Raw genomic sequence first — 144,179 nt, forward strand, 5'->3', positions numbered from 1 at the left:
TTAGAGTACTTTAAAATTTTATATTTTATGTGCTATATTTGCTGTTAACTTTAGGTACCTTATGGGTTGAAAGGCATAACAGGAGCTTTATCTTGTTGTGGTGGGTAGGGCTTGTGTGCTCTGTAGAAGAGCCAGATGAAACTTGCTCCAAACTCATTTAACTATGGTGAAAATACATCAAGTGAATTTTATGCTGGGTTGTGTGTCACCCGGCTCAACAAGACTTGCTTTGAACACTATGGCTCCTGGATGCTCAGTGAAAAATATGCTCCCTCTGCTAGGCAACCAGGGCACGGAGTTGTCAGGCGACTGGAAGACGAGTGAACAAAATGAAAAATCTGGACAAAGGAAGAAAATTACTCAGTTATGGAAGTTTATTATAGATCTGAGCCGACAAACCATGGATTTCAGTCACCTAGCTATGGAAATCAATGAACAAAGACTTATGGACAAGAGGTGTGTTATTTTGAAGCACAAGCTCTTCACTAATTCAGAATTACAAGAGATTGCAAACAGAGCAGCACAAGATCAAGGCTCAAGTGTAACTGATAATAGAAATAATTTAGAAGTGGAACAACAAGTAGTGTAGAAAAGGAAGGAAATCAGAGAAGTGGATAAGGAACAAGAAGCAAGAGCTGGATTAGATATTGAAGAACCAACAGAGCCAAACTAGCTGAAAAAAATTAAGACTCAGATGGAAAACACGGAAAGAATTTGATTGCCAAAACTGGATCAAGTTAGTAAGAGATGTTTGGTTAAATTATTGAAGAATAATTCAGTAATATGAATGAAGATGACCAGACTATGCCAACAGAAAAAGCTCAAACAAACCAGCTAATGTACAGTATGTAGCAGCCTATGTTACTACTGAAAAATTAGGCTTGAAAATTTGAAAGAATAAAACAACTAAGAAGGGAAAATCCACATGGAAAATCTGTCTGGAATTAAAAATAAAGAGAATTCAATTGGATTTAAGAAATTTGAAGAATTTGAGGAAAGGAAACCTGAAGAATAAATTCAGGTTTAGTTAAATCAGAATTAGCTTGACAACAAAATATGTTCTGGAAAAAAAATGAAATTGCAGTAACGATTGAAGAGCTAAAACAAAGATTTGTAGCTATTGCAGAGAAAATAAAGTGAAATGATAACTGAATAATGTAGTTTCAACAAAATTCACAATTTTGAGCAAAACAGCATCATTTTTATAAGACTCTTGAAAATGGACATAGTGCTACCAGAAGTGAAAAACCTAACAAAGAAAATAGCCTGAAATTTTGGAAGTACTTGTGGGAAAACAACAAGAAGCACAATGAGAATGCAAAGTGGATCAAGCAGGTTGAAAGCACTGTAAAACTGACTAGAATGGAAGATGTTCAAATAACAAAAGAAATGGTGCAAAAACAAGGAAAGAAGATCAAAAACTGGAGTGCCCCTGGTTTAGATGAACTGCATGGATTCTGGTTGAAATCACTAATAAGTTTGCATGCAAGATTAGCAAACCAGATGAATCAGCTCCTGGAAACCCCAGAAGATGAAAAATGGCTAACAACTGGAAGAACTTTTTTGATTGAGAAGGATGCAGAAAAGGAAAATAAACCTTAAAATTACAGGCCAATGACTTGTCAACAACATACAAATTACTTACAGGCATTATTGCAAACCAAATTTATGGATATCTAGAAAACAAGGATTTGCTACCTGTAGAACAGAAAGGGGCTGCAAAAATTCAAGAGGAACCAAAGACCAACTGATGATTGATAAACTGGTTTTGAAGAATTCAAAGAAAAGACAAACAAATTTGTTCATGGCCTGGATTGATTATAAGAAAGCATTTGATTCTGTTCCACACAGCCAGACTGAGCAATGCTTAGACATTTTTGGAATTAGCAGCAACATCCAGAAATTCCCGAAGACTTCCATGAAGCTATGGCAAACTAGGTTGCCTGTGGAGAAGAACTTGATGAAGTTGAAATCAAACAAGGAATCTTCGAAGGTGATTCATTGTCACCTCTGTTATTTGTATTTTCAATGGCACCACTAACAAGCATTCTGAACAAAGCAAACTGTGGCTATGAATTGGCTAAAAAAAGGTTGAAAACATCCCATTTGCTCTACACGGATGAATTAAAACTGTTTGGAAAAACAAAAGCTGAATTGAGCACACTGCTGAAAAGCACTGAGGAGTTCTTGAAAATGAACAGGTCAAGATCTTGTGGGACTTTTGAATTCAGACAGACAGACATCTGGACCACAACATGCCTGACATGACTATTGTGGAAATGAAAAAAGTCTGATTCATTGATATTGCAATAGCAGGTAATGCATGAATTGAAGAAAAACAGCTAGAAAAAATAATGAAATATTGCGATCTGCAAATGGAAATTGAGCAATTGTGGGAGAAGAAATCAATGGTTGTACCAATAGTAATAAGAGCCCTTGAAGCAATACCCAAAGGGTTGCCTAGATACATGGAAATTTTGAACTTATCAGACCTGAATATTCTGACTTTGCAAAAAAGCCAGCTTACTTGGAACTGCCTATGTACTCAGATGTTACTATAAGGACCCACTTCAACTAACCACCCAAGAAAGCAGAGCTCTTGAAACAGGCATTGTCTCAAAAGGATACTTTTATTAGGGGTCAGTGACAGTAGGGAAACCAAGGTGAGAGCTGGGGAAAAACCTGTGCAAACAGTATAGTTAAGCTAGCAATATTCCTTCCCCCACCAAAGTCATAATGTCCATTTGCAATCCAGCCAATCTACAAGTGGCACTAACTCTGGCCAGCTGGTAACAGTTGGCCTGCATATCAAGGTCTTCTCCAGCTTTTGTTTTTCTGTAACTGTCTTCCTTTCTCAAGATGACAGAGGCAGAGGAGGGAAAGTAGAAAGCAAAAGTTATCCCAAGCAAAAGCATGCTCTCCCTCCCCCCAGCAGAACGGCAGGTCCCCAAAGTAGAATAACTAAGCAGGAGAAACAATGAAGGTTTGGGGACCTGACAATTACCTTAACAGCTCTTAGGTTAGGTTAGGACTTGAACTGTTAAGTTTTTACCCATCCCAGTGTGAATCAAATTAAAGATTAAATCTATAACAACAACAACAACAACAATAACAATAGCCCTAATAATTACAGGTTGATCACAAAGGGTTAAAAGGGTTTTCATTGACTTCCCTTTCCAGATCTAAATTTAAAGAAAGTAAAGACACAGGAGGTGAAACAAATATTTACTTAGAATCAAGCAGAACTGAGGAAATGTGCATATTTTTAAGACAGTATATTAAGAGAATTTGCAGCCAACATATGCAAATTTCCCCAGGACCTATGAAAATCTTAGAGGAATCAACAATATCATATGCTTCTACCCCAAACCTTTTTGGAAGTTGGGTGCATATATTGGCCAGGAAATTTGAAGAACTTTATGCATAGTCTTTATGCATAGTCTCTAGGAGGCAAGATGAATGTACCCAATAGATTATTCTTATGCACAAAGAATCATTAATGAAATTTAATGCTGATTTAGTTCATCTATTTAAATTATGTAATACCATTTTTCCCTGCAGATGGCAGCATTGTTCCATTGTGTTACATTTTCTAATTTCTTCAAGATAGAAAAATACTGCAATTGATCAGTGCTAACTAACCTAACTTACTAATAACAGCTATTGCAAAGTTTAATGAAGAGTTTTAGTTTGACCAATTTACACCCAATTTTACCTAGCAGAATATTCAGATAAAAATAAAATAGAAATAAAACAAATAAAATGAAAACATTTTATAATTCAGAAAATAGTAATCCATGTTGCAATCATGTTTCACATAATCTAATTCTTTAGGCTCCTGATCTAATACTGGTAATGCTTGGTATGTTCCATTAATGGCCCTGGACAGACATTCACATCTATTAGTGTCCACTGATCTCAGGAAAACCTATGAGTTTGTAAACATCTGCAATCACATTCACATCAAATGTTTACATAATGTTCACTACCATATTATAGACAGAGGCTGATAGATTGTTTTTTGGGGGAAAATAATAGGAGAAAAAGTATCCAGTAGATTCCAGCCAAAGTAAACAGGGATTAAGAGTTTATGTGGCATTTATAATCCATGGGATCTATGTAATTTGGGTGTGGGCAATTTGTAGTATTTGAGATGAAGTTACCACCAGGACTGGAGAGCTAAAGCCAGTTTGGTTACTGATCAAAGAAAAGATGGGTAGTGCTGAATCATAGTTGGAGAGCCATGGGGTTTCTACTCTTCATTTAATTGGTAATTACATAGCTATTTCCGGTATAACAGGGGTCGGCAACCTTTCTTTGTTGGTAGTCCGGTGGGAAAGGAAGGGACGGGCACCTTTATGCACACATGCGCACACATGTAAATGTGGATGCGTGCGGACGAATGGGGCCATGAGCAAATGGGGCTGCTAGTAATGGCCCAACTCTCCTAGCACCCATGAGAGGCTCGGGGCTCTCCTAGCGCCGGTGACAGGCGGCTCGGGGTTTGGCTAGTCCTGGTGTGAGATTTGCACCTCAGCTAGTGCTGGCGCAAGATTCATGGCTTGGCTAGTGCTGGTGCAAGTGCCAGCCACTCACGCAGCCCAGTGGCCAAGAGGCCACTGCCTGGTAGTGGGCCGTGGCCCATAGGTTGGGGAGGTCTGCTGTATAACATCTGAACATTTCCTAAAAGCATTCCTAAAAGCAATGCAATAAATATGTTTATTTAAAGGATGTACATCACAAGTTAGCAACAGAGAGCTTATAGGCCATGGAGCTTTTGTTATCCTTCGAAAGAGAATGCGCCTTCCCCAAAATTAATTGTGTTACTTTTAAGACCAAACTGCAGAATTTGTGAGTGGTGTGTCAAATCTGGATTTTGTATACCCTGGATAGGATTATTTTTCCTGGTGGGAGAAAACAAAACATTGTTACGCCTCTGGGAAGAGTCTCACATAGCACTTCAGCCTGTTCAACCAGTAAACCTTTTGCAATGCTCATGCTTGGAAGGTTAGTCAAATTTAATTGGTTGTTTTTCTTCTTTCCAACCTAACAAAGGAGGAGGAGATGACTCCTGTCTGTCCATCTGTCAGAAGAATACTGAATAGAATATGACCAGATTTGATGATTTTGGGTTGGTGGGGAGAACAGTAAAAGAAAGATCAAGTTTTAAAAATGGGCTGAATTGGACAGGGCCATGGGGCAAATCTCCCTTCAAATTCCTTCAGGGCTTATGTATAGGAGTTAGCAAGAGACTTAAAATATTGTTGCCTCCTCCATTCTAAGCTCCTTCCACCTGGTCAAGTGATCCAAGCAGGAGAATGTGTAGCCTGCCCTCAGCTTCTCAGCATACCCATATACACAAATGTCTGGTCAACGCTTGGGAAAAATGTCAGAAGTCATGCTTTAAATGCTTTCCATGCCTTATTTGTATCCTCCCTGTTTTATTTTTTTACAATAGTTCTGTGAGATGAAGTATAGTATGTTGAGAGAGTTTGGCCCCAGGCAACACTTAATAATCTTCATGGTGGAATTACGGGGATACTTAAATCTCATTTGTTGCATACAGTTTTCCTTGTCTTTCTCCTCCCTGCCTCCTATCTCCATATGTCTAGAAAACATGAAGTTATGTCACACATACGAGGTTAAAATCCTCAGGATAAAGAACTTATTAATAACCAGCATCCATCTGTAGTTTCAATGATTTTGGCATGCATGGAAATATATTCTCTTAACAAACCTAAATATTAATTTACAAATTATATTTGAATAAAACAAGAACAGACTGGCATTCTGAAAACAGACACTGCCTTAGATTATCAGTCCAGCATCGTAGCTCACCTTAGCCAGGTACTCTTCAACCATCATGTTTCTGTACTCCCCATTGGACCAGGAAATTACAGTTTTCTTCAAGGGTGAAAGCCTATGTAGTTTTTTTTAAATAACACAAACTACATTTTTCTGCATACAGCACAGCTCTACCCCACCCCACCCCCAAGCGCCAGTAGCTGATATGGCCTTCAAAGAGCTCACTAAGACCATTAAGTCTAAAGTTTAAAATAATACTGTGAACATTTGTTTCATGAAATAAATAAAATTATAAATGCCAAGTAGAGGGGGATGTGTTGCTGAAAACATGTTTTCTTTATGAGTCAGTAACTAAGAAAAGCTTGGCTACCTTCCTAGATTATTGGCTGCTTCCTAGATTATTAGCTGTTCTTTGCCCTCGAGTTAGATATGAAACAAAATTACATGGAGGAAATCCCATGCCCTTAATTGACACTAGAGCCCCAGGAGCAATACTATTTTAATTAAAACAATTTTATATGTTCCCTTTAAATACTTATATATTGAAGCTGAAATGATTACATACTTCAAAATGTCTTCACAGAACTCTGATTCATACACATGTGATTCTGTTGCCAGTCTATCAACATCCAGGAGACAGGTCTGTGCATCAATAGAACAATCAATATACAATGAAGTATTCCAGTGTTAATGAACAATGAAGTTGCCATCAATGTAGGAAGTACCATTTTCTTCTGTTTATGTGCAATATACTGCATGTTATAAGTAAATGGAATCATAATACAAACATTGGGAAAAGCCACAAATCATTGAACATTAGGGTAACAATCAGTAAGTTATAAATAAATAATGTTTATTTTTGAGATATACCAAGGTCAAACATTTTAGAGGTCCTCTGATATCTTACTATTTCGCCACTGGGAAAAAACCTTTCAAACAAACTGTCATCGACTAAGTGTGCTTTCATCATTGATTCCTGAAGTATTGTACCTTGACCAGACACAATCTTTCTCATGTATGTATCTGTTTTCTGTCCGTCTGTCTGTCTACCTGCCGGTCTGTATGTCTGTATCTCCCACATGGATATGAAGTGATACATTAACAAAGTGTCATCTGGTCTAAGGCATCTACAGTAGAAAAAAAAATAAAATAAAGCACAAAATTCTATTATTTACATGGCAAACTGGTAGTAGAAAAAATGTTCATTTTTTTACACAAATTTTGTCTCAGTTTGAAAGCTTCTATTCTGCTATCACAATTCCTGATCTGCAAATTCCATATCCTATTTTCTTTTTTCCTATTTTCTCTGGATTTTTGTTTTAAAAGAACCCTAAAATTTATCCTAATTAGCCAAGTTATTCAGATAAAGGGAATGGAGTGTGGAACCAGGTTGATTCATCTTCAAATCACTCAGGGGTTAAAACCACTAGTAGATAACAAATGACACATTATATCTAAAAGTAGTTTACTCAGAATATTTGGGAGAAAAAAGAATGGGTAGAAGACAACTAGATATTCCTTTTGAATTTGTTTGATGAAGAATGGAATGAAAAAAATCAAATTAAGAGTTTTTGTTTATGCGCACACACATACAAACAAACATATACACAGAGTTAGGTAACTAAATATTATCTAATTCTTTCTCTATAATTATTAAGTATTAACACTGTATAGGAATTTGGGCTTCTTTAGCATTGAAATAAATACTAGGTGATAATAAATAAAATGCAACTCAGATTAATTTAGTACATCCTTGACAGGAAGCCATTTTTTTTGTCCACAACAAAATATTGTGGACTCATAATCTTACATGGCTTTGGGTTTTAAGAAGCCCTATCACAAACCCTGAACCTGATGTACAAAAAAATTCTACTGCTGTTCTTTCAGATCATGACCACAGTGATTCCCTGGGCCTTACAGCCCTCAAAATTCTAGTTTTGTGCTGTGTGTGTGTGATACAGAGAGGAAGAAAAACAAAATTTCTAAAACACTTCAGTGTCAACCTCTGTTTCAGTCTTGGACAACAATTGCGAAATCTATGCTTAATTGTATCCACTGAACTTTTGTTTTTCATGTGCAATATTTGCTTTTAAAATATAGTATTTTTTCAAAGAGTTTACACTATTCATGATGATGCAATAGGATGCCTTTAGGGAACCGGCCAAATAGGGCAAAGCAGTTTGGAAAGGATTGGGAAAAATATGACATATATACATGGGGTATGTACATATATGTTGCACAGCAATTGTGATTCCAAGTATTTTTCATGGTAGTGGAGATAGGTTTTTTTATTAACTCTTTTAGAAATAATGAGTTCAATGCTAGTGAGAAACAGAAGACAGTTACAATATGGTTAATAGTTATATTTTCATTTAATTATAGGAGTCTGAGAAATCTTGCTAATTTTAACATTATTTATTTATTTGCATTGTATGTCTGTGGGTTCAGCTATTGCAGCCAACCATGGTCACTGATATTACTATAACATTATGGGGGGTTTACTCTGGAGCAGTGCTCTTCAAGCTTGGCAACTTTAAGAGTGTGGATCCTCAACTCCCAGAATTTCTACCCAGTATGGGGAATTATGATTAGTGCTTTTTTAAATTAAATATTTTTCCATTTAAAAGATCTTTCTTCTCAGACATCGGTTCCTGATTTCATCTACCATTGCTTCATGTTTTACTTGAAAAGTCACCTCTTCCTACTACATGGGATGGAGGGAGCAAGGTGGAGTAAAAATGTGTGTTTGTCAAAATTTACAGAGATTACAATCCATAGGATGGAAACAACAAAAGAGGCAGTATCACAATATCTGAGATCAAGCATCATCTACAATAACACTATTAAAAACGAATCATAATTGTGGCAATCTTGTGCATATCCCAGGATGATTTAGACTATATGCAAGCCAGTAGCTAATTACAAACAGGCTTTGCAATCTTCTGTCCTCCTACACATTCAGTGAAATTTCCTGATTTACCAAGTTTGAATACTGAGATTGGGCTTTCATAAATGTGCTCAATTGTTTGTCATCAGCTTCCTTGCTTTTATAGCAATGCCCTATTTTTAATGAGCTGACGCTTACTTCTAATGACTGGTCTTCTCCCTGGGAGGCAAGTAGCAGCAGAGAAAATAAGGTATGAAGTTGGGTTTGCTGAGGAAGCAGATTTACTCATGTGAACTAGAAATGATGTTCTTCTGGATTTCAAAGACATATTTCAACCTTTGGACATTGTTAAACTATCAAATTGGTAATGAGGAATGAGAACTGTAGTATAGCTACAATTTCTACATCTCCAATCTGTGTACGTATAATTCATTGCAATCACAATCCAGATAGGACCTTCAACTTAAAAACACATATACAAACATTTATTTTATGGAGAACTATTTATGTAAAAAGAGTCAGTTTGGTGTAGTGTTAAGGCACCAGGCTAGAAACTGGGAAACATGAGTCCCAGTTCCACTTTAGGCACACAGTTAGCTGGGCAAGTCCTTTTAATTCAGCCTTAGGAAAAAGGCAAAGGAAAAACTATTTCCAAAAATATTCCCACAAAACACTGCAGGGACTATGCAGTCAGTCAGCAGGAGTTAATACTGACTTGATATAGATAGATTAGACAGATAGACAGACAAATAGACAGACAGATAGATATAGACAGATAGATAGATACCCCTTAATTAAGAACTGTGTGATGAATGCATGGTTGCCATCAGGCAATATCCAATGCTTAGTGTAAGTTTCTTTAAGCTGATCCTCTTCAGTTGTGTGATGCTATATCTCTAATTTGACCCAATAGGATGGACAATGCTCATTGAGAGAATAAGAATTTTAATCTATTTAAAAAGATACCAGAGTAGGAAGACTAACCTAATGGAACAAACTGTGTATGACCTGAAGTTACTGCATTCCACAGGGATCCTTGGGGAGGACCAGTATAGCAAGTGATGTCACATGAATCATGTACAAATTATGCTGTTTGCATTAGTTGTGTTTGCCTGTGACATCCTTGCAGCTTATACTTATTATTTTCATGACCTTTAGGATTTCTATGTCCACCATAAGCAGCAGTCGATGAAATAAATGCTGACTGACTCTCACTAAGCCATGGCTTATTGAATAGGCCACTATTAGCTAACTTCACACTTTGTACTAATCTATAAGTCATGGCTCGCATGATTTGCAAACTCAGCTATGGTGTACATCACATTAATTTTAAAAAAGGAAATTAACATGGGAAGGATATAGACGTATGTTTTGTAGGTCTTGGCCAATGAGCCAAAAGTGTGTAGCAGTAGCCAAAAAAGATAATACAATCCTGGGTTGTATAAACAGAGACATAGAATCAAGATCACCCATAGTATTAATACTTTATAAAACCCTAGTAAGACCACACCTGGAACACTGCAGCCAGTTTTGGTCACCATATCACAAAAAAGATGTTGAGAGTATGGAAAAAAATCAGAGAAGAGCAACTAAGATGATCAAAGGCCTGGAGACTAAAACATTTGAAGAATGGCTGCAGGACTTGGGTTTGGCTAGTGTACAGAAAAGAAGAAATAGGCGAGACATGATAGCAGTATTCCAAGTACTTGAGGGGCTGCCACAAAGAAGAGGGGGTCATGTTATTTACCAAAGCACCAGAGGGCAGGACAAGAAACAATGGCTGGAAACTGATCAAAGAGAGAAGCAACCTGGAATTAAGGAGAAACTTCCTGACAGTGAGGACAATTAACCAGTGGAGCAGCTTGCCTCCAGAAATCGTGGGCACTCCATCACTGGAGATTTTTAAGAGGCTAGACAGTCACCTGTCTGAGATGGTATAGGTCCTCCTGCTTGAGCAGGGGACTGGACTAGAAGGCCTGCAAGCCCCCTTCCAGCTCTATTCTATTCTATTCTATTCTATTCTATTCTATTCTATTCTATTCTATTCTATTCTATTCTATTCTATTCTATTCTATTCTATTCTATTCTATTCTATTCTATTCTATTCTATTCTATTCTATTCTATTCTATTCTATTCTATTCTATTCTATTCTATTCTAGAAGTTATGCTGATCCCATGTAGTAAGCAGAGAAGCTTCTTTGTACTGCCTATAATTCTCCAGTTACTATGTTTAAATGGTCCTAAAATGTACAGCTGAATCTTCTAGCACTTCTAATCTTCTAACATTTGGTTATTGTTGAAACACTTCCTATTAGCTACATCATGATTAGACTTGCTTGGCATCAGGGCTTTCAAATGACTACTGGAACAGTTCATGAGTCAGCAGTCTTTAGGATTCCCTCCCACTGAAGAAGATGAACCAGGAAAAAAAGGCTGCTTTATATGACCAGGATTTAGAACTACCTAATTAAAAGGGCTTATGATACTGCTGCCTTGATTAATTTATGTGTACATTTAATATTCTGCCAACCTGATTTTCACCTTTATATAGGTGACCCAGGAACACAAGAAAACTGTAAAAGAGAATCAATGAAACATGTGGCTCTTGGCACAACTTGTCGAGTGCAGGATATGTATTGTCTGCTTAATCAGTCCAGTTTCATTCCTGGAGACCCCTTCCATTTTGACCCCTCTCAGTTTTAATTCCTTTCCAGCCAGCATTGGTTATCTATTAAGCATGAGGTCTCCCTTTAAACATGATGAATTTCTTAAGGAATTTCTCTCCCCCCCCTTTTTTTGCAAAAGGGTGAACAGTCCAGCTGCTATGAACATCCCATCAGTTGCCCTAGAAAGGCTACCCCACTTAAATGTCCTGTCAATCACAGGATATCAAACTGAAAATATATATTTTTATTTGTGATTGTTTATTCTTGTTCTCTGATGAAACTCAGACCCTATAGGATTATTTTGTTACTTTGAGGGACCCAGCCCCTTGCATTTATTTGGATCCCCACATTCTTCTAAGGCTGCCAATAGTTTCCTTTTGTATGGATGGACAATTTCAAGTGCATAAGAATCCATAGATGGAAAATGAACTTGATTTTGGTTTGTAACAGGTTCAAACCCAGTCATGAAATTCACCAAGTGATTTTGAGCTAATCTCCAGTTAGGGTTTATTATGAGGGTAAGAGAAGTGGCAGGATATCATATCTCACAAAATACTGACATTTTTATTCTCCTGGGGCTCCAGGAAATAGTGGATACCAATGATGTTGACATAGAGTTAGACCTAAGAACATCCAACAGAAAGCTCAATAGACGTAGATTTAAAAGCCCTGCATTTTCTCCAATAAAATATGGTGATGATAATAGTAGCTAAATGCCTTTATCAGCTTCAGTCATTAATTCAACCCCAATATTCCTGAGCTGGGTGGACCTGGGGTCTTCAATTATTTAATGAGATTATTATAATTTATTGTAAGATGGGATTCATGGTTTGCATTAAACCATAAAGTAGTCTCTGTGGTTTTGGTTTAGTATCCATCCATTGTGATTTTACAATTATTTCTAGAGCTGGGATAATCAGACTTCTTCTCGAGGCCAAGGGCTGCAAAATTAATTTTCTTCCTATTTCTTCATCTTCATGTCAAGCTGCTGGCCCGCTGGCCGGATGCGTCATCCAGAAGCCGTGCCTACCCCATTGCCTGCAATGGCAAAACCATCCCGATACATTGCGCGACATCATGTGACGTTGCGAGTTTGACATGTCTGATCTAATTAGTCATATCTGACTTTCAGAAGCATTATAGTTAAATTCTATCCATTCTTTCCTATGTTTTAGAATTTCATTTTCAATTTTTTAGCACCTCCAATCATTCCTTCAGCATCCATCTAGACATGGTTCATGCTTCATACTTTTCATGTGCCAATCTTTTTATTTTCTTCTAGTGCCAACAGTTTCTTTTTGCTAGGCTTCATCAGCATTTCAGCATTTCAAGGCTGTTTCCTCTTTTGTATTTTTTTTCTTAGACTATTAGTAGCGTGTAATTAAACTGATTAAATGCATTCTGTCACATAAGAAAAAAAATTCCCTACACTGTTGTCCATTTACATTTAATGGGGAAACACAAGGGTTTCAGATTTCTTGAGCCTAAACTGTAGTTTGGGCTCTAAATTGGTGCCCTCTCAATCTTATCAGGATTTGAATATCTAATAATACACTTTTCATAAAAATATATTGGATTGGAAGTTTTTATTATTTGCCTGTAAGTCACTTGGGTAGCAGGAATGAGCTATTGGCCTAAAGTCCAATTAAATATATGGTACAGTGTTTACCAAGTAAATATATGTAGTATAAATCCTACCCACATCCCACTAATGACTAACTTCAGATTTATTTTATATAAAAAAGATTTATTTGCAATAAGTTTGTAATGAAAGCCTGCATTATTTACAAATGAAGAATAATGGAACAAAAACGCCCTTGGTCCATCAAACATATCACAGCGGAGATATGTTGAGTAAATTACCTGATGGCTAAAGATAAAGATACATATTTTTTTTAAAAGAAAGCAACATAAAAGAAATTGAAAAGTTAAACATTGCTTTTTTTTAATTGCTAGCTTGTGCCCTGGCAGACCTAGAGGAAACAGAAGTGTAGACGTGCATCTTTAGAGAGCTAAATTAAACTCTGGAGAACTTGATAACCATGTGCCTCTTGCATGGTGACAACTTCCTCCTCCCCTCTTCCCCCCCCCCACAATGGATCATTGCTTCTTACCTATTTTAGAGGGTGTAAGAAGTGAAGTGAGGGCAAAGTAGAACGAAGGAGAGAAGGAGGGAGGAAAAAGAGAGCACTGCCTCATTTGGTGCTCAGAGCAACTGAAAATATCTTACTTACACACACAGCAACAGGAAAGTAGGGCAGCAGCTTGTTGATCTTGCCAGGACCTTCATGATATCCCTTAAGCTGAGAAGAAACAGCTGTGGGCTCATGGACTGAGGGCACTACAATGTGGGCCAATGCATACACCTGCCCTTCAGTTGCCCAACATGGAGCCATTTCTTCTCTGCCTGAGAGCTGTATGCCTAGCAAGATGGGCAAGTTGCTGCCCTATTTCTGGGAGTTGGTTCTAAATGAAGAAACCAGACTAATGTTCATTCATTACTTATTCAGTTATTACCTATATGGGGCTATTATTAGGAAGAATTAGGATAGCAAAATTAAGCCTGATTTGGACTATAGCACCTTTGATTATTAATGGTTAATTTATATAACTGAATGCATTTCCTGCATTCCTAGTTACATGGATTACAATTATTTTCAGCTGAATGCACATAGAATCTCTCTCTTCAGCTCTTTGTATTCAGTGTGGAAAACCAGGGTGAAGTTAGGGGAATTGGGGGAGGGAAGGAGAGGGTTTGATACAGTATCTCAACTGCTTCCTCATAGTTAGAACATAGAACATAGAATAATAGAGTTGGAAGGGACCTTGCAGATCTTCTAGTCCATGGGTCTTCAAACTCGGCCCTTTTATGACTCATGGACTTCAATTTCCAGAATTCCTCAGCCAGAGTGCCTGGCTGAGGAATTCTGGGAGTTGAAGTCCATGAGTCATAAAAGGGCCGAGTTTGAAGACCCATGTTCTAGTCCAACTCCTTACTTGAGCAGGAGACCCTATATCATTTCAGACAAATGGTTATCTAGCCTCTTTTTGAAAGCATCCAGTGATGGAGCACCCACAACCTCTGAAAGCAAGTAATTTGATTGCTCTCACCATTAGGAAATTTCTCCATAGTTCTAGGTTCCTTCTCCCCTTGGTTAGTTTCCGACCATTGTTTCTTGTCTTACCTTCTGGTGCTTTGGAAAATAGTTTGACCTCCTTGTCTTTGTAGAAGCCCCTCAAATATTGGAACAGTGCTATTGTGTCACTCGTACTCCTTCTTTTCATTAGACTTGACATACCCAATTCCTGTAACAGTTCTTTGTATGTTTTAGCTTCCAGCCCCCTAATCATTTATGTTGCTTTTCTCTGCACTCTTTCCAGAATCTCAACATTTTTTATATTGTGACCAGAAGTGGATGCAGTATTCCACCTTTGGTCTTACAAGGCTTGTAAAGCAATACTAGAACTTAACATGATCTTGATACTATCCCTCTGTCTGCCTGTCTATGTCTGTCGGTCGATCTATCTATCTATCTATCTATCTATCTATCTATCTATCTATCTATCTATCCATCCCTCTATCATCTATCCATCCCTCTATACCTCTATCTATCTTTTCCTCTAGCCTACATCAACTTTTTTGGCTGCTGCTGAACACTGTTAGCTCATATCTAAATAATTGTCCACTAAGATTCCAAGATCCCTCTCACAGTTACCGACATTAAGCCAAGTTTCTTCTAAGCCAAGTTAGGCCAAATTAGAATTTAAATCTTGTGTCCCAGTTAATTTCTTTACTTCTTTCTCCATCAATTCGTGTTTATGTATGTGCGGGCTCTTAAACTGCAATCCTGCAAGTCGACACTATCTTGATTTTAATGTTTGTATAGCACTTAGTACAAGGTTAGTACTTTACTATAGAGGTTGCTATTATTACAGACATTGAAATTATTTGCATCATGGAGGTTAAGAGAACATATATAAATCTGAAATTCTCCTTCCTTTGCCTTATTTTTATCAAAACATCCATCTCTGTTGCTCATTTTGAAAGACAAAAAAAATTCAGTGCAATTAATGCAATTGCACAGTACAGTTAATGCAACTGTGATAGGCAACTAGGCCAGTTCAGGAAGATGTCTGAAGTTGTGCTTGATCTCTAATCAAACTAACCACACTGTGTGCCTCCAAAGGTTTCTGCCCTTTTTCATACACTTTAAGGGCAAAAAATGGCATATATTGCAGGAAAGTCACGAGTAATGAAAGAAAACCCTGTTTGGGGAGAAATCTGTCCATGAATACAATTTTTTGTTAAAAAAAGTCCTTCCGTTCTAAAGATTAACTAACCTATTTTTTAGGTGGAAAAAGATTATATATGGCCAGTCAGCTTGTCGGCATGAGGCCAGTTTTCATTAATCAGTAAGCAGTACTGTATGCACCAAGTTCTTTGCTGTTTAGAGACCTAATTGTCAGGCTTTATGAAAAGACAATTAAGTCTTCTGCACCTTTTTCTATGGCAATGCTAGAGGTAAACAGGCACCAGTAAGAAATCTTTGATTTGTATAGTCTAAAGCAGACTAGACACAAATATATATGCACTAAGAAAGTTATGGAAAACTTCAATGAACAAAAAGCAGATTGTGAAACAGCACAGTTGCAACAGTGGATAAAATCTCTCTGGAATTTATGCTCCACAAATACTATTACATGGAATCTTGAATGACTCCACCTTACTGTACAAAACACTAATATTGTAGATGGACACAATCAATGCAAAATTTACTGTAAATAAGATGGAATTGGAAGCAGGCAATATAAGAATCCAGCTATGGGACAGCAATTACAGGAGAAAAATCTGCATAATTTTACAAAGGAAGCAAACTTTACATACTATATCTTTCTAGTTTTATACTGAAGAAGAGTGCCACTTTAATGGCATTTATTAGCATATTATATGTACCATGAATATGTTATTCCTAAAAAACTGATGAGTGTGACAGTCTAAAAATCATATCAAACAATGAGTCAATGCTACAAACAACATGAAATGCATCTAGAGTTTCAAACATGTTTCCAATTTTTTTGAAGTGCAGTGTCTTCCAGCTTGGACTACAATTTTCTAGTAGCAAAATTCTACCATGTGCCTTTTTAATCAGAGAATTCTGCAAGTGTATCTCTGTGTTTGTGTGTGCATGTTCTTTGGCGGGAGATTATTGGGTCAGTGATCTGAACACACAGACTAAATTGATTGATTGATTTGACTTTTTTTTAATCCACTGGAAAAAAAAGAGCCCTGTGCTTTTCCAAATACTGTAATCTGGCCTGATCTCTTTATTTGTCCTTTGCTCTGAAAAAGGCAGTTGCTTCCTTATTCAATGAAATATAGGAACATGTTCTAAAGTTCATTTTCCATGTTGTGCTATGAGGTTTCAAAATGCTAAGACTAAGAATCTGTGCAATTCATTACAGGCAACATCACTGATGCAACATTTTAATATCGCAATACACAGTGCTTTTTTTGTAAAAGAAAAAGGTGCCGGAACTCACACATGTCATATACAACCCGCCTTGCCTACCCTACAAGGTTCCATCCGAAAAGGTGCCGGAACTCCGTTCTGAGGGTTCTATGAGAAAAAAAGCCCTGGCAATACATAACTTTTAGAGTCACAATGTTTCACCATTGCCTACGCAGCAATCTATGGCTCCTGGCATAACATCCCTGAATATGTAGGATTTCTTGTGTTCCTTTCTCTGATTTTGTTGTATAATCCTATGGTTGAGGTTAATTAAGGGAAACAGGGCAACCACACCTCAAAACATAGGCCGTGTCTAGAACTGATTTAATCTCATTTGTAGAAATTGTTCCGGGGGAAAAAATCACCAGTAAAAGTGGGACAGATGACTCTTTCCTCATTTCTCTCCTGGCAATGCTAGATTTGGAGACTGCTGGATAGGGAGAAAGTATTTAAACTTAAAAAAGAACAAAATCCTGCGTAAAAAATGCATGGTCATGATGAATCCCAATTATTATTGGTATTATTAGCAAAGTAGTCTTATGTAGGTCCAGTTAAGACATTTACTTGGTTATTACTGCATCATTGCCCTGGCCTCAGATGTATCCTTTCTGAGTGGGAACAAGAACATATAGGCTGGAGAGAGGCACAATTAGTTCTTAATAGAACTAATTTCATTGGTCCCTCAGTCTAGCGCCAAAGACTCTGACCTGACATAATATACTGTAGCCTCCACAACTGAAGAAGCAATGGTGCTGCTGAATTCAGAGCAAAGGGCAAGTAGTAAATAAGTGTCAAGTCACATTGCTTGGAAAAGCACATAGGGAATAGTCCTCTGCTGTAAAATAGTCTCCTCAGGAGAAGACTATCATTGCTGGATAGTTCTGTTTCTGCAGTCAATTCTGGTCATCATTAGCTATATGTGGGAAATAGGCATTCAAATACTGGTGTAATTTCTATGACAGTTTTACCTTAAGTTTTTTGTTGCTGAAGTCTAATTAAGATTGCTTTAAATTGCAAAGTTCATTTACTTCTGTTAAAACTTTGATAATACTTTGTAATAATATAGAACACTTTAGAATGTGTTTCTAAAAATATTTTGGAATGTGTGTGGGATATAAGTATAGCTCTTGACTGTAATTCTCGAAAGGAATTATATCTTATCTTGTGCTCAGAGAATTGTAGAATGTAAGGCTTGGAAAGCATCTTGGAGATCATGAAAAATCACTGTCATTGGCCATCCAGTCTTAGGTTAAGTATTTTCAGCACAAGACAGTCAACCGCTTCGTGAGACAGTCTGCTCCACTGTTAAATAGCTGTTATGGTTGGAAACTTTTTCTGATGTCCCTCAAAATCTCCTGCCTTATAATTTAAAACCATTTTTTCCTTGTCTAAATTCCTGGAACAATGCAGAGCAAGTCTGTCCTGTCTATAACATGGAAATCCTTTGGATTTATGGAGACAGATTATCATGTCTCCCTGTGGTCTTCTTTTCTTCAGACTAAACTCATACTTTTCTTCTAAACCTCTGATTATCTTGGTTCTTTCTTCTGGAGATGTTCCAATTTGTCAATATCCTTTCTAAAATACAGTGCCTAGATGTGGATGTAATCTTCTAGTTGTGATCAGATCAAGGCAGAAGAGAAAAGAGCAACTCTGTAGAACAAAGCTTTACTTTGGAATAAAATGAGTTAAACAATGTGATTTATCTCTTCACTGAATTCATAATTTGCTTTTCTGTTCTGCTGAGTTGTTCTGAAGGGGAATCTAGAGGACAGCACAGGAAAGTTACCTTGTTATGAAATTTCTTTTGCTTTCTCTTGTAATAAGGTATACTATTTCCACTATACTTCAAAGCTGATTGTATAAATGAATTAGGATGGTAGTGCCAATTCAACTGGAGTTTTAAAATTCTTTCTCACAGACCACTAAAATGAGTAATTAAATTATTGATTTTTCCCATATGGTAAGTACACAATATGGCATTTTCATTATGAAACAGACACAGTACTAATGTAACAGTATACATAAAACATTTGTTTGTGCAGCATTTAGGATTTGGGGACCTGAGATGGAAATAGCAAGAGACAAAGATAATATTATCTGATGAATAAGAGCTAGTGATCAGTCACGTTCTCCTTCCTGTATCCTAGGACTATGCAATGCTTTAGATTTAATTTGGATGATATGTTTTGAAAGTGCAGGTGAACAAACACGGCTTGTGTCAGCAAGTCATGAAAGCACTGTGCTTTTTTTCACAACAATGCAGCTGTGGTAGGGAGGTTTCAATAGCAGGCATGCTAGAAGCAAATGTAGCAGCCTCAATGACTGCGTATATGTTGCCATTGTACTCCCATGTCTTCTAAAATACCTCAGCTAAATTAAATCGAAAAAATGTAGAGACTTAATAAATACCACTGTTAAAAAACTAAGATCTGGCCATTTAAATGAAATAAAATAGCATGTTCCAAGCAAATGTATAATGAATTGCTGCATGATTTCCATTTTCAATTCTGGCTTCATTGGCTCGTAACATGCAAGTAGAAAAATAGGGACCACTATGGTGGGAAGGTAACAGCATTCCGTGCGCCTTTAGCGTCTAGTCATGCCGGTCACATGACCACGGAGACGTCCTCGGACAAGCACTGGCTCTTCGGCTTTGAAATGGAGATGAGCACCGGCCCCTAGAGTCGGAAGCGACTAGCACGCATGTCTTCCATGTAAAATTCTTTGTCACCAAAAATAAAAATTTGTATACACACACACACACACACACACACACAACCTGCACATTCGGTATTATCTCTATAATCAAAATTATTCAAATACATTAAGTATGTCTTAAAAGTGGATTATGCAGGTGGCATACGTTTACCTGGTCACCAGAATAGTAACTGACAAAATTACCATCTGTCAATTGCAATAGACAGCTTTACTTGGAACAGTTTAAATCTTGTGATACCTTTAACACACTATCAAACAACAACATTTGCCTATTCCAGGTCTTTGGAAAGGAGTCAGTAGGGGGATAAAAACGCCAAATCCAGTATGAACATCTGTGTGACCAACCATAAGAGTTGCTATGATGTGAAAATGTTAAGCTATGTTTTCCCTTTAATGGGATCAGAATGCTACAAGAAGTGAAGCCAGCAGTTGGAATAAGAAAAATAAAGCCACCAATGAGAAAACAGATTATCCATAAATATTACAGGACACGTTTGCAAAAGGAATTACAACTTTTTTCAATACTATGAAGTTGAGCTAATAGCAAATCTGTTATCATTGAAATGTGAGAATGGTGTAAGAATATAAGCCAAAACCAATTTGAGATGGATGCAAAGGACTCATATGGACATGCCAAAATTCTCAAGCCAACTATGTTACAAATCTAGGTTTTTATACCATTCTACTAACTTAAAAACAATAACTGAAGCAAGACTCAAATGATACTAGAAAAAAAATGACCAATTATCCAGAAAATTTAACCTAAATAAGACATTAATTTGGAGTTTCTGACATGGATTGAGTTCAACAAAAATTCAGTCAAATGTCAGAAATATAGGTTCACCTCTATACTGATACTGATATAGGAAGACTGTCAATCTGATAATCAGAAAGTGCTATTATCCTACTAATTTAGGTATCCTATGCTTTCATAATCGTATCAATTGTATCAACTAGTATGTCATTTCAATTACCCAGGTAATACTAGGCAGTTTACATATCAACATTTTTCTTAACAAAATAAAATATAAAAATTTGGCATACTGTGTCATATTGTGCATCAGGGAAGGGCACCTATGTCATATTCCCAAATCAAACATTGTCTGGGCACTGGTACTGACAGAATAAAGAGAGAAAATATTTTTGTTTTCTATCATGAATACAGGTGAAACTCGAAAAATTAGAATATCGTGCAAAAGTTCATTTATTTCAGTAATGCAACTTAAAAGGGGAAACTAATATATGAGATAGACTCATTACATGCAAAGCAAGATAGTTCAAGCCGTGATTTGTCATAATTGTGATGATTATGGCGTACAGCTCATGAAAACCTGAAAGCCACAATCTCAGAAAATTAGAATATTGTGAAAAGGTGAAATATTCTAGGCTCAAAGTGTCCCACTCTAATCAGCTAATTAAGCCATAACACCTGCAAAGGGTTCCTGAGGCTTTAAATGGTCTCTCAGTCTGGTTCAGTAGGAATCACAATCATGGGGAAGACTGCTGACCTGACAGTTGTGCAGAAAACCATCATTGACAACCTCCATAAGGAGGGAAAGCCTCAAAAAGTAATTGCAAAAGAAGTTGGATGTTCCCAAAGGGCTGTATCAAAGCACATTAATAGAAAGTTATGTGGAAGGGAAAAGTGTGGAAGAAAAAGGTGCACAAGCAGCAGGGATGACCGCAGCCTGGAGAGGGTTGTCAGGAAAAGGCCATTCAAAAGTGTTGGGGACTTTCACAAGGATTGGACTGAGGCTGGAGTCAGTGCATCAAGAGCCACCACACACAGATGGATCCTGGACTTGGGCTTCAAATGTCGAATTCCTCTTGTCAAGCCGCTCCTGAACAACAAACAACGTCAGAAGCGTCTTACCTGGGCTAAAGAAAAACAGACCTGGTCTGTTGCTCAGTGGTCCAAAGTCCTCTTTTCTGATGAGAGCAACTTTTGCATCTCATTTGGAAACCAAGGACCCAGAGTCTGGAGGAAGAATGGAGAGGCACACACTGCAAGATGCTTGAAGTCCAGGGTGAAGTTTCCACAGTCTGTGTTGATTTGGGGAGCCATGTCATCTGCTGGTGTTGGTCCATTGTGCTTGATTAAGTCTAGGGTCAACGCAGCCGTCTACCAGGAGATTTTGGAGCACTTCATGCTTCCTTCTGCAGACAAGCTTTATGGGGATGCTGACTTCATTTTCTAGCAGGACTTGGCACCTGCCCACACTGCCAAAAGCACCAAAACCTGGTTCAATGACCGTGGGATTACTGTGCTTGATTGGCCAGCAAACTCGCCTGACCTGAACCCCATAGAGAATCTATGGGGCATTGCCAAGAGAAAGATGAGAGACAAGAGACCGAACAATGCAGAAGAGCTGAAGGCCACTATTGAAGCATCCTAGTCTTCCATAACACCTCAGCAGTGCCACAGGCTGATAGCTTCCATGGCACGCCGCATTGAGGCAGTAATTGCTGCAAAAGGGACCCAAACCAAGTACTGAGTACATATGCATGCTTATACTTTTCAGAGGTCCGATATTGTTCTATGTACACTCCTTGTTTTATTGATTGCATGTAATATTCTAATTTTCTGAGATTGTGGATTTGGGGTTTTCATGAGCTGTACGCCATAATCATCACAATTATGACAAATCATGGCTTGAACTAATTTTTCTAATTTTTCGAGTTTTACCTGTATGTGATATGAAAATTGTGATTTCTTAACAAGGTGTTCATTAGAGAAAAATACAATTCTTTGTAATTGGCTACAGGTTTTCCCTCATGTTACTTTCTTCCCAGTGAAACATACCAGAGATTTAGCTTTCAATCCTCATCTTACCCAGAAGGGAGGCCTTAAGAAAGATTGGTGTTCCCTGGGCAGAGCCAGGAGCATGGATGGCTGTGTGTGTGTGCCACCTCTTGAGTTCCCAACACACTGAAGGATTTGGTAAAAACTTTTGTTGTTGTTAGCTGCTAAGTTGTGTCCGACCCATTGCGACCCCATGAACAATGTTCTTCCAGGCCTTCCTGTCCTCTACCATCTTCTCGAGTCCATTTAGGCTCACGCCTACTGCTTCAGTGACTCCATCCAGCCACCTCATTCTCTGTCGTCCCCTTCTTTTCTTGCCCTCAACCTTTCCCAGCATTAGGCTGTTCTCCAGTGACTCCTTCCTTCTCATTAGGTGGCCAAAGTATTTGAGTTTCCACTTCAGGATCTGGCTTTCTAAAGACCAGTCAGAGTTGATCTCCTCTAGGACTGACCGGTTTGATCGCCTTGCAGTCCAAGGGACTCGCAGGAGTCTTCTCCAGCACCATAGTTCAAAGGCTTCAATTCTTTGGTGCTCAGCCTTTCTTATGGTCCAACTTTCACAGCCATACATTGCAACTGGGAAGATCATAGCCTTGACTATATGCAGTTTGGTTGGCAGGGTGATGTCTCTGCTTTTTAGTGTGCTGTCTAGGTTTGCCAAGGCTTTCCTCCCCAAGAGCAAGCGTTTTTTAATTTCTTGGCTGCAGACCCCGTTTGCGGTGATCTTGGAGCTCAGGAAAATAAAATCTGTCACTATCTCCATTTCTTCCTCCATTTGCCAGGAATTGAGAGGGCCGGATGCCATGATCTTGGTTTTCTTAACGTTTAGTTTGAACCCAACTTTTGCACTCTCCTTCTTCACACACAACAAGCAGCTCTTTAGTTCTTCTTCACTTTCTGCCATTAGAGTGGTATCATCTGCATATCTTAGGTTGTTGATATTTCTCTCGGCAATCTTAATTCCAACTTTTGATTCATCTAGCCCTACCTTTCTCACGATGTGCTTTGCATATAAGTTAAACAGGCAGGGCAACAGTATACAGCCTTGCCAGACTCCTTTCCCAATTTTGAACCAATCAGTGGTTCCGTGTTCAGTTCTCACTGTTGCTTCTTGACCCGCATATAGATTTCTGAAGAGACAAATAAGAAGGTCTGGTACTCTCATCTCTTTAAGAACCTGCCACAGTTTGTTGTGATCCACACAATCAAATGCTTTAGCATAGTCAATGAAGCAGAAATAGATATTTTTCTGGAACTCCCTAGCTTTCTCCATGATCCAGTGTATGTTGGCCTTAACTAGGGCTTATTTTTGGGGTAGGGCTTATATTAGACCTACCCCCAAAAATCAAGCTAGGGCTTATTTTGGGGAAAACATGGTGGCTAGAAGGGGACAACAGAGAATGAGGTGGCTGGTTGGAGTCATTGAAGCAGTAGGCACGAGCCTAAATGGACTCCAGAAGATGGTAGAGGACAGGAAGGTCTGGAGGAACGTTGTCCATGGGGTCGCAATGGGTCGGACACGACTTTGCAACTAACAACAGAATTGTGCTGCCTTGTAAGATTAAATAATACACTAACTCAAATTCTCCTGTAAGTTATATTCTAGCAAGCAATACATGACAACAGAATTGATGCTGAAGACAAGTTTATTAAAGATACTACCAAAATTTTTGGCAAACATTAAAAAAAATTAGATTTGTAAACATAATGCTTCCCTTTTCAATTGGCAGCACTTTGAAAGAAATATATTAAGACAGAAAAGACAAATATAAGTCTACGTTTTGACCAAATAACTTATGTTCCCACATGATAAAATTATGGTTTAATTAAATTAAACCAATTAACACCATGAAATGAAAGTTTGTGCTGTTTGATGATCACAGTATTTTGTAGTTAAATACATCTTTGTTATATTCCTGATCCTCAGGAAAAAAATCTTTAAATATACATTTCATGTAGGCAATAGCTTCATTGCATATTTCTCTTCAAAAAATACTTTTATAGCAGTATATAAATAGGTCACCTACATGTTTAATTTTATAATTTTGTTCCAAACTATAGAATTATTTTTAGAGCATCAATTCATCTCTGGTAAGAAAGCTGACAAATTTGTCCTGTACTAACACTTGTTAGTTACATCAACCTGAACATTTGGCCTATGTACCATTCCTGCCCCCATATTGTGTATGCATACCATTCTCTCTCTCTCTCTCTCTCTCTCTCTCACACACACACACACACACACACACACTCACACACACACACAGTAGGCCACAGAATGCCTACACAGAGGGAAGCAATGTACTTATGGTAAAATTAATTAAGTAAGTATATTTCAGGTACATAAGAAAACACCATAAGGCAACCACTGTAGTGGGGGTTGAAATCACAGGAATAAGTGTTTCTTGTTGATAGGTGTATATATATATATATAGATATATATAAAAGTTATATACCACCTTTTAACCTTCCCCGAACAACATATCTTTTTTGTTTTATTTTGTGCAAATTTTAAAACTCTGTACCACTTAAGGCAAATAGTTTCGCATTCAGAAGAAAACAATTCAGAAAATAGACCTGTAGTTATTGAAAAGCTTTTTTTTTTAACTTCAACTTTTTTCATTTGAAAAATGTGTACAATCTCAGAACTATAGAGCCTGGATCCCCATTACCCAATGGTAAAATGATTTCCATGGATAAACAAGTAAGAGTTAAGGAAAAGGGGACCAGAAAAAAGCAGCTTCAACTATGCAGAGAAGCAACATCCTCCCCATCAACAAAACAACAAATTCAGACTGCTAATGCTCCTGCTGCCTTAGAGAATGTTCACTTATTTTTAAATCTTTAGAATAAGCTGTATGGAATTTTAAATAAATAATCTTTAGTTTATTCACATCTTCTGGTCCAGAGCCCTAGTGCCAGGACCCTGCTTGTTGTTGGTCAAATTCACCTATACGTCTTTTGATATGAGCCAACTTGTTATGAAGATATTCGCATCTGTACTTTTCTTCATGGTAGTTGGGACTAGACTGTAACAGCAAATAAAAATAAAGTAAATTTTTGAGAAAACATCATTCTTTTAAACAAATTACATAACTTTATTTTTAATAAACACTCCCAAAGCAGCTAAAAATATCATTACTATATTTCATACATCACACAACAAATACAGAAGTAAGATAAATTCATTAATTTCAAAATAGTAAAAAATAGCATTTTCTGAAATTTACTTTAAAGAAAAGGATATGTAGTGTATATACAGTCAAATTTCATCGAGGAGAGGTTTTAATGGTTTTATACTTATGATTTATCTGATTTAATATATCTATGGATAGAACTGCATCTTTCCAGAAATATTTTTGTTTTGAATTTCTGAAAAAATGATTCACTGTGTTAATGCTGACTGGTACAAAAGTATAGGCTAAATCTATGGGTGAAAACATTACTACTTCCATATTGCTATGTGCATTCATGGGGAGGTACAATAAATATGAATTTATTCAGAAATATATTATGTAAAGTTTGAAAAACATGAAGCATGATAAAAAAAAGTTGAGTGTTTCCAAATACCGTTGGAGAAAAAAGGGTTTAACAAGCTTAAATTATATTCTTTAACTTAGCATGTGATTTAGACTCTATTTCTGGAGTCTTCCCACAGAAACCAAAATTTTGTTTAGAAATATATCTTAGCAGGAGTCACTTTGTTAGATTTATATTCCTTGTATCAAAGATCTGCTTGTGGTCACTTGCATAAAATTGGGGAGGTTTTCCTATTTTTCTCACTTTCTTTATCTGTTTCCACAACGTATACATATATGTCCCAACTGAAATTTCTGAGTTGGGACAACTAGATTTATGCAATTTCATTGGTCTCATTCTCAGCCCCTTTTCCTCTAATGTTGTGGTTACCTTCAGATATTAACAAATATTTAAGTTAGCTTCACACAATTTTGTTCTTTAAAAGTTTCTATGGCAACTATATCTTTCTTCGGTCCTGACCAATACTGTACCCAGGACTAAGAAAATGATGGCAATATCAAGTGTATTTAAAGTGTTCCTTTAAATTTAAAGGCTTCCTTTAAGTTTAAATCATTTATCAGAAAGGGACATATGGCCAAGTATATTATTAAAACCTCATTTCTAAAATGCTCCATTCAAACTCATTTATTTTTAATTTCAGATTAATAAAAAATTATTTTACTAAAAATATACTTGTACCCTAACCTTCTGAAAATACTCAGCTTGGTAGAAACATTCTGAAAATAAATGTGCATATAATGAAGTAAATTGGGGGAATTAGGCAAGAACAGTTTGCAATCAACATAGAGCCTTAATGAGTGTACTGTATATATGTATATAGTGGAAAGTCATAGCCCTAGTAATGCAAGAAATAGAATGAAAAATTTGTTCATTATTGTTCCACAACTCCTTTTCCAGAGAATATACAAACCCTAAAATATACTAGCAATGTGAAAGTTTCACTAGTTCAACCTCCTCTTTGTTTTTTATACCCTCCATCCAAATAATCTCTATTGAAACTCAGCAACAATTTACAGAAACAGCACTGCAATGACGCGCCTAGAAGCTGCTGTATGGTTTTGTCTACGCGTCTTTGTATTTCCCACAAATATAAACAACACAAAAATTTTACCCAGATTAAGAAACAACATAACATTAAGCCATCCCCTTTACTGAAATGATAAAATGGCTTCTGTTACACTAAGCTTGCTTCTCAGTCTGACTAAGCTTTTCTAGCTGCTACTTTAAATACATTACCAGCTAAATACTTTCCAGGACATTTTTTATATTTTTAAAAGTAGATTTAAATCAGATCAAAGAAAAATGGAACTTATACAGGTATACAAATTAGACTATAACAACGCTAACTTAAAAATCCACACGGTGTATCATTTTTAATAGCAATTACACCAACCTGTTTAATCTTCCGATATTCTTGTAAGACTTCCTCATGAAGGATCTAGAAGTTTGAAACAAGAATAATTCAATGGCTATAGAGTTCAGATAAATCTGTAGCACTTTAAATTTAATTTCATAAAGGTGTACATCCAATTTTTTTCCTGGGATTTTACAGCTATCACATGATCCTGGGAAAGGATGTGGTTGCTTAAATACAGTATATAGTATGTAGATGGGTGCTATATTCACAGCCCTGTGTGCACCAAAGCATTTTTTGGAATTGAATCAATACAATTTTATAACTTTTAATTATTAACAGTTTCTTTGAACTAACTAAGTATGCAGTGTAATTCAATATTTTGACTAAAAGTCTTGTCAGAAATATAATAATAAGCAAGCAAGCAAGCAAGCAATGCAATCTAATTATACCACTTTTGCAGGAGTCTTAAAGAAAAGAAAGCAAAATTACAACATTACAATAAATAAATCAAGTCTACATAGTAGGAATCACTAATAATTAAATATTCTTCAATAAATATTTTTTATGAAGGTTTCTTTGTAGGAATTGTTCATTCATTCATTCTTTTGTTCATTCAGCCACTCCATGGATTCTTTTAAAAAAAGCAAAAATAACTCGACTTCTGGACATTTGTGTAATCCAGCATTATTATCTTAGTCACAATGTAGACTTTCATGAAGAGAGTTTTAACAGTTGAAAAGGCAACCTTTACCTGATATTCCTTAGATCCTGGAGAGAGTAGTTTACGCTGTGCATCTAGTTTCATAAATCTCCTAGTTACACTCTCCATCCTTGCATGTAGGGTTCTGTACTCATCATATTCTGCATTAAAATCATCCTTGTAACTTTGACGTTGCTCATATGAGACAATTGCTATGTATTTGCTGTTGCAAATAAAAAACAATGTTTTTATAATATTTCCATCTCCTAGATATTGCAGTAATGCTTCAAATCATTATCTAATACATCTATATTCCTTAATCCATAACACTCATTGCATAATTGTTATTAACTAAATTTTATTTTCTATACTTTAGATATAGTTCATTCTTTAGATATAGTTCATTCTTCATACAATGCCACCTAATAAAGGTAACAGTTAAGATGATTCAAATAAGTTTCCAAGAACATTTAAAGAGAGTTAATTCTTTAATCTCTCTGGGAATGTATGATCAAATTTTATATTTTCTAGAATTAATATAACTGAATCATTTAATTTCTAAAAAACAATTCTCATTAGGTCAACAAAGTTAATAAAAAGCCCAACTTATTTAAAGCAAAGAAACTAATTATCCAGAACTTCCGGTCTCGCGCCATACACCACGGCTAGTTTCGCCCTGCCAGGGGACCCTAAATGGGTCTAAGTCACCCCAGAAAGGCGGTGAACAAAGAAAGGTGCCCCGACGACTCTGGAACGATGGTGGTCGTTTTGTTCGGTTTGGGGAACACCTTCTAACCCAACAGGAGAAATGCTGGCCACACCTCGCTGGCCAGCCCAAGCTACTTGCAGCCGAAGTCCAAAGGGACTAACCAGCACAACAGTGAACAGCATGCTTGAAACTGGGTGAGGAATTTGATCCTTCTCTCTTCTATTTTATACCTAATTTTCTGGAAAAGATCCTTAAGAAGCAAACTTACTGATCTGGAAAGCGACTTGGCAAAAGAAGAAGATCAAAGTTGGAGTCAAGAGATGTGATTCAACTTATCAAATGGAATATTATATGACTAAGCATTTGTTTGAATGTGGTTAATATATATATATATGCATCTATATCTATATGTATCTATATCTGTATCTATCTATATCTATACCCCCCCTCTCCCTCTCTCTCTCTATATATATATATGTAAATTTTTTGGATTGCTAACAAAGAATTAAAGGGAGACTGATAATTAATTAATTCTTTGTTAGCAATCCAAAAAGAAAATTACACAAATATGAGCTGTCACTGCTGTGACTACTGCCTGTGGATGGCCTTGGGTTAGGCTGAAACAGGAAATAAGATTTGTCCCATGTTTGGGGCCTAGCAAGGTATTCTAAATACTTAACAAACACTTCTCTCTCTCTCTCTCACACACACACACAAACACACACACAGACACACACACACAAGATTATTAGATGGTATATTATAGGCAGTGCTTTTTTTGGAAGAAAAAAAAGGTGCCAGAACTCACATCTTGTTAATCTTTTATTTACCTTTTGCATGTAGTCAATCACTGTACACACACCCACACACATCAGTTGTGTAACAAAACATAATGGTCACCCACAGTAAGCACTCAGCACGTGACCACATGACCAATCACAAGCCAAGCAATGCCCCAAGCCGAGCAGCCAGATGAAGTATGCATGCATTGGACGTGACACACAAGCAGCCCGCATGCACTGTTTTAATGATTTTTCCACTGACCTGCTACTCTCGACAGGGTGATTCAAGTCCATGTGGACCAAACATCAAATTTTCAAAAGTTACTTTTAAAACTTAGAAAATCTGTCAAAAAAAAAAAAAGGTGCCGGAACTCTGTTCCGGTGAGTTTTATGACAAAAAAGCACTGATTATAGGATTAAATATTGTTGGAATATAGCCAAAAGAATAGATAAAGCTTGTAAAGGGGCCCTATAGTAAGAGGAATAAGATATATAAGTAGTATAATATTTTTAGAATATATGAAATGTTAAAGCATTGAGAGGGTCTATTTAAATGAAAAGTTTGGATATTTAAAGGTAATGAATTTTGAGAAAACTATGACTGATAAAGAGTGGTTTGAATACTGAGGGAAAACTAAGCTTCAATAAGAATCTTGAAAGCAGGACATATAATGATTTAATAAGATGACTTTTATATATACAGTGGAAATTAGCCGATTAAAACATGTTATATGTTTATATGCATAAATACTAAAAATGCTTATATTCAACTTGGTTTGTACTGAAAATATTAAGAATTATGTTTAATGTAGACAAAAGGAGAATATTACAGGGAGAAGAGAGGATCAAGAAATATATTACCAACATATTAGTTGTAGAAATTAATTATCATTGATTGTTTTAAATACATGAACCCAGACAACACACTGTTCACAAAGCACCAAGATTGTTATTATAAAAAATTAATAAAATATATTTTTTAAAAAGGAAATAATTATCCAACTGTATCAGAACACTCAAGACTTCCTTTATATGGAAGCCCTCAGCTCCAATAATGCAGCCAATACTTTTCAGCACTTGCTGCACTGCTGTCTTTAAACGATTACAGATTTTTTAAAATGGGGCCAGCCACTTCTGTTTCTTGTATTTCAAACTGACAAACATAAAACTATAAAGATATGTGTGTTTCTTAAAAGCCCTCCTAAAAGCTGATTTTTTCCGAGTAACAGTCTTCTAGTTCTAATGACTTACTCTAAACCTGAGTGAAGTCTTAACAAATAGTGTTCCTGTTTAGTGTTTCCTTTGTTTCTGTCCATTTCATCTATTTTTTTTTGTAGTAAATCTGTTGATATAAGAACCTTCAATCTTTATGAAATGCCACATGAATTAGTCAACCCATTTAGAAATGCCGACAAACAAAAACATTGTTCTACGTCTATTTTCAGAAAATATACTTTCCTTGCCTAATGTTGTAAGGATGAAAAACTTTCTGATAGTAAGAAACAAAAAAGCAACATGCAACAGTCTGTCGGTATTGGTTAAAAGCAAACTTCCAGTGATTTATCTCTTCCATCAATGCTATTAATGTTATCATTATTAGAATTATGCAAGCTTTAAAATGTTATATAAATGCAAGATAAATTTTCCCAAGTGGTGGTGGTGGTGGTGCAGAAACAGGGCTCAGTTCCACTTGTAGCTGATATGCTAGATATATACAAGCACTATCATTTTAGGGATAAGGGTCCTGTAGAGTAGCATAACCACTGCTGAGCCAGACAAGTGCACATTAAAATTACTAGGAAAGTTATGCCAGCCTGCCAACTCAAGCTATTTAAAAAGACAAATCACTGGGGAAGAGCAGAAAATGTATACACTTTGAGAGCAAGCAACTAAATTTCATTTTTAATGCGTGCCACTGTGCCCACAGTAAAAAAAGACAATAAACGTTATCTAAAATGACATTCCTTTTTTTTTTTGGCAAACGTTTTATTCAGTTTTCCTTTTTGAAAGCTCCTTCTGTATAGGGAAAAGTAATTTACTACAAATATCTGGACACAAATTGGGAGGAAAAATGACCGAATTCTGTACTATCGTCAAGGTGATACCGGTAGCATCAGAAGCCAACTTGTTTTGCTTGGCAAGCTGTCCAAACGCTTTAGCGAATAGTTATTTTGTAAAAGCCAGTGGTAACAAAAGCAAGCACTTCACTCTGGAATACTATTTGTGATAGGTGGCATGTATACTAAGAAGCTTTTCTATATACCATAAATTGCATAATTGTGCAACATTTTTATGCAGGTGTGAAATAAAAACCCTGGTAATTCTTACATTTTAAATGTTCATCACTCTAGGCAATGCTGCAAAAACATGTTTTTTACTGCCCCACCCCATTCTCCAAGATTAGTCACTTACACAAAGAAGTCTGGTAGTTCACTTGTTGAAAGAGGTTCTGTAGCGGCAGTGCGTGTCTCTTTAACACCTATAAAAATAGAAGTTTCAAACTTTGATAATGTTCAAACTTGATTATGACACTACTCCTTTTTACAGATTAGCTTTAAGCAAGAATTAAGAGCAGCTTTTCCTACTAATCTATTTATACCACAAGATGTATGGCAAAATTTTAAATAGCCAGGGGCAAAAATGCAAATGTAGAAACAGTTTCAGCCTGCATACAATATCCCAACCTACTAGACAAGCCTCTCATAAGTTGCAGCATCTCCCCAGCTATTCAAAAATTTGACATATGTTGGAATTTTTACCCAAACGTCCAGCAGAACTGCAATAAAAAGGAGTGGAATGCTTAGTGTCTTGCTTTTCATGGATTTTTCTCCTTCATCCAATAACATAAAATTATGTTCATGCTAGATTGTCATGTAATTTACCACAAAATAAGTAATTTACAGAAATGAGAATGCATAGCATAAGGTGGATCCATTACAGTAATCTTTAAAGTGGCAGGGTTAAAATAATGGTCTGGGTTCCAAACAAGTTTTTGTATAAATGAGATGTGTCAACACTTTCAATTTTGCTGCAATATCATGAAATGCTAAATACTGGAAGAAGAAAACACCAATTATATAAGGGATATCTGTATATTTTTCTTTTAAAGTGTATGTAGCTATCTTCGATAGTTTGGAGTATTATTTTGTGTTATTAAACAAGACTATCAAAGTATCCACAACCTATCTAAGACAACCATATCAAGAGCTCCAGTTAATAAAAGACCTATTATATCAATTCAGTTATAAATTTGTACCGATTTCTTATTATAACTTTGCACTTAATGTAAGAAGTTTGTTTTTAAAAAAATATTTTAGTCACTAGAAGTTGTTGGTGTTCAATAAGTAAGCAGCTACTACCTTTGTTCTCTACCTATTGTTTTCTACCCATTGGATCTTTCTGAAAAAGCAGAAAGATGGTGTTTACAATTATCAGTAGAATGCTGTATTTAAGTTCTATCTTGAGATCAATTTTATTTGCTAAGACAGAGTCCCCCAACCTTTCCAGCTTTGTGGCCCGACGGGGAGTGGAGAGGGGATAGTTCCGTGTGAGTGGCAGGCAAGCGCATGCTTGCATCTCCATTTGTGCAAGGGGTGGGCATGCACACCCACTGCTTGTGCAAATGGGGATGCATGTGTGCACATGTGCCTGCCACTTCTGCGGCCCAGTTCCAAACAGCTTCAGGCCTGGTAGTGGGCCACAGCCCGGGGGTTGGGGAACCCTGTGCTAAGAAATCAACCAAATGGAATGCAGGGTTGGTTCCAGCTATTAATTTATCACCTGTTTATTAATTTTATTTTATATCTCACTTTTCCTTCATGAAGTGGGAAGGGCATATATAGTATTCCTCCCCCCAATTTCACCCATTATAACAATCCTGTGAAGTAAATTAGGCTGGAAGAGAATGACTCATCAAAATCACCCCTTAATGACTCACGGCTGAATCTTATACTTGGATCTTTCCAGATTGATCTTTTTCCACCATGAGTGCATGCATGTGCGTTTCTAGAATATAACCCATACTCACCCTAATTATTATAATGTGTATCATTACATATTTATTTGACCAAAGGCTTATTAGAAATGATTAGAAGCAATTTTAAACTATGCTTTAAATGCAGTTATAGCAATGCCATAGCAATACAAGTTAGTGAGGACAAACTTTTACCTTTAAGATGCATCAGTTTACATTAGAGAAATCAGTTTACAATTTGGATTTTGCTAGGTTACACATAAATATCTAAAGAACCCAAATCAAGCCTGCCTCGAGGCCTCTTCTCTGATTAGGAGTTGTAATAGACTTAATCATATCATAATAGTAAAGTTGGAAGGGACAAGGGGCTTATTTTGTGTTCTGATTCCAAACCCCCTCCCATGTTTTCTTGGGAAGAAGCATGGTTCTGGTGAATGTTTATTTTTAGATAAGCACCAAAACTAAACTAAACTTGTAAACTACTGCATAGGAGATATTTTTACTGGTAATAGTATTCCTCTCCTTTGCTGAGAAATAAGAGAAACTTAGAATTACAAATGCATGATTTGAGGTTTGGAGAGCAATTGACTGCACAGAGATTTAGTTTTTAATGGGTTTTTTTGTGTGTAGTTAAGAGTTAAGGTAAATAATAAGACATTTAGAAGTGAGCAGCAGAAGACCAAATTTAAAACTGATCAATGTGAAACTGCTAAAATGTATAAACTTTTATTGAAATTTGAAACAGAAGAACAAGTTAAAGACTACATGATAAAATGGGCTAAGAACTTTGGATATTATTTAGTGATGGAACAGTGGAAAATATGTGGGTAAAAAGATTGAAATTTACATTATGGTGTAACTTAAAATACATTTTTAAATAAAATGATGTATTATAGACCATTTATAAAATGATCTATCATTCAGAAAAAATGTCTAGAACGCATAAAGGCACTTCAAATTTATGTTGAAAATGTGGACAACATGAGGGGTCATTTTATGATGCATGGTGGACGTGTAAAAAAATCAGAAATTTCTGGTTTTAAATACATATATTGTTAAAAAGGTTAGCATTCAACTTAAACCAGAAATTTTCTTGCAGGAATTAATGGATAATCAATTAGAAAAGGAGCCATGGAAAATTACTTTTATGTACGATTACTGTGGCGAGACAATTATATGAGCAAACATTGAAACAATCTTAAATATCCACAATGGAAGAATGGTTGGTGAAGATAACAGAGTTAGTAGATATGGCAAAATTAACTTATTTTATTAGAGAAAGATCAACAACTACATTTATCTGTGACTGGAAACCCTTATGGACTTTTTGCTGAAAAAAAGAGAAAAATGAACTTACAATTTATGGGTTTAAAAATTAGAAAGGGTAGTCTATTTAAAGAAAGAAATTATGATGTAGCCTTAGGGAGAGGGGTAAAATATAAATACACTTATAATCATTATTAAAATGTTTGGAAGCTGCTTCTTTATAATCTTTCTATTTTTTCTGACTTTTTCTATTTTTTTCTTCACTGTTCTTATTTTCTTTGTTTCCCCCCCTAATACTTGTATTGTTTTGATCTTGTTAAAAATTTCTTCAATAAAAATTATATTAAAAATTATTCCTATTCTTTCTTATTAAATACAAAATAAACGTGATTTGTTTATAGAATGGAACATTTAAATTCAAAAGATGGTTATAAATCATTCCATTATTTATAGTGGTTACTTTACTAGTTAAATAATCTAATGCAGGGGTTCCCAACCGGGGGTGACTCTGGGGGTGTGAGACGATATTCTAGGGGGGTGAAAAAACTTGGGTTTAGAAGTTTCAAAATTATAATGTATATGCATAATTATTTTGAACTTTTGTAAGGGGTGCGAGAATATATCAGAAGCGTTCTAGAGGTGTGGGGTATAGAAAAGGTTGAGAGCCGCTGATCTAATGCAACCACTTAAAATAATTAAGATTAAATGATTTTAAACAGCATTTTATAATTAACTGGAAAAAAGAGATAACATTTGACATTTTTATTCATGTAAATTTGCACAGGAATTTGTTCTAATTAGCCTTTCAAATTCAGGAAGTACACATTAGATTCCTATGTCATTACTGCAACATGAGTGATACCACTACCACCACCCCGGCAATAGAAATGGTTACATTCTGGAATCAAGTGGGATCAGAGGTATCAACAACCTATCTCTAGTCTTTCCTGTATACAGATATTGGCAAAATGCTCTCACATAGCAATGCTAATGTAATAATCTGGCTTAGCTCCCTCACAGTTCAAAGTGAGATGCAAAAACAATATACCTTCACTCATTTTCTGACTGGAATTCTTCAATTTGGTAATTTCTTGGCTTTCACAGTCTCTCATTTTCTCATCTTCCTTCCCAGTGTTATGGTCTTTTATTTGGTCCTTCTCCTTATGCTTCTTCGATTTCTTTTTGGACTTTTTGTACAGTAATGAATGTTTTTCATCTGTAGACTTTGGGCACACTGACAGATTTTCAGAAGGTGCTGGGATTTCCAGTGGAGTCCTGGAAGTGTATTTTTGATGCTGGTCCTCATAAATATTGCCATTCTGGCTTAAGGTGTCAACAGGCAGGTCTTGGGTACCCCGACCTTCGGGAGTGCTTGGGGAATTGGAGTTAGAACTTGCAGTCTGGGGAGGATTTGAAACAGTGAGACAAGTTGAAACAAATGGTGGAGCAGCTGGTGCTGCAGCAGGTGGTGGTGGTTGAGAAGTTTCAGCATTTTTTTCACCAGAAGTAGGCAAATGGCTACTTAATGTTGGTTGAACTCTATTGGTAAGATGAGATATCCTTGGTTTTTTACTCATTAACGGATCAATAAAGTCAGAATCCAAAAGCCGTTTCTGCAATAAAATGTCATATGTATGGTTAGTTTTCTCTTCATTAAAAATTCAATTTAAATTGTAGACCCTGCAATTACTAGGTTGTTTTACCCTGGTGAGGAATAAAAAGAATGATAAAAATGAAGAATAACTAGGAAGAATATTAGTTAGACATTTATAGTTGATTGCTAAACTGGGATATTAACTGGAAATCACTAGTGGTCCCTGATGTAATGAATGAATAAATAACGTTTCTATTATTTTTCCTGTGGGCTGAATTTTTGGAATTACAATACAGGTGCTTGCCTTAATCATATTCATATAACAAAGCTGGCCCAAGCCATCTTCTTGATATGCAGCATCAAATCTCAGTCCTTCTTCACGCCATGTATAAAGTCATCATGCTTGACTGTGAAGCTGATCTTATTTTAAAAACAAAGATTGACTCTGTGCCCAAGAAGATAAGGATACACATCTGGCTGTGTGCTATTTATTAATTCAGAAGCAACTTGATGCTACTTCAAGATACTTTGTTGTGGGATTGCTAACCTTAAAAAAAAACCAATGGCAAGCACATGGCAACTTAAGTAAACTGGTTGGCCTTAGATCAGTAGGCACAGGGATTATTTCAGGATAATGCAGAAGCTTCCAACAGCTTTATACTCCAGAATTCAGTCCTATTTTTCAGGGGAGGCGCAAGACAGTGAAACCAGCAAACCAAAGAGACAAATCCCTCCACTCTTATATGCCTTTCTGTTATATGCCGGGATGCTCCTTCATAAAACAGCTGATATAGAAAAAGTTTTACGAACATTACATTTAAATTTCCAGTATACATCCATAACTCATGTGGAAGTACTGAGTATACCTTGTTCGTTGTTAAGAAAGGTTTCAAATAAAAAGAAAAGTAGTACTGTGCTTTTTAAATTAAAATTATTCTTTGTACAAAGGATCGTTATAGTATAATACAACTTAGGAAATAAGATTTTTAATATTTGTAGACAAATCAGAAGCAGACATGCACACACACTTCATGTTGTGGCTCTCATGTTGACATAAAAAATGAAATGCCGTGAGAGCCAGCTATCATTTGATGCAACACTGATGTGGCAATAGCTAAGTTGCAAAACATGTTCCTAACTCTGAAGGTAATGGGATATGTCCTAACGCTCCACATATAGGATGAAAAGAGCTTTGGACTGCATCTCTAAATAAATCAGTTTTAAAGAAAAAAGTGAAATATATAATACAAAGTCTAGCCTTTGGTGAGATGGGCAACATATAAATTTAATAAATACTGTATCAAATAAAACATTCCAAAAATCAAACAAAAATCTATTTGGAAAGTAATGGAAACTGGGGATTTTGCTACACTAATTAATCTCATTTGTAACTGTAATTATACAATTTCTATTCCAACTGAAACAGTACTGTGCTTAAAACAGTTTTTACCACATGTACAGTATGTAGTGGTGAACATGACATTTAGCCAAATTATATACTAACTGGACTTAAAGATTAAAGGGTAGGGTTTTTTTTTCAAAACAGAGTCTGAAGCCTCCCTGGGTTTCATTCGTGATTGAAGAAACACACTCTAACTGTAGAAATGAATTTCAATCCAGGTTCCTCATATAGCAAAAATATCAAATATAATTTGTGATTGATATCTCTAATTCCTAATTGGTGGTGGGGTTTTTTTTTATGAAAGGATCTGCAATGATAGTGTTTTGGGAAAGTAAATTGAATTAACACATAGCACAACAGTTCCAGTGCTTTCTGCTAGTTTTCTCTTTCTAAAGGCAAGAATTTTAGAAGAGGTTTGATGTAGGACCTGAGGAGTGGGTTCTTGTTTGGAAATAAATGGATGTTAAAGTTCATTTTTCTTTCAATTACTAGTTTCATATCCATTACCAAAGCTGTTTTAAGAATTTTCTGTGGGTTTATGGTCATAGCATAAAAGAAGCATCAAGAAGTTTTATTATCCAAATTCCAAAGTCTCTGAATCTGTCCTTCAGAAATTTGCCATGTATCTTGCTTAGGGACTTTTATGAGGCACTTCATTTTCATAGAATTAGTCAAAAACAAAAGTATACAATACAGAGATGGAACAAGGAATAAACTACCATAATCCTTCTGAAATATGGTATGTTTCTTGCGTAGGTTCATTTCTCCCTATTATATTCTCATAACCATCAGCCTTTGGAAAGGATCCTGACTACTTTTTTCTTTCTTTTTAAATGTATTATATTAATGCCATCTTGGAAGGATTTGTATCCTCAAGCTCAGGATATAAACTGATAGCCCAAATTCATCTGCAAGAATACTTCAGAGATGTTGTGGTAAGGATGCTTATCTATGTGTTAAATTCTTATGGGATTACCAAATCTGGCAAATGACGTTTGTTGTGACACTTGAAATCTTATGAAATATTGCTATAGCCTCAGCAGGAGTAATATATTTGCAAATTTTATTCAGTTCTTCTAAGATACGAAATATCTATTGGCAATTTCATTTTACTTTTTAAAATTAACATTTAAAGGAACTTAGTATTATTTCTATTGCACTAATTTTGATGAATTAATAGGTTTCCTTCAGCATGTACTGCTACAAAACCAATAATTTTCATCATTATATCAAAAAGAGAAATGCTATTGTTAACTGTCAGTATCTACTGAAATTGATTTACAGATGTAAATATTAATACTTTGAAAATATAACATATCCTTCTTGCAGCCAAACTATTTGTGCTTCTTCTGTAGTGCTGCCTATATTAACTAGCAGCAGGTCTTTCAATCCAACCTATATAAGCAACAGGACTGTACACAAAAGATCTTAAGTTCAGATAAAGTCTCCATCACTCATGCATATATCTTCTCCAAATGTTTCCTTCCTCCACCCATCAACTTTTGTCACGTGTTATTTATTACACGATATAGAATTAAATTGACAAGGAAAATACCTGAGAAGGGGAAGCAGATGCAACCTCTTTGACAGTACTCAAAGGAGATCCCAAGTTACTGGTGCTGGTGGCATTCTGAGATGAATGTAGTTTTCTGTAAAGATTATCCACATTCAGTATTTTGAAGAAAATCAAAATGCCCTAAACTAAATCAAGATTGTAATTTAATTTTTCTGGATGTCTACACAGGATGTGAAAGGGCTTGAACTTACCGAGAAAGTATTAATTCCAGTGACTGTCTATCTATTTCATTATATCCAGGCCAATCTTTTTGAACTTCCTTATAAACATATTCTTTCAAAGTGTAAGAGTTGTCCTTTGGATTCAGATTGGCTACCTATAGATTAGAGATACAAATACAAACGCTTAAAATTAACTGCAAGATGAAGTATCTGAAAATATTACACTTAATATCTTGAACTTTAATAAATTAATTTTATGGTTATTATGGTCCATAATTAAATATTTAATTGGTAAATTATTAAAACCATGTTCATCAACAACATAGATTTCTAAACAAAAAGAAGCATAAAATCCACTACTATAGTTTTAATATGTTTTTCAATAGAAAACCAGTACTAATAGAATAATAGAAAGAAGCCATTCTATTAATCGTGGATCTACTGCAGGGTCACACTTCTGGAAAATTACCTAACCTGAGAGGATTACTAAAATCTTTCCCATGAATGCTGGATTTAGATTTTAAAGAAGAAGGCAACTCAACGGTGACTCTGCCTTACGAATTAAGTGAGCCTGGATTTCTGGCATGGTGGCTTAAACAACTTCAGCTTGTCATAGCCTGGAGGCAGTCCTTCAGCTTTCAGTGCTTCCTGCAAACTGTCGGGATTCTTTACTCCCTCTGGACCAAGGAGGGAGCTGGAATCTAATCCATTTGATCATTGGACAGCTGCTCCTTGTGAGTGAATTGCAAAAACAGAGGTTCCAGTAAACAGTCCACGAGTGGAAAGGTTTGGGGATGAGGAATACTATGTTGTTCAAGTTTGAGGTGCACACACATTTCTAGATTATTTTTGGATTTGTAATCTTGGACAGAGTCTTCTCTTCAGTGGATAAGTATTTCTTTTTCTGTGTTTTTTTGGGACTATTGCATCTTAGAGATGTATTAAATTAACCTTTGTTAAAATTTCTCAAAAAAAGCAGGGAAAGCAAAATGATATCAAAAAATATTGGGGAAAACATCAGGCTTCCCTTTAATTATAAAAATAAAACTTTATGTTTTTGGTGAATCTGTAGTTTTAAACTTATAATTCATAATCTGAGGGAAATAGATGATATAGAAATAGGAAATATAAATGATTGAATGAATGAATGAATGATTTTTATGTGGACTTTGTCTTCCTATAGTACCTCTTGTCCTACTCTGACTGGATTGGCCTTGATTAGGAATATTATAATTAGCTCAGTCTGTGCACTGTGGACTGATTTAGTTTTAGACACTTTGGCTGACATCTGCTGGCAACTGCTGATAATTATAACATTAAAGTTGCACTTTAATTTTTTCCTGGCTTTATTTTGTTTTTATTTGCTTGATCATTTTAGAATGGCAGCATGTATAGTATGATAAACCAGAAAACCCTCCATTGAGTAGCCGCTGAAGGAGAAAAGGAAATGCCAGTTAAATCTATATTAATTAAATGTTTGAGGAACTAGAAGCTACATTGCCTGATTCACATGACTTTAAACTGGATACTAAGTTTTAATCATTTGAAAGAAAGTTTGAAAAAATGGGCAACATGGATAATTTTGTAAAAAAAATGGAAAAAATGAAACAAGTATCAGGATAAATAAAGCAAACTAATGACAGATTAGAAATTCTAGGAATAAATCAGAAATCTGAGATATAAAATTTGAAAGAGGATTGGATAATTCGGCTTTAATTGTAGTTTGGGAGAAAAAGTTCTATCTGAGATTTAGAGCTATTTCAGAGGTTCCAAAGTATATCAGAAATAAGATGGTTCAGGCTGTCAAGATCTTTTAGACTAGCAAAAGAATGACTTTGAAGAGTAAAGTGTATCAAATCAATTCATTTGCTACAATAAGACATGTGCCAAGATATATTTTAATACACTTTATAAGGAAAAGGATGAGAGGTTTTCAACAGAATTCCATATCAAAACTTAAAATTGACAATGAAGAGATAATCATCTTAAATAAAATTCCCATCCAAATTTTACAAAAAAGAAAAGAGCATTTTTTAATTGAAACACTTAAGTGGAAAACTATCCCATTTCATTGGGAAAAATTAGAAGGGATAACTTTTACTTTTCAACAAGAAAGATTTTCATTAATACTGTTCAAAGGACCAGAGATTTTTTTGAGGAATTTAAAGTAGATTTGCAAGAGACTCAAAAGGAAAGCAGACTGAGAATATCGATATGAAATTTGACAAAAAAGCACAGTTGTATAAGATAATGAAAAAGATAATTTAGAACCTGGTGGTACAAGCACAGATTTATCTAACCCTAACCCTAATCGAGTTTTTTGTACTATCCCAATTAAAATCATAAGTGATAACTGATATCAGTTATTAATAATAGCTGATCAAGATAGTAGATTTGTCAGGGTGGAAATTCAATTACAAGAATGTGAAAACTGTGTTTTGGGACTTTATAAACAACTTATGCAACAATTGATAAACCTTTCATATAGAATTGTTGCCTGGTGGGTGACTGGAACAGTGCTGTTTTCTCCACAGTAAGGAAGGGTTTTTTGTTCCTATACTTTTGTTCCCACATCAGTGAACAAAATTAAAAATTAAAAACACCCCAGGAAAATTACTACTTTTTTATTTGATGGGCATTTTACCATGTTTCCCTGAAAATAAGACCGGGTCTTTTTGGGGGGGGGGCTGCAAAAGAGGCACCAGGTCTTATTTTTGGGTGGTCTTTTATACTCACCTCCGGCACCGACAACCCCACCTAGCCGGTCCACTTCTTCTGATCGAAGTTACAGCTTCATTCTGAAGCTGCATTCCGGCCTGCATTTTGCAGTCAGGTCTTTCCGGAAGGCCTATGCAGCTGAGTGCCGAGCTATAGATTCAATCCATAGCTCGGTTCTCAGCTGCAGTGGCCTTCTGGAAAGGCCCGTGACTGAGAAATGTAGGCCTGGCTGCCAGGTAATTGGGTGCGGGGCGTGTGAGGCAGGTCCACGCCCCCACCCCTGCTTGATTTTTAGGTGTGTGCCTCACCCCAAAATTAGATCTTATTTTTGGGGTAGGGCTTATATTAGAGCCACCTCAAAAGTCAAGCTAGGGCTTATTTGCAGGGTAGGCCTTACTTTCAGGGAAACACAGTAATATTAATAGAAATATAGAGACATAAAAATGATAACTCTGGAGATTATAGTTATTTTTCAGGAAGACATCAATCATTCTCAAGAATAGATATGATATGGATTTCCAAAAAACCTGTTATTCAGGCTCTAAGTTTTACCAAAGAGTTTTTCTGATCATAACCTGGGGAATTTGGTTTTTAAAAAGAAACCCACAACTTTTAGACAGAAATTAAATGAAACATCATTACTGAAAGACTAGACAGTTAGATTGGAAAATGAAATTTTGTGTATTCCATTTATCTTATTGTAATGCATTCACTATCGTTTAATTTAGGGTATACAAATAATAGCAGAGTAAAAAAGGAAGAATAGGGGATAAATAGAAAAAAAGAATCAAGATAGTTCAAAATATAGATATAATATGCCTGCAATGTCAAATCTTCAGTGCTATATGGATGAATTTCAACATGGCCAAATTAAACCACAAGCTCATTTTGATCTCAGCAAAATACCATTTTTGAACCAATCCATCATAATAGATACAAGTTATAAAACAAAGGAGAAAGCAGAAGTGTAAATAAAATTTCACCTGCTGAAGAATAGCAGCAAGGGAATTCCTATCTTTTTGACTAACGCCATCTTTTAATAAGCGGGCAAGAAGTTCTGGTTTCTTGTAAGTCTTCAGTGCCAATAAGTGAATTATTCTATCCTTATAAGGCCGCTGTGAAATACTGTTGTTTGTATGGGTCTTTCGTATTGTACTTGCAGGGTTGATGGGGGTAGACCTTTTCCTTTCAGGAACTGCATCTGGAATACTTTGTGGTGCTTTTCGAATTTGTACTCTTTTACCTACAAGCAATAAAAACAAAACTTTTTTAATATCTTTATATCTCAGAAAAACCTGAAGTTTATTTCCCAACAAAACTGAAAAAGAAATTAACTCAAATGCAGAAATATAGAGTTTTAAATATATTTAGAAATTATGAAGTTTACATGTTTAATTTATATAAATCATAAATTCACTTCATGACTCTCATTGCCCAAGTCAGAAATAATCATCTCTGATAATTTCAAGCACTATAATGTCTAACCAGCAACCAAACAGAACTATGAAATTATATTCTTTAGTGACAGCAACATGTAATTAAATGGAGCAATCAAAAGCTATTTTTATTGGCCAAAACCTATGGGGCTCCTAATAGTTCAATAGTGCTTCAAAAATAGTAATTTAAGAATGCATGAGCTAATAGATGGCTAGCTGAAGAAAAATGAGACACAAATTTCTGCTCCCTAATCTCTTAGAATGAGCTTAAATGGACTCCAGAAGATGGCAGAGGACTGGAAGGCCTGGAGGAACATTGTCCATGGAGTTGCGATGGGTCGGACATGAGTTCGCAACTAACAACAACAACAACCTCTTAGAAATTCTTTAAGACAATCCACAATTGTCTTCTATTCTCAAAACACTTAGAATCATAAGAAAGAATGCCATTTAATCACTACCCTACCCTGAAAGTCTTAATGCAAGTCTTGAAATAATAAGTGAAAAAAACCTCATATTTTAATTCCCATTTCACCAGGGAATTTGCCATAACGAGGGAGACAGGAAAAAAGTGTGTCCCCTTCCCTAATCCATATTCTTACTTTCTCTTTAGTGAGTTTTTCTGCTTATATGCCAAAGAGAGAGGGAAGAGAGTAAGTGATAGAGCGAGTGCATAGCTCATACTGTGGGAGCTGAAAACCTGTCACCTCAACTTTATCCTATTACAGAAGAACAGTAAGACAAAGTTATGTAATGGGAGAGAAGTGAACCATCATCACAAACTCAGGTTTTTCAGAGAAAATACCAGATGACTGTGGCCTCTAACAGCGATTTGAAAGTGGCTTTGAATTGGCAGAGTTTTTGTTGGAATTACAATTCAAGTAATACTATTTGACTATAGAAGAAATTAAAGACTGTTTAGGAATAGTATCGTCAAAAATTACTTACAAAATTTATACTATAATGTAGAAGAAGAACAGATTTTGTTTGGATAAAACAGAGTAAGGCTGATCTGAATGGGGATCTGGACTTCAAAAAAAAATGGCAGATTACAAAAGTAACTTTGAAAAAGATGTTATGGATTTATGAAAAAGATGAGACAATGGATTTACAAATGAAGCCAGTTGATGACTGGATAAGTAAATAATTATTAATAATTATTACTTTTTAAAAAAGTAAATAATAGTATTAATTATTAGTAATAATTAAAGTAATAAAATATTTTAATAAATAAAGGAGACATACAAATAGTACAACCGAAGAATGATCTGGAAAGCTTTCTTATATTGGATTTACAAAAGAAACATGTTAAACTACTGAAACTATTACTGAAAAGAGCAAAGAGAAAAGGACAAAAAATCAACTTGTAACAGAAATTACAATATATTGGGTATTAAATCATACATTAATTAGAATTTAAGCAATTGTAGAAATGAGAAAAATGCAGTCATACCTACATATGGTCCACCTGGTTTTATGACTTTTGTACTTCGATTACGAGACTCTTCTTCTGCCTGGGTCATACGTTCTCTGGTCATTTGGTAAGAATCATTTGTTGCACATACAGTAATTTTATCCTGTATAAATCCTAGGCAACTGAGCTGTGATGATCCAGTACTAAGCAATAAAGGAAGAAAACAATTTTATTTGCAACAAATATGCAAAATGTATTATTATTATTATATTATTACTACTACTACTACAATATTATATTATTGTATTAATAACACATTATTGTATATTAATACAATATTAACAACAACAATAATAAAAGTTGGAAGGGACCTTAGAGGTCATCTAGTCCAACCCCCTGCTCAGGCAGGAAACACTGTACCATTTCAGACAAATGGCTGTCCAGTCTCTTCTTAAAAACGTCCAGTGTTGGAGCATTCAACGCTTCTGGAGGCAGGTTGTTCCACTGGTTAATTGTTCTAGCTGTCAGGAAGTTTCTCCTTAGTTCTAGGTTGCTTCTCTCCTTGACTAGTTTCCATCCGTTGCTTCTTGTCCTGCCTTCAGGTGCTTTGGAGAACAGCCTGACTCCCTCTTCTTTGTGGCAGCCCCTGAAATATTGGAACACTTGCCCTTCTCTTCATTAAACTACACATACCTATTTCCAGCAACCATTCCTTATATGTTTTAGCCTCCAGTCCCCTAATCATCTCTGTTGCTCTTCTCTGTGCTCTTTCTAGAGTCTCAACATCTTTATTACATTGTGGTGACCGAAACTGGATGCCAAGTTTGGCCTTACTAAGGCATTGTAAAGTGGTATTAATACTTCACGTGATCTTGATTCTATCCCTCTGTTAATGCAGCTTAACACTGTGTTGGCTTTTTTGGCAGCTGCAGCACACTGCTGGCTCATATTTAAGTGATTGTCCACTAGGACTCCAAGATCCCTCTCACAGTTACTACTATTGAGCAAGGTACCACCTACTTTACTATACCTGTACATTTGGTTTTTATTGCTTAAATGTAGAACCTTACTTTGTCCCAATAACATTCAATGTCTTTCTATACAGTTAATGGTAGTTATCAACTGTAAGGTACTATTCTGCTTTTTGCCAGTAATATAGGAATATCTGTAAATTTCAGCAATCTTTAAAAATGTCTATATGGCTTTAACTAGAAAGTAATTAGCTATTAAATCAAATGAAGTAATTTGCTACCAATATTAAATGAAATGAAATATAAAATGATTTATGAAAGCAAATCAATATTACTGAAATCAATTTCACTTGGATAAGGCTTTTTAAAAAGTTATTCCTGTTGTTGACGATCAAGGAACTGGTATTCCTTTCTGAATCTGGAGGAACCATACACTGATTATGAATTACTACCATGTTATTCAGTGACAATAGTAAGTAATCATCACAATATTTTATGATGAAAAATCAAGACTTTGTTTTAGAACGTATTTTATTTTGTTTGTCCTTAAAAATAAACTAGACTGAACTATTGGTGAATACATAAGCATATCTATGCTATTATCTTTCTGTTATCTTCAAGGCTTATTTTTTAACTTTTTAATCTACTTGTAATGTATTTCATCTCAAGCATTTGGAAAGAAAATGTACATTAATAATGTTTAAATAAATAAATAAGCATTTTTCACAAATGCTGGTCACAGATATTTATTTCTGACTGATCTTTACCAGAGTGCTGGTAAAATTTCAGGATTATTTTGGCTTTGAGTTAAAGTACTGATTTCATATTTCTAATTCTACATTTCAATCTTAAAAAACTCATTTCCTTAAAGGATGCTTATGACTTACATCCTCCATACTCTATTATATAATAGCAGTATTTATATTACTTCAAGTCAAGTAATTTTCTGTACAAAATAACTGTTGAAAGATGGCAATGTGAAGCTTAAAGAGTGATTTAGTTCAAAGGAGATTAAGTCAGTTAGATTTTTGATTATAATAAAATCTTCATATTATAGTGAGGCATTAAAGCAGGCATGTCAAACTCGCAATGTCATGTAATGCCGCGCGATGTATCAGGACTTTTTGCCCATTGCTGGCAATTGGGTGGGTGCGGTTTCGGCGTGACGCATCCAGCCCACCAGCCGGCAGTTTGACATGCCTGCATTAAAGGAAATCAAAAGCCTAGGAATTACTTTAGAAAGACTGGAAAGTGATTTGGAGTTTTGATAGATTTTCTTATGCTTACTACTTTTGCAGCCTCGAACATTATTGCAGCTTTGCCTAACAAATGCAGAAGAGGAGGCTTCAGTGATACAAGAGGCTTTCTTGTGGGTTGTTTTATTTTTCCCCCAAAACTCCTCCTATCAAGGAACCTAGAGGAGGAGAACTGCTCTGCTGCTTGTGTCTCAGATTCTGCTAGAATACCATAAAAATGACAGTAAATTGCTGATCATGTAAAAATTTAGGAAGGTGAAACTTGTTTGATCCGCAGATGCAAGATCACCAAGAAATACCAGGGTAGATAGAACAAAAACTCTGGTAATGGTAAACAATTTCTATACTGTTCCCATTAAAACTACATGGGTGTATGCATAAGAATTGAATTTGATTCACAGTAGACCACCTTATCGTCTACTAGAATTCATTTAGGCAATGGGGGAAGAGAGAAAAAAAAGTGACTCAGCTTGATTCTTCTGCTTTTTTCTGGATTGGATATGTACTTTCTTGTGCAATTCTCTACCTTGCTCGAATCTATTTAAATCTAAAGCAAAGATCCCCAACCTTTTGGGCACCAGGGACCGGTTTCTTGGAGAGAGGTTTTTCCTTGGACTGGAGGGGGTATGGTGTTGTGTGCTGCCTGCATCCCACGGATTGGGCTTTGCTTGTTTGTGCAGCCAGGTTGCTGACATGCTGTGGCCCGGTACTGGTCCACGGACCAGGGGTTGGGGACCACTGATCTAAAGGATAAGCCTTTTATACTTATCCTTCATTAACTCTCAAATTACTTTATTTGACCCACCCTAGTGACTACTTTGGAGTTCTTTGGCTCTTTCATTTTTAACCACCATTCCTTCATAGACTATTTCTTCATACACATACTGAATTGTAACTACTAGTATTTCTTGATTTGATGACTATTCAGAGTTACAGTGGTCTCAGAAATGGTGCTTTATGGCCCTTAAAGCACTTCTGGCTGTTGTCAAATGTCTCCCCCAGTCACTTGATTCAGCCACTTGTTAATAGGCTCACATTTATGATTGATTGCAGCAATTTGTGGTTAAAAAAAGTCATTTGGAGAAATCCTTAAGCACTAGTAAGACTGCATGATTCACTTAATCATATTTCAGAGTTATGACGGTGTGATTCTTTTAATGACCACTGTAAAAAACAGTTGTAAAATTGGATCTGGTCACCTGGGTGCCTCTTACAACTGAAATTCTGGTTCCAACTGTGGTTGTAACTCAAGGACTACCTGTACAATAGTGATAACACATCATTTTTTTCAGAATTAATTTCTGAAAAATATATTAAATATATTATTTCTAGTGATTAGCTCTGGCTAGAAGGTCCCAACTTAGAATAGTAAAATCAGTCAGAAGAGGACAGGCACTTTAACTTTTAGTAAGAGTTTACATTTAAGCAGTATTTTGGGGAAAAAGAATAGGTCATTTTTTAATTTGTTTCAGCATTTGTCTGTTGTTTTGGATTATATGGAAATTATCAGGACATATTTTCCTCAACCTTTTATTTTTCTGTTAGAAAAGCTGCAGAAGAAATATTTCAATAATTTATTACTGTGAAATCCCTGAACTGATCTGGCAGGATATAAAGATCTACCATTCTTTACTTTCATCCCATCCTACCCCTACATTTCAATCTTTTCTGATTCCGGTCGCAAGTTGGTTTAGATTTAATCATGTTCCCTTTAAATCTCCTATTCAAGTTAAATCTCAGTTTTGAATATTAAATCTTGGACTCTAGTGTTAATGTAATAACTATATTTTTACTTTGCTTTCCTGCATCAAGTTAGGTAGTCGAGTACATCTTTCTTTGAATTAAAGGTACTGAAAGGTATAGGAATAAGTATAAGATGAGCAAAATGCAATGAATCTTCCTTTTTAAATACATTTCAGGTACATTACAAAAGGTTTCATCTAACAGAAATAATGCCTTCATCTATAAAAGTATCTTTCAGAAACAAATACTGCATATGAATTTTACATCTTTTACATTTTTCTTGAAGCTATGTAAACACTACTGCGTTAGCTTTTAATTTTGTTGTATTTGCTTATATATTTGTTCCTTCCTTTCTATCTTTTTTATTATCAATGTTCTGATTCTGTTCATCTTAGTAAAAATTCCTAGATTCCAAAAAAGGTAGTCTGATACCATCAAAATTAAGAACCACAGCATTTTCTCTCAATTTCCAGATGTTTTTAAGTATACATTTAATGTATGTAACATACACACACACACACACACACACACACGTACACACACGTTTGATCATATAATTATTTCATCCTGGATGCATGCTCCATTTCTACAAGGCTGAGAAATAAAATAGTTCTCACTGTGAATGTCAGCAATGTGTGTACTGTTACAAACGGAAGAAATTCCAAAGTAGACAACATAATTTGTCATATGTACACAACAAAGGGGGACCAGAGGGAGAACTGGCATTTTCCATAGACAGCATAATGAGATCTAAACAAGACGATTTCCCTAACTGTATTTTTCAAAAGACTACAATTTTAGAACTAGGGTTTACACTTAGTATTTGCTGTGTTGAATTCTTTTTGACTGCTCATTGCAACAAGGCTACAGACACCAGCAACAATTAAACAAAACAATTTCACTTTTATTCCCATTAGTAAATCCTTTACCTTGAAACAGTTTGCTGGACACAGTCAAAGCTTCCCTGAGGATTATCTTTGCCAACATTTGACAGATAGAAATCAAAGGTATGGACTTCATTTGGGACATCAGTTTTGGGAATCTTTACAAGCTGAAACACAAACAAATACAAATCTTTATCTATAATGCTATAATAATGAAACTAAGCAGATACTTTTTCATATTTACAACTAATTTACAATTAGGACTTAATAGGATTCTGATATAATAAATCAGACATGTCAAACTCGCGACGTCACGTGACGTATCGGAACTTTTCCCCCATTGCTGACAATGGGGTGGGCACGGTTTTCTGATGACACGTCCGGCCCGCGAGCCGGCAGTTTGACACCCCTGTAATAAATGAAACTTTAGTCTGCCATTGACATATCCATTGAGCCCAAGAAAGAAATGGAATTTAATTCAAACATTTAATATTTAAATTCAACAAATTATCTTTGGGGTTATAAAACTTCTAACAGTATTATTTTTACATTTAGAAATATTGTAAGCAAGCTGCCTCTTCCACTGAGAAAACTTAGAACAAATAATTCAAGCAATTTTGTTGACTCTTATCCCTGAAGATACCAAACATATTACAGTAGTCCTAAAGCCTGCTTTTTCATAAGGATGTGTTTGCAGCATATTTCCTTCTCTTCTGTTGATGGACTAAAAAAATAATAATCAGATACCATAACAAGTCAGTCCTATTTGTAATATATTGCAAAAATTTGAGAGATTACGAGAATATAAGGCACTGATGCCAGAACCTTTTATTACTTCTCATCCAGACATTATTATGCCCTAATACAGACACCCATACCCATAGGAGAAATTAAGTTGGCTGATAACATCATATAATATCTTATGTCAGATCTCTGGATAAATTCTTCCATTTGATTTAAGGAGATATCAAGCAATAAAGGGAAAACAAGCCAAAGCTGCTACTCCATAACGCATACTTTTAAATATGTGCATACGTATCAGTAAGCAATGCCTCCCCCAAATCTTTTAAAAATATATCCAGAATATCACGTTGAATTTTTTAAAAATACCAAATGTATTGCTCTTCATTTCAGCATAAATTATTCCACAGAGAGGCCAACACATTTTTTTCTAATCTAAAACCACTCCCTTAGTCAAAATAAGAATCAACCAATAAGTTGGCAGCCATCAGTCAATTATATTGCTGAGACAGAAGAACATGCCTGTATATTACTTCATAGTTTACTTGACAAGAACTGAATGGGTGTAAGATACCATTGTTTATGAAACCTATGTGAAACAGTTGTCTCAAAGAAGGCAAATGATAAGCAGTAGGCTGAGGTAAGCAATACCTATGTGTTTCACAAGCTTGATCTGCATCCTAAGCTAGTCTACTGCATTCAGTGTCTGAAAGTTTTGTTGAACTACCAGAATTCAAGTAATAAATGACTGCCAATCTATGTAGTTGGCTTCTATACATATTTATATAGCGAGGGGCTTTTCCTCAATAATATAGAACACACTTTATATACCTAAAAGAAAAATTCTTTTCTTTAGTATATTCAGATAATACTGAGAAAAGCCTGTCTGAGAAACTGCTCCTGCTGATCCTAAGATAAGTAGCTATGAGTAATCTATGTTTGGGGTGGGAGCGTTGCATACACAAAGAAAGAAATGATCTGCTGTAACTATATTTTCCAAAGGTTACCATAAAAAAAATGTTCTCAGAAGAGCATTAGTTGCAATTATAGATAATACCCTTTACTGTTCTATTATAGACAAAAAAGAATAGCTGAAATGACAATAAAAACTAAACATATTTGCATATTATGATTGATAGCACAATATGGTTCCAGATTTGATAGTGAATATTAACAGGCGCAATCCAGCACCAACAATCCATATAACAAGAACAGAGAAATTGCAATGTGAACTTGTTTATAAAAAATAAAGAACTGAAATTTAACATGTTGAATAGGTAACATTCTAAAAGTCTTTAAACTAATATGCTATAAATTACAAGTATTATTTTGTAGCCTAATTTTTGCAAACAAATTATTGCTGAATCTTCTGGTTATAGGAAAGATAAGAGTAATATGATCTGCACACTTGATGACTGACTGATCAATGTACAACTCTGGTTAAACAATAACTTGAATTCACAAGTAGGGATAGAAGTACAGTGGATGGAAACTAACCAAAGAAAGAAGCAACCTAGAACTAAGGAGAAATTTCCTGACCATTAGAACAATTAACCAGTGGAACAACCTACCTCCAGAAGCTGTGAATGCTCCAATACTAGGAAGTTTTTAAGAAGAGAATGCACAACCATTTGTCTGAAATGGTATATGGACTAGAAGACCTCCAAGGTCCCCTCCATCATCATCATCATCATCATCATCATCATTGATCATCTCACAGTTGGCCAGATGTTCAGACTGGATTTGGCATTTTTGTCTATCTATCGAGTCCTTACCAAAGGCCTGGGATAGGCAGATGTGGATGTTTGATGGTATTGCAGATATCGTTGCAGCATGGAAGCAGTTCCTAGTTAAGGCCACCTTTTGCAAAACTAATGGCGAATTTGTCAATGCCACTGGTGTTCAAGTGGTGCTCCAGTTGTTTTGGTATTGCACCCAAGGCACCTATTAGTATTGGTACTACCCTTGCTTGCCTTTGCCACAGTCTTTCTATTTGTAGGTCTTTGTATTTTGTTATCTCCTCCTCCTCTTTTATTATTATTATTATTATTATTATTTCTCACCCTTATCCTGATATTTGATTTCGTTTTGCTCTTTCCCATTACTTAACACTGGTATTGCTTTAGAATAAGAATTATGGTCTGTTTTGGGTGAATTCCAAACCTATGGCAATTTATGAAAAATCTGGGGCAGAAAGAACCAGAAACACAATTTGTTCTACTTGAAAGGATTTTCCAAAACTCTACCCCCCAATATTTTGATTTGGGTAGTAGATACTTGAAGATACTTGATAGGAAGGGGAAAAGGGGAAATAATGTACTTAGCTTATATGAAAATTGTGATTAATCCACCATTGGTTATATCTATCGTAGCCTTTTGGACAAGAGATAATGTAAAAGGGGGGGGGGAAGAGATAAATTTTTCACTTTATTTTAAACAATATATTTTTAACAATATATCCCATTGAAATAATAAATTATTTTAACTAGTTTTTCTATATGAAAGACCAGTGCTTTTTTTGTAAGAAAAAATATGCCGGAACTCAGCCCCCCCCCAGCCATTCCTTGATTGGCAACCTTTTACTCCCCTCCTGAGCAGACTGCCATGCTAAGGTGGATGGGATGGGTGGGGTAGGCCCAGTCCCCCTCTGCTGTTTCGAAGCCAGGGGGGAGTGACGGTGAATGACTTCGCTGCCACTGTGCGCTGCTGGAGGGGCTTTCTTTAAGCTTTGCCCCAAAGATCACCTGCCTGGGCGCAGCCGCCTCCACCTTGTCCTCCACCAACTCTCCCGTGGCTTGTGCCATGACCGGGTGGCACAAGCCTCCCCAGCCGCCTCCCTCCACCAGTCCTTTGTCACCTGTCTCATGGAGAATGGAGAACATAGCAGCTCTGCGCAGGGATTCAGAGAAGAGAACAGCAATTGCTTGCTGCCCTGCATTGCCCCACATCTCCCTTCTGGAAATGGCAGCTCTGTTTCCTGCCAGTTCTCCTCCTGGCGCAGCTCCTCCCTCTTCCTGATAACATTTCTTTCCTAACCTGCTTTCCAACTCTGGCGTGTTTCTCTTCTGCTGCAGGGAAACGGAGTTTGTTGGACTTGAAAAGTTCAGTCAGACCTTCCAACTTCTTGTGAAATCTTTTTTTTTCTGCCAGAAGTTGGAAGGTCTGATTGAACTTTTTTTAGTTGCACAAATTCCGTTGAAAAAAAAGTGCCGGAATGTTGTTCACTGTATTCTATGACAAAAAAAAGCCCTGTGAAAGACATTTTTCTACATGCCTGTTTTCTTTGTATCATTTCTCTCCATAAGGGGTAGTCCCATTCAGTTTTGATCCTACAGTATTGAATGTACAGTATATAGTTTAGTATACCACTGTGGGATGACCTTTTCCCCTTTTGGCGTACTTATTTATATTCTGCTTATGTTCTATGTTTGACTCTTGTCATGCACAAGACTCAATCTACTCTGCTATAAAATTAAACAGCCAATATTTGACCCCGCTAAGGGCTACCTTCACTGAAACTTCTCAGTATGCAAATCAAGAACGGCATATAAACATTGAGGAAATAGTTTGAGCAAGCAATTTCAATGGTCAAAAGGGTATGTAATTCCACTCTTCCTCATACTTATTTCTTTGAAACATGACAAATTTCATCTCCCCATAAATATCTAATTATCATGAGAATTTCATCATGTGCAAAGTACTTTAATTTAATAAACTATATTTTAAATAAGCAGATCACATATACAATCAAACAGCCTATATTCATTACCCCATAATAGTCTGTTTCATGTTTTTTCCCCTAGTTCAAGCAAAAAAAAAAAGATCTGCACCATTTTATATAATGAGAAAATGTTTTCTAAAATCATACTTGGAACCAGGAACTACTAGAATGGGCTACCACCAGACCAATCTGGTGCATGAAAGGCTATTTCTGTAATATTAAACACAATCCTTGAAACAAATTAATCACTCTATAACAGATCCAATAGGAATACTGATTAGTGAGGCTTATTACTCATGGTAACAATTATTATAACTATCACTATGAGTCTAACTAATTATAAAGTCCAAGCCAAGAGGGCTGTGTAACTCCTTGAAAGTAATTTAAAGAAGTTTCAAAATTAATAGAAGAGTGGTCTGCAACTTTTTAAAACAGCTGCACCTCTCCCCAAATCACGAAACTGTCCTCTTTAATTGCCACATGATATTGGGAAACAACACAGCTGTTTCAATTTTGAAACTTAATATAAAGTACTATACAGCTATAAAAGCCAGTACATAAAAATTCCCAAAATGGTCTGAATGTTTTTCATGCAAGCAATAAATAACTCAGATCTGTTTTGAGGATAAAATACATGTGAAATTTAGTTATTGATATCATTAAAAGCAAATTCATGAATACAGGATTTTTCATGTATGTGTGTGCTTATTTTGCTTTTTATTTAATTTTCTTCTAGTAATCATAGCCATAACATTCAAAGCATCTCATCCTTATAGAAAAAAGCTAATCTTCTATTCCATATTTCCAAAAAGAATTAAGAAAATGCAGATAGCCAAGAGACAGACAACAAATAAATAATCAGGTAGCCGTCATATGCATACACCTGATATTTATAGACACCTATTAACATGAATATGCTTACATGCCACATTTTATTGTATTTTACTCATGGGTTATAATTTTTATTATTTTACAACATTTTATAACATTACATGCAGCTCGTGTAATTTTGGTCACAGTTTATGTTCTATGTTAAGTATTACTTGAGTTCATATTAGGCAGAGAGGGAAAAGTGTAGAAAAAGAAAACTGCCAATTATTATATTAAAAATAAATACAAGAAGAATTTGGTCACATATGTAACTAGAGTCCATGTTGTTTCTAATTTAATGCCTGACATCTTTCTCCTAAATATTTAAACATTTGTCAAAAAATAAGTAATATGGCTGATAAAAAATGTTCATATGGATAATAGCATGAGAAACATGACAGGCAGTTTTTTTCCACAGTCCAACTGATCAATATTTCAACTGATATATTGTAAACAAAAAACTTTAAAGAAGTAGCATAAGCCGGTGTAAATAGTAAATAGTAAAAAGCCAATATTAAATGATATATCCAGCAATTATCAGAAATAATTACATAGCAAAACTTACAGGAATTTTGACTAATTTTAATTTTTTCAATGCCATTCTGCCTCCCAATTTTCAAACTTACAAACTATTTACATTCAAAATCAATTAAAAATTGCCAAAATAACAAGTACAAGAAATTGCCATGAACCAGTTGAATAAATAAATCAGCCAGGTGTCTGAGTTTTAGTCTAACTTAAGGTGGGCCACACACTCTTAACGGAACCCACTTTATAGGGTTCTTGGAGGTAAATGGGAGAAGGAAGCATTATGTTTACTGTCTGACAAAATTAAGATATAAATTTAATAAATGAAGAAATCAAATGCTGTACTTTATCATTTGATCACAGTAAGATTATAAAACAGGAAATATTTTCAAATATATGTTTATACATAACATATTCAATACATAAAATAATTTAAAACAGATGTAGCTTATTACTTAATATAACCTACTTTAACTGTAGCTAGATAAGGATTTTTTAATAAAAAATACATACCCCCTGAAGCCCTTGAAATTGTATTGAAGGTCGAGAAGGAATTAAATTCTAAAGGAAAAAAAGTAAGATTGTTACAAAACTTAAAAAGTAAAAAATATTTTAGCAAAACACTATAAAGGATTATGTAAGTAATGCATACTTAACAGAAGTATGTTAAAAAGTACCATAAGAAATTATATACTAATTTCTAATATTATAGAATTTAGATATGGAATTTCTGAAATAACCTGTTTTACTTCTAGTTAAAATAGAAATACTGTACTGATGCAAAAGAAATAAAATTTAATTCATTTGGTTTGAATGTAAAAGACAAGCTATTAATTTGCTATTAATATTAACTAATCTGGGATTTATTTGAATAGTTGCTAGACACATAATATATTATTAGTTTTAGAATGCTCACACAATGAATAGCATTTAAAATATTAAATAGTAAATGCTTGTTAAACTGTTATAGAGCTCTCTCTTTCTCTCTCTAATTACCTAACTGCATATACAGTGTCTATTGTGGTAAAAGGAAACCAGTAATGAATATAAAAAAACAGAAGGAATGGCTTTGAGAATACTAAAGTCAATACAAAAAGTTGATAAAACAGCAATATCTAATTATTAAAGAATTTATTTGTCCCTCAGGAAGTATAATTTTTGTTAACAGCAAATTATTTCTATGTACTAAATCTCTGTTCAAAATTGTTTTTGACTGTTTGATTTCTATAGCTGCCCCTCTCAATAAGTGACTTTGGGCGGCATACGTAATTTATATGCTGCCTTTCATATTAATGAAATATATTGAAGAAAAAAATACTTATTTTAATTGGGTTTTGATGACAATTATGGCAATGCAAATCTTTCAAAAGAGATGCTGATAAACACTTGGGAAGGTATACAAAGCACATTTCTCAAAATGTTAACATAGCTACATCTTTTTCCTGACTCCTACAGCAGTTTTAGAAGCTATTCCTGTCTGTCTCCCCATTGGTAATTGCTTTGCTAGGCAAAATGTTAGCTGTATGAGCTTGGGGGAAAAAACAGCTTCCTTAACATTTAAAACAGTTAAAATAGCTATATATTGTGAACACCTCTTTTGAAGAATTTAAACAGCCCTAATAACAAAAACTAATTTAGTTATTTCTTTTAAAAAATACTTCACAGCACCTCAATCAATTCATTTCAGAAAAATCAATCAATAAATAATTCAACAGCTATAAAAATGAAATATTTTATATTCTTGTATTGTTAAAATTAATTTACAGTATTAGAAAAACCAATTGTAAGAAATTTACTTTAAAAAGTAATCTCCCCTCTCCTTAGCTTCAAACCCAGGGCTTTTTTTGTTAGAATGCACCGGAATGGAGTTCCAGCACCTTTTTTCGATGGATTTTCCAGAGTTGCATTCTTTTCCTATTGTTTACCTTCCTATCCTGGTTTGTTTTTGAAAATGCCCCGCTGGCGATATGGTCCCTCCGGCGCTGCCTGCCTCCTCTAGGAGGAGCCATGAGGTGCTGGAGCACCACAGCCAGAGTGTGGTTTGATTGGCTGGGTCAGACCATGTGGTGTGGAAGCCGATGGTGGTGGTGGTGGTTGGAGACACATAAACACGGAGGCCGTCTTTCATGAGAGGGTGAGTGAGCCTTTTGCCTTCCCTTACAGAAGGTGGGGTGTGAGGTTAAAAGGAGGCGAAGTGAGAGGAAAGAAAGGCAGCTGGCGTGCAAGATTGCCCGACAGCGAAACTTTGCTGTTTCAGTTCCTTGGGTAATTCAAAGGTTGGGATGTCTACAAAAATCTCTTTTTAGTCTTTTATACTTTATATTCAAACTGCAGAGGGGAAGAATAAGAATAAAGCCAATCTTGTGATTTCGAGGTATTAATAATATATATTAATTATGTATTGGTCAGATGTAAAGGTAGACCAACAGTATGAGGTTTAATTAGATCTATTTATTAAATTGGGTTTAACTTAAAGGGTAAATTAAAAGTAATCTGTTCACTGACAAAGTTTCAACTTTAATTTGTTTCAAGTCAATATTCATATTAAACTCCAAATGTAAATTTTTCTTAATTTTTCAACTTATTTAATTCAATCTTTTACAAGCAACCAAATTTTGTTTTATTGGGCCAATGTCATTCCACATAGAAAGCTGACATTTCTACTCATTAAACTAAATGGGTATGCCAATGGTAAATGTCCAAAAGATTAATAAAATGCCTTCTTGTAATTTAAAGCCACACAGTGCATGGTAAAATTAATAGTATTAACTTATCTTGAATAAAATCCTAGTCTTTTAGATACACTAAAAATTGAAGGGTGTTTTTTTTCAACTACAAAGGTAAACCTTGTAGGATAGGCAAGGCGGGTTGTATGACGTGTGTGAGTTCCAGCACTTTTTTTTTAAGAAAAAAAGCACTGTTCAAACCTATAAGCTATCTACCTCCTCCCCACAAAAAGGCCAATTTCTAGAATTTAACTCAAGCAACTTTAACCACTGACAGAGATAGGCAATGGAGTGTGTGTGTGTGTGTGTGTAGGGCTTGGCTTCAAGAGCAACACTAGAAAATGTAGGTTTGGTTTTCAACTACAGCAAACTAGTAAAATTTTATCATAGAAAACAAACTTCATAAAATGCCTTTGTATCCTTCCAACTTCTTTTTGCAGCTCTGTCAGTGAACAGAGTTGAACTGGAATACCAAACCAAGGGTGGGCAACCTGTGACTGCACACAGCCTCCACACAGCTCCCAGCCTCATTTCTGCAGCTCCAAACGAGGTTCTATATTACCTATAACATAATCTGATTCTACTCAATTTTAATCTGAATGTAAAAAAGAAATGCTGCTTATACAACAAATTTTAATAAATTAACAATTCAGTCCTATGGATATTAAGAACATAACTGGTTTGCTAGATCAGGCAAAAGCCCATAAAATGTAGCTTTTAAAAAATTAGATGAGAAATATCTAATTCGTTACTGTTCCCCTTGAACAGTATTTAGAGCATACTGTCCCCAATCTCAAGACAAATAGCCATTTTACAGTTGGTACTAAGTTTGTACAGTGCATCAACAAAAGTGTTGTCTGTCCACGGACACCCATGTGCTGACAGTCAGCTTTTGAGGTAACCATTTCAAAGCAGTTTTTTTTAACCCTTTAAGGAGGGACTTTTTAACCCTTTACGGAGGGATATTTCAATCAGATTAATTTTGAAAAGCAAAGCTTTCAAACACACATTTGCTCAGCTCAATTCATTATTACATTTAAAGTGATTGGGCTATTTAAAACCATTTTAAAAATATTGCAAAATAAAAGAAATCCAGGCTGATAGGAACAAGTACCTGACCTTGGCTACTCTTGATCAAATAAATTCTGTTCAGTCAGGCCTGATTCATATTTGGACAGGAAGCTATCAGGAAATACTAAGGATTCAGGTTAGAGTGGGAAGTTGAAAAAAACCTTGGCAAGAAAGCATCGGCAAACAAATTCCGTATTTTTGCCAACCAAGGTACATGGACATGTCCAAACAACTCAAGAACTGAAAAATTGCGCTGCTACTTTAAGCAAAGAGAATTGATTGAAGAGAACTAACTAAAAACGCAGATAGAGATGTATATACCCAAGGTATCAGGCCCAAAGAACCAAGAATGACATGTAGAGTTAGTTCTGAGTAGCTATTATTATTGTTCAGCTATTAACAAACTCTTGCCACACTAGAGCAAACTATCTGCAATAACTATTAGATACATTCTGTGAACTCCTGAGGGAAGGGGGGAGGTTGCCATCTTTGCCCTTTTCCTGCTTTCCAGAAATTCCAAACTGGGAAAGAGCCACTCCCTCCTGCAACTCTGGATTACATTCCATCACATAATCACTAGGAAACTGGACAACAGCACTGCAGTAGATTGCAGTAGATTATGTGCAGAACTGCTGTAACTCATTTTCTCATGCATCATCCAGCTTTTGGCAATGTATGTAAAATAATGCTAACCTATTTGAATCTATTTGTAGGATACTTTTATAAAATCCATAGAAACTCAGAAAGTAATGTTTTTAAGAATATGAGTTATAAATAATACCTTTATTCCTAGATTTTATTGGTAGACAGAAAATTTAATGCTCAATCACAAATCTATATGCATCTATTTAATAAACAAAAATCCAGATTTCTGAACCACAGGCAGCAAACCATTTCAACAAGGGAAGTTTTTAAAAAAGTTAACTATGAACTCTCTTCTTCTGACTGTATATGTCAAATCATTAACAGAGCAGGCTTTTCTATTGTAAAGCGATTATACATTTTGTCTGCTAAAGTGGCTTCCAGAAGAACTTGAGATTAATTTTTTAAAAAAATCCTGGGAATACAGATATTATAATTCATCTGGGGGGGATAATTCCTTCTCTTCCCCCTCTTGTGGGCATTTATGTTTCTCTTCAATCTTCCTTAATTTCTAGGGCTCAGCCAGATTGAGTAGAGGCAATTGAACACCTGCCCTTTTCCTTGGAAGCTTCTGTGTTCTGACCACCTCTGGCAAAATGATCATGGCCATATGTGGAAATTGAGCAGAGTGACTAAAGTTACCTTTGCTAGTGATAAGAGAAGCAACATGCATACAAACTTGAAATCAAAAGTAAACAGAGATTTGTCCCTGCCATAGCTAGCAGCATTAACAGAGGGTTGCAGATAAAAGAATGGATGCAAGTGAATAGCTAATCCTACACTGGAAAATCAGAAAAGTTGGAAGACGTGCACTGTCTTTAATCACAATTTCACCATTTATTTTAAAATGCAGGATATTGATCCCACATATAGTCAGTGGAAGGAAGTAACTCCCTTCCCCCAATAAGCCTATCACATTTACACCTATGACATTTAAAACAGTTCTGCATACCCGAGTACAGAGATCTACATATGTAAGTGGTATTTAGATAGCTTGGTCTGTAACTACTTAGGGATCTTAGCTCAAAAACAGAATTCTGAAATTGGTTTCCGAAATCCAGGTAGAAACTTAATCAGTGCCAGGATAAAAGGTAAAAAATCAGATGTATATGCATTTTTGTATTGATCACAACTATCAGATAAGAAGATTAAAAAGTCCTGACATTTATCAAATTCTGACAGCATTTATTTTGAGGCTTATCTTCAAGAGAATGATTACATTTAGAATAGTCCTAATTAGAATAGTATTAAAGTATGCTTAGATACTAATATAGCAAGACTGATCACAGATTAACAACAGAAAAAGCTGGTCACAGAGGTACTCTCATTATATTTAAATGAAATTAAAAGGGTTTTTTTAATTGAGGAAAAAGTCAAAAGACAGACTGTCATGTATTAGTATTATTTATTTTATTACTCATTGCAGAGATGACATTTCAATATAGCTTAAAAATTTGAGTTTCTTTAAATGACATATGCATTTCATAGCTACTACTGTCCACTTATCAGACAGTAATAATGTGAAAGTTGCAGTTTCTATCTTCTTTATGCTATAACATATTATAAAGCATATTAAAGGTGGCTGTATTTATTTTGAACGTTACCCTTTCAGTTAACATCTAAATCTCTTTAATGTATAACATGCCATATTAATAACAGGCACAAAGGCCTACTAAACTAAGGAATTTATGTTAAACTTTTACATTGTTTTAAATATTTATTGGAGTCTGGCTATACGTATGGTTACAATAGTGTTAAATTAAGATTCTTTTAGAATGGATGGCCATAATAAATGCAATTCAACAAATAAAATTAGTTCATATTTATTCCTACATTTAATTATAGCAATTATTTCTTCCTATTTTATTGATTTAGGAAAATTTTGCTGTTGAATTAGTTCAGTCAATGGAAAACCTAATGTAGATTACCTTTTCAATATAAGCAAGGCTAAATCTGATTATTAGTCATTTTTAAGCTATCAACAGCTAGTTAATAACTCTATAGATAACTGTTTAAATAATGTGCAAGTTCCTTTCTATCACTAGTTCTTTGAAAATCACATTTTGAAGAATTCAGTTTTTAATACCATTTCGTAAGACAGGTAGCCAAAATTAGATGGATCATTTTATGTTTTTCAACTAATTAAGGAACCTGTTTATAATTAGAAATAAATATTGTATTTACAATATAGATTTATATATACATTCTCAGAAATATGTTCTAGATTGAAATAACATTGTTTGTTCCCCAATGTATAAAAGATTGTACACTTAGTATAATTTCTAATACTTCAGATTCCCTATCCTTAGTTTTTTAAATTAATCATTTGAATTGTACATGGCAAGTGTAATTATTTTTCCATATAAAAAAGCTGAGATTAGAACACATTTTATGTATTCATGAATGTGTAACCCATGCCACTGCTTCAGATGAAATAAATTATTTTCCTGCTTTAGGATATATTTTTAACAATTAAAACTGGATTGTTTAACCGAAAAACAATATATTTTAGAACAAAGTTTTGTATGGGACTCAAAAATATTGTTTAAAATTTAATTTTTATCTTTATGTAGATTTGGTATTTTATATGAAAAGTTTTTCTGAATGTTTTATTTTCTGTAAAATAAACTGCTTCAAAAAATAACTCCAAGTGTATGACAATGCAGAATAATTTTGATTATAGAAATGTTAAAAGGAATTCGAAGATAATCTGAAATGAAGTGATAGTAATTTTAAACCTAACCACATACGCAATACAGTAAGATTAGATTTTCCTGATACAAATATTGTTTTTTCTAAGGCAGAAGGAGAAAACTCTTTTTACATTTCATTTAGGTGAAATAGAAGACACTAAAAGTATCTATAATGGTGTAAACTTTAAGGGACAATTTTCTTCTTTAAATGTTTGATTTAGAAATCTAGCTAAACTGCTCCAGTTCCAAAAAAATAAAGAGAAGGAAATGTGGTTGCTACATTAACAACAAGCAGAATTTTCTGAAACTGCATTGTTCTTGAATACAAGCTTCATGGTAAAATAAGAATAACTGCAGTTTCAATTCTTCAACAAACATATGCTATAAGCTAAAGCTCCAATCTGAAGTTTATTTGTATGGATTATTTGGCAGCAGTAATAATTTCCACTCATGCTTAACAAGGGAAAGATCTTGATGTACTAAGTAATTATTCCATATATATATATATAGACACACACACACACACCAGAGTGGCTGTAGTTTGCTGAATGAGGAAAGAAAGTTGACCAAGCCACACAACTACAGAAGAGTCAGATTCATTGAAGGAGGCTTATTTTGTTCACTATTTTAGATTTACCCTGCTTATTATGAAAAACAACTATTAGTCATACCAAAAGGCACAATTTAGAGGTCAATTCTCAGAAAACCAGGTCTGAGTCATCTTTCTGCAAGAAGAACAGCTAGGAGAAAACAGGGCGGAGAATGGGAGAATAGTCTGCCATCTGTCAAGAACCTGTTATTTAAATTCTGTCTGGTTTAGTTATGTTCTCAGCTTATCTATTGCTCTTAGAAGGTTTGAAGGGAAAGCCCTTTTGGGAGAAGCCTGCTGGCACTACAAAATGACTGGAGTATTTAAAAATAAAAGAAAAAAGTTTAATCAGCACCTTCTCTTCTTTTTAGAATCTCTGCAATTCAACAATCCCTCAAGATTTCTCTGAACACTCAAAAAAAGCCAGTTAGAAAAGGAACTAGGCAAAAAGAAAGGGAAACAAATTTAATTTGAAATTCCATGTTAAAATACCAGTTAATTAGAGATTAGTCCTTCTTACTGGGCACAGGGTAGCACACAGGAACTCTAATATGCTTTGAACAAACACAAATGAGGGCTCAAGTTTCCACTGGAAAGCTGCAGTAAGATAATAAAAGAGATCAGCAACTCTCCTGCCTCCTACTTCTGCAAAAGGAGATTAACACAGTTCCTACAGGTCACTTTTTGTTGATCTTATCTCCAATTTTTTTAAGTGTCCCCAAGACACTCATATATGAAGCTAATGCATCTTAATATGCAATCTTTTTTTTCAAATTAAATATACTGCACTAAAAATTTGAATAGCTGTTAATGCCATTTCCAATGATAGGTACAATTTGGCCCCATTTCGGTTTTTCACAGCTGCTAATGGGGATGGGAAAGGAGCAAGAAAAAAGCCTATGGGGGAAGGGAGTCTGGGTGGCAGGAAGATCTAATATTTCTGACAGCATTATAATGATGTGCAATAAAATCTGTCAGTGTTTACAACTGTCACTTAAAAACTCAGCCACCAAACACGCTTCAGAAAAACAAAAAGAAAATCGAGTCCCCAAAGGTACCCACAACCTATTTTCTCCCACACACATTTAAATGGCAGCGACAGGCCAAAGAGAAAGAAGAGCAAAGCCCATAAATAAATGACAGCTCAGCAGAAACTGTTTCATCTGGGAACGGCCGGCACTGGTCACGGCCAGCTCCGGAGGTACAAGCTGGCACCGACACCCAGAAAGGCGACTTTCTTGGATAAATGCCATTTTTTAAAGATGGCATCAACCCCAGGCAGCGTCACCCTCCTGTCCTTTCGGCCTGAAAGCAGCTGCGGCTGGGGAAACTTTGTATCCCGCAAAAGTTTTCTTTTTTAAAAGAAGGAAACTAGAAGAGCAGGGAAACAGACTTTAGGAAAAGTTAAGGCTTTGGGCGTATCGGGCAGCCGTAAAAGGAAACGGAAGAGAATCCTTCTCTTCAACAGAACCGAAATTGGCTCCCGTAGTTGCTTTCCCTCAACCCTCTTTTCCCTCCAGCCCCATCCGAGGAGGCAAAAGCCTTTTTGCCTCGGTAGGAAGGTTACTGCCGCTTCCCATCAGTTAGTTCTCTATTTTTTTTTAAAAAAAAAAGTCCTCGCTCTTCGCGCTGCTCTAGAACTCCAGGGTAATCCCCGAGGGTCACCGACCCCCTACCCCAGCGAAGCGTCGCCTTCTTCGGTGGCTAAGACCAGGTTAACCGGGGAACTCTCCTCACCTTGCTCCCCTGGTAGTTCTCCAGTGCTCGAAAGGCGGTCTCGGTCAGTTTGACATGCAGTACCGTGATATTGTCCTGCGTGACTCTGCCGCAGGACACGCCATACCTGCCCCCTTCCCGCAGCGACGCCATTTTACGCCACCTCTCGCCCCACAGCCACCGCCGGGGCCGCGAAGCCGCCACCGGAGGCTGCTGCTCTTGCTGCTGCAGCTACAGCCACTTCGGCAGCAACAGCCATCCTGCCGCTGACGTACCAGGCAACGCGCAGCCGCTGCCGCCGCCGCCTCACCCCGCCCACTCAGCCCAGCAGCAGCCTCACCGCCCCATCCCCGACACCCCAGGAGCGCCGCCCCCTTTCCCCACGCGCCCGGCCCGTAGCCTGGCCGTGGCACGCACGACCCCGTCCCACGCGCAGGCGCCAGGCCCACCGCTCTTTGCGACTCCGCGCGGAGGGGCTTACACGAGGTCAGCGGGGGGGTGGAGGGGGGGAAGGTGGGGCTTCCTGGTGACGTCAGTTCATACGGTATTTGATCACGTTTCTATCATTATTGACGCTGGGGATTGAGTCACCTGGGTTATGTACGCTTGGTCTGAGTTGCCCTGTGTTATGTGGGCTCCCGTTTCCTTCCCTACTTTAGGTGCCGGGATCAGTTGTAAAACCTTTGCAGTCTAGCTTCCTTCTAGAGCAGATTTCTAAATTTTTAAATAAAATAAGGGGATCAACTTGTCTGAAATGGTACCGGTATAGGGTCTCCTGCTTGAGCGGGGTGTTGGACTAGAACTGGGGTAGGCAACCTCGGCTCTTTTATGACTCATGGACTTCAACTCCCAGAATTCCTGAGTCAGCATAGCTTACTCAGGAATTCTGGGAGTTGAAGTCCATGAGTCATAAAAGAGCCGAGGTTGCCTACCCCTGGACTAGAAGACCTCCAAGGTCCCTTCCAACTCTATTCTGATTGAACTTCAGAGCAGCATTCCCCTTTATTGCATCTTTTGCAGTAGCACACCTTATGCGATTAGGACTACTATATTGAATCCCTGAAAAAGGCCTTCTGCGTGGTGTTTTTTTCTTTCTGGAGTTCAGGTGCCGTTATTCCCTGCCACGCATGTGTAGAATTTCATGTGGAGTGACCTCCTGACTAGGCAAGGTGTGTGCGCACAACCCTCCCTTTCTAAATCATTCTTGCTTAATGAAAAAAACGTTGTGACTCCTTGAAAAGTAACAATTGTATCATTGTGCATACTTTTGTGAATTGATAATGTATACTTAAAAGTGTCATAAAACTGTTTTTTGCTGCAAAAAAGTAAGGGCTCCCTGATGTACCTGGTTCACAGGTGAAAATAGGTATGAGGCAAGGCAGGAGTACCATGACTAAACTAGGAGTGCTCTCTTAGGGTTGTTTTTTCAGTAGTACAACCTTATTCCTCAGTGCATCCGTTGTATCTTTTTTTAATGTGTGTGTGTTTTGGGGGATTATAGTAAGTGTTAAGGCACCACAGAGCAATCTCCCCTCTGCCCCTAAGTGGATTACTTTCATACTAGTAAATTTGTTTGTTCTAAAGTAACCTCATTCTTCTTGGTCAGATGTAAGCAACCTCAGCTCTTTTATGACTTGTGGACTTCAACTCCCAGAATTCCTGAGCGAGAACAGCTGGCTTAGGAATTCTGGGAGTTGAAGTCCACGGGTCATAAAAGAGCCGAGGTTGCCTACCCCTGTTCTTGGTGAACTTGTGATGATGCCCCAGTATGGGGCAATCTCTGTTATGACAGACTCAAGTTATTTTCTTCCTTTGTATTTGATGAAAATAATCTTAGGCTGTGCATATATTTACTGTTTGTTCCCTTTTGTCATTTCTATTCTCTTCGTTGTTTTGTTATAATAGTCAACTTCCTGGAGATACCTATTTTGGATAAAAAGTATGGAAGCAGCAAATATTTAATAAATAAACAATAGGTCTGAGTTCTGTGGTGTAGTGCAGATAGTGTGTTTAGAATTACAGTTTAAATGATATCTAGAATTAACTCTTTTCAGCCTTTAGTATAATGCTAAAGTCCCTAAATCACAGCTCAGTGTCATTTTTAAAAAAATACTGATCCATTTTATCTTCTGCCTTACTATCTTGTGTCTTGCCAAGTCATATAGAAGTTCATATTTAACTTACCAATAATAGATTTCTTGGTATCTTCAGCAAAGCGAAAGCAAAAAGTGTGCCTTCTTGTACTTAGTTTAAAACCAGAATGGACTGTGGTTCTAATTCCTGTATATTGCAGTTTTCTTCCACTTGGCTCACTCTGCAATAAACTAATAAACTAATAAACTGTATGTTTTGTGGCAATGATTGAACGTGGCCAATGAATTTAAATAACAACACCATTTAAAGATCTTTAACAGTTGCATGTCTACAGAGATGTGTTTATTCTGTCTAAAACTTTTATTTGGAATAAGGATCAAATGGTGTAAACAAGTTATTAATATGCTTTTTAAAGGTATTTTTGGAAGCTTAGTTTCCAAATTTTTATATTTATACCTATTAAATGGGACATATTTCTACACAATGTTTAGTTTCAAGACTTAAACTCTACTAGAATGTAATGTGACATGAAAGTAATTATATTACTGTTATGAGATTGGCTACTACATTGGGTACAAATTTAGAACAACATAGCTTTTGATACATATACCGAGAAAGGGAGGTGGTGGTGATTTGCTGGGGGTGGCTGATTACAACAGATTGGTTGCATAATCCTATTTTTCTAGGATTAAGTACTGCTTCTTTGTGCATTAGCATTTAATACTGGGTAAGTTGTTTTCCAGAAGTTTGATAAGAGATATATTATGATTGCACTCCACCAGATTCCCAGGTAGCATGGCTATTAAGGTTAAAAAATATATGAATGACTTAGGTTTCAGAAAGATTTATGTAAGGATTATTAGAAATAAACACATTTGCATGTTATTGTATTCTTTGTATAGTTTTATTGTGCATCCACCAATTTTGAGGAGGGTCAAGAAATTATTGCAGAACATTAAAAACTACCTTTCTAGCTTCAAAGGGGAAAATTTATCAAGACAAAAAAAGCTGCTTGGGTGTCCAATTAGGATCAAAAGCATGGGTGAGACTTTAAATTTGCTTATTTCTACCTAAGGTTTTCCACAAGCTTTTGCTTGGCACGGAATAGTAGTTCCTCTCCCATTGGAAGTGTATAATAAAATGAGGGGAAACATTTTCACTTATTCCATGAAAAGCAGTATGAATGCAGCATTTCCATATGCCATGGTTTAGACCAGGGCTTTAAAACCGGTGGTACGTATATGACCACTGGTACTTTGGCATGTGGCAGGTGGTATGCGACCCTCCTAGACAAGTGTAGCGGGGGAGGGAAATGAGCTGAAGTAACCCAAGCCTGAGGGAAAGGCAGCTGGAGCTGCAGGACTGTTGGGGCTCGGCAGGGCTCCAGCTGATTGGCGCTTCTGGAACCAGCATGTATCTGGAGGTGAGCTGAAGAAAAGGGAGTGAGGAGAGGAGAGGATATAAAAGGAGGTGGTTTTGGCATGAAAGGGGAAAAAAGACAAGGAAAGTGAAGGGGATGGAGAAGAAGCTGTGGAAGTAGAGCTCAGCTGGCAGGGAGGAAAAAGAGGAGAGGGAGAGAGGAAGAAGGGCTGACCAGCCGGCTGGTAGTGGTGCATATTAATAAATATGGATAAATTCATCATACATTTGTCAGTGCAAAGGGAAAGTGATTCAGCAAAGGAACTGCCACCAAAGAAATTAAAACTGGTACTTTTTTCCTTTTTTTCTACAGTTTGTAACATTTTATTAGATTATTGCTAAGCTTGTAAGCCACCCTGAGTCTTCGGAGAAGGGCGGGATATAAATGGAATTAAAATAAAATAAAAAATAAAAAATAAATTATAGAATAAAATACAAAAATGCAAAAGCAAATAGTAGGACACAGTGGGGAGGAAAAAGAGGAAAAAAGTGAGGGGGAGAAGGGAACAAGAACAGACTTCCTCTGTTGTAGTAGAAGAAAGCATTAACATCGAACCTCAACTTTTTACTTTTCCATAGTATTATAAACTACTAGCCATTTCTAGAACAACAAATCTAACCAGTAAAACCCCAAATTCCTCCCACTTTTTTTAGTCATCAAGTTTTTGACGCCTTGCTAAGCACTGGTGGTACTCGAATATTGTCATGGCCTAAAAGTGGTACAATCTGTGAAAAGGTTGAAAAGCCCTGGTTCAGACTATGATCAAGTCCATCTAACGTACAGTTTTAAAAGATAATTTGAAGCATACTTCAATGTCACTTGACATTGGTCCTATGATTTTTAGCCCCAGTGCCTCCACATTTTTGAACCCATTTTTCTAAGTACTAGAAAATTACCATTATTTAATGAACAGGAGGAGAGGGATACATTCCAATTGTATTAAGTACTGTGCAACCAGGTCATCATGGTAGTTGTCTGTATCCATTTTTGAAGTACCCTGTGTGGTACTGAGCCAATCGCTCTCAAAATGCCTGGCACGATTGTTGCAGAGATAAAACGAGAAAAACTTCCTGTCATGTACTCCTTATAGGAAGGGTCATAGGAGGTATAGGTAGTAAGTAATGGCTTTAGCAAACAATATCTGAGCTTTTTAGAATTTTATTTATCTTTATGGAATGGCAGCAGAAGTATCTTCCTAATGGCCTGATAAAAGCTAGAAGGAGAACTGGTGGAAAATATTTGGATATAATAAAGTTGGAAGGGCCCTGTGAATCATTGACACACCCCTAGCTTCTTGAGGAAGTTTAAATAGCTTTACTGCAGTTACAGTAGAGATAGCCATTTTGAGTAATAATTACCTGGTCATTATTCATTTCCTTCATTTTTTATAGTATGTGTTCAGGGCTTCAGCTTCGGAAAAAACTACCTCTAATTGAATTTACAAGCTGTGGTGGCACAGTGGTTAGAATGCAGTATTGCAGACCAATTCTGCTGACTGCTGGTAGTCAGCAGTTCGAGTTTTACTGGCTCAAGGTTGACTCAGCCTTCCATCTTTCCGAGGTTGATAAAATGAGGACTCAGATTTTTGGGGGCAATATGTTGGCTCTGTAAACTGCTTAGAGAGAGCTGTAAAACACTGTGAAGCGGTATATATGTCTAAGTGCTATTGCTATTACAACAAACAAAATTAGAACAGGAACTGAAAATGGGAGGGAAAACAAAGAGTGAAATTGCTGCCAATTTTGCCATTTTTAAAATATGTAAGTGATGAATACTCAATGGGGCAGTTGAACAGGATTGTCAGGCACAAAAGAGAATTAAAAAAAATTTTTTTTGAATGGTATGGTGAGAGAAGGATTGTTATCTATATAGTAGTATATTTGGTTGACCATAAATATTTAACTGATATTTATCTGTATGGATATTTTTCAGCTTTCAATAAAGGGTGAGATATTTGTGTCATATTTCTATCAGAATCTGACTCTATTTAATAAAGGCCACTCACATCACAAAAGGGGAAGGAGGCAGAATGAATTAATGAACAAACAGACAAAAATCTTGTGGAATACTCCAATTTTCCTATCTTGTCAACCTAGGGTTGCCAGTTTCATCTGAATGACTTCTGTAGGACCAGGACAAAAATAGTAATTGTATTAATAAATTTTGATTAAAATTAATTGCCTCTTAAGTAAGGTCCTTTATTGATAACATTATTTTTCTTGTGCATGTACAAAACATTTTCTTTGGCGCGCATATAACCTCAAGAGTGTATGTGTTTATATGGGTGCATGTGTGTTCCTGTGTACATAATATACAAATATCTGTTTAAATTTACACACATATGCATGCACACATTTTTTTCTTCCATTTGAGAGAAACAGCCCCACAAAAGAATTTGAATGGAAATGTGCTAAGAGGTAACTACTGAAAGGAAGGGAAGAAAACAAAAAGGTTAACAAAACAGGGTGGTACAGTAATAGGATATAGGGAATAAATATTTGCAAGAGAGAAATCTTGTGTAGCCATCACAAAAGGGTTAAAATGCACTGGGAAAGCAGCTTCAGCCAAGAATTGGTAATCTTCTGGCTCATTTGTAAAGGCACCCAGACTTCAGGATCTGCACCTTTGCCCATTCAAGCTCTTTGTTTTTAAGAGCTTCTGTTTTTATCAGGGAATGCGAGGTGAATGTAGATTCCTTCACTGGATAAGGGTTGTTTTAAGGAAAAATCTTCCTATGGTAAATACTGTACTTTTAAGTTAGACATACAGCTAGCCTTCCTTCTCCTGCACTCCAGGCTATTTTTGCTTCCTTTCTTAATTTTGTATATGGCTATGGAAAATGGGTAATAGCTTAAAAAGGTTATCACGATCAGTATGGGTCTGAAGATAGTGACAACTTCTGTTTTGCCACACCCTCCCATCCCACATAGCCTGAAGAGTTTTTAAAAAATGATGTCTGCAAAGTTATGGTAAAAAAAATCACTGTGGCAGCCACAATGCACATAAAAAACAGGCAAAACCACCATCTTGTCTTCTTTTATCATACCTTATTTTACCATACCCTCCTATATGTATTCAGTTATGTTTAAGCTACACGCAAAATTCTAATTTTTCATTGATTAAAATTATTCGTGCTATGCAAACAATAGTGAATAGGTGGCTCAAAGCTGTAAATAATATACTCAAAGTAGTTGTATTCTGAAAGTAATGCATAATTGTTTCTTTCCATAATGCTGTAAAACTAAAGTATATATATTTTAATCCCTTTTCAGTGTTTCTTTAACCTTTCAAATACTGTCAGAAATCTGCAATGAAAATAAAATGTTTTCATTGGATAATGCTGCACGACTATTTAAGATCTCTCACATATATAGCATCTATACTAAGTGTGCTCCTCTTTGAAGAGTCTCTATTTTAAATAAATATTTATTTCAAATATTTATCCCAAATCCAAACAATATCAAACAATATTGTAAGGTTGAGGGCAAGAACCGTTTAAGAGACATGACACAAAAGGAAAATAGATAGCAAGAGAGGAGGAAAAACAGGTTTGAGCACAAATTGCATTTTTAAAAAACAATATTTCTGGTTCTGTGATAAATGTAAAAACATGGTGGAAGAATTATCATATTTATAAAGGCACCAATGATGGCAATCTCAAGCTTGACACAGGCCAGCAAGAAAGCCCTTACTGTCTATCAAAAATAACAGAAATCTGGCTTTCCCCTTCCAACACATATTTGAGTAAACTGAAGCCCATTGATTTTTGAGGAGCTTATAGGTCATTAAATTTGCTGTTGTGCTGAAGCTATAGGATTGTGGTGGCTATAGGATAAAGCAATTGAGATCCCTTAGAGAATAAAATGAATTGTACTGAAATAGATTTCTTGACCCCATTTGGCCTAGCATTGCATCTTTTAGGAAGAGTGCAGACTGACCTGATTATTTCTTTTACTTTCAGAGGAGCACTTTGACTCCTTAGTAATCAGTGCTTTTCTTTTTGGAGGAATTATTTTCTTAAACTCTCAGAGGAAGCCAAAAGAAAAATGTTTGCAGCGCATTCATATTCTTATTCGTTCAAAAGAAAGTTCTAAGGCTTAGTCCAAAGCAAACATGACGAAGATTACAAACATAGATGTACAGATATAGAACAATTCAAAAAAGTCTTTGTAAAGCTAAAGGATGAAAGCAGTCTCCTGCTCAATAACGCATGGTTAAAAATCTATCGAAATCAATATAATAAATTAAATCTTTGAGGCAGAGCGTGCAGAGTTCCACGCTGGATTACTTTATGATTTATGTCTCTTGCTGTTATCTTCTTAATTCCTATCAAAACTGTATGGAGGTGATTCCAGTTTTTTGAAATTTGAACTCCCTGTGAGTTTGAGAGAATAAAAGTTTAGCGAACAAGCACTAATGGCTGGTTGTGCAACTTTTATTTATTTGTTGGTTTGGGATGTGGCTGGACTGCTGACTTTAGGGGAGTAAAACAGGCTGCATTTGCCTCAACACAACACTCCTCCCCCCTTCCATTACAAATCAGAAATACTTTGTTCAGGACAAGACAAAAGGCTTAGAATCCTGCTTCGGAAAGTGTTTTGTCTATGGAAAGGGATTTCCTAAAGTACTTTAGCTTCTGATTTAGAGAATTCCCATCTGGAGGGGAGTATTGTTAAAGTCATTTTGGAGAGAACAGTGATAAGGACTACAAAAGAGATCAGGGAAAACCTTCCAAAAGTCAGACAAAGAAAACAAAGAACTTCTATAGTGGAAACCAATTGGATGGGAGCGGTCTCTCCCAAGGTCAGTGACACATAGTGCACATACATCATTGGCAGCAGACAATTCTAAAGCTTAGATTTGCTAGATTAAATATGTTTTATGTAAGCTTTTCACCTGCTAAGCAAAGTGCAGTACTGTGGTTCACTGATTATTTTTGTTGTTGTTAATTGTTTACATTGAATCATTGGGTGCCTGATCCTCACAAAGTAAGTGTAAAGATGGCTGGTAAAGAAGCTTTCCATGAAGTAATTTCCACATGATGATAATAAGATGATAAACTGCTGCTAGATCATATCCAGCAACTAACTCTTAGGATAAAGTAAGCTGCCACAGTCTTGTGTTCTGTTAAAAGTAGGAGAAATATTTATGTGCTGTCAAAGGTAAGAGAAATATCCAGGTTGAACTGGAGTGTCAAAATATTCTGTCAGTCTTGGGTCTGATTCCAAATTAAAGTAACTTTAATTAGTGAACTAGATTGAGAGTACAAAGAAAATGAGATGAAATCGGCAGACGATATGAGAATAGTTTATGTTTGCAGTTTATTTGTTGTACAATTACCTTTGTTATATTGAATTTTATCTTGCTGCGTGGAATTTGTTCTTAGGTTATAAAAAACACAATTGCACAGCTCAGTTAAGCTGAAGCAGTGAAATCTTATACATGTCTGCTCAGAAATCAGCCCCACTATATTCAAGAACCCTTTCTCCCAGATAAATATGCAAAAGAATGCAGTCTTACACAAATGTGTATTCTTCTACATCATAAATACGTATTTCCTCTTTTTAGTACAAGATGTGCCTTATTAACCCTACATTTCAACAGGAAATCATTGACCTACTAGAGGGAAAGCAATTAAAAAACCCACACTATAATTGCTTTATTTCAGGCAGTCTGTAGCATGTAGGTAATTTAGATTGAAACAAGACATTTGGTTTTCTATTCTATTTAAAAATATGTATTTTTACCAAATGTTGAGATAAAGTTCCATAAATGGAACCTGTTCTTCTGTTTTTGTATGGCCTTTGAAGCAACATTTATTTTGTTTCTTCTCCAAGAAAAAAATGCAGTCACCACTTAAATCTACATTAGTTCTGTCAAAACAGTCTAACTGCTATCATATTTTCTAAGATGTCTGAACTTCAGCTGTGCTGGTATTCATGCAATTAAAGCTTGTAAAGTGGTCCTTGGATGGCTTTCATAAATAGTGTATTAAGGAACCGACAAAATGGAGTTGTTGAATAAAGTGTAGACCTTCTTTTGTGTGCATCTTTTATTACAGTTACCTAATAAGAAGTTGAGATTAAAGTCTTGGGAAACCTAATAAGGGAATAAGCCCATCTCAGTGACCACAAGCTCACTCATTCTTGTTCTATTTTCTATCCTTCATAGCAGCACATTTTTATAATTCTTGAGCCTGGGACAATATACTTATTTATTCATTCTTCTCCACTTCCTTATTCTAATAGGTACTCTTCAACTTATGAACAATATGGAGCCTGAAATTTCCATCATAAGTCATGACAGTCCTAAATTGAGGCACCCACTTGATCAGAACCAGTTTTATTACTTCTTTTGCAGCGGTCATTAAGTCAGTGACACAGTCATTAATTGAGTGCAGTGATCATTGAGTGCAGTGATCATTAAATAAATCAACATATTCATCTAGGTGCAGTAAGCCAACCCTAAAGGTGAGCCAGTTGCCAAGTGCCCTAAATGCAGTCATATGACCATGGGGTTTCTGTGTACAGCAATTAGAGTTCTGGAACTGGCTCATAAATAGCTTTTGGGGGCTCTGTTATAACTTTAAATGGTCAATAAATGATCAATTGTTAAATGAGGACTACCTGTATACAATTCATTATATTAGGGTTTGGGGGCCATTGAAATCAGTAACCTAGTATACAGGAAATGCTGAAATGATACATATTTAATGTATTAGACTTTCTTTCCTGAATGCAAAGAAGAAAAAAACCCTTACCCAACAACTAACCACCATCAAAATAAAAACCTGCAAAATAAAACAAAACATATTAAATTCCCGAAAATTGAATTATACTTTAGTTGAGGCCTCCTTCATGCATGAAAGAGATGCTTTTGTTATTCCTCCCTTTTAAAAAGACCTTGCTTCATAGAAGCAAGCATGTCAGAAATCAGTTTCTGTATGTCACATCTTGTATACTGCAAAGCCTATTTGACTTTTGTTGAATCCCAATTTTGAAGTTGTCAAATTTAAATCAGATTGAGACTTAAATATTGATAATTTATTATCTCAACCTGATTAGGATTTCTAAAATTTTCAACCACTGGAAATCTTATGAGTGACTAAACACATTTACTCATTGCATTGTAGACAATAGCAGACAAATAGATAACTAGCAGAATTGTGAAGATGTTTAGAATGGAGTCTTGGGAATAGGCTATGAGGCCTCAACACTAACAAGGCACATCATTTTAATTTTCACAGAATGCTGCTTTTTTATTTTTGAAGATGATATATATTTATTATATACTAAATATGCAAAATTAAATTACATACATATAAAATGAACTTCCCCTTCTCCTTCCCCATATCATAGTTTGAAGAATTGCACACTATGTCTAAAAGAGAGGCTGAGATAGTTAAAGGCTGACAGATAAATTACAAATTTGTAGTTCTACTGAAGTTGTATGTTTAAAAATAGCCAGTGGGTGAATTGAAGAAATGGTGCAAATAATAGATATGGGGCCTAGCTGATAGAAAATAATTGTTCTATTCTACTCTGTCTTGGTCAGACTGTACTTGGAATATTTTATACAATAGTTTTGGCCATAACAAATTGATGATGTTTCTAATTGATGATGTTTATTAATTCTGGCTATGTCTGGTCCATTGGAACGAGTGGATAATGCTGCCCTTGAAAGTAATGGAGATACTGTGACTCTGAGCATTGTAGTTCTGTGTTACAGTGGTCAGTAAACAATGTTAAAGAAACCATCTCTTAGTATGATATGAGAATCAGTCTATATAAAAATAAGTGCTGCTGGGTTCCAAGAAATTATTCCCAATAAATATGGACAGAGTACAGTATTAGATAGAGGTTACACATATTAAGACAGGACCTGGTTAACCTTTTTTGAATAAGCTACATTAGTTGTGTTTACACATCATATTAAGCTTTAAGCCAAGATTATTTAACACAATGTATTTACACATTGCACTAAATTATAAAAATAAGTAATCCATATTATGTGTTAGCATAATATCTGAACCTGGGTTCAGACTTTGAATGTTAGTACTGAATAATTATAAGGAAAATGTCTGTGGGTATACGCATGTGTACACACACACACACACAGAGAGAGAGAGAGAGAGAGAGAGAGAGAGAGAGAGAGAGAGAGAGAGAGAGATATTTTGCACACATCTGCTTGCAGTCTTTCATGTACACCAGAATGCAACAGTTTTGTGTTGGGTATTTCTGTAGTAAACTCTGGAGATTCCCTTTGAAATGCAAAGCAGAAATACTGTTTATGATGTTCTTCCTAAGTTTGTAAGCAGATCCTAAAGCAATTTTATAGAGGTTTTTAATAGCTCAAAGATACCATTAATTAATGTTAATTAGGAGGGATTGGCAGATCTGATTCAACCAGAAAGTTTACTAAATTACTTTGTTTATTCAAATACATCTGATATTCCAATAATTCATCAAGCTTAGTATGTACATTTCCATTTTCTTCATTTTGCCTGGTGTTTTAGCATTCTTTATAGTATACAGTATTGTGGCTTTAAGATACAGGTACAGGTTTGGGAATCAAATATTTTCCTGGCTAGTGTAATCTTGCTGAATTTCTTAGCTCTTAAGATTTTGGGGTAACTAGTTATTAATATAAATAACTAGTTAAATATAATATAATATATTTTATTTTTATTAAAAGCTCAAATATACTCTATTAATCCAGTTTCTGCTATGTATTTCTAAATCTTTTGAGGCAAAACTGACTCTTGGTTTACTCAGGAGTCTCAATGTTTTATATTCATGGCATTTCTAAAAAAAATATTAAATGACACTTTATTCTAATTTTTAATTTTTCTGATTTAAAAAGAAAAAAATGAGAGATTTGAGATTAGCAATTTTTTAACCAAGGGAGCGGAAATGCTAATCAGAAAAAGCTTGCATATGCAGAATGATTTAAATATATTTATTTTAATATTGTTCATATATTAGTTTAAAGCAGACGTGTCAAACACAAGGCCCGGGGGCCGGATCCGGCCCGCGAAGTGGTTTCATGTGGCCCGCGAAGCCATCCTGGAAACAGTGAGGGAACAGCCCCCACTGCCTTGGCCCTGGCCCAGAGACCTTCCTTCTGCCAGAGACCCTCAGATCTGTCCCACTCCTGCCCAGGCCCCCATAGGCACCCTTGATGCGAACGATGTAGAGCTGGCCATGCCTACCCAGTAGGCCATATGCACTCTAGCCACGCCCACCCAGTAGGCCACACCCACCCTGGCAATACCCACCTGGCCCCCTGAGGGCAACCGCAATGCTGATGTGGCCCTCAATAAAATTGAGTTTGACACCCCTGGTTTAAAGCATTAGTCTGACAAAAAAGATCAGTAGCAAAATAGGACTTATTCCTTGGGAAGTGACATAGAGTTGATGTGTACATTTAGATGTCTCTTTAACTAAAGATAATAAAGTGAGTTTTACAAAAAAACATGTGCATCTTGCCCGTTATTTTTTTAAATGCAAATATAGTCTGTGACAAGAGTATTGTCATATAAACTACCATTACAAGGATTCAAAATTAATTCTAATGAATGGGAAAGTTACATACATTCTACACTCTTGTTTTTATTTGAAGAAATAATAGATCAAAATGACATCAGTAAGTCACTCCATATTATGTAGCAAGGGTTTTAATGAAGTTAATAGAAGGCCCTAGTGCTGTACAATTCTGAGTTTTTAAAAAATACATTTTCCTATTTTAGAATGAGAAATCATTATAGTTTTATTTGTACAATATACTAATCCAAAGTCAAATGAATAATGTTTACTGAATTAAACCAACTGCTATAGTCTTTGCATAACCCACTGAGGGACGAAATAAATATACTTGCTAAATTCACATAACAGGTTAAACAGCAAATCAACCAATTACATTTTAACCTACAGCAAGGCATAAGGATACTGTTTACAATATATACACATGAATAGTCATAGAGTAGAAATTCTGATTTTTGGAGGCTTGATTAGACATTTCATCATTTTTGTCACAAACACCTGTTTGTGACAACATTCTGTTTCCTCAGAATGAAAGTCTACGGAATTATATAGAATACATATTACTGAAATATGTACTGTAGGAAGTTCCACTGTACTGAGGCTTACAGTGAGCAACATTTGCATGTCATGTGGAATTCTAACAAAATGGGTTTTCTCTCTTTCTAAGAAAGCTGCACATATATGGGTTAAAGAACAAAATCCCATGAAATAGCATAACTTTCTTTGTGGCAACATTAAGTTCAGATTTCTAATACTGAGAAGAAAATACACTGAAAACTACCTTCAGTTGCATTTCATCATTTGGTTGTCCAAATAGGATGCTTTGTTAAAGAAAGATTTACCACAGGAACCAGGAGAATTTTATTTTGAATTTTGCTATTTCCCCCTTACCAGATGGATGTCCAAAGTGCCATTACTCTTTGTGTCCTAGATTCATGTGTTGATAGAGCTTGAAGTGCACAGGAATCTGATATATTTTGCTTGGTAGCAAACCTGGAAATGAAAAATAGTATTGATGCTGGATGGAAATTTAAGTTCATTTGAGTAATTTGTGGCTCTGAAGTCCTTCATGTCTAAGCTCCTTGAAGTGCTTTTGGGGTTCCTTTTGTATGTGGTAAACCTGTAGCAATCTTTCCAGCATATTTCCAGTCTCTAAGATTGGCTCATATGAAAAGAATCAGAAAATTTGGCAACATTATGCTGGGACACGTGTGTGTTACTTCAAGGACAAACTCATTATAAATCTATATTGAGCAGTTGTTGCAATGTCTAACTGCTTAGGAAGCTGAGCCCCCATAGTTATTCTCTTCCTAGTTTTCAAGCTAATATTTTTTTCCTGGCTTGAAAGAAATGTGACTTTTGTGATTTTACACAAAGGAACTTTGCTAAAGTTGTTTTTATATTACTGTATTACTAAAGCTTTTGTATTCCAGCGTTTCAATCTAGCAAGCACAAAAATTGGCAATGCTGCCTAGTTGCAGCGATAGTCCAACACACCTAGTATATTTAATGCTGGTTAAGGCTGGGGTCATAGGCAGTAGATAAGTCAATTTTTCCATGGCTTACAGCATTACATTTTCAAAAATCCATGTATTATTTTTCTTTTGCATGTCACAAGTGACATATCCCGTCCAGAACAAAACAGCTTTAGCATCTTGGTTACATTCTCCAAGTCACTGCTGTTATGTTGCTGCATTACCATCTTAGTCATCACAACCTTTGAAGTCTTGTTCCCGGGCAGGTTTGTGGGGAAAGTTTATTTACACATTTATAAAAGCCAGTGAGATAGATTGAAAAAAATATATAAGGAGACTGCAGCTTTTGGTAGTGAAGGCGGGTCCATTCTTGTTCAGTACTGTTTCAAGTTGGCCTTGGGTCAATCCCTCTGAGGTGACTGCTTATGATTAGCTTTTGCTCATCAACATGATTCAGCATGGTTATACTGAGGCATTTTTCAAAGGAAGTCAATGCCTGTAGGGAAAAATGTTATACAGATTTTACAGAATTTATTTATTTATTTATTTATTTATTTATTTATTTATTTATTTATTTATTTATTTATTTATTTATTTATTTATAATTGAATTTCTATACTGCCCTTCTCCCGAAGGACTCAGGGCGGTGTACAGGGCAGTAAAAGCTTTACATACAAAGTTAAAATGAAATTAAATTAATTAAGCCCTAACAATAAATAATTAAAAATACCCCAAACCCTTAAACCAGGCCGGCCTGTTTAAATAAATAGGTTTTCAGATCCCAGTGGAAAGAGCGAAGGTCGGGAGCCATCCGGAGCCATTTCACATACAGATGCACCATGCACACACATTATGCTACTTTTTACAAATTGCCACAAATGCTTCACTTGACAGAATTTGGTCATCTCCTCTTATGTCATGTCTTTTGATATCTGATTAAATTACTACTGTACTTAGAGTTGTGACTCAGGCAAACTTTGCTCCTGTGAGCTCTTTCTCTTCTTCAACACTATTTTGGAGAAAGTAGTCTTTTTGATCACCATACTATCTCCTCTCTATCAGGAAGCACACTGTGAAGTTTTGCTGACTTGCAATTTAATAAAGCAGTTATAAAGAGCCAGTAGCAAGGTGGATAGGCTCAGCTACAGGAGCAATGGGTGCTCCATTGAAAGACCAGGTTAAGCACAGATTGTCATGAAAAAAATGTACTGTATCTGTGCAATTGCTAAGAATTTGATGGTATGTAATTGTTTAAAAAGAAATCAAGTAATTAAAATAAAAATGTTTCCTTCTAAAATATAGGTATTAAATAAGCATTAAAAAAACAAAGTAAAATACTGAAAAAAACCATCTTGGTTAACTTTGGTGCTTTAATTGTGCACTGATATTAATAGACCTTGGCAATAATATTTTGGCTATATGATTTGCCTTTATCTTATACCTAATGCATGAGTGTGATAGGCTTAAGATTCAAGGTGCTGGTGATGACCTATAAAGCCCTAAATGGCTTGGGTCCGGGATATTTGAGGGAACACCTGCTGCCGGCATCAAGTTCCCTTCGTCCTGTGCGCTCCCACATGGAGGGCCTTCTCAGGGTGCCGCCGGTAAAAGACTGCTGGCGGATAACACCCAGGGGGAGGGCCTTCTCAGTGGGTGCGCCTGCCCCTTGGAACCAGCTGCCCGTGGAGCTTAGGACTGCCCCCGACCTTCGGTCATTCCACCGGGACCTGAAGACCTGGCTCTTTGAGCTTTCCGGCCTAGGCTGAGAGTTTTTAATTGGGGTTTTATATTTTTCAGGGATCAAATTTAATTATTTTTAACTGTTTTTAACTTTTGTATTGAATTGACGTTTTTAAATACTTTGTAAACCGCCCTGAGTCCTACGGGAAAAGGGCAGTATTTAAATTCAATAAACTTAAACTTAAGTCAGTCCCATTTGTACTGGTATTAATGTCTCTACTTTCTCCCAACAGTTACAAAGTGTGTAAAATCTATTATACTTTGCCAACTATTGTGTCTTTAACATACTGCACATGCATAATCAGCACAGCAGCATTTGACATTGACTCAGTATTGTAAAGTCAGGAAAATGGGGAACAGCCAAATTCATGCCAGTATACTTTTCTATCACCCAATGTAAGAATAGGTAAATAGCAGAGAATGATAATAATCAATGCCAACCATTGGTGATTTGTTACCAGCCCATGAACAATTTGGTCTTTTAAGTATATCTGAAGAAGTGAGCAATAATTCATGAAAGTTTGCACCTTTTAATAAAATTTATTAATTGGAAAAACAGCTATCAGACTTCTGATTGTTGGCTACAGTAACATGACTCTCCTCCTATAATAAAATAGGCTAGGTTATTACTGAAGATTTATGAGAACAAGAACAGATAAAGCCACTGATCTTTGTTAATAGTTAACTTTGTTAACAATTTTCAGGATTTGGAAAACAAATTTATAAACTAGAGAGAAGACATTTCCCCCCAGATAGATTGGACTTCAATCCTTATCACTCTCAGTTGCCATGTTAGCGACTGGCCAGGATGATGAGAATTGTAATTCAGACATATCAAAGGGATTTGGAAGAAAGCTGTGGGAAGGGATGTGAAAGAGAATCGTAGACATTGCACTGTTAATATAACTCTCATCAGAAACTGCAAAAAATAGAAGGCAACCCGCTTGTCACAAAAAATTCACATTTTATAAATAAGACAAAAGGTAAATTAGGACCTCTTGCAAATATCTTTCCAAATGATAGTATGCTATTCATTGCACTATGTTCTTTTTCATGGTATGCACATTGGTTATCATTTAATGGATGTTCCTGTTTTTTCTGTAAAGCTTCAGTGAATCACTTATTTACCCCTTGGTGACTAACTCTGCTACAGTTTGGTCCATGGACTTTGTAGATCCTCTTGCCTCTGGCAGGGAAGTGACCTGATCATTCCCAACTCAGTGCTGATTCCCTGCTGTGGGCTTTGTACCATTTCCCCTGTGGGATTAACAGATCTAGATGAACAGAGGTTAAATTGTTTTAGTTTGAAATAAGTTAAAAGGAAGACGTGCTTGCCTGACACTCTGACAAGTCAAATGAAATTACAGCTCTGAGCATTGGGAAAGAATGAAAGAGCAATCTTGATTTTCCTGTTTAATCATCCCTGTGTACAAACATTGTTATCAGGCTTTTGCCTCTGTTAAATGTCAGCAGCAGCACACTCATTTTTCTATACACTACTTTGCTTCATCTGCTAAGTAAGAATAGGTCCTGAAGGTAACACCCCAGAGAAAATACATTCATATTCCTTTTTAAAAACAATTATGGTGTCAGGAAATACGTTGGGAAGTTTTCACTTCTCCTTTCTCTCAAAAAATATGACGTAGCACCCAGTGGTCAAAGGCAAGTCATTTCAGTGAATCTCTTGGCATATATGTGGGAAAAAGAACTAGTGTAGGAGAGAGGCTGTTGTTGCCCAAGTCTCTTACACACAGTAGTTAGCATCACTAGGAGAAGATACCGAATCCTGCTTTAAATTCTTCAGTTTCTATAGCTAAAATCCATCCATCAATTGTTTACCCTGTTGGCATCACTAGAAAAATATGGGAAGTGATAGTAAATGTTGACCTTCACTTTACATTATGAAAACTAAATAGGAAACAGTGCAATCTTAGGAGAGACTTCTTAGAAGGAACATTTTAATTTTTGCTACACAAATGAGTTCCCTAGATGCTCTTGCCTTCTAAAGTAACTTAAGGTTTGTGTTCAAGAGAAATGAACTGCACATCAGTGATGCTTCTAGAATTAATTTAAACAAAAAAAAACAGAAATAATTCACAGTTACATTTGATGGTTCCTCCTTTTTCACTGTGTGATATAATACATTTTTAAATACCTATCTTTTGCTCTATCTGTGCATATTCTGACCTTCAGAGACTTCTTTACATGAAAGATTTCTTCTAACCAGTCCTATAGAGTCTTTATTTTAGATTTTTAGATTTTTGTCATGTGCCTGCAACTCTTAAACTCTGTACAACCTTGTTGTTAGCTGCGAACTCGTGTCCGACCCATCGCGACCCTATGGACAACGTTCCTCCAGGCCTTCCTGTCGTCTACCATCTTCTGGAGTCCATTTAAGCTCACGCCTACTGCTTCAGTGACTCCATCCAGCCACCTCATTCTCTGTCATCCCCTTTTCTCTTGCCCTCAATCTTTCCCAGCATTAGGCTCTTCTCCAGTGAGTCCTTCCTTCTCATTAGGTGGCCAAAGTATTTGAGTTTTAGCTTCAGGATCTGGCCTTCTAAAGAGCAGTCAGGGTTGATCTCCTCTAGGACAGACCGGTTTGATCGCCTTGCAGTCCAAGGGACTCGCAGGAGTCTTCTCCAGCACCATAGTTCAAAGGCCTCAATTCTTTTGCGCTCAGCCTTTTTTATGGTCCAACTTTCACTGCCATACATTGCAACTGGGAAGACCATAGCCTTGACTATACGCACTTTTGTTGACAGGTTGATGTCTCTGTTTTTTAGTGTGCTGTCTAGATTTGCCATGGCTTTCCTCCCAAGGAGCAAGCATCTTTTAATTTCTTGGCTAAAGTCCCCATCTGCAGTGATCTTGGAGCCTAGGAAAATGAAATCTGTCACTACCTCCATTTCTTCCCCATCTATTTGCCAGGAATTGAGAGGGCTGGATGCCATGATCTTGGTTTTCTTAATGTTCAGTTTCAACCCAACTTTTGCACTCTCCCTCTTCACCCGCAACAAGAGGCTCTTTAGTTCTTCTTTACTTTCTGCCATTAGAGTGGTATCATCTGCATATCTTAGGTTGTTGATATTTCTTCCAGCAATCTTAATTCCAACTTTTGATTCATCTAGCCCTGCCTTTCTCATGATGTGCTCTGCATATAAGTTAAATAGGCAGGGTGACAGTATACAGCCTTGTCGGACTCCTTTCCCAATTTTGAACCAATCAGTGGTTCCGTGTCCAGTTCTTACTGTTGCTTCTTGACCCACATAAAGGTTTCTCAAGAGACAAATAAGATGGTCTGGTACGCCCATCTCTTTAAGAACTTGCCACAGTTTGTTATGATCCACACAATCAAAGGCTTTAGCATAGTCAATGAAGCAGAAGTAGATGTTTTTCTGGAACTCTCTAGCTTTCTCCATGATCCAGTGTATGTTGGCAATTTGATCTCTGGTTCCTCTGCCTCTTCGAAATCCTGCCTGTACTTCTGGTAGTTCTCGATCCACATACTGCTGGAGTCTAGCTTGTAGGATTTTAAGCATAACTTTACTAGCATGAGAAATGAGTGCAATGGTGCGATAGTTTGAACATTCTTTGGCACTGCCTTTCTTTGGAATTGAAATGTAAACTGATCTTTTCCAATCCTGTGGCCACTGTTGAGTTTTCCAAATTTTCTGGCAGATTGAGTGTAGCACTTTTACTGCATCGTCTTTTAAGATTTTGAATAGCTCAGCTGGAATACTGTCACCTCCACTAGCTTTGTTGTTGCTCACTTTTTCTAAGGCCCACTTCACTTCACATGCTAGGATGTCTGGCTCGAGGTCAGTGACCACCTCATTGTGATTACCAGGGACGTTAAGCTCATTCTAGTTTTGTCTGTGTAATTTTGCCACCTCTTCTGAATCTCTTCTGCCTCTGTTAGGTCCCTTCCATTTTGGTCCTTTATCATGCCCATTTTTGCATGAAACGTTCCCTTCATCTCTCCAATTTTCTTGAAAAGATCTCTGGTCCTCCCTATTCTATTGCAATTTCTTTGCACTGTTCATTTAAGAAGGCATTCTTATCTCTTCTAGCTATTCTGTGGAATTCTGCATTCAATTGGGTGTATCTTTCTTTTTCTCCATTGCCTTTCATTTCCCTTCTTTCCTCAGTTATTTGCAAAGCTTCCTCAGACAGCCATTTTGCTTTCTTGCATTTCTTTTTCTTTGGGATGGTTTTGGTTGCTACCTCTTGTACAATGTTGCGAACCTCTGTCCATAGTTCTTCAGGCACTCTGTCTATCAGATCTAATTCCTTAAATCTATTTGTCACCTCTACTGTATATTCAACAGGGATATGATTTAATTCATACCTGAGTGGCCTAGCGCTTTTCCCTACTTTCTTCAGTTTAAGCCTAAACTTAAACTTTGCAATGAGAAGCTCATGGTCTGAGCCATAGTCAGTTCCTGGTCTTGTTTTTGCTGACTGTACAGTATAGAGCTTCTTCATCTTTGGCTGCAGAGCATATAGTCAATCTGATTTCTGTGTTGACCGTCTGGTGATGTCCATGTGTAGAGCCGTCTCTTGGGTTGTTGGAAAAGAGTGTTTGTTATCACCATCGTATTCTCTTGACAAAATTCTATCAGCCTGTGCCCTGCTTCATTTTGTACTCCAAGGCCAATCTTGTCTGTTATTCCGGTTATCTTTTGGCTTCCTACTTTAGCATTCCAATCCCCCATGATGATAAGGACATCACTTTTTGGTGTTAGTTCTATAAGGTGCTGTAGGGCTTCATAGAACCAGTCAATTCCATCCTCTTCAGCACCGGTGGTTGGGGCATAGACCTGGACTACTGTGATATTGAATGGTTTGCCTTGGATTCGAACTGAGATCATTCTGTCATTTTGAGGATTGTATCCCAGTATTTCTTTTCCTACTCTTTTATAGACTATGAAGGCTACTCCATTTCTTCTGAGGGTTTCTTGCCCGCAGTAGTATACCTGATGGTCATCTGAATTAAATTCACTCATTCCTGTCCATTTTAGTTCGCTGATTCCTAAGATGTCGATGTTTAGTCTTGTCATCTCTTGTTTGACCACGTCCAGCTTGCCTTGATTCATGGATCTTACATTCCAGGTTCCTATGGAGAAAAAATCTTTACAGCATCGGCCTTTCCTTTCACCACCAGACACATCCACAGCTGAGCGTCCTTTCGGCTTTGGCCCAGTCGCTTCATTCTTTCTGGCGCTACTAGTACTAGCCCTCTGCTCTTCCCCAGTAGCATATTGGACGCCTTCCGACCTGAGGGGCTCATCTTCCGGCGTCATATTGTTTTGCCTTTTGGTACTGTCCATGGGGTTTTCATGGCAAAGATACTGGAGTGGGTTGCCATTTCCTTCTCCAGTGGATCACGTTTTGTCAGAACTCTCTGCTATGACCTTTCCGTCTTGGGTGGCCCTGCACGGCATAGTTCATAGCTTCATTGAATTACGCAAGCCCCTTCGCCACGACAAGGCAGTAATCCATGAAGGGGCTGGACAACCTGGAACAGAGTAAAAATATAAAATTAAAACAAAAAGTAAGGTATACAGAGAAATCCTCTAAATAGTGACCAGAACCTTTCAGTATGGTTAGTAGTCTTTTAATGGAATCTTTCAATGTTTCTGGGACTTACTTTCTTTTTAAATAATTATTGCCAAATTATTAAAATGGTTTTATTTTACTGTGTTTGTTAAAAACACTTCCTGAATGCCACCCAGCAGGAAAAGCTTTATTATTCTATTATACCATTATAATAATATCAATCATGCAAGCATCAACTTGTCTGTGAAGCTGAATTCTATTTGGCTCATACCATCAATTTGCTTAGCTCATTTAAATTGATTGCTGTTTGTTAAAGTTTATTTCTGAAGTTTCTATCGTACAATTTCTGTAGGCATTGCAGAATTTAGACAGTACTCCTTCTTCCATTTTCCTCCCATAAGAACTACTGGGCAATGTGGAATCGATTCAGTTATAGTGTTTGCCCCAAATAAGTAAATGAACTTCCATAGCTACATTGTTATTAATGCTGGCAATTATATTTACATTTAATTGTTGGATTGTCAGAGATTCTGATAAATTGAAATGTATTACTTTCTGGTTACATTTGTGTTCTACCTTTTGTAGCTACCGACAGCATACCTCTCTCCTAAGTTTTTCTCCAGCAATAATTCTTGATTGAACTCTTCCAATGTCTGTCCAATACCATAATCACAGTATAGTATACTAGCTATTCAAAACAGCTGGAGAGACTGAGAGAGCAATTGTGATTTTCCTATTTAGTCATCTTTGTACCCAGATACATTTATCTGGATATTATCTGGCTTTTGTCTTTCTTCAATGGCCACCTTTAGTTATTTAATCTTTGAAGATCAATTTTAATTATTATGGTATAATTGGGTTAAAACAGTTGACTTCTGGGGAAGCTGTTTTGGTCCTTTGACTTTAATTGTAACTAGGAATGAGAAAAGAGACTGCTAAATATGGCCTTTGTGACAAAACACCTCTATTTAGTCTTACTGATTTCACTGGAGATACCGTATTTTCCGGCGTATAAGATGACTTTTTAACCCATGAAAATCTTCTCAAAAGTTGGGGGGTCGTCTTATACGCCCAGTCGTCTTTTACGCCGGAAAATAGTACATAAATCAATTGAGCGTCCCCGTTCATGCAAAGCAACTTCAAGCCTCCTTAGTCCAGTCCCCCCTCCAACGTGACTCTCCCTTCCCACCACAAGAGCCTCTAAGCCCCTTCCCCTCCCCCTTGCAAACGCCAGACCCCGGGAGCGGCAGGAAGCCCCTCCCCCTCACCCAAGCGGCATCTGAGCATAAGCAGAGCGCGCCCTGCTACCCACTATCTCTCCTGGCAGTTGTCTTCTACCCCTGCAGGAGGACCCTGGGTAGAGGGGGCGGCATGTCGGGCCCGGCAGGCCCGACATTCAGCGGGGCCTCGAGACCACTCACCGGCGATCTGGCAGACACCCGCATCCGGCCTCGCAACCAGCCGCACAAGATATATAGAATGGCCTGACTGATATAGGATCTAAATTGGGCGGGGGGGAGGAGGCAGGTTGGTTATGCAAATACAGGTTCAATATGGTGCAGATGAGAAGTACCTTATCAATTAACAATTGTAATGTGTTAAAAACTCATTGTGTATGTTGAGACATTTTGAGATAAAGTTCAGCAGTCTCTTGCTCAATTGTGTTGTTAAAATCCTTTTTTCCCCAAAGTGATCATTTTGAAATCTGCAAAACAGTGGCCTGGGAGATTGAAATGTTTTGGTATTACTTTGACTTTGTTTTGAATCCTGATGTCAAACTTGTGTCAGTTAATTCTTTTGTACAAAGTTTGTGTTGTTTGTCCTATGTACTCCAGAGGGGCATTTTTGGTAGACTTCTTTAAATTTACTAAATGCTATATTTGTTTACATTTTTTTTCTTGTCTTGTAAGAATTTAAGGGAATATTCCTGATTCTTCCCTCTCTCCTATATATCTTATAACAGCCTTATGAGTAAGTTAGGTGAGAGACAGGGAGTGTCCCTGCCCAAAATGAAGCTATGTATTTCATAACTGAGTTTGGATTGTACCTCATTCTTCTTAGTACTGCTTCAAAAGTCTGAATGAATGTAGATCAAAGTAATTAACTAATTAGATAATTTTATTTAAAAATTCTTAAGTAGTTAACAGTCCTAAAAATACCTTGTTATATAACCAAATCACAATCTCTTATTAAACGTTCTAATTTAACCCAGAGCTTTAAACTTTCACAAACTCTAGACAGCTGACCATGATACAATATGAAGTTATAGGAATAGTAATTCATATGATTATGTTCATAAATATGGGTGTACTTCACAGAATGAAAGAGTTAGAACCTGCAGTTCAGGTATTAGAGCTCATTTAAGGTCTCATGAACAAATAGGACATCTGCAACAGATGCCAAACCAGTGAATAAGCCTAGGTGAGGGAGGAGAATAATGAGTAGGAAAGCACTTTTAATTCTTGGGCCTATCTTCTATTTGTTCTGCTTAAAGCAAAGGCTGTCATTTACTAACCTAACAAACCACATTTACACGGAGGGAAGCATGTAGTGGGGTATCTCAAGGTTCTGTCTTAGGTCTCATCAACATCTCCATAAATCATCTAGATGAGGGGATAAAAGGGGAACTCCTCAAATTTGCAGATGACACTAAGCTGGGGGAATAACCAACAGTTTAGATGATAATCTCAAGACTCAGAAGGATCTTGAGTGATCCCTACTCATTTGTGTTTGCATTCCAACAAAATGCAATTCAGTGATGAGAAAAGTAAGATCCTATATATAAGCAAGAAAAACCAAATGCACAGATATAGAATAGGTGGTACCTGGCTCAATAATAGCAAATTTGCCAGCAGCAATGTGCTGCAGCTGCCAAAAAAGCTAATGCATTCCTAGGTTGCATCAACAGAGGGATAGTTTCAAGGTCACTTGAAGTGATAGTACCACTTATGTTGAACTGGTGAGACCACACTTGGAATACTGTTCTGGAGACTATGATACATGAATGATGTTTTGACCCAAGAAAGAGTGCAGAGAAGAGCATCAAAGATGATTAGGGGTCTGGAGGCTAAACCATATGATGAACAATTGAGGAAATTAGGTAGGTCTGGTCTAATGAATAGACTAGGAGATGATATGATAGCTATCTTCCAGTACTTGAGGGGCTGTAATTTGCCTACTCCAAATTACCTGAAGTCAGAACAAGAAGCAATGGGTAGATCATTAAGAGAGATCCAACCTAGAACCAAGGAGAAATTTCTTGACAGTGAGAACAATTGATCTGTAGAATGGCTTATGTTGGAAGTTGTGGGTGCTCCATCACTGGAGGTTTTCAAAAAGAGGCTGGAAAGTCATTTGTCCAGAATGGTCCTTCTTCAACAAGGGGGGTTGTACTAGAAGATCTCCAGTGTCCCTTCCAACCCAATTATTTCACATGTTCCTAAGAAGATGAGCTGATCTCTCTACTAGAATTTATTGTTTTGTCAACATCTGCTAATTTGCAAAGCACACAATGTATTTGTGGTAATACATATACATCAGACATGTCAAACACAAGGCCGGGGGCCAGATCCGGCCCGTGACGTGGTTTCATGCGGCCCGCAAAGCCATCCTGGAAACAGTAAGGGAACGGCCCCCACTGCCTTGGCCCTGGCCCAGAGACCCTCCTCCTGCCAGAGACCCTCAGATCTGTCCCATTCCTGCCCAGGCCTCCATAGGCACCCTTGATGGCAACGATGTAGAGCTGGCCATGCCCACCCAGTAAGCCATACGTACTTTAGCCATGCCCACCCAGTAGGCCACACCCACCCGGCCCCCTGAGGGCAACCGCAATGCTGATGCGGCCCTCAATGAAATTGAGTTTGACACCCCTGATATACATACTATATCAGCCTCACAGTGTTTTTCATTTTATTTTCATTATAATAAAAATATAAATGTAATGAGTATTATGAACATTAAGGTTTTACAACTTTTGGTGTTCTTTCCCTCCCCCCCCCTCCTTATTCATAGGACAGCTGTGAACACATGAGCCATCCTTTATGGTAAACGACCCGTATGATTTCATGCTTCTTCCCAGATTGCAGCAATATAAAGGTGCATATTCCTCATAAGATCTAAATGGTAAAGCATATACATCATATGTGTAATATTTCAATAATCTTTTACTTCTTCCTGATTCAGGAGAAAAGTTTTGTATTTTGCATGAATGCAGTATTTGTATTCTTTTTATTGAAGTAGACATTTTTTATAGGCTTTAAGGCCAGCTTGGAAAGAATGCAGTTTCTTTAAGAAGTCGATTCCTGAAGTTAATACAGCCACTAAAGCCGCTGTGCTCCTTTTTTAAAGGCTCATGCTTTAAGGTCATCATTTGATGCAGGACCAATGGGTATATCTTGGGAGTTAAGAGTAATCTTGAGTGAGACTCTTTGCTGCAAAGGCAGTTTTTGGCACTGCTTCGTTTGATTTTATCAAGTTGCTGCATGATTGTCCAACTGCAACTTCATGTTTTCCTCTGGACTTAGGCATAATTGATTTAAATACATGCCCCGAACCTAAACACTACTTGGCATCAAAATGCTTTATAAATAATAAAAACAATTCATAGGAATATGAATATCCACAATCTTTTGCTTTTCTTAAAATGATGAAAGCAACACTATATCTCTGTGCTGCAAGCTCTGTCTCTTTTGGATATGCTGTGGCGTAATGATGCATGTACACAAATTCTTGGGCTTGTGTTGCAATGGTTCAATGTTGCTTTCATCAGGCTGACCTGTTTGACCTCTGGAGATGTCATTGCCCAGGAAAATAAAGTTTAATGACTATTCTGCTCTTCCAGAGTTAGTCATTGGCCAGCCTTTTTAATATAGTTCTTTCTTTTGCAGATCATAGTGTGCAAATGCCCAGCCAGATTGTAAAAAACAAACAAACAAAAAAATACCCCTTTGTTCCAAATGTCCTTGTGTCACTGATTTTTTCATATGAACCTTTTTAGCTGACTGTGCTTGTATTATTTCTGTGGATACTCCATGTAACTGAGAAGTTTCAAACTCTCCTTTGGCAAAGATATTACTCAGCTAAACTGAAAGCTGACTTCATACAAGAGTTATTTAAATTATCTTGTCAATTCAGAAATGGCTTCTTCTGTTGCCTCTCACTTGTACAGCACTTTGAGAATTTTGTCATGGAAGGCTGTGGGCTGTCATACTTGCTATCTTTAGCTATTGGAAACTTCAACTACTACCCACCTTTGGGGCTTTGGATTTGAGCCACATTGATTGCCTCTGGAGCAGGTGCCAAGGTTTTTCTTTGGCTATCTTTGGATGAATACATCAGCTTCCCATTAGACATAGGAATGCCATTGAAATACAATAATATGATTGTGAAATGTCCAATATGTACTGTATATTCCTTACCAACACTGATGCCATTTCCTCTCGCCATGGTGACGTTGTCTTTTAAAATGCTTCACATTTCCTGGATTAGCCACAGGAGATCAGAAACACATTTGTCACTATGTTTTTTTCAGTAAGCATATGCAGTGGCTTCTGCAGGGAAATACAAGGAAAAAGTTGTGTAATAGAAAGAAAATAATAATGTCGCTTTTCTGTACACTTATTTTCTGCCTAGTAAAAGAAGGATTTCCAAAAAACCTTTGTTAATTCTTGTATGATATTGCATATATTATATCTGTTCATATATCTATGTCTATATATGTAATGATTGTGTAAAAATTGTAAAAAAAAAATTCACATAGTAAAAACCAGCTATAAATCTATGGATGAGAGGGAAGGGCTTTTGGGAAATTGGGCTTTCTTTGTAATCTATATAGTATTTCAAAGAGATTTTGGTCATATGAAGTGGTAGGAAGGGAGAAATAAATTTCCTCTATATTGTCCCAGTTGCTCAGGCTACTTCATCATATGCCAGTTTCATTTGTCCCTGAGAGTTTGGCACAATCTCCTGTGCCCATGGATCCAGTGAGCCCCTCCCATTTCCTTGGTTTGTTAAAAACAGATCATGCCAAATCAATCTTATTTCATTCCTTGACAAATTGACTAAATTAGTAGACCAGCGAAATGCTGTGGACATAGTATGCTAGGCTTCAGCAAGGCATTCAACAAAGTAAACCACAACCTACTTCTTCGTAAGCTAGAAACATGTGGGATAGACAGCATCACTATTAGATGGATTTGTAACTGGCTGACAAACCACATTCAATGAGTTGTCCTTATTACTACATATACAGTAAGGGAAGTAAGCAACAGGCAACCACAAGGTGCCGTCTTAGGCCCAATATTGTTCAACATCTTCATAAATGAGTTAGATGAGGGAATAGAAGGGGAACTCATCAAATTTTCAGATGACACTAAGTTCGCAGGAATAGCCAAAACCCCAGAAAACAAGCTCGGTGTAATATATTGGGATTTTACTTGAAGTGTTTCACGTGTTAATTTGAATGCTGCTTAAGGTTGCTCAATTGGTGTGTCTGTGTAACGATCCCTGACTAGCCAGACTTGCTGTCTCCAAGAAGATTATTGGATGATTTGGGGCGGGAATGGGTTCCTTTAAACCCGTGGTGGCGAACCTGTGGCACGCGTGCCACAGGTGGCACGCAGAGTCCTCTCTGTGGGCACGCGCGACATTGCTCCAGTCCCAGGCCTTCAGCTGGGTTTTATAAAACTTTTTCACTTTAGGCCTCCGCTGCCGTGTGCAAAAAAAAAAGGTTCAATCAATCAATTTCAACTCGTGGGGAAAAAAAAGATCGATCTCACAAAGTGGGAATTGATTGATTGAACTTTTTAGTCCCATCCAGTCTGCCATTATCACCACAGCCATGCCCACCCAATGGGCTATGCCCACCCAACTGGCCACACCCAGCTAATGGGCCACGCCCACCTAAAAGGTTTGCCATCACTGCTTTAAACCTATTGGCCACCGCCTAGTGGCCAACCATATAAGTAGCTGCGCAGAAGCCTCTGCTTCAGTTTTGTTCCTGTTTGCCTCAATAAAGCAATGTTCCTGTTTGCAACCTCTCATCTCGCTTATTGCCAGCAAAGAACTCACTACACAACACTGACGACGAAGGTGGGATGCTGCTTCTACGAAAGAGCTTGAAGTCACTAGGGAGTGAAGCCAGCTTAGCACCTGGCAGGGACCGCGTTCCCCCCCTCGGTCTGCCTAGCAAGCCACGCTAGCAACCACACCGCCTGCGGATCAGTTCCAGAGCTTACGAAGAGAAGCAGCATGAGGCAATGTGAGACCTGAGCCGCGACGACCTTCCACCATGGCGAAGATTGGAAAGCTTGAGGAATTTGATGTCACTCACCCAAAGAGATGGTCGTCCTACATTTCAAGAGTAGAGAACTACCTCCACACCAACCAAATTGCCGAAGATGGCCTGAAGGTCGCAACACTCCTCTGTGTCTGTGGGTCTGCAGCATTCAACATTGTGGAGAACTTAGTTGCACCGGTGCAGCTGGAGTCCGTTACGCGGACCTGAAGAAATGGCTTGGTGACCATTTCCAACTGAAGCTGTTGGTGATAGCATAGAGGCATACCTTTGGACAGTGAGTTCAACAACCCAGCAAGACGGCCACAGAATTCATTGCGGCGTTGAGGCAAGCTTCACACCTGTGCCAATTTTTGGACTTGGAAGAAAGGCTTTGGGACCAACTCGTCTGTGGATAAGGAGCAGAGAGTTTCAACAAAAACCTTTTGCAAAAGAGACTCTCTTGCTCCAGGAAGCCCTAAAAAAAGTCATGGTGGACGAAGCCACCACCAGGGCTATGAAGGCGTTGCAGCCCGCCAAAAGTACGCCTCACGAGGAAGCTGTCCACCACAAGGATGCTGAGCATTCAAAAGACGTTGACTGACCACAAAGTTGACAAGATCCAATGGCACCACGACAAGGAACTGAAGGCCCCTTACAAGGCAGTACTCTTCCTTTGATGTTTGGGCTGTGGCAGCCGCCACCAGCAATCAGACTGCCGGTTCTGGACAGCCACATGTCGGGCCTGCGGAAAATCTGGCCACATCGCAGCAGTCTGTAGAGGTCGCCAGAAGGACCACCAATTGGACAATCTGATCAGGAGAGGTACCGGGGCCCTGGGGCAGCATAGAGTAGGGTTCTGCTCTAGTCGTCCGAGTGTTTGCCGCACTGGAGCTCGCTGTCCCCTTAAGCCAAAACTTCGGCTTCAAGTCGAGCTGCAAGGTGTTCCTTGCAGGATGGAACTGGACACTGGTTCAGCTGTATCCATTATTTCCCTGGAGACTTTCCAGTTTGTGTGCAACCGCAGCAAGAGGTGGGCCAAGCTTAGGCCATCCGACATTCTAACTGACTTCCAGAATTCCTGAGTAGCTGTCAAAGGCGAGGCCACCTTGGCCGTCAAATTCAAGGGGTTTTCAGGGGCCTTAGATGTGATTGTGGTGGAGGGCCAGAGAACAAGCTTAATAAGGCTTGATTGGTTTGATGCACTGGGCATTCAAGTAACTGGGATCCACCGGACACAAACAGTGAACTTGGCATCAGTATGCGAGGAATTTGCAGATGTTTTTGACATGACCCTGGGAGAGTACAAGGGCCCTCTGATAGCTTTTAAGCTTGATCCTGCTGTAACGCCTATTAGGATCAAGCCCCGTAGAGTGCCATTTGCACTAAAACACAAAATTGATGCAGAGCTAGACAAGCTAGTCAGTCAGGGGGTACTGCAGCCTGTAGATGGGGATGAACTCCCATTGTCATGCCACTTAAGGCCAATGGGGAGGTCCGGATTTGTGCTGATTACAAGTGCACCATTAATCAGGCACTACAAAGGAGTCACTCGAGCATATTGTGACCGGGGATTGGCAGCATAGGTGTTGTGATTCAGGGTCAGCCTGTGGGTTCGGCAGTTGGGTCAGACGATTCAGAGGAGGAGGAGGGGGGTGTTGAAGAGCTTGCTGAGAATAATATTGAGGCTCCACAGAGCCCTCAGCCAGGCCCCTCCCATCTGGTCATGACACAGACCCAGCTGTGTGAGCCTGACAGCGTGGATGAAGATGACCCATAGCTGGCCCTGTTCAAGGACGCCCAACGCAGGAGGCAGTCAATCAGGAGTAAACAGAGGAAGGCAATGGGGTACCTCGGAAGGAGGCAGAGAGAAGCCACGCCCTGAACTGTTTAAAAGGGGAATGTGTGGGAGGGCTGGTTTGCTGAAGGCAACCGTTTGAATAGCTCCTGTTTCATGGTTCGTCTTTGCTCTCTTTGCTCTGTTTATGTTTTTATGTTAATAAATTTGGCAGGCTTAGTTCCAGCCTCTTGCCTTCTTGTAAAAGGGGTTGTCCCTGCCTTTTTTGCAGGGCCGGTAGCAGGCTGGTACAGAACAATAGGCTGGCTGATTTTTTGCTTTGCCAGCACACTACGCCTTGCACAGCAACGAGCAAGAGCCCAGCAGAGCTTCGCTGGGGGAGAAGGCTAATCACGAAACTGGACCGGTTACATCCTGACCGGGTTGCAGCAGACACCGCCCACCCAAAGGCTCCAAGGGGGTTGCAAGTGGGTGATGGGGTGTGGACCCGGAACTATGGGCTTGGGAATTTGTCGGTGCTGGGTAAAATTGTCAAAATTTCAGGACCTTTTTATTACGAGGAGGTTATGGATGGGGGCGGTGAGTTGTTCACCACCATATTGATCAGCTGCAGAAGCGTTTTGCAGAATGGCCATTAAACGAGGACTTCATGGCAGGTCCGCAATTAGGGCTGGAAACTGGCAGCCAAACAGGACAGTTCACACGCTGTGAGGACTCAAGCAGTCAGTACAACAGGGAGGTGGTTGTAGATGAACAAAGTCCGGGAGTGCAACATGGGTCTCCTGACGGGGAAAGTCAACTCAAATACGGCAACAGCTTTGGTGACACAGCTACCTCATTGGACTTTGGGTTGGGCTGACCAGGAATGGCCAGCCAAAGGGACTCAAGTCAATCCGACTCATGTGAACCTAAGAACCGAGGTCTACCCAGCCAGGCGGGCAAGCTGGTAGACAGGAAGTTGCCTGGATCCCCCAGGCGTTCTGAAAGGTCATGTAAACCATTGCAATATTTACAAGATTATATTCTTAAATAATGTATGTACATTCTAGGGGGGAGGGGTGTAATGTAATAAATAAATAAATAAAATGTATTGGGATTTTACTTGAACGTGTCCGCTTGAATGCTGCTTAAGGTTGCTTAATTGGTGTGTCTGTGTAACGGTCACTGAGTAGCCAGACTTGCTGTCTCCAAGAAGATCATTGGATGATTTGGGGGGGGAATGGGTTCCTTTAAACCTATTGGCTGCCGCCTAGTGGCCAACCATATAAGTAGCTGTGCAGAAGCCTCTGCTTCAGTTCTGTTCCTGTTTGCCTCAATAAAGCAATGTTCCTGTTTGCAACCTCTCGTCTCGCTTATTGTCAGCAAAGAACTCACTACACAACCCTCAGGATCCAAAAAGATCTTGACAGACTTGAAAATGGGACCTATACAACAAAATGAAATTTAATGTAGAGAAAAGCAAGATTTTACACTTAGGCAGGAAAAACCAAAAGTACAAGTACAAATTAGGCAAAACCTGGCTCAAAAACGGTATGTGTGAGAGGGACCTAGGAGTCATGACAGCAGTCAAAAAAGCTAATACAATCATTGGTTATATAAACAGAGACATAGAATCAAAATCACATGAAGTATTATTACTGCTTTGTAAAGCCTTAGTAAAGCCACACCTGGAATACTGGATCTAGTTTTGGTCACCACATTACAAAAAAGATGTTGAGAGTTTGGAAAAAGTGCAAAGAAGATAATTAAAGGCCTGGAGACTAAAACGTGTGAAGAAAAATTGTAGGATTTGGGCATGGCTAGTCTAGAGAAAAGGACTAGGGGTGGGGAGATATGATAGCAGTATTCCAGTATTTTGCAGGTTGCCACAAAGAGGAGAGGGTCAACTTATTTTCCAAAGAAACAGAGGGCAGGACAGGAAACAATTATGGAGACTAATCCAGGAGAGAAGCAACCTGGAATTAGAGAAACTTCTTAACAGTGAGGACAATTAACTAATGGAACAGCTTGCCATCAGCAGTTGTGGGTGATTCATCACTGGAGGTTTTTAAGAAGAGACTGATAGTCACTTGTCTGAAATGGTATAAGGTCTCCTGCTTGAGCAGGACGTTGGACTAGATTAGAAGACCTCCAAGGTCTCTTCCAGCTCTATTCTGATTGATTGATTGATGATCTTTGGTCAGATGGAGGAGCTCTGTGATCTACTTGCCATTAATCCTGAAGTATAAGTCTTCCTATGAAAGCATGTTTAGAACAACAAAAATTAAGAGTAGGGAGGACTGCATTTGTGTTTTTAAAAATACAAAAACACTTTTGGATCCAACTTGTACAATCACAGAATAATGGCTGTCTTTAAATTGTGCCCAAATAAGTTTTCCCATGAGAAAATTATATTAAGAAAAGATTCTGCAATTGGGATTAAATACCATGAAGTGCCTCCTTTGTCATATTTATTTGTCTATTTACAGTATTTATTTTATTTATTTATTTATTTTATTCGATTTATATACTGCCCTTTTCCCGAAGGACTCAGGGCGGTTTACAGGGCAAATTAAAAAAACAATATACAGATTAAAATACAATTAAATTAATAGCCCCAACACTTTAAAATTGAATTTAAAACCTTAAAAACCCCTCAGTCCAGGCCGGCCAGCTCAAATAGCCAGGTTTTTAGGTCCCAGCGAAACGAACGAAGGTCGGGGGCGATCCGGAGTTCCACCGGCAGCTGATTCCATAGGGCAGGCGTGCCCACCGAGAATGCTCTCCCCCTGGGAATCACCCGCCGGCACTCCTTGACCGGCGGGACCCTGAGGAGGCCTCCCCTGTGGGAGCGCACAGGACGATGGGGAGTTGACGCTGGCAGCAGGTGCTTCCTAAGATAATCCGGACCCATGCCATTTAGGGCTTTATGTTCTAGTTATTCATCAACGAAGTGAGATTTACATTCAATTATTTTACAAACAGAAGGGACGCGGTGGCTCAGTGGGTTAGGACGCTGAGCTTGTCGATCAGAAGGTCGGCAGTTTGGCGGGTCGAATCCCGAGTGCCGTGTAACAGAGTGAGCGCCTGTTACTCGTCCCAGCTTCTGCCAACCTAGCAGTTCGAAAGCACGTAAAAATGCAAGTAGAAAAATAGGGACCACTACGGTGGGAAGGTAACAGCGTTCCGTGCTCCTTTGGCTTCTAGTCATGCCGGCCACATGACCACGGAGACGTCCTCGGACAAGCGCTGGCTCTTCGGCTTTGAAACGGAGATGAGCACCGGCCCCTAGAGTCAGAAACGACTAGCACACACGTGCGGGGGAACCTTTACCTTTACCTATTTTACAAACATTTTTGAGAAGTGGTAACCTAAGAGATAGTGGCTTGAAGAAAGACTTTCATGATTTGCTTTGGGATATTTCCACCCCAATGCCCCACTGTTGAAGGATATGTGTTAGGGTGCCAATATTCAAATTACATTTGCAGCTCCCCATTTTGATTTATTATTGCGTTGGTTCCCTGCAGTCCTATAAACATTCTGTAGACTTCTCTTAAAGGGTTACTATGTAATCCACACTAGTAGACTTATTTACCAGAAAATGCTTAATAATTAATTCAAGAGTCCCATAACTCATGCAGCTAAAGAACCTTTACAGACAGATATTTGTGAAAGTATTTTATATGGCTGGTTTTAGACACAACTAAAATTGAATCTTAGTGAACAAATTGTTTGAAGTGTCCTGAAAGAAACTAGTTTTCTAGAGGTGGATAAAGAAAAAGTGCCAAATGTCAGAAAAGCAGCTGCAGAAAAATTAATCTGGAAACCTAGAAGTATATTCCTCCAGAATTGTATGTAACCCAGAACTGCTTTATTTTGAAAGCTGATGACATGATCTGACATTTTGAGATGGAAACCCTCAAAAATACTAGCATAAATTCTAAAATTAGGTTTATCATAACAATTCTGTTTTTGTTTAAAAAAAAAACAAGATAAAAGACAGACCAAGTCCTGCTGATATTATCAAGCTATCCACTTATTACCTCCCCATCAAATAATCATCCATTCTTCCTTTTTAAATATGTTCTAATCTGGCAATCTCCCATTGGAGTTTTAATCTAAATTCAAATACATTTTCTTACTTGCCATAATTTCACCATTCAAGGCAATTATTAAGCAAACTATTTCCCCCGTGGAGTGAAGATTAAGCCTTCAAACGGTTCTTTTTCTCTATTGGGCTTCTGTTCAAGATAAAATCTCTCCTCCAATGCCCTACACATATAGTTCTGGAAGCATTAAAAACAGATTTCTTTGACTTGTTACTCTTTGCTGAAAATGGGCAGTCACAATTCTGGGAGTTTAGTTTCAGTACAACTAAATGATGCCAAACTGGAGAAGGCTGGATTAAAATACAGTGGAAAAGTGAGAACAACACGGCTATTCTGAGACCTTATTGTACATATTCCATTATTATAGATTTTTTTTCTGAAGTGTAAGATATTGCTTCTTTCAGAGTTATAAGGTCATTGAAGGTTACGGGAATATTAGATGAAACATTCTTGTGTTTCAGCAGCATAACCAGAGGAATATTTATCAGTTCAGCACTTCAGAATAAAGCCTAGGTGGATCTGTTGAATGGATCCACCCAGTGTGTTTATTCTCATGAACTAGAGGAGTTTTTCTGGTATAACATGCATCCAAAGCATAAAAAGGGTTTAACCATTACTATTAGCACTGCTTCTGCTGATCTGTCAGACTAAAACGCCTAGTAATTTCATTTGATGACTATGCCTCATCTTCAAAAGTTTGTTTTCAAGGCATGTAAACTTCTGTGGATTCACAGCAGCATTTGCCAGTTGTTTTCCCCCCTCCTTGACTAGGGCTTCTATTGTGTGGTTGTTTGTTAATGACTAAGAAATTCCCTGCAATTAGCCTAGGCTGACCAAGAATTCACAGGAAAGCACTCTTCAAATATTTGAAGAGCATTCACAAAGCAAAAGACAAAGAAAGACGTGCTATCTGGAAGGCAGGAGTAGGTGTAAGATTTAACATAACAGGTTGATAGATTTCCACTGAACTTTAGAAGAAGCAGGCAAATAGTAAGAATACTTTGGCAGTGTAACCAATAGTGAAATATTGTGGCAAACTCTCCCTCACTGGAGATGGCTGAATGGACAGCCATGAGCAGCCATGCTAGAATGCTGTAAATCTGATTTTCTGCATCAAACTCTGGATTATCAGCCTATCAGCCTGACCTCAATACCTGGGAAGATTCTGGAAAAGATAATCAAACAACAAATCAGCGAACACCTTAATGCAAACAAAGTCATCACTAAAAGCCGACATGGGTTTGTCAAAAACAGATCATGCCAGACAAATCTTATTGCATTCTTTAACCAAGTGACAAAATTAGCGGACCAGAGAAATGCTGTAGATATAATTTACTTGGACTTCAGTAAGGCATTTGACAAAGTAGATCATAACCTACTACTTGATAAGATAGAAAAATGTGGGTTAGACAGCATCACCACCAGATGGATTTGTAGCTGGCTGACCAGCCGTACTCAGCGTGTGGTCCTCAATGGAACCGCATCTACATGGAGGGAAGTATGTAGTGGGGTGCCCCAGGGCTCTGTTCTGGGCCCAGTGCTCTTCAACATGTTCATCAACGATTTGGACGAAGGGATAAATGGGGAACTCATCAAATTTGCAGACGACACCAAGCTGGCAGGAATAGCCAACACTCCAGAAGACAGGCTTAAGATACAGGAGGATCTGGACAGACTCGAACACTGGGCGCTATCTAACAAAATGAAATTCAATGGTGAAAAAAGTAAGGTTCTACATTTAGGCAGGAAAAACCAAATGTACAGGTATAGTATAGGTGGTACCTTGCTCAATAGTAGTAACTGTGAGAAGGATCTCGGAGTCCTAGTGGACAATCACTTAGATATGAGCCAGCAGTGTACTGCAGCTGCCAAAAAAGCCAACACAGTACTAGGCTGCATTAACAGAGGGATAGAATCATGATCACGTGAAGTATTAATACCACTTTACAATGCTTTGGTAAGGCCACAGCTGGAATACTGCATCCAGTTTTGGTTACCACGATGTAAAAAAGATGTTGAGACTCTACAAAGAGTACAGAGAAGAGCAACATAGATGATTAAGGGACTGGAGACTAAAATATATAAGGAACGGCTGCTGGAATTGGGTATGTCTAGTTTAATGAAGAGAAGGGTGAGGGGTGACATGATAGCAGTGTTCCAATATCTCAGGGGCTGCCATAAAGAAGAGGGAGCCAAGCTATTCTCCAAAGCGCCCAAAGGCAGGACAAGAAGCAGTGGATGGAAACTAGTCAAGGAGAGAAGCAACCTAGAACTAAGAAGAAACTTCCTGACAGTTAGAACAATTAACCAGTGGAACAACCTGCCTCCAGAAGTGGTGAATGCTCCAACACTGGAAGTTTTTAAGAAGAGACTGGACAGCCATTTGTCTGAAATGGTATAGGGTTTCCTGCCTGAGCAGGGGGTTGGATTAGATGACCTCCAAGGTCCCTTCCAACTACTTCTTCTTCTTCTTCTTCTTCTTCTTCTTCTTCTTCTTCTTCTTCTTCTTCTTCTTCTTCTTCTTCTTCTTCTTCTTCTTCTTCTTCTATTATTATTATTATTATTATTATTATTATTATTATTATTATTATTAATTTTATTTCAAATGTTTTCAAACTATAGTTTATTTCCTAGAGTGGTGTACTTTTAAAAAAAAAATCAGACAGGTTTACTATAGTTTGTTTAAGGATATTGATATGCCTGAGAAGAGTGTCAAAAGAGACAAAAATTCTATCCAGGCTTCATGTCACATGGCAAGAAAATAGACTAAATTTGATCTAGATTCTAGACCAGACCAGACCTAATATTCCCAATAGATAGAATATTTGTCTGATGTGAAACAGGGTGATCTTTTTAAACAAAAATCATTTTGTGTAGAAATTTGAGTGAACTGTTTTATAATTCTTTACTTGGTGGTCTTGTGTGTTCCGTTCTTCAGCCATTTTAGAAAGTAATACTGAGAGATAAAGACAACACAGAGGAGGAACATCAGGTCACTCAGTGAACAAAATACACTGTGCAAAATTTTGATAAACCCTTCCTTCCTTCCTTCCTTCCTTTTAAATAAGTGCAAATTGGAAATGAAAAACCACTACTCTTTGCTAGCTGAGACAGAGGAAAAGCTGTCTGGCCTGTAGCCAGCACTACAACTGCAATTAAATAACTCATAACTTAATATAGGAATGGACAGCCTTTTATGGTCAAAGGCCACATTTAACATTTTATTGGTAGGGTAAGGACTTCAGTGGTAGGTCACTGATGCACATTGGACAGAACCAGCTTTTTTCCTGGGGAAGAGAATAGTTTGGGGAAGTATTTTTTTTTTTGTTTTCAAATACTTTTTAACTGGATTTGAGGGTTCAGACTTCAGTTTACATATATTTCCCACCTTAGAATAAGTGGAAAACATGCCACATTTTTTACACTTATGACCATTGCAGCATAGTCAGCTATGCTGGCTCAGGAATTCTGGGAGTTGAAGTCCATGAGTCATAAAAGCCGAGGTTGCCTACCCCTGTACTAGTGTAATGTTTTCAAAGAATTATAGCTATCCTGCTTTACAGTGGCATGTTTTAGAAATTGATCTGTTACTATTTAGTTATAGTCTGTTATTTTCCCTAAGCAGAAAGACAACAAACCTGCAGATATTGCTGTAAACAAACTCCCAGAAACCCCAGTGGTGTGACTAAAAGTAAGGGCCATGAACACGATAGTTCAGGCAGGATTTTGGAGGGCACAGGTTCCCTGTCTCTAAATGTAGGGTTTATTAATTTTATTTCTTACGCAATTTATCTACTACCTCAATCCTCATGCTTTAGGCAGTTTACAGATATTAAAATAGCAGCAATTGTACAGTGCATTACAGTATTAAATCTTCTGTAATAAGAATCTAACATATGATAACAAATCATCCTGTCTATCTATTTCTCTCCCTCTCTGAAATAGATATTGGTGGCTCTCCTGATGGTCCTGAAAGGCATTCCAGAAAAGCCAGATTTTTGCTAGCCTTTGAAAGGCTATGAAGATGAGGGCCATTCTTCCCTTGGGATACAGGCTCTTCTACAAGAGGGGAGCTGCAACTAAGAATGCCTGCAAAGGACCCACTCCTGCTGAATGTCCTGGTGTGTGTGGGGGAACCCCTAGTAGTGCTCATTGATTATCTGGGTAAGATGGGAAAATCAATATAAAAAAGGCAGATACGCAGGTACTGAGATGCATGGGGCTTTAAATATAGTGACCAGGCTTTGAATTCTCCTCAGAAATATCCTGGCAGGTCTTCATGAGCAGTAGGTCATAGCAGTACTGCAAATAGCCAGAAAGGAAGTAGCCTGCTGCTTCTGGACCAGTTGAAGTTTCTGGTGGTTCTTCAGGGACAACCCAATTGGAGTAAAATTCAGTAACTTAATTGGGAAAGTATAAGGGCATCAGTGGCAGTCCTCAAAACATGGGAACTTGTGGAAAAAGCATCTTTGCAAGGTTCATTAAAAGGAAAAGAGGAACTTGTTTGAAATAGGGGAAAAAAAGAATTCCTTTGCATCTTCCCCTTTCCTTTTTTTCTTTTCTTGTTTTTTTATATTTTATTTTTTGCAGAAATTTAATAAAACATATTGAAAGAAGAGGAACTTGTTGGGAATAGACTCAAGTACAGATAGTCCTCGACTTGCAACCATTCATTTAATGACTGTCCAAACTTACAACAGCACTGAAAAAAGTGACTTGACAGTTTTTCACACTCACAACCATTGCAGCATCCCCAGGGTCACATGATCAAAATTCAGAAGCTTGGCAACTGACTCATATATATGACAGTTGCAGTGTCCTGGGATCATGTGATCACCTTTTGCGACCTTCTGACAAAGTCACTTAACAACCATGTGACTAATTTAAAATTGCAGTGATTCACTTAGCAACTGTGGCAAGAAATATAAAGAGGACAAAACTCACTTAACAAATGTCTCACTTAGCAATAGAAATTTTGGGCTCCATTATGGCTGTAAGTTGAGGACTACCTACAGTAATGCTTATGGTTTATCTTATATGGACTGAATATTCTCGTATCTTTAGGAAATATCCCAAAGATGCTTTTTCACAAGGCAACTGGACTTTCTTGTTTTTCTTCGAAAACATTTCACCTCTCATCCAAGAAGCTTCTTCGGCTCAAGAAGCTTCTTGGATGAGAAGCGAAACGTTTTCAAAGAAAAACAAGAAAGTCTAGTTGCCTTGTGAAAAAGCATCTTTGGGATAACTATGACCTGGATGACTGAGAATCTCGATAGTCATTTTTCTAGGAAATACTTATATAGTAGTGAAGTTCTCAACCATATTTGCTTCTAACCTTTAGCACATAAGATGAGTAATCTTTTTATTTTTCTTTGAATATGTTGTTACCTTTGAAGCCCTTGGGTTTAGAGGACTGAATTTCTTCTTAAATAATATACAGGTGAAACTCAAAAAATTAGAATATCGTGCAAAAGTTCATTTATTTCAGTAATGCAACTTAAAAGGGGAAACTAATATATGAGATACTTATTACATGCAAAGCAAAATAGTTCAAGCTGTGATTTGTCATAATTGTGATGATTATGGCGTATAGCTCATGAAAACCCCAAATCCACAATCTCAGAAAATTAGAATATTGTGAAAAGGTGCAATATTCTAGGCTCAAAGTGTCCCACTCTAATCAGCTAATTAAGCCATAACACCTGCAAAGGGTTCCTGAGCCTCAAATGGTCTCTCAGTCTGGTTCAGTAGGAATCACAATCATGGGGAAGACTGCTGACCTGACAGTTGTGCAGAAAACCATCATTGACACACTCCATAAGGAGGGAAAGCCTCAAAAGGTAATTGACTTCATTTTCCAGCAGGACTTGGCACCTGCCCACACTGCCAAAAGCACCAAAACCTGGTTCAATGAAAGGGATTACTGTGCTTGATTGGCCAGCAAACTCGCCTGACCTGAACCCCATAGAGAATCTATGGGGCATTGCCAAGAGAAAGATGAGAGACATGAATCCGAACAATGCAGAAGAGCTGAAGGCTGCTATTGAAGCATCCTGGTCTTCCATAACACCTCAGCAGTGCCACAGGCTGACAGCTTCCATGCCACGCCGCATTGAGGCAGTAATTGCTGCAAAAGGGGCCCAAAGCAAGTACTGAGTACATATGCATGCTTATACTTTTCAGAGGTCCGATATTGTTCTATGTACACTCCTTGTTTTATTGATTGCATGTAATATTCTAATTTTCTGAGATTGTGGATTTGGGGTTTTCATGAGCTGTACGCCATAATCATCACAATTATGACAAATCATGGCTTGAACTATCTTGCTTTGCATGTAATGAGTCTATCTCATATATTACTTTCCCCTTTTAAGTTGCATTACTGAAATAAATGAACTTTTGCACGATATTCTAATTTTTCGAGTTTCACCTGTAGACTAGTGACATTTCTGAAGAAGACAAGGTGGAGAATCCAAAGATGGATCAAACCACATTGAAAGTAGAAAGCAAAGACTGAAAGCAGTTTCAGATCTGTGCTTCCTTCAGATCTTACTATGAACTCAGTCGAAAATCAGAGGCATATTTCAGTATCAGCCACCTATTTCATCTATCTTTTTTGGCACCAGAGATCCCAGACTTTAACAATAAAAACTTTAACTGCTGTGCTGCTTTGTACAGTGTCTTACCTGATATGCCTGAAGCATTATCTCAGGAAATAATATTTGAAACATCCACACCCAGAATATTAGGTCCCCAGTACAAATACCACGCACAAGTTCTCATTAAATTGTCACAAAATACCTTTTATCCAGGGACCAAATTCTGATACATCTAACAAGACATAGTCTCTATCATACATTAGCCTTCCTCAATCTGGCATGTCTAAGATATGTTGAACTTCAGTTCTTATCATTGCTAGTCAGTCTTACCACTAACACTTGAGAATGATAGGAGGTGTGGTCTTAGAAGCAGCAGATTTGAGCAGGTTTGCTAGTTGAGGACAGGTAGTCTTCAACTTATAACTACAATTGGGACTGGAATTTTGGTTGTTAAGTTGGTGTGGTCATAAGTTGAATCACCATGTGACCAGACACAAATTTATGATGGTTTTTATGGTAGTTATTAAGCAAATCTCCACAATTGTTAAGCAAACCATGCAGTTGTTAGGTGAATCCTGCTTCCGCATTGTGTCAACCATCCCACTCAGTCATCTAGCAAAGAGACTCCTGGCCATTTGTTTTGCCATGAGTGTACTTTACTGAAGCTTAAATGGTTACAGAAGTAGTGTAAGTTGAATCTGAGGTTTTCCCGTGCAAACAACACAAAGAAAAGTTCCCTGTTCCCCCCAGCCATCCCTGGTTATCTTCAAATGTCCAATCAGGTGCCTGTATATTGTTCAGGAAGCAGGTGCTCGGTTCCCAGCTCTGCATATCGTCACTTGACCTTGGTTGACTGGAGCTTGTCACATGGCTCAGCTGGGCTTCCATCCTCCCCTTTCCTTACATTCCAATCTGCCCCCCTCCCATGCTAATGTCAGCCTGTCAGCTTATGAAGCTTGGATAGGTGAGGTGCAGCCATGACATTGGATGCTTTTTGCCTGCAACCAGCAAAGGAATGTGATCACATGACTGCATAATCCTGCAAGTGCCTGAATTGCGATCACATGACTATAGGGGTGGCATGACAGTCACAAGTGCAAATACAGGTTGTAAAGCACTATTGCTGGGGCCATTGTAATTTTAAACCGTTATTAAATGAATGACTGTGTCATTTTCATTATTTCCCCTCCTCTCTGAAGGAAAAAACAGTCCATTAGATAACTTAAAAGACAGAGCTCTTCTTTTTCACTATGATTATATTCAGAAGGAAAACTTGGGATTCCCTCCCAGGGATTTGAACTACAGTTCCTATCATCCCTCAGTGCTAACTATTTTGACTGCACCTATTTGGAGCAACGTATTTGTCATTGGAGATTATATCCAGGGTGCCAGATATAATCACCCTTTTGAGTGTAAAACGTGACATTGGCCTTCGAGCAGCACACCAAGGGCAACTCTTGAGAAGTAGCAGTTTAGGCTGGATAGAAGATGGATTTGATTCCATTTCTTTTTCTAAGTGGACCTGATTTGGATTGGGCTTTTCATTTTTGTTTCTTTTGAATGATGTCATGCCTGTTTTAAAGCTTACAATACACTTTTCATGTCCAGAAATTGGTGAGAAACTGTGTTGTTAATTTGGGGTAAGCCTGTTGTGAAAAGAGGGCTTTTAGTCATGGGTTGTCCATTCCTGGGTAGATAGTCACCATTAATCTGATGTTAAGATTGTTCAGTCATCACTTAATTTTAATTAATAATAGAATGCCAGATTATTAACCTTGTTTTATGTATCTACAGACAACAAATGGCATTGTTATTATCCTGCTTGTATGGAGGCAAATTAAGATTCCTGAAGGCAGAACACAGTATAACATCTGAAAAGCATTTGCTTTCCTGACAATATTTCCTCCCTTTTTCAAAGCAGGAAAAGACCTCTCAGTGTAACAGATAATGGAAGCCATTTATTTATAATCTAATTATAATCTAATTGTCCTACCTCAGGGAAACTCATGAGTCAAAGCCAAACAGAGAAAATAATAAATGATTATGTCATTGGATTCAACTGATTGGTAACAAAAGAATCCCAGAGCAAGTTATTCTCCACTGCCTTTTTCCTCTCACATGATGTACAGTTTGTATCCGTCAGCAGAAAAGCATGTATAGCTTCAATGATGCTCAGAAAAGGAAGAAGCTTGTTCAACCTGCTTTAAATATTGTCCTTGTGTAAGTCAGAACCATTGTCAATAAGCACATTTTATGTTGGGCTTGTGAGGTGTAATTTTGTCCAGTATGTTTTAAAGCACTGTCTAGGTCTCCAGACAGTGACCTTAGTGAGAGTTTTTGCTTCAACTTTGTCACTAATTTAGCTTTGCATCTAGATACAGTCTGTGTGGAATTGGACCTTATAAAGCACACAGAAAACAGAGTCTGCTTGACTTCAGATGGGACTGATTTACATAGATATTGATTACTGTGTAATGAAAAATTGATGTGATTGGGGTTTTGAAATTGGACAGTTGGAGCAATTCCATTGTAGGTCCTTTACAAAGTAGGCACTGGGATGATTTTTTCTTTTTTCTTTAGGAGAACATTAATTCACTTTCAAAAGTACTAAAAGTTATTACTATTCCTATGTAGCTACCATTTCTTCCTCTTAGAAGGGAATTTACTTCAAGGAAGTGCAAATAACTTCAGCACCTTAAATACTTAACTCTTATACAAAGTGGCTGTTTAATCTGGAAGGCAGACTTTATGTAAACACTTTTGACACAAAGGGGCAAATATGTTTATTCCGGATTGTTTATTATGGCTGACACAAAAAAGACAACTTCTTCACTGGGAATGTGTAGCACAAAACTCTATTGGTATTTTGGAACAATAATAAAGCTAGACAATTGTTACATTGCTCCCCATTGTTCTCTTCCAGGCTGCATTTCTTCTCCAGTGTATGTATTTTCCCCAGTTGAGTTTTGTAACTTATGTTTATTCCTCTTTGCATACTGTTCAGTAATTTTGAATATAAATAACCATACCATAGTGGTTCTTTCGGTAAAAAAAAAACCCCAACATTTCCCAAGTTATAATAAATATTTGGGTAATTCTCAATTAATTCTCAAGTGAGAACTTGCTAAAATGCAATGGGAGAATCTTTGTAAAACATAGGCATATTTTTACAGTTAGGAAAAATAACAGTAAATCACAGGTGGCTGAGCAAAACTACAAGTCTTAAAGTTGCCAAGTTTAGACACCTTGATCAAAAGAAAGTATAACATAAAAGGACGAGTTTTCCAAACTCAGAGGAGGCAGATTATTGCTGTTACTACTTTTCCATTGAATATTTTTACCAGGTAACTAATTAGGAAAAACAGTGCTACATAAATCTGACATTAGTAAATTTCAGTAGATAGCTGAAGAGGACAGATAATATGCACTGAGCATTTGCACACCATTTTCCTCTTTATATTGTGCTTTGTTTGTTATAACTCTGTAATCTGCATGATAACACTATCAGTCTTGGCCAGTATATTTAACCCCACATTATGCATTAAGGCTGGGTTTGAGAGAAAAGCTTGGCTTAATAATCTATTTCCAAATATATAATATGGGCTAAGATTTAATCCAGGTTTTTCCAGATCATGTTAAAAAAAATTGGGTGAATAACCTCTATTGACTGATGGCATTTGGAAGACCTTGAAAAAGGAGGTCTAATTCTGAACTAAAAAAAAAGAATTTGGTGCCATTTACTTTTTTCAAAGGTGTATGCCTCTTGCCTTTAAGGTATTTTCAAGCTTACTGATAACTTGTAATTTACTGCAATTGCTCTTTAAAACACAACTCAGTTTAATTCAATTCTGAGTAGATATCAGCATTTCTGTGAAACAAATTTAAGAAGATACTCACTTTGCTAACTTACGGTGTAACCACACATCAATGTGGAAATAAATTCTTACTGTACACAAGTTATATCGCTGTATTGATGGCAAAGTGATGCTATAAATAGTTGTTGCTGATAACAGGTATATTTGAGATTCTGAATACAATGGCACTTTTAAGGAGTTTCATTACTCAACCAGGAAAAAAATTCATGTTTCTGACAGGAATAGGCTCTAATTGAAGAACAAAGGATTACAATAATGTATGAAATTCATTGTAGTTTGATGTTCTTACCTCACCCTAACTCTGGTAGATAGGAGCAACATGAATGTTCAGCTGTAGAATTTGTAAGGTTTATTGTGATGTCAACTGAATTGATTTTCATTACACTGTTTAGAAATATCCAGATTTCTGAAATGCTTTTTGATTAAAACTACTTTTTAAATTTCCCTTGCCATACAAATTTAGATATTTCTTTCTGCCATTGTTTAAATGGCACACTAGTTTCAGGTATTGTCTAAAACAAAAATAATATTCTAAGTAAAACATTGGTCTTTATCACAGAAAGTCTACCTAAGAGTGACAATAATAGTTTATCCCATCTTGACATATTTTTTAAACTTCATTTCCCATCTTAACATCATTATTTTGAAATAACGTACAATTCATATTTGTCATAATTATATCCAAATATTTTACATTCCTTTCAATTTTAAAACCCATTTTATTCTGAGGTTTTTTATCAATTCTGTTTGCTCTTGTAATCTTTGTCTTCTGTTTATTAATCTTGAAACCTTCTAGTGACCCAAATTCTTTTAATTTACTCATCAAAAATGCAATTTCTTTGGCAAAGCCAAAATCATTTCATCTGCAAAAGTTCTTAATTTGTATGACTCTTTTTAAAATATTTACATCTATGATAATCACATCTTGTCTTATATCTCTTGTTTAATATTACAACAACTAAAATAAAAGAAGTGAGCAACCTTGTCTTGTACTTTTTTGAATCTCACATGTTTTGGGTAAATCCCCATTAATGATCAGTTGCGCTGTTTGTGAAATAGAAATCAGTTGCACCCATTTTATAAAATTCTCTCAGAAATTCATATCTTCCAAGGCTCTAAACAAAAAAGTCCAGTCCAAATTAACAAACACCTTCTCTGCCTCAAAAAATAAAATAAAATAAAATAAATGTAGCTTGTTTTTCATTATGATTTTCCAAATGTTCCAAAATATATGATACAGTTCTAACATTATCTTTTAATTGTCTTTTAGGTAAAAAACCACACTGATCCTCATCAATAAATTCTTGCATAATTAATTTCAGTCTTTCAGCTCCAATTGTTGTAAATAGCTTATAGTATAGTTTAATAATGATAATTGGTCTGTAATTTCTTACTGGAGTAAAATCTTATTCCTCTTTAGATATTGATATTATATTAAACTCTTTCCATATCTCTGGCATCTTTCCTTCCTATAAAAAGAGAATTCATTGTGCTTTGTAAAAGTGGGGCTATTGGGCTATTGTTTTCTTCCTATTTTACTTCTTTCCTTGTCCTCTCCTTTTTTTTCAAATAACAACTGGAAGCAAGTTCCTATGGGAAGGTTATCCTCAACTTCAGATACCCTGGTCACAAGCCATTTCGATTTCATATTTAATCAGAAGACTAAGGAGATTTAAGATGACTAATTAATAGATAACACTGAGTTAGAGAAGAACTCATAGGAACAAGACCATACATCTTTTAAAGCAAATTCACCTCTATGCCAGGTCATAAAGTCTCATCTATGAGAAACAGCAGGAATGGGAGGCAAACTGGGACTGAGTCAGAAGAATATACGGTAACTGGAAATTAAGAAGGAAAAAAGATCTTACATCCCATCTGTATTGAATGGGATTAGAATAAGGCAAATAGAAATTTGATTGATTGATTTATTATGTGCATTAGGTTGGTGTCTACTCTTAGCAACCACATAAACAGGTTTTCTCCGTGACAATCTGTCCCTTGTCCGTGACAATCTTTCAGATCTTCCAACTGTATAATCACTAGCAGTGAATGAGCCTATCTACCTTGGTGCTGGTGCTGATTATCTTCTTTCTTTCCACCTTTTCCAGCACAGAGCTTTCTTCACAGACTACATCTTTCTATAATTTCTTCCAAATAGGATAATTTGATCCTGGTCTTTGTGCCTTGAGTGAAAAGTCTGGATTGGGTTGCCTGGATTGTTTGAATTCTTGCTATCCATAGGAGTCGCAGCACCAAATTTCAAAGACATAAATGCTCGCTCTATCTTGCTTCGTCAATTAGATAGGAAGTGACTAGTTTGCAGCAGGCAGCAGAAACCCTTGATACCAATACTGGAGATTATTATTTGATCCATACAGGAGAAAATTTATAGTCCTGCATTTAAATAAGATGAAGTTTATTATTGTGAGCCAGAACACTTTACTATGGGCCACAAGTAGTCTATTAATCAAGGGATTTCCCATCCTGGAATTTTAAAATTAGTTTTTTCCTTTAACACGTAAAAGCTGCACAATAATTTGGGCTCACACCTTTAAGAGTAAGACATGCGGTTTTTACAAACAGATCTTACTCAATTTAATGAAAGTGAATTTGTTTTAGAATTATTCTCAAAGAAGCAGCAATTTTGGGAAAAATGCTCACGGGTGCAGGTATTGTAGCTCATCTAGTGGGTCGGTGGCCAAGAATCTTTCATTTTAGGTACGTCTCAGGAGAGGTTGCTGGATCAGACAAATGACCAAGCAAACATTGTGATGTAAAGTCCTCCCTTTTTGTATATACATTATGATGGGGTGAGCATGTATGCAAAAGGGGGACTTGCATACCATGTTGTAATAGACATTTTTCCATTTTGGAAGAACCTCCAGATTCAGCAGATGCCTGTGCAGTATCTCTCCAGATTCTTCAGCTTCTCCTTTAACTTCTGGCACTTCAATTAAATCCTAAAGGAAGTACTGTAAATATGAGCAAATCCTTTCTCTGTTTAGTTTAGTTTAGTTTTTGTTTTTCAGTAGCTGTGCTGGAGAATTTCTCCTTCCCTGGAGAAATTGAGAGAAATTATCTATTATTTATTTGGGGAAGAATTTTGAATGACTATTTGTGTTCAACTTTTAATACAGATAATTATATTCATTTATTTTAAATATATCCTCTCTAATTATACCTATAATACAATCAGCCCTTCAATGTAGGCAAAGTCAAGGAACGGGCATGCCAGAGATTCCAGAATGCTTTTTATTATTGTAAAATAGAATTATAAAATCTTGACAGTCTGTCAGAGTTTTTAACTGCTTCATGTTATTCCACACAAAATAAGTTTGTGTTTCTTTTTCATACTTTCCTCTTTTTCAAGACTAAATAATCTTTTCTGAAATCCTCCCCTTAACAGTTTACCCATTCCTTCCCCATTTCCATGGCTAGATCTACATTCTTTCACAAAGTATATAAGGTTATATAAGTGAAAGAGGGGATATGATTATTTTCTTTCAAAGTGTTCATCAACATGAAATAATTTTCTATTTAACAAAATGATCTAATGGATCAATATTTAATTATTTCACGCAATCATTGCAGAGAGCTTGGACTGAGCAATTAATATACCCCAGTAAGGGGTGGGTGGGTTTTTTTTAATATCTACAATTGCTTTATTTCTTGACTCTTTCAGTAGCAAGACTGAGCATGGAAAGAATTCATCTTGCACATATTTATAATACTGGTCTGAAACTCAGCACATCCGGATGTCTGAATCCTGGGATTGATGTAATGCTCGTTAATTTCTGGCTGCTAAATTCTTTGGGTATTGGACATGAAAAAGTGCTCCGGAGTCTGTGGTTTTAAGTGGCAGATGTTGAAGATATAGAGATCTTAAGTTTTTGAAAGTAGAAACGCGGGAAAATGCGATTGAAGTGAAATTTATGTTGGTGTTCTATTAGTTAAAAAGCACATTTTTACTTGACAGCTGTAATTTGGCATGCATTTTAGTTCTTATCAGGCTAGACACTGGATCACTCCTTTTCAATTAAGTATATGAAATGCTTTGAAGATTAAAAGCACTGTATAAGTATTATTGTAATTATATGAAGAGATGAAGCCATTATATAAGTCATTACTGTCTGCAAAGCACCCAAGCTTCAGAAGCATCTGAGAGGATGTATAATTCTAATATCTGGCTATATGACTCTTAACACTTTCCATATTAATTATGTGACTTGCTATGCCACTCAACTTAATCAAACAGGATTCATTAAAAAAGAAAGAGAAAACTCTAATTTTATGCACCCCCATTTGGAATTCTACTGTATCTGGCTTAGTTACTTGACTTACATGTGTTTCACACAAATAAAAGTTTATTCCATTTTCTCATCTCAATATTTTGGTCAACTTAAAGCTGCTATACAAGATGATTATACACCCTGGTTATATGTTCAATGATTTATTAAACATATTGAAGGCTGGTGTTTAATTTTAAACTGATACGTGATTTTCCATTTAGTATGTTTGAGTATTCCTTTATAGTATAAAGTCAGGACTGTAAAAAAGGGGTGTTTAAGAAAAAAAGGAGGCTGAATGTTGTTAAATTTCTAGATAGTGGTAATATTTAGCTCTGGTTTTTTTCCCTACTGGTTATTCAGCATAGTGTGGCAGTTAAACAAATGTTTGCAAGCCACTATTTTTGACTCATTCCTAAGAACTTGTATAGTTTATTACATGGTTCTTTAAACCAAGGAATAAAAATAAACTGTAAAAATAATGTCAAAAAGCAACAGTGGAAATTGAGTAAAATTAAAATAACAAAACTATTCTTTATCACTCTCTGAGCTAGAATAACCACAGCCATCTAAAACAAACAATTGGTGTACTTCCAAATAACAATCAATTCCTGAGTCAACAAGTCTCCTTAAAGTTTGAATTGCACAGTTCTGGGACTCAGTTTCTGCACTCAATATTCTTGCAAAATATTAGGGGAGAAAGAAGTCCAGTGTATCTTTTTTCATATTTTTTGTTGTGTTCCTTGAACCCATACTTCTCTTTCACTGCATATGTCTTCTTTATCAGGAATCTTGCATAGTAATGTCTCAAAATTGACAGCCAATCACATAACTTTGTTAGTGAATGCAAATGAAATACACTGCCTACATTTCAGTGTCACAGTGATCGAAGCAACTGGGTAGTGCTTCTGATTTCCCACTTCACATTGTGTTGGTGTTATTATCAGTACATGAACACTGTATGGCTCAATATATTCATTAGTAGTAGCCTCAACAGTGCAGGATATATTTTCTGCCTCACTTTTGCTGTAGAATGGACAATTAAGACAGGGAACACAGATTGGGAGATCTGTTTGGCAATATGGAATGGGCATGCAACATGGTGGCACATACAAAAAGGCAGGGTCTGCACTATTATGTTGCAATGCTGCTTTTGTCAGTCAGCCCCTCCTTGCCATTTTTGTGGATCCAGCTGGAATTTTGGCTCATCTTTAGGAACAAATCCAAGAATACTCTATGGATCTATTCATTTCATATTGTAACTTTTGCTTTCCTGGGTCTATATTGATAGAATCAATCAGTGGTGGGATTCAGCCAGTTCACACCACTTCGGCAGAACCGGTAGCTAATTTTTTGTTGCCCAGACCCAGAATGGCCTTCCGGAAGTGGCATCCACACAGAGAACCGATTGTTCACATATTTAAATCCCACCACTGGACTCATTGCTAAAATCAGACTTTGTGTTGTTGGAAATTGAGTCCAAATTCCCCGATTCCTAAGTTCAATTCTTTAAAAAGTTACTGTATCATTCAGAGAATTTATTCCTCTTTTTATCTATTCACGTGAATGGATATCATTTGTTGATTGTCCGGTCCAATTTAGTCTGATTACATGAGCCAATATTCATATGAAGAAAGTCATATAGGAAAACTATTGAATCTTAAAGATTGCCTTAGCTAATGGACATACAGCCATTGTCATGGAAATGCATTCACTGACTTCTTTTACCTTTGGGCGGATAACCTTGTTCTCTCAACAAAGGCTAGGGCTGCAGAGGAGGAAGAGATAAATGTCAATAAAAATCTAAACTTCAGGGCACTGTTAACATTAAGCTGGGGAATTGTGAGCCATAGATTGTCCCTCTGTGTTAGAGCCATTGAACGTTGGGCAGCATACCCATCTAATAAATAACTAAATTCATTTTCGCATACTTGAATACAGTTTGGAAATCTGGATGTTGCAACTTCACCTAGGCAATGAAACAGTTTAATTTTGCCTTTGGTTATCTATCAAAAATTACAAATAAGAGTTCAGGCATGTCATGCAGGTGAAGCAGAAACAAAGGATGAGCTGGAGTAGTTCTTTGCAGTCCTATTCCTCTTGGGTCATTACCGATTTTGCATTTACAGTTCACTTTCTTATTTTCTTTTCTTACTCTTCAAACAACAGACCCTCAAGAAAGGGAAAAATAGCTTTTTCCAGAAGTTTAAATTGACCACATGACGGTTTTCTGAAATTAGGCTGAGAGCTACTGAGAGCTACTGAGAGCTTGAGGTGTAGGTTGCCCAGATTTGAGTGACACTTTATTGCAAACATTGTGGGCATGAAAAATAGTAGCTAGAAGCAACCACTTCTTACTGCCAGGAATATCAGGCCCAAAAAGGAGGCCCAAGCATTGTGGGTGCTGCAATAGCATTGAGATTGCCTGTAACATATTGGGTGTGTCAGCTGAAAAGACAGCTGTGGCAATAGCTTATGAGGCCAGATATAATTCAGCTAGACTCAACCTCTATTAAATTTAGAGTTTGCAAATATAAGATTTTTTGTATGTATAATTATGCATAACCTAATATGTATACATTCAATCACTACTTCCCTTAATGTCCCCCATTTATGTCAGAAATAGCAATAGTTGTCCACACAATGTTTATTCATCATAACTCAGAAATTAGTTTAATGCTGTTTTAAAAGATATGGAAAGCTCACTTTCCTATTTGTCATTGTAATCATATCTAAAGAGGACAAGCTTTAAAGGGCAAACAAACTAACTCTGAACAATATGATAAAAGAAAATTCTTAGAAAATATCTCCTCTTCTTTGCTATGTGAACTTGACCTTTACCTAGATTGCTGCTGATAGAAGAGAAAGACAGTTCCATTTCTACAGAAGATATTGCGGATGCATGCACAACTCTCTTAGAGATATTGTTGTTGGCCCATAAAGAAATTAAAAAATGCCCATCAATTGGAAAATGAGAAAGTCATTTTTCAATAATTTAGCTGCTGCTTGATTACAAAAAAGGGTTTGCCAGATTATTAGAACAGTTTCAGTAAGACATAGGTTTATTTAGAGGAAGTAATACTTGACAATTGGACTAGAGATGATGGAGATACAACCATCACAGAGAAAATGAATGAATTTAAGAATAAAAGGATTTTGTTGGACCATATTAGGGGTGACTGTTTTCATCTTTTCATTTCATCCTAATAATTTTGTCCTAACAGTTTTGATGTCCATTTTATGATAAAGCAATACCCTTTTTCAGAGTAAAATTTTATATTAATTTTTCAGATTAAAAAGGATCCAAAGAATTGAAAGAATGCAGAGAAGTGATAGCGAAGAAGGACATCAATGCTCAGTATAGATGTAGAGTAAAGAAAGTGCATTCATTTCTGTTTCATGTACAGGGCAAAGGCTGTACAATGTTGTTTAAAATATCACTAACAAACTCCTGGATGAAGAACTGAAGCTGATTGTTGTGGTTCACAGTTTGTGCAGTCTTGTTTTCAGCTTGTTAAGTGGGGTAGTTAAGCATAATGTTCTGTCTATCCAGAACATCCATCTTGGGGGGGGGGGCAGGAAGCAATTCTGTTGTCAAGTAGTAGCTTCTCTGTGACAAGAGATGACTTTGGAGGTCCACAAAGCCCATAAGTGTATGGAGGGAACCTGGTGGAATGTTTTGAATGGGCAAGATTCAAGAAAAGAAACAGAGACCCTTCATATCATCTCACTAACAAAATACATTAGGAGACTTCCAGATTAGACAAAAATAATAAAAATATATTGCTGGGTTTTGGGATTGAACTATTAGTTCAAGTCCTGCCCTAGTGATGAAAGTCAGCTGGGTGGCTTGGGACCAGTCACTCATTCTCAGCTCAACCACTTCACAGGGTTTTGTTGTGTGGAAAGTAGGAGAAAGAAGGTGCGTGTAATATGTTCACTGCCTTGAGTTATTGTAAAAACAATAAAGCAGGCTAAAATCAAATCAATCAATCAAAGCTGCCAAGAACATTCACAACTCATTAACATCAGCCATGAAATGAGTTCCCCTGTACTGCCAAGGCCTCAGATTGGCTGGCAAAACCAGGATTTTAAGGCCTTGCAAAAGGCCAACAAGGTTGGAGCAAGTCTAATCTCAGAAGAGATTATATTCCTGAAGGCAGGTACCACAGCAGATAAGACACTTCCTGGGTCCTGCCAGGTGGAACTCTCTAGTGGACAGGACCTGGAACACACTTCTCCTACTGGATCTAACAATGGGTAGACACTGTTGGTAAGAGACAATTCCATAGTAATCTGGCACTGAGCCATGAAGGGCCTTAAAGGTAACCACCAGTGCCTTGAGTTATACCTGGAAACATATAGGTAGACAATGCAGCTTGCGGAGCAAAGGTGTCACCCATAACTACCCAAGCCACTGCATTTTGCACTAGTGGAATCTATCCTGCTTTGGTAGCTCCCTGCCTCATTGTCCAATACACTATTAAGGTTTATGTTAAAGCAATTTCAGTGGCCACAGTTGATTGCATTGTTTTGGCATCTATGGCAAAGGTTACACTAGTAAGGGTGAAGAGAAATACAGTGCTATTAAACTAAAGGATAAATCCTGGAAAGGCATTGTTTAGAATACGCTGTTCAGTTTTGATTATCACATTTTAAGAAAATGATAAGAAATAAAGTGGGATTTTAGCGTAAGAACAGTTTATTCATTTATTTAAAAAATATATAGCCACCCATCTTATATTGAACTCTGGCTGACTTGCCAACCAATAGTTAGATCAATAATAAAACAGCATAGTATCTATCTATCTATCTATCTATCTATCTATCTATCTATCTATCTATCTATCTATCTATCTATCTTATCTATCTATCTATCTATCTATCTATCTATCTATCTATCTATCTATCTATCTATCTATCTATCTATCTATCATCTATCTATCTATCTATCGGCACAAATATTAAAAACCTAGCACCAAGGCTAAGCTTTAACATGCAACTAAACCCTGACAAATTCATTCATACATCCCCCCCAAAGCAAAATTAACAGCCCCCCACTTTGATCTACAATTTTTATGCTTACAACTTAGTTTCTATGACTCCACAGGTTTTTCTATTTGGAATGTAATAACTTTAAGCAGGTAAAATGCACCCAAACAAAGTGGTAGCATAGTCTTAGAGATTGAAGATAATACTTGAAAAGTATAATAAAATAAAACAATCCCTAGTATTGGGAGTGGCTATTGTGTGTGGCATAAAGTAGGCATTCCTGAAAAATGTGTCCTGAAAAGTGGAATGGAGCGGCCAGAAAAAAACCTTGTTGATTACACTCTCCTAATTCTTGAACGCAGAGATATCTGGAAACGAACCTTGGCTATAAACTTAACGAAAAGTATCAAAGCCATTTTTATGCTCAAGAGAATTATCTGGGTTGCATCTATCTTGGTATAGAAATCCAAGGTTGTTTCAGTGCCCCAACCAATCTTCACAGTAGATTGAAATAAATTTGGAAGTGATCAAAACAATAAAGATGGGCTGGAATTGTCCAGCTCAAGTCACTTAGCCAAAATTGTCAGGAAAGCCACTCACCTTTTTCTAACCTCAGAATATTTCTCTAATTCTAATTCAATGAATATTAGATTGGAAAGTGATAAATCCCTATCCCAAGCTTTTTTCTGTGTACATTTTTGGATTTATCAATATTCTGCTGGGTAGTTTAATCCAGAATGGGAACCCAGAGTGGGATGGTACCCATCAAATAATTTATTTCATGTTGGTAGGATGAGTGGGTGGGGGATGTTACTGTTTCTTTATTTTTATTTTTTTCTATACTCTTATTTTATTGCTTGTAAGCTGCCTAGGATCTTTGTGAGAGAGTAGGCGGCTATTTTCTAAAATAATTAATCAGATGTGATCTTGATCACCTACAATAAATAGACAATTTTTAAAAATCACTCGACAGATTATCTTTTCCTAATATTCAAGCAAAGGCAAGTATAATCATGTGATCAGATATCAGTAAATTAATTCAAAGTAGACGAATCTTAATAAATTTACTTAAAAACAGAGTCAACATTGTTTTGAATATCTAACCATTATTCTCACCTTTTCCACCAGTAGTTATCAAAACATAATTCAACCCTGTGCTCTTTAAAGTCACAGAGCTATATGTTCTTATTATTTCACTGTTTATAATCTTTCAGCCACCAAGTTGACTGACCACTTCTGTCATGCCAGGCAAATGCCTGGGCTTCACTAAACACAAAACACACGAAGGGGAAAATTATAAGGGTTAGGGAACAATACGGCTCAATCCATTTCTTTCTTAAAAACTATTTATTTATTTATTTAGTTTTCTATACTGCCCTATTCCCAAAGGACTCAGGACGGTTTACAGGGCAATATTTAAAAGACAATATAAAATTAAGATAAAAATAGAATTAAAAAGAATTAAGTTAATAATAGCCCAACAATAAAATAATGTTAAAAACTTAAAACTAAAAACCCCCTCAGTCCAGTCCAGATAGATCGAAAAGCCAGGTTTTCAGGTCCCGGCGAAACGAGCGCAGGTCGGGGGCAGTCCGGAGTTCCACAGGTAAATCATTCCAAAGGGCAGGCGCGCCCACAGAGAATGCCCTCCCTCTGGGGATCACCCGCCGGCATTCCCTGACCGGCGGCACCCTAAGGAGGCCCTCCCTATGGGAGCTCACAGGATGATGGGAAGTTGATGCTGGCAGCAGGTGTTCCCTTAGATAGTCCGGACCCAGGCCATTTAGGGCTTTATAGGTCATCACCAGCACCTTGAATCTCACCCGGAGGGCAACTGGAAGCCAATGCAGCTCGCGGAGAAGAGGTGTTACACGGGAGTATTGGGAGACTCCCATCACAACTCGCGCGGCCGCATTCTGCACCAGCTGAAGCTTCCGAGTGGTCCTCAAGGGCAGCCCCATGTAGAGAGCGTTGCAGTAGTCTAACCGGGAGGTCACGAGCGCGTGAGTGACTGTGTGTAGTGCATCTCAGTCCAGATAGGGGCGCAACTGGCGCACCAGGCGAACCTGGGCAAAAGCCCCCCTGGTCACGGCTCCTATATGATCTTCCAAACTGAGCGGTGAATCCAGGAGAACGCCCAAGTTGCGAGCCCTATCAACGGGGGGTAACACCTCACCCCCCCATAGTTAACGATGGACAAAACTAGCTCTAACCAACTTAATGAAATACCTAAAGCAGAACAGACTGTTTTGGCAATAATGCAGCTCAAAGCCTAATTAAAAGTTTTTAAATTAAAGTGCTTATATTCTGACAGGTTGTCCATAAAGAAAATATTTTAGAGTTCCCAGTAATTACAACCACAGAATGTGGAGAACATCAAGTTGGGGAAAGTCCTTTTGTGATGAAATTCTCTGGTAATAAAAGTTAGTATTTTCAAAACACTGCAGAACAAGAGGTGGACATTTCTATGGTATCACATAAATGATAACCATGTTCCCCATTAAGGCAAGATTCATTCAGATATTCACATATTCACAATTAAATGAGAACCAAGTAACAGATAGCTTGTTTCTAAGTTTCTGTAAACTATCTTTTTGCTCAGTACGATAAATCTGCCTATAGATCTGTGAGAATCTTTTTTTCTGGACTGTAAGCTGCTACAAGGAGACTGACATTATAAGCTAAGAAGAACAAGTAATGTTAACAATATTTCTGAAACAATTTCTAATGTATCAGTCTGAGCTGGAATAAGATTTGATTATTTTTATTTTAACTGACTATATTTATTTTTATGACACTTGGATTACAATTTGCACTGCGGTTTGGTTTCACTTTTTGAATGTTCTGTTCCTAGCTTCAGTCTTTGGAGAGGAGTTAAGGAATCAAAGAAATAAGTATAGAACTAAAAACATATTTGTAACTAAAGTTTAGTGAAAATAAAATGAATATGGACTATGACTGAAGTAGTCTATATGACTCAGTGCTCCCTTTTCTTCCTTGTGTCTTCAGTCTGCATTTGCAGGAAGGGATTGGGCACTGTGGCTGATATTTGCGGGCTGACAAGGGGACTATGTCTGTAATCTAGCTCTATTAATTTGTAAATTCTTAATTCTCCAGCCACGTTATTGACGTTATAAAATGGGTTGATTACATGAAATTTAGTGAGTGTGCTTGCCACCCATTCATTAAATCGTACATGTGCATCACTAAACTAAGCTTTTTTGCTCAGAAATAAGTCTCTTAAGTAACCATTCTTGCAGCTGAAACAAAAACAGAGAATTAATTTAGGTTATTTTTTTTGGGGGGGGGACAGATTTTGAATCTGAAAAATATCCATCATATAAAACCTACATTATCAGAAGAAGTAATTAGGATTATGCAACATTTCCAATTAAGTGATGTTTAGATGATATTAACTATTAATATTTCAGATACTTTCTACTATTTATTTAAAAGTTGGAAGGTAATTTTTGTTAAAGTGTAATTCAACTGCTGAAATTGCAGTATCCATATGTATGATCTATATTATAGTTTTGTAAACCTAAATAACATAGTTACCAAAATTGTCTAAGAATTCCCAGATGGCATCTATTCATACAGTTTTATTTGAAGCATTGTGGGCAACTTTTCAAGTGAGCCACAGTTTGACTGTAAAGCTTTGGCTGGCCAGAGATTGATTATATCATTGCTAACGTTTACTCTATAATTACTGTGTGTCTTGTAGAAGGCAAAGCTTCTGACTTAGAGATACCTCTGGTATGGCATTCCAATTACATTTAGCCTTTCCTCTAGTGTGTCTACTTTTCTAGTGCCACATATAAGTCAAACTCTGTGTCTGGAAGACTGATTTGCCCATATCCAACCATATACTGATGTTAGTCTTCAAGGTAATTGATCACATATCAAGTAGAAACTGTAAACAATAGAAACAGTAAGGTAGGAACTTTAAAAAATGGCTAGGTGTAACAAATTTAATTGGTATAAGGCTATTTAATTAGAATAGGAATGAGAAGTTTGGAATTGCCAAAATATTCAGATTAATCACCTATCTAATTCAGTTGTAGCTTCTCCAGCAGCAGAAGCTTCTTAAAGTCTTAAGCCAAATTCTTTCCCAACTCTGATAACTAAATTATCTGAAGGGGAAAATTTATAGAATAGAAACCACTTGAATTGTGAATTTACCTTGATAATTTTGTGCTTTGTGCTATCTCTTTTTGGCTTGTAAAAATGAATCAGATGTAACTACACTTTAGTGGAGATCAGTGTGCTGGAATTGATGCAGGCATCTCCTAAATTGAAGATCACTGATGATAACTAAGGGACAAGAAAAATGTAGTAGCGAAAATGTACTTTTTAACTTTCTTGCATAAAATTAAATATTTTGATTGAAGTATACATTATAGATGAATCACAAAAATAATCTTTCAGTTTTAAAAGTTTATACTTTAAAAGCTGGGATTGCTCTAGTGGTTAAGGTACCAGGCTAGAAACTGAGAAGCTGTGAGTTCTAATCCCACCTTAGCCATAAAAGCTAGCTGGGTGACTTTGGGCTAGTCACTCTCTCTCAGTCCAATTCATCTCACAGGGTTGTTGTTATGAGGAAAATAGGGGGAGGAAGAGGCATGAGGTATGTCATCCACCTTGAGTTGTTTATTAACATAATAAAGGGATATAAATAAGTATCACTGAATTATAATTTCTGCTGTGAAAAACATTCAAGCCATTTGGCATATACTTGCAAGGGATCATGCTGGGTAAAATGCCATTTGGACAATCAGAGACTGCCTAGGTAGGATTTCAGACCACTTAGGTGTTTATAACGGAAGTGGGAAACCTGCTGCTGTCCATAAATAGTTATACTTGCACAATAGACATGGTGATTAGGGCTAATAGTCCAACAATACCTGAGCAGTTATTCAGAATTATATATGTAAATATGCATGTCACAAGGTCATGTGTGCACCCAGGCTTCACAGAATTATACTGTATAGTAACAGTTTAATTTATGCTCTTATTGTATGTTGAGGTTGCTGAATTTTGAAAATGGAGAGATCAGAAAAGAATGAAAAAAAAGAACTCTTCTGATTTGAGCTTAAATCGCTGTTTCCCAGTTCTGTGTGTAAAAAAAAAGTCTGTGAGTCATTCATTCCTTGCCTTTCCAATAAATTTGCCTTCCAATAATCAAGACCATATTTGTGAAGGAGCAGGATACTTCTCTTGAGCCTCTATTATATTACCAATAAAATGTATCAGTTTAAAAATTTCTTGGAATGTCTGGGGCTTTTTAGTTCTTTTGATATGAAATGAAAGCATAAATGCACCAAAGAGCCATCACGCTTTGGAAGCCAACTTTTTGTCCTCTTCAAAATGTGCCTTGAAATCCTTCCAGGATACAAAAACGTCTTTACTTTGCACCTTTGGAAGAAATAATGGCAAAAATACTGAATGGTTCGTTATAGAAGGCTTGCTTTTTAATTTATGACATCTCTGCTTTCCAAGATAACTTTCATTTGTTGAAATTTAGTACAGGGAGATAAAAATTGCTAAATATATAGGATGAGCCTTAAAGCACTATTTAAAATACTGTACTCTGAATCCATCCTAACTCTTCATCATATGAAATGGAGATACATGCCTCCAAATAGGCCGCATGGATCAAATTCATGTTGCTAAGAAACCAGCTTTTGGCAGTATTATCCAAAGGGGAAATGCAAACCATGTTTATGTATGTTTTGGCTTTGAATGCTTCCAGTTTTTCTAATGTTTGCATTGGCTCTTAATTATGTTAAGCCATGTCATTTTATTACAGTTCTAAAATGTGACAATAACCTTGCATGAACTCTGGGAGAATCAATGCATTATTTGTAATGGAAGTTAAAATTTCAAAGGTGGCCAAGTTAGTTCCATTTCATTAGCTGGACTGCACTAGGGAATGAGTCAGTGGAGAACAGAAAAGACTCAGTCTGCAATATCTTAAAACACAAGAACTTGCTCTTGCTAGTAATCCAGTAGAATTCTGGTTTTTTTGCTTGGAAGTATGCCTACCTGCCTAGTGAAATGGGAAAATAAGCTGTGTTGTAATACAGAAGATCCTGTGGGCTAGGAAAGTGATCCGGTATCTTTATATTTTCCTTTTTATTAACTAAGTATATTGTAGCTGGCTGTGCTCGCCTTTGCACCCATGTTGTAAATAAGTGGTCCCTCTCTAGAGTAGCCATTCTACATGTGTGCAGGTTCTCAGAAATTAAAATCTGCTTGTTGGACCCAATGATTGCAGATTCCTATATTTGATTTAGATTTGACCTAGATATGTCAGCTTGCACTGGAAAACAGCTGAAAACTGTGCCCAAAGTAGTAGCAATTTGGACAGTTTTGAGAGCCAATCACACCAAGGTACATGAAAGAAGGATGACTTAATCTGGAGTAAACAATAGGTAGTTTGGTATAAATTTCACAGAAAAATGCCTAGAGAACCTTTGTTGCAAACAAACCAAGACCTTAAACAATAAGTTTTCCTAAAACAGATTTCTTCCACTTAACCTGAAGGTAGGCAAGAATTACAAAATTAAAAGTGTGGAGGGGGTACATACACTGAGCCTTACCTGCAACTTTATTGTGTCTGTTATTTATTACATTCATTTTTATACTGTCCCTCTGCAATATGTTAAAAAAATTCATAGTTAATACCTTATAGAAACAAATATTTGAATCACAAATATCTCAACTGGACTTCACACACACTCTTGCAGTATTGAAAATCAGATTATTAAACCAAACAGAAACCATATCCCACAATCCCCCATTTATATCCCAAAGGCTGACAAATAAAACTCTTTTCTACACCTTTCCAAAGCTGAAAAGTGGGTGGACAGTCCATACTTGCAGAAGCAATGGTTTCCCAATGATGGAACAATCACCAAAGTTTAATTCCAGGTTGCCAACCCCTTCACTTCATGAATGGAAGTATCTGAAGCATTCCTTTCTGGGATGAATATGATATGTTCCAATATCTCAGGGGTTGACATAAAGAAGAGGGAGTCAAGCTATTCTCCAAAGCACCTGACGGCAGGAGAAGAAGCAATGGACGGAAACTAATCAAGGAGAGAAGCAACCTAGAACTAAGGAGAAATTTCTTGACAGTTAGAACAATTAATCAGTGGAACTACTTGCCTCCAGAAGTTGTGAATGCTCCAACACTTGAAGTTTTAAAGAAGAGACTGGACAACCATTTGTCTGAAATGGTATAGGGTTTCCTGCCTGAGCAGGGAGTTGGACTAGATGACCTCCAAGATCCCTTCCAACTCAGGAATTGATGGATGGGGCTGATGTGAGCATACGCAGGTCCTTTTTATACTTCTAATGTCTGTATAATTTATAATTAATAATGTCTATATAAGACAAAGAGCCAATTACTCCTCAAGAAACAGTTGTTGAGTCAGTATAATTGTGAGTATAACTTTTTTTCCAATTCAGATGGAGTCTGAGTTTGAGACTTAGAAAGAATTTAGTGCGTGGAACAAAAGGAAAGCTTGGCTTGGCAATGACACATGATTTATAGGAAAAATATCTTTTTGGGGATTGGCACTGAATTATCTGGAAAAAAACAACACTCATTTTGAAGGCGGAGTAGATAATGATTTACATGAGTCTGTAAAAAGTGATTTACCTTATTAGAGGAACTGAACTATATACTGTATTTTTATTATTGTTTTTAGTTCTTTTTAACTTCCCTGCAGTGGATTTCAGTGTAGAGGGTCGAGAGGTGTTTGAAATGTCTAAGGCAGTGGTCCCCAACCTTTCCGGCTTTGCAGACCAGCAGGGGGAGAGGGGAGGAGATGTAATGGTTCTGTGTGAGCAGCAGGCATGTGTGTTTCTGCAGACAGCTCCATTTGTGCGAGTGGCAGGCACTTGCACGCGCATGCGAAACTCCATTAGTGCTTCACACACATGCATGAGTGTCCACCACTTGCGCAAATGGAGCCACGTGCACAAGTGTGCAGGCCTGCCACTTTTGTGGCCCAGTTCCAAATGGGCTATGGCCCAGTACTGAGCCACAGCCTGGGGGTTGGGGACCCCTGGTCTAAGGACCAATCCCTTACATGTTTTACCTTTAGGACAGCCTTCTCCAGTTGGAAGTGATGCAGGAAAATCACATGGTGATCTCCCCATTTCCATGAGGTATTTAGCATGAAGGCTGTAGCCACTGATTTTCTACAGCAGCACCTATACCAGTGGTGGTGAACCTATGGCACGGGTGCCAGAGGTGGCACTCAGAGCCTTCTCTGTGGGCATATGCGCCATTGCCCCAGCCCCACCTCCCCCCACGGCCTCCTCCTCACCAGCAGCTCCCCGGGAGGAGAGTCGACGCTGGGTGTGGCTCGTGTGCAGCAGCACAACCAAGGAAATGGCAGCCAGGCAGCAGGGACAAGACTCCGCCCTTGCGCCCCATTGCGTGCAGATGCTGCTGCGGGGCATGGGCAGAGAGCACCATGGCACTGCTGGGCTGCCTGGGCGATCTACTGCAGTGGGTGGTCCTGCAGGCGGGTAGGGTGGAGCAGAGCGGAGGCAGAATGGACAAGGTGGGGGCAGAGCAGGCATGGGGCGATTTTTGGGCACTCGGTGTCAAAAAGGTTTGCTATCACTGACCTATACTCTGGAAAAAGCTCCTATTAGAAACCTGGCTAGGTTATCCTTACAGGTCTACTTTCTCATAAAGTGAAAATGAAACTCTTCTGGAAAGCATGTCACAATGGACCTAATTTGAGTGATTGGTAAGTTTGAGTCTAGGATTTACCTAAATGGTTTTTTAAACCTTACTGTGGATATTTTACTTTTATATGTTTGTTTGTCAATTGCTCTGGGGATTTGCCAAAAATAAATACATAGATTTAAATACTATGGACAAATAAACAATTATAGCAGTTTTAGTTGCGCAAGAGTTTATGTGGATCTTTTTGGAGTAGCATTGAATAAATTTGTTTCTGAATATACTAACAACTCTGAAGAGACTAATGATATAAAACTCATTTATATAGGACAAAACTGAGAAGTCTAATGATACAGAAGAAAAAAACATTTCTTTTATATGGGACAAAACCGATATGAAGATGCCAATTAATTTGGTAATTTCCTTTTTGCAATGCAGTTCTGATGGCTTAGATTAAAAGTGTTTTTATCCTTGCATTATTTCTCTAATGCTGAAATTAACTCAAGCTAAGAAACTGTCCATGCATGAGGTCAAGGTGGGACTATGAGGACAAAAACTTCTGAGTTGTTTGTGAACATCTAGAAAGTACACTGGGAAACTAAATAGATACTTATCTTTATGAATATAGTCACATGCACAAGATTGGGACAGTGGCACGTACCTAAGATTGGGACATTGTGTAAAGGGCAAAGGGTTTGTCTTTTGTTTTGTTAATGATGATGATGAGAATGGGGACAATTTTATCTGAAGAGAGGGAGGGGAGAAGACATTTTCAGGGCCAGAAGAAAATGTGTTGCTGGCAGAAGCAAAATGTCCCTACCACCACCTAGTGCCGCAAAAGCCAGTCTAACTGAACAACCCTGGCCATAAGACATTGTCCTACAGTGACCTGAAGACAAGGCTTTGGAACAGAACAGGACACTGCAACCATCCCTGCAATCAACATTGTATTTTGGATTACTTGGATGCAGGCAGAGCTGTGCAGGAGAATTTTGAAACAGCAAGTATATGATCTTTAACTCCAGTTTATACTAAAAGAAAGGAAGAAAGATGGCGCAGGAGTGAATTGTTAGTGCAAAATAAAAGGACAAGGAATATATTATAAAATATAAAGACTGAGAAGGAAGAAATCGGTTTTTTTAAAGTCACTCTGCACAAAATATTTGAAATTGGTTTAAAAGTGAACTTAAGGATTTGTATATTTAATAGGGGAGAAACAAAGTTGCAAGCTGAGTGGAAAAGTGAACATGTGCAACGAAGATTAATTGGGTGTTAAAATGGCCTCTAAATCAGCTAAAGCTTCTGCTCCTAGAAGTACTGGTGCATCACCAGTTCAACATTCTTCATTACAGGCACTGATGCCACCCCCTGTGGTACCTGCACCTGCATTAACATTAAAAGATTTACAAGATGCTTTAAAAAATCAATCTCAGCAAATATCTGAACTTATTAATGAGAAGAATAAAGAAATACAAGAGGACATTTTAGTGGCCTTTCAGGGGCTGGCAGTTTGCATTGAGTGTTTGGATGAACGTGTGGAAGAGGTGTATCAAAATAATTTGAGATTGGATGTTAAAATGTCAGAAGCTGAGAATAAAATAGATAAGACTGTGGACGAGGTGGTTATGATACAATATAGAGATATGGAGTTTGCTTTGAGGATAAGAGGATTGAAAGAGGATCCAAAGGAAAACTTGAAAGTGTTACTGGCAGAAGCCCTGGAACCGATTTTGGGCTGTCAAGCGGAAGAAATTATAAGGGATATAGATAAAATATTTCGTGTTAATTCTTGGATTGCCAGGCAAAGGAAACTACCTAGAGATGTGGTTGTTTATTTTACAAAGAGATCGATCAGAAATGTGATTATCCAAGCTTTTTATCACAATAGATTTAAAGTTGCTGATCAAGAAGTTTTAATTTTGAAAGAAATTCTACTGAAAATTTTAAGGAGACGGAAAGAATTTACTTTTTTGGCAGATGAACTAAAGAAACGTCAGCTTCAGTTCAGATGGGAGATACCAATAGGCTTGGTGGTGAATTATTCAGGCACGAGATACCGTCTCAACACAGTTTTGAAGGCACGAGACTTTTATTCTAATATATTGAAAGCAGGTTCTCCGCCATCCCCAGAATTTAAAGGAAGGAAGGAAGATGGAGGGTGACAGACACAAATGGAGAGTACACAGGGAGATGAAGAAGTCATTTCGCGGATGGTTAAAGAACTTCAGCAAACTTCGGAAACTGTGCAGCCCCAGGCATCGTTAGAAGAGGTTAAGGAACAAAGAATGATGCGGGCTGCAACCAGACAAATAAGACAAGAACAAGAAGAACAGAAATCCACAATTATATCTCAAGAATCTACTTATAGTGAAGCAGTGGGAGGAGCGAGACCGAAGAGGCAGGTGCTTGTGGTTTTGCAAGACGTGCTCCAAAAGCTTCAGGTCGCAAAAGATGGCGACAGAGTTTCTAACCTGGAATGTTAATGGCTTAAATTCCCCGCAAAACAGAAGGAAAGTATTTCAGTATTTGAAACAATTTAAAAATGATGTTGTGTGCTTACAGGAAACGCACATTCGTGTATCAGACCAAAAATATTTGATAAATTCCAGACTGGGTGTACAGTTTAGTGTGTCTGCTTTAGGTAAGAAAAATGGAGTAGTTATTTATGTAAAGAAGAATTTAACAGCCAATTTAATTAAAGCTGATAAACAAGGAAGATATGTTATAATTGAACTTTTAATAGAAGGCAAGAAAATACTTTTAGTTGGACTATATGCACCTAATCAACAACAAGGAGAATTTTATAAATTTTTACATGAGCCTTGGTGGAGCAGTGGGCTAATGCCTCCTTAAGTAACACCAGCTGCCTGCAATTAGTGCAGGTTCGCATCCCACCAGGCTCAAGGTTGACTCAGCCTTCCATCCTTCCGAGGTAGGTAAAATGAGGACCCAGAATGTTGGGGGCAATAAGCTGACTTTGTAATAATGCTGCTTGAGATGGGGCCGAAAGCCCTAATAAGCAGGCATATACATAGAATGAAGGCTATTGCTAAGCACATTGATTTGTGCTTTAAATTGTAAGCCACCCTGAGTCTTCGGAGAAGGGCGGGATATAAATGGGATTAAAATAAAAATAAAATAATAATAATAAAATAATTCAATGGGATTATAAATCGTGCATTTTGATGGGAGATTGGAATGGAGTCTTGGATGCACAGAAAGACAAAAAAGGTCTTTTTAAAAGTACTCCGAATCATGCCAGATTGCCTAAATCTTTTTTTGAGATGAAAGATGATTTGGAATTGAGAGACGTTTGGAGAGAATGAAATCTAGAAGAAAAAGATTTTACCTTTTTTTCTGATCGACATCAATCCTTTTCTAGGATTGATTTTGTATTAACTACTAATGATTTTTTTTCTAGGGTCAAGAAGATTAAGATATGTCCAAGAACTTTATCAGATCATAGTCCAGTATGGTTGGAATTGGATAAGGAGAGGAAAGATAGAAGATCTTGGAGATTAAATGAAAATTTGTTTAGATATCAAGAGAATGTGGATGAATGTAAAAAACAGTTGACAGAATTTTTTAATATAAATATGCATAAGGGTACTCCTATTGAAATGGTTTGGGATGCAAGTAAAGCCTATATGAGAGGAGTGTTGATATATTTGAATAGACGTAGATTGGAATACAAGCGTAAAGAGTTAGAGGAGGAAATCAAGAGGAAAGAGAAGGCTCTAACTTTGAACCCATCTGATAAGAGGGTGAAGGAAGCAATTACTTTGTTGAGAGGTCAGTTTAATATGTTGATGGCAGATCAAGTGGAATCTGACCTGCGGTATGTTAAACACAATAGTTTTTGTAATGCTAACAAGCCGGGTAGGTGGCTAGCTTATTCGTTAAGGAAAAAACAAAGGTCATGTAACATAGATAAGATAGAATATAAGGGTAAAAAGATGTTTCAGCAAAATTATATTAAAAAGGCTTTTGTTGAATTTTATTCTAAGTTATGTGCCGGGGATAGAATTCAAGGTTTAGATATAGATAGATATTTACAAGAAGTGAATATCCCTGTACTCACACGAGCAAAGGGAAGGGATGAATCAATTGATAAATGCTGAAGAAATTATTTTGGCAATTAAACAATTAAAAGTGGGTAAAGCACCAGGAACAGATGGTTTGACTGCCATTTATTATAAAAATTTACAGTTAGAAATGGTGGAACCTCTGAAAGAGTTATTTAGAACAATTCAATCTGGAGGAGAAGTGCCTCCATCGTGGAAAACAGCTTTTATATCGTTGATTCCAAAGGAAGATCAAGATTTTACCCAAACCAAAAATTACAGACCAATTTCGCTTTTAAATACTGATTATAAGATATTTGCAAATATTTTAGCAAATAGATTAATGAAGGTTATGCAGCAAATGATTCATAGTGATCAAACAGGATTTATAAGTGGTAGACAAATGAAAAATAATGTGAGACATATTGTAGATTTATTGGAATTTTTGGAGAGAAATAACCAGGTCTCTGCAGCACTGATCTTTTTGGATGCTGAAAAGGCTTTTGATCAATTGAATTGGCAATTTTTATTTAAAGTATTAGGAAAGATGGAGTTTGGGGATGAGTTTTTACAACCTATTAGAGCAATATATCAGAAGCAAACAGCTCAAATAATAGTTAATGGTAGTTTGACAGAAGCATGTAATATTGAAAAGGGTACATGACAGGGGTGCCCGTTGTCACCTTTGTTGTTTGTTTTAACACTGGAAATATTATTGATTAAGATACGTGATTCGAATAAAATTAAGGGAATTAATACAAGAGATCAAGATTATAGACTGAGAATGTTTGCGGATGACCTGGTTATTACATTAAGTCAACTGACTCAGTCGGTTGTAGACCTGATGGAGATAATATTGTTATATGGAAAAGTTTCTGGATTTAAGATAAATACGCAAAAAACTAAAATATTGCCTAAAAATATGACCACAGAACAAAAAGTAGTCTTAGAAAAATTAACAGGATTTGAAATAGTTAAAAAGATTAAATATCTGGGGGTATATCTTTCAGTTTCAAATGTGAAATTATATAAAAATAATTATGAACTGTTATGGTTAAAAATACAAAAAGAGTTAGATAGTTGGGAAAAATTACAATTGTCTTTATTGGGAAGAATCGCAGCAGTGAAAATGAATGTTTTACCAAAATTTTTATTTTTGTTTCAAATGATACCTATACTCAAAAAAGATTCAAATTTGGAAGAATGGCAGAAAGGTATTAATTTGTTTGGGCAGGGAAAAGACCAAGAGTAAAATTTAAGATAATGCAAGATGTACGTGAAAGAGGTGGTCTTAAAATGCCCAATTTTAAATTATATTATGAGGCTGCAGCTTTATCATCAATTAGTGATTGGTTTAATTTAACACAAGGGAGATTGCTGAATATTGAGGGATCTGATGTATTATTTGGTTGGCACGTATATTTATTGTATGATAAGGTGGATAATATTTTTAAGACACATATATTAAGGTATGCCCTGTTGCAAGTTTGGAAAAAATATCGACATAAGCTAAATTATAAAATACCAATTTGGGCAATACCTAAACATGCAATAGAAAATATAAGTGTGGGATTTAAACATGATGTGACTACATATAAAGATATTCTTAGAATGGAAAGGAATGTATGGCAATTAAAGCCATTCAATATTTTAAAAGAAGAAAGAATAGTGCGGACTTGGTTTCAGTATGGTCAGTTACAAGCTAGATGGAAGGAGGATCAGAAAATTGGTATTTCTACAATTGATGAAAATTTGGTGAAACAAATAAGAGATCAAAGTCCAGCGCATATAAGGAGGATATATAATGCACTGATAGAAATAGATTCAGAAATGGAACTTGTTAAAGATTGCATGATAAAATGGGCCCAGAATTTTCAGGAGCCCATAGTGATGGATATCTGGGAAAAGATATGGGTCAGAAATGTGAAATTTACACAGGCACAAAATTTAAGAGAATTTTTACAAGATGTTTTATAGATGGCATTTAGATCCAAAAAAAATAGCATGTATGTATCCGAATTATCAGCCTAAATGTTGGAGGTGTCATTTTGATGATGCAACTTATTATCATACATGGTGGACTTGTAAAAAAGTTAAAGCTTTTTGGATTAAAATTTGGTGGAATATGCAGAAGATATTTAAGAAAAAGATAAGGTTTTCTCCACAGTTATTTCTGTTGGGTATTATTACAGATTGTACTGTTATAGATATTAAATTGATGTTAAATTTAATTACGGCAGCAAGACTTTTGGTAGCACAATATTGGAAGGAGGAACTGCCTACTATAGAAGAGTGGACTTTAAAAGTTTCAAACCTGGCGGAAATGGCAAAGATTTCAGCATATTTGAAAGAACACTCGCAACAGAGATATATTTTGGAATGGAGAAGATGGATTGATTATATTCAGAATAAATATGGGACTAGAAAGTTTCATTTAGTATATGAATAAGTATTAGTATTATATGATGTATTATTAATTAGTTATTATTATTTAGTTATTTAGTTATGTTAAGAGGAGTTAAAGTGCGATAGAATCTAAAGTGTCTTTTTTTAGTTGGTTAGCATATTTTAGCTTAAGTTGGTTAAAGTTTATACCCTGTATTCAGCTCTGGGAAGTCAGGGGGGGAGGGGAAGGGTGGGAAAGTGGGGGGGGGGAGGGGGAGGGAAGGAGTTTATGTTTTTAAAAATGTATTTTAAAACTTTTCAATAAAAAAATATATTATGAGTTGAGCTAATACAATGACTGGAAATTATTCAGCCATGGTTTATAGCATATCTCTAACCAGCATCGAAGAACAGTTTCTGCTTCAAAGCCTGGAATGTAGTGGGAACCGATGGTAAAGCATAGGAATGTTATGGCTGGAACAGCTGGGCAAAAATCTTTTCCAAGCCTGTCACTTGCATTTATATGAAAGTGGAAAATGAAAACAGAAGACAGAATTTATTAACTGCAGATCTTCTTATAACCGAGTAGATCAGCTAATGCAACTGCAGTTATTTATGCTTTCATAAATTCCTGTGCATTCACAGTTGGGAGATTAAACTTTTTAAAAATTCTCAGCCTTCACTAAAGGGCTAGTGTTTTTATCAGATTTATACAAAATATTTTCAATCTGCACATGCCATATAAAATCAAAGAGATGACCGTGTAATAGTGCCTGCTATCCTCTCTCTGCCTCTTTGTAAATAAACACGTGCAGTTTAGGCTTTCAGCTTGTGATTTAGAGACCCACTTTTCTAGAAGTATGCTTTTATTAATTTCTTATAGGCTTGCTTATGGATATAAATCCAGCTAATGTCGGTCAGATTTGTATTAGGCGTTGCATTGTTCACATATTTGAATATCTTGCAACAATTCAAAAGTTTAACAATATTAAAATGAATTATGTAATAATGAGAAGAAATAATAAAATATAAATTACAAATTAAAAGCCAACATAAAAGATTGCAACATAAAATTATATTCCATTAGTTGTCAACTGCTCATTCATATCCTTTCTTCCTGATATTATTTTTCCCTTTAAAAACTTTTTCCCCATTCCCAATTCTCTATTTTTATGACAATTCTTTTGGTCATATTTAGCTTTTTTCATTGTTTTTCTGTACTCCAAGTACAATGTGATTCAGAACGGTGATCCTCTAAGCTTCAGCATAGTACTAGGAGAAAATGCTCACTATTTACATTAGCAGTGAAAATCAAGACAACCAGGATTAGGATTGGATATACTGGGAAACTAGGATTGTAAAATTGACTTGGCATTTTGTAAAGGGATAATTGATGGAGAAAACATCTGCTGTTTCAAAATGACTGTGGTCAAGAATGGATAAGACACAGACAAATAACAATAGAAGTACGACAAATGCATAGTAATAGAGGATGAATGGACACATTTGCATGTTTAGAGAGGAAAAAATGGACTAAAAATGTGAACATACATATGAGGAACCAGAACTCAAAGAAGATGTTTGAATGCCACCAAAAAGTATGTGGTTTTTCTAGTACCTCTTGTTTCTTCCACCATTACAGAATGCATGCTTTATGCTTATATACTATATACAGAGTACTGCCCTCTTAGGCATATTCATATTGGTCAGCAATTTTGTTTTGGCAAACTATGTGTTTCATGATGTCACACGCAGGAAAACAGACACCAGTATGCCTACATATCCCCTGGCCAACAAAGAGACCAGAAAACTGCAATTTTGGAGAAATTTGTTGAATTGGTTATTGAACCTCCTCTGAGGAGGTTTCCCACTTGGAGGCTATGATCAATGGAAGAAGATTGGCTTGGCCCCACTGACTATGTACTATATGATATTGTGCTTTTGTGGCTCTCTAACTTTCAACATTCCCACTTCTATACGATGCTCAAAATTCTATCTCACCCCAGAATGGACTTGCGTACCACATATCGTATAACAGTTTTTATTTTTACACATTAAGCTGAATGATGCTTGCACCTGAATTCCCAGGAACAATATCTGCTGCAGTAAAATTGACTCTTTTTAAAAAGTATTTACATATTCTCCAATGAAAAAAATTAATCTGTCACAGAAAGACAGGAATAATTCCATTTCTTTTCCAAGTGCTATTTCTACATAGTATGTAAAGGTCAGCAAAGGAATTTTCTGTGGTTCTTTTGTCTTGCACAATGTAGATTCTATGGTTGTGCAAGGAGGTTAATAGTAATATGTATTCTAAAGGTCCTATAATCTATTGCAGTGGTCTCCAAACTTGTCAACTTTAAGACTTGTGAACTTCAACTCCCAGAATACCTCAGCCAGCCTGATCTATTGTGATGTGAGCAATCAATTGGAGACCAAAAAGTAAGAATGCTGGTAAAGAAGTTAGCCAGGAGGATTTTCTTGGTCAAGGGAACAGTGGCATCCAGGGGAAAGAATGTCAAAAAAGTCAAGATGGCAACTTCAATAGGACAGTCAAAGCCCCACTGCTTTGTTTATGCATGCAACATATATACATATAAAAGGGGGTTGAGCCTATCATCCTGGTGTTTTTGTTCCATCCTTCCACTGTGGATGTTGCTGCAGAAGAACATATGCTGGACCTTCCTCATCATCCCTTTGACTACGATTATAGCAAATGCTTCCTAATGACCTAAGTCCAGATCTGGGATGAAGTTAGAAATTATATTGGCTCCCTCCACTCTTGTCATACAAAGCTTTGTATGTTGTTAGCAACAGAGAGAGATTAAAGACTTCTCCAGTTATCTGGGTGGCGTTATCTATAGCCTGCCTTCAGGAATGGAAACCTGCAGTTCTTTAGGTATTGCTGAAGTAGAACTCCCAGCAGACCCAGCCAGGTTGGGCCCTTGTTGAAGAATGCTGTGAGGTTTCAATTCAGCAACATCTAAAAAGTCACAATTGCCTGCTTTGATTTTCAGTCTTCAACATGAGAGACCAGTAAGATACACCATCACCCTTCTCTGAGTGTTGGATCCTCCATGTTGTTTGAATGCAAGATTCTTGCTCCATTTAAATCACCTATTATGCTGACAACCATTATACTTTCAGGAACAGTTGTGTTTATTTGTCAGAATATCTTTTTATACTGCTCTTTTCTGACCTAGGTAGCAGCTGAGAATACCGTTTATCTTTTCTATTAAGCCAGAAGAATTCCCTATGCTACTGTTTTTTTCTGAAAAATGTTATCTTCAGTTCTTCCCCTCTCTCAAACTTCCTCCTTCAGAATTTGGTTATTCCCATCTGTTCAAGAAAGATAATTATGCCAGCTTGCTAAATTATCTGTATAACTCATGTTCATGTCCAGCTCAAGACATTTAACTTTCTTAGAGGACAAAATAGCATACCTCATCATTCTACATATAGAACCATCATTTGTCTTTAACACTGGGCTGCTGAAGTTCCTGAACATTTTACTTAAACAACGGGATGTGTTTTTGTGAATTCTACTGGTTTACTTTTATAGTAACATTACTGCATATTCCATATGCAGAAAGGCTTCCAAAGGCAGTCTCCTCTCCCATGTAAATTTAAGCATCAACCAACCCTATTATTTTTTAAAAAACAAAGGTTTTCAAGTGATAGTATCTGAAGAACATAGAAAGGCAAGGATGGTCATGCTTCGGTCTTGAGGAATGTACTAGTTTTCCAAACTAAATCAGGGAGTTTTGCTCTGGGAGTTGGGTGGGTGGATGGGTGGATGCGACGAATCAAAATGGCGGTCACAAAAATTTAATCTTGAACCTCCATTTCTTTTTTATATGTGCCATGAGTGTATGCAAGATAGGGAGGAGGTTTCAATTGCATGGTCATAGCTACCCTTTTGACTTTTTTCCCTCCATTCATGTCACAAAGGACAAGTCTATCTACTGATCTGATCAAGTGGCTAAGTAGCAGACTTTGATATAAAATAGTGACTTATTCCATACTGTGTCTGGAGCTACAAACTACGTTAACACTCCACCCCCGCATATGTGTGTATGTGTTTTGCATGGTACACTAATCTGTGAACTACAAACATGGTGAAAATGGCTACTTTGCTCCTGCCATTTTACTCCTCATTTCTCATGCTGATTCTGTTGATAAGCAGTTCACTTTTGGCTAAAAAAAATAAAGGAAAATGTCCATCAAACCTGGGAAAAAGCACTGTTATTAATCTGGTGCATTTGATTGATTCCAATCTGGTGCAGTTGAATTAATACAACAAATGAAAAAGAAATCCTACAATATTAGACTGTTTTTAATCATTTTTGTCTTCTAAATAGAAGAAACATTTGGGCAAGAATTAAGAACGCTTGCAATATAAGCCAAATATTTCCTCACCAAATGTACTCTAATTTAAGAATCTGCAATTAGTCTTGGGAACAGAGACTACCAGTTTTAACTGGCTTCTCAGTTAAAAAAAAGCAATCCAGAGTATCTGAAATGAAGTAGTGCACATGTCATGACTCAGCAAACTGGAAACAGTGACTCAGCATTCCACATCACTGTGCAATGCAGAGACACAGTCAGCTTGGTGTATAGATAATCACCACCCCACTCCCCAAAATACATTGCTGAAAATGGTATCAGGACCATAATTTAGGGGAAAAATTGCTAGCAAAACAGAAGGCCTACATTAGTTCAGTTAAATAAAGAAAGGGAGTGGCAAAATGGAGACTAAGGATTGCTATAAAAATAAATATTGAGTTTGAAAAGCCACACATTGAACTGTTCCTATTATAGAACAAGATTTCTATAGATTTTAGATTTTTTTTATTCCTTTTTAAAGGTGATTTGTTTTACATTTAAGTAGACCATAAGAAGAAAGTAAAAGCCTAAACCACATGACTGAAATTGTGTGAGGGTTACCACAATAACATAAAACTTGTATTACTTGAAGCTTTATTTATATAAACTTGTATTGTTGATGTAAAAGAAATGATAAAGATTAAGCATTTGTAATACAAGATTTATTACAAATGGCCAAGATTTATGTTTGCTTTATCAATCCATATATACAGATGTATTTAGTGTGTGTTTGTGTTATTATGCATGTGTGTATGAGTTACATGCATGTGTATATGTGGGGTCCTTCGTGCTGTTTGAGCTTGCTTCTTTTCTTGCAGACACTTCATTACCCAAACTAGATAACATCATGAGGTTATCTAATTTGGGTAATGAAATGTCTGAAAGAAAACAAACAAGCTCAAGAGAATACCAAGGACCCCTCATTTCAACCCTGAGCTAGAAATATTCTCCTTTATGTGTATATGTGTTTGTATCTACAGTATATCTTCATCTTCTGTTGGTTAAATGACTTACTTGCATTACCAGTTCAATTGGGGGGGAAAAACCCTCCAACCAATCTCATTTCAGGCCTTCTGTGTGTATATGTACACACGTCTTCACATCACATCTTTACATATTGTGCAGACCAGTCCTATAGGTTGATTCTTTGCCTACATGGCTCCTGAGTAATGATTTTGTTGAATTAAAAACATAAACACAGCTACTTACCTGGTCACATCTAGGCTGGTCTTTTTGCAGAAAAGGAACCACTGCTGTTCCTTTAAAAGGCAAGATATAAGCTTTCCTGTCAGCATCATGAGGTAAAATTTATTTTCTCTTAGGGTGCTGTTCTCTATACAGTGACCTAACTCTTTGAATAGAGCAGGACTTGTTTCCAAATGAACTGGACTTGGAATGAATGACAACAAAAAAGCTTTGCCTCTTTAGTTGGTTTTTTGCAACATTATGAAGTGGCAATAGACAATCAGCCCTCCAAATATCTTTCTTGCCCCTTAGTTCTTGCCTCCCTTCCTGCCCTCCCACTCCCAGTTTGATTGAAACAGTGTGTGAGTCTGTGGGTCAGTGTCTTTGCATGTGTTTCTGTTATCTCAGTGGCTGCTCTCAGACAAGTGTAGAGGACGGGCCTTGATCAGTCTCCTCACCCAGCTGCAAGGTTCTGATAGGCACTCCCCACAAAGTCAAAGTTGGAGCAAAGCAAAAAATACATTTTGCTTTGCTCCAGCTTTGGCACAATATCACAAGATGTATGGAAATACTAATGTAGAGCGAATCATTCCTCAGCTATTAAAGCATTTGCTTTAAAGCTAACGAAATCTAGAATGTCGCTGTTGACTGGTGTCATTACAATGTCAACTTGTCTGGGTGTGTAGGTGCTGTTTTGCATGGTTGAACTTAGAAGGAGAAATAAACACCCTTTAGCAGAATAAATGGGAAGGTAAATAGAACGGGTGTGAGGTAAGGAATGCAGAGCTCCTGGCACCTTTTGGGTCTTGCTCACTCACAGACACAAGTGATTTTATTGTGGAGGGCAGTTGTCTACTGACTGTGATTTCATTTAGGGATCACTTGGGTGCTGAAACAGGACTGTGGCAGGCGAACAGGTTAACCATTTTGTCCTTTCCCAGTGAGACTAGCGGAAAAATCCTTTGACAGTCCATGTGAGAAGAAGTTGGCCTCAAAGCCTAGAAAAAGAAAAGTGAACACAAAAGAACTGTTGAAATATTATTATTATTATTATTATTATTATTATTATTATTATTATTATTATTATTATTATTATTATTATTATTATTATTAGGATTAGGATTAGGATTTATATACCACCCCTCTCTCAAAGGACTCGGGCAATGAAAGCACTATATACAACACATAATATACAAAAATTAAAATAAATTAAACCAAGTAGCCCTAAACAATAAAACACGTTCTAAAATTTAAAATTTAAAATTTAAAATCTAAAATCCCAGTCCCTCAGTCGAGGCCGGCAAGTTCAAATAGCCAAGTCTTCAGGTCGCGGTGAAAAGAGCGAAGGTCGGGAGCCATCCGGAGCTCAACAGGGAGCTGATTCCAGAGGGCAGGCACGCCCACAGAGAATGCTCTCCCCCTGAGGGCTGCTAGTCGACATTCCCTGACTGACGGCACCCTGAGGAGGCCTTCTCTGTGGGAGCGCACAGGACGATGGGAAGTTAACGCCAGCAAAAGGTACTCCCGTAAATAATCGGGGCCCATGCCCATGATCACTACATGGGGACATTTTAGAATGAGAAAAGAGGGAGCATTATTCCATAAGGGGATAGTTTCCTCAGGGACAAGTAATTTGGGGATTTGGGGGATAGGGGTGCCAGCACATTTATTAAGATTTTCTACCAAGGTACTTGTTATGAATTCTCGCCAGTGTAAACAGTCATTAATTACAAAAATAAAAACAACCATAATTAAATCTCTCTCTCTCATATGAGTATGTGGTATGTGTATGTGTGTGTTTGTGTGTGTGTGTATGTATGCATGAAAATGGTGTATCATAAGCCAAAACATTTTCAATGAAGATATTTCAAATGGACTAACTTTTATAATCATGACTTTTGTGCACAGTATTAATCTAAGCAACTGTAGCTTCCCCTCCTTTAGAAATGCATGACAATAGAGAAGTTTCTAGGAAAAGCATCATTCTACCTAGCTTCTCTTTAACTGGGGAAATGGCTCTGAGGAAGATCTGTACCTTTTTCTACTATTGAAGTAGTGAGCTACTATTCCTTTCTGAACTAATATTTCAATTTATGACAAGCCCAGCTAAACTCTGCTTCTGTTTGTTGAGTTTTTCCTATCTTCTGTCCCATTCCAGAAGCTTTTTTATTAGCTTATGAATAATGGCAGGAAATGGCAGGAAGAACAGGCTACTAATGAGATAGAGACCAAATCTAGGGCATTTACAGGCCATCACCATTTGTATTCCTCAGTCATCAGAAAGCAGCATGAAGCCAATATGCAATCATTTTCATAACCATGGAATATTTATTTATTTATTTATTTATTTATTTATTTATTTATTTATTTATTTATTTATTTATTTATTTATTTGGTTTATATACCGCCCTATTCCCAAAGGACTCAGGGCGGTTTACAAGGCAAAATTTAAAAACAATCCAATATAAAATTAAAATAAATTAAATTAAGTCTAGCCACAAAAATTAAATCACAATTTAAAAACATTAAACCCCTCAGTCCAGACCAGATAGCTCAAAGAGCCAGGTTTTTAGGTCCCGGCGAAATGAAGGTCGGGGGCAGTCCGGAGTTCCGTTGGCAGTTGATTCCATAGGGCAGGCGCGCCCACAGAGAACGCCCTCCCCCTGTGGATCGCCCGTCAGCAATCCTTGACCGGCGGTACCCTGAGGAGGCCCTCCCTGTGGGAGCACACAGGACGATGGGAAATTGACGCTAGTAGCAGGTGCTCCCTTAGATAATCCGGGCCCATGCCATTTAGGGCTTTATAGGTCATCACCAGCACCTTGAATCTCACCCGGAGGGCAACTGGAAACCAATGCAGCTCGCGGAGAAGAGGTGTTACATGGGAGTATCGGGAGACTCCCATCACAACTCGCGCGGCTGCATTCTGCACCAGCTGAAGCCTCCGAGTGGTCCTCAGGGGCAGCCCCATGTAGAGAGCATTGCAGTAGTCTAGCCGGGAGGTCACGAGCGCATGGGTGACTGTGCATAGGGCATCTCGGTCCAGATAGGGCCGTAACTGGCGCACCAGGCGAACCTGGGCAAAAGCCCCCCTGGCCACGGCTCCTATATGATCTTCCAAACTGAGCTGTGAATCCAGGAGGACACCCAAGTTGCGGGCCCTATCAACGGGGGGTAACACCTCACCCCCTATAGTTAACGATGGAAAAGATTGGTTAGTCTGAGATGCCGGTATGCATAGCCACTCAGTCTTGGCAGGATTGAGACGAAGCTTGTTTCTCCCCATCCAAACTCGGACCGCTTCCAGGCAACGGGACATATGAAACACTGAGGTTAAAAAAGACTGGGAAAGAAAGGAAAGTTCCTGAAAAAAGGGGAATCAGAGGCAAGTTGAAGTAAAACATCCAGGTGAATGCTCCAACACTGGAAGTTTTTAAGAAGAGACTGGCCAGCCATTTCTCTGAAATGGTATAGGGTTTCCTGCCTGAGCAGGGGGTTGTACTAGATGACCTCCAAGGTCCCTTCCAACAACA

At 37.1% G+C, this 144,179-nt stretch overlaps 1 protein-coding gene and 1 long non-coding RNA gene across 2 annotated transcripts; one reads left to right on the forward strand and one right to left on the reverse strand.

Moving 5' to 3' along the window:
- Nucleotides 1–24,021: 24,021 nt before the first annotated feature.
- Nucleotides 24,022–65,472, reverse strand: ELL2 (elongation factor for RNA polymerase II 2). Its single transcript, XM_081320257.1, has 12 exons — nucleotides 65,194–65,472; nucleotides 56,249–56,296; nucleotides 49,921–50,042; nucleotides 45,061–45,224; nucleotides 43,155–43,414; nucleotides 39,484–39,608; nucleotides 39,272–39,365; nucleotides 35,769–36,333; nucleotides 31,894–31,960; nucleotides 28,042–28,213; nucleotides 27,327–27,371; nucleotides 24,022–25,422 (listed from the first exon to the last, which is right to left on the reverse strand). Exons 1-12 carry the CDS (start codon nucleotides 65,323–65,325, stop codon nucleotides 25,306–25,308), a joined length of 1,911 nt encoding a protein of 636 aa, XP_081176383.1. The 5' UTR covers nucleotides 65,326–65,472; the 3' UTR covers nucleotides 24,022–25,305.
- An 84-nt stretch (nucleotides 65,473–65,556) lies between these two features.
- On the forward strand, nucleotides 65,557–111,554 carry LOC308660934. The gene is made up of 4 exons (XR_014024846.1): nucleotides 65,557–65,658; nucleotides 91,017–91,100; nucleotides 104,110–104,328; nucleotides 108,558–111,554. It is a non-coding gene; the product is annotated as an uncharacterized lncRNA (long non-coding RNA).
- The last annotated feature ends 32,625 nt before the right edge of the window (nucleotides 111,555–144,179 follow it).

This window comes from Vipera berus (genome assembly GCF_964194415.1).
Source record: "Vipera berus genome assembly, chromosome: 2".
NCBI lineage: Eukaryota > Metazoa > Chordata > Lepidosauria > Squamata > Viperidae > Vipera > Vipera berus.

Bases quoted from the DNA above. Each gene is read 5' to 3' on its own strand.
- ELL2 (XM_081320257.1), bottom strand. From the start codon at position 65,325: ATGGCGTCGCTGCGGGAAGGGGGCAGGTATGGCGTGTCCTGCGGCAGA. The intron at 56,297-65,193 runs GTGAGGAGAGTT...TTTTTCCTTTAG, and splicing joins AGAACTACCAGGGGAGCAAG to AATTTAATTCCTTCTCGACC. The intron at 31,961-35,768 runs GTATATTGTTTT...CTATTTTTATAG, and splicing joins CAGTCAGAAAATGAGTGAAG to GTGTTAAAGAGACACGCACT.